The sequence below is a fragment of the Erigeron canadensis genome, chromosome 8 (assembly GCF_010389155.1).
Source record: "Erigeron canadensis isolate Cc75 chromosome 8, C_canadensis_v1, whole genome shotgun sequence".
Taxonomy (NCBI): Eukaryota; Viridiplantae; Streptophyta; class Magnoliopsida; order Asterales; family Asteraceae; genus Erigeron; species Erigeron canadensis.
This window is the reverse complement of record NC_057768.1, coordinates 33,183,589-33,320,895: the sequence shown is the minus strand read 5'-3', so window position 1 is coordinate 33,320,895 and position 137,307 is coordinate 33,183,589. Positions and strand designations below refer to the sequence as shown.

General features: G+C 32.4%; 17 protein-coding genes, 2 long non-coding RNA genes and 1 pseudogene across 24 annotated transcripts; 6 read left to right on the top strand and 14 right to left on the bottom strand.

Annotated features, from left to right (window-relative positions):
• Positions 1-7,062: 7,062 nt before the first annotated feature.
• On the top strand, positions 7,063-9,359 carry LOC122579284 (polygalacturonase 1 beta-like protein 3). The gene is made up of 2 exons (XM_043751420.1): positions 7,063-7,239; positions 7,357-9,359. Exons 1-2 carry the CDS (start codon positions 7,174-7,176, stop codon positions 9,187-9,189), a joined length of 1,899 nt encoding a protein of 632 aa, XP_043607355.1. The 5' UTR covers positions 7,063-7,173; the 3' UTR covers positions 9,190-9,359.
• Positions 9,360-17,371: 8,012 nt separating this feature from the next.
• Positions 17,372-18,083, top strand: LOC122609731 (RING-H2 finger protein ATL16-like). Its single transcript, XM_043782677.1, has one exon. The coding sequence runs from the start codon at positions 17,374-17,376 to the stop codon at positions 17,812-17,814; it is 441 nt and encodes a 146-aa protein (XP_043638612.1). The 5' UTR covers positions 17,372-17,373; the 3' UTR covers positions 17,815-18,083.
• A 171-nt stretch (positions 18,084-18,254) lies between these two features.
• LOC122579529 (protein DELETION OF SUV3 SUPPRESSOR 1(I)-like) lies at positions 18,255-20,377 on the bottom strand. Its single transcript, XM_043751712.1, has 3 exons — positions 20,294-20,377; positions 20,010-20,118; positions 18,255-18,565 (listed from the first exon to the last, which is right to left on the bottom strand). The coding sequence occupies exons 2-3, from the start codon at positions 20,104-20,106 to the stop codon at positions 18,435-18,437; spliced, it is 228 nt and encodes a 75-aa protein (XP_043607647.1). The 5' UTR covers positions 20,107-20,118; positions 20,294-20,377; the 3' UTR covers positions 18,255-18,434.
• A 12,396-nt stretch (positions 20,378-32,773) lies between these two features.
• LOC122578738 (U-box domain-containing protein 19-like) lies at positions 32,774-35,136 on the bottom strand. Its single transcript, XM_043750765.1, has one exon. It carries the CDS (start codon positions 35,057-35,059, stop codon positions 32,996-32,998), a length of 2,064 nt encoding a protein of 687 aa, XP_043606700.1. The 5' UTR covers positions 35,060-35,136; the 3' UTR covers positions 32,774-32,995.
• Positions 35,137-39,048: 3,912 nt separating this feature from the next.
• Positions 39,049-40,330, bottom strand: LOC122579768 (RING-H2 finger protein ATL46-like). Its single transcript, XM_043751995.1, has one exon. The coding sequence runs from the start codon at positions 40,207-40,209 to the stop codon at positions 39,265-39,267; it is 945 nt and encodes a 314-aa protein (XP_043607930.1). The 5' UTR covers positions 40,210-40,330; the 3' UTR covers positions 39,049-39,264.
• A 1,917-nt stretch (positions 40,331-42,247) lies between these two features.
• Positions 42,248-43,800, bottom strand: LOC122610669 (annotated as a pseudogene).
• A 2,035-nt stretch (positions 43,801-45,835) lies between these two features.
• Positions 45,836-47,062, top strand: LOC122580677 (beta-1,4-xylosyltransferase IRX14-like). Its single transcript, XM_043752945.1, has 2 exons — positions 45,836-46,213; positions 46,352-47,062. Exons 1-2 carry the CDS (start codon positions 45,858-45,860, stop codon positions 46,872-46,874), a joined length of 879 nt encoding a protein of 292 aa, XP_043608880.1. The 5' UTR covers positions 45,836-45,857; the 3' UTR covers positions 46,875-47,062.
• Positions 47,063-47,118: 56 nt separating this feature from the next.
• LOC122610667 (protein ASPARTIC PROTEASE IN GUARD CELL 1-like) lies at positions 47,119-48,692 on the bottom strand. The gene has a single exon (XM_043783638.1). It carries the CDS (start codon positions 48,690-48,692, stop codon positions 47,895-47,897), a length of 798 nt encoding a protein of 265 aa, XP_043639573.1. The 3' UTR covers positions 47,119-47,894.
• LOC122610668 (aspartic proteinase nepenthesin-2-like) lies at positions 47,304-47,864 on the bottom strand. The gene has a single exon (XM_043783639.1). It carries the CDS (start codon positions 47,862-47,864, stop codon positions 47,304-47,306), a length of 561 nt encoding a protein of 186 aa, XP_043639574.1.
• A 7,519-nt stretch (positions 48,693-56,211) lies between the features above and the next one.
• LOC122610666 (protein ASPARTIC PROTEASE IN GUARD CELL 1-like) lies at positions 56,212-56,915 on the bottom strand. Its single transcript, XM_043783637.1, has 2 exons — positions 56,584-56,915; positions 56,212-56,521 (listed from the first exon to the last, which is right to left on the bottom strand). Exons 1-2 carry the CDS (start codon positions 56,913-56,915, stop codon positions 56,212-56,214), a joined length of 642 nt encoding a protein of 213 aa, XP_043639572.1.
• A 1,643-nt stretch (positions 56,916-58,558) lies between these two features.
• Positions 58,559-63,938, bottom strand: LOC122580046 (protease Do-like 9). The gene is made up of 9 exons (XM_043752316.1): positions 63,203-63,938; positions 61,424-61,623; positions 61,167-61,347; positions 60,881-61,072; positions 60,557-60,789; positions 60,353-60,454; positions 60,149-60,199; positions 59,398-59,502; positions 58,559-58,951 (listed from the first exon to the last, which is right to left on the bottom strand). The coding sequence occupies exons 1-9, from the start codon at positions 63,744-63,746 to the stop codon at positions 58,853-58,855; spliced, it is 1,707 nt and encodes a 568-aa protein (XP_043608251.1). The 5' UTR covers positions 63,747-63,938; the 3' UTR covers positions 58,559-58,852.
• An 8,813-nt stretch (positions 63,939-72,751) lies between these two features.
• Positions 72,752-76,198, bottom strand: LOC122579782 (39S ribosomal protein L47, mitochondrial-like). Its single transcript, XM_043752017.1, has 4 exons — positions 76,081-76,198; positions 75,044-75,224; positions 73,693-73,850; positions 72,752-73,062 (listed from the first exon to the last, which is right to left on the bottom strand). Exons 2-4 carry the CDS (start codon positions 75,207-75,209, stop codon positions 72,955-72,957), a joined length of 432 nt encoding a protein of 143 aa, XP_043607952.1. The 5' UTR covers positions 75,210-75,224; positions 76,081-76,198; the 3' UTR covers positions 72,752-72,954.
• Positions 76,199-84,886: 8,688 nt separating this feature from the next.
• On the top strand, positions 84,887-90,629 carry LOC122610084 (nucleobase-ascorbate transporter 6-like). Its single transcript, XM_043783068.1, has 15 exons — positions 84,887-84,941; positions 85,039-85,192; positions 86,226-86,323; positions 86,410-86,583; positions 86,682-86,782; positions 87,119-87,194; positions 87,305-87,364; positions 87,577-87,761; positions 88,027-88,123; positions 88,273-88,359; positions 88,666-88,724; positions 88,815-88,906; positions 89,447-89,524; positions 89,615-89,775; positions 90,141-90,629. The coding sequence occupies exons 2-15, from the start codon at positions 85,081-85,083 to the stop codon at positions 90,354-90,356; spliced, it is 1,596 nt and encodes a 531-aa protein (XP_043639003.1). The 5' UTR covers positions 84,887-84,941; positions 85,039-85,080; the 3' UTR covers positions 90,357-90,629.
• A 1,432-nt stretch (positions 90,630-92,061) lies between these two features.
• LOC122579640 (LIM domain-containing protein WLIM1-like) lies at positions 92,062-97,127 on the bottom strand. The gene is made up of 5 exons (XM_043751848.1): positions 96,798-97,127; positions 95,669-95,765; positions 93,445-93,476; positions 92,629-92,718; positions 92,062-92,474 (listed from the first exon to the last, which is right to left on the bottom strand). Exons 1-5 carry the CDS (start codon positions 96,933-96,935, stop codon positions 92,250-92,252), a joined length of 582 nt encoding a protein of 193 aa, XP_043607783.1. The 5' UTR covers positions 96,936-97,127; the 3' UTR covers positions 92,062-92,249.
• Positions 97,128-100,377: 3,250 nt separating this feature from the next.
• Positions 100,378-102,914, bottom strand: LOC122579438 (calmodulin-binding protein 60 D-like). The gene is made up of 4 exons (XM_043751615.1): positions 102,672-102,914; positions 101,579-102,211; positions 101,142-101,213; positions 100,378-100,946 (listed from the first exon to the last, which is right to left on the bottom strand). Exons 1-4 carry the CDS (start codon positions 102,702-102,704, stop codon positions 100,605-100,607), a joined length of 1,080 nt encoding a protein of 359 aa, XP_043607550.1. The 5' UTR covers positions 102,705-102,914; the 3' UTR covers positions 100,378-100,604.
• LOC122579439 lies at positions 102,456-104,277 on the top strand. 2 transcript variants are annotated; one of them, XR_006320635.1, is made up of 3 exons: positions 102,456-102,728; positions 103,074-103,372; positions 103,972-104,277. It is a non-coding gene; the product is annotated as an uncharacterized LOC122579439 (long non-coding RNA). The 2 variants fall into 2 exon arrangements; XR_006320634.1 differs by lacking the exon at positions 103,972-104,277 and having other exon boundaries at positions 103,074-103,492.
• Positions 104,278-114,751: 10,474 nt separating this feature from the next.
• LOC122578986 (calmodulin-binding protein 60 D-like) lies at positions 114,752-117,585 on the bottom strand. Of its 2 annotated transcripts, none has more exons than XM_043751060.1 (4): positions 117,240-117,585; positions 115,564-116,241; positions 115,393-115,470; positions 114,752-115,257 (listed from the first exon to the last, which is right to left on the bottom strand). In XM_043751060.1, the coding sequence occupies exons 1-4, from the start codon at positions 117,270-117,272 to the stop codon at positions 114,883-114,885; spliced, it is 1,164 nt and encodes a 387-aa protein (XP_043606995.1). In that variant the 5' UTR covers positions 117,273-117,585; the 3' UTR covers positions 114,752-114,882. The 2 variants fall into 2 exon arrangements, with proteins under 2 accessions (XP_043606995.1, XP_043606996.1); XM_043751061.1 differs by having other exon boundaries at positions 115,564-116,238; positions 117,240-117,584.
• Positions 117,586-119,154: 1,569 nt separating this feature from the next.
• LOC122579619 (calmodulin-binding protein 60 E-like) lies at positions 119,155-121,514 on the bottom strand. 3 transcript variants are annotated; one of them, XM_043751824.1, is made up of 6 exons: positions 121,375-121,514; positions 121,088-121,176; positions 120,133-120,607; positions 119,866-120,026; positions 119,725-119,796; positions 119,155-119,634 (listed from the first exon to the last, which is right to left on the bottom strand). In XM_043751824.1, the coding sequence occupies exons 2-6, from the start codon at positions 121,109-121,111 to the stop codon at positions 119,404-119,406; spliced, it is 963 nt and encodes a 320-aa protein (XP_043607759.1). In that variant the 5' UTR covers positions 121,112-121,176; positions 121,375-121,514; the 3' UTR covers positions 119,155-119,403. The 3 variants fall into 3 exon arrangements, with proteins under 3 accessions (XP_043607759.1, XP_043607761.1, XP_043607760.1); XM_043751826.1 differs by having other exon boundaries at positions 121,436-121,452; XM_043751825.1 differs by lacking the exon at positions 121,375-121,514 and adding an exon at positions 121,294-121,327.
• A 6,841-nt stretch (positions 121,515-128,355) lies between these two features.
• LOC122580266 lies at positions 128,356-129,603 on the top strand. 2 transcript variants are annotated; one of them, XR_006320765.1, is made up of 4 exons: positions 128,356-128,556; positions 128,695-128,770; positions 129,050-129,155; positions 129,245-129,603. It is a non-coding gene; the product is annotated as an uncharacterized LOC122580266 (long non-coding RNA). The 2 variants fall into 2 exon arrangements; XR_006320764.1 differs by having other exon boundaries at positions 129,050-129,603.
• Positions 129,604-135,517: 5,914 nt separating this feature from the next.
• Positions 135,518-136,531, bottom strand: LOC122610665 (peroxidase 41-like). The gene has a single exon (XM_043783636.1). It carries the CDS (start codon positions 136,529-136,531, stop codon positions 135,518-135,520), a length of 1,014 nt encoding a protein of 337 aa, XP_043639571.1.
• Between the last annotated feature and the right edge of the window lie 776 nt (positions 136,532-137,307).

Below are 137,307 nucleotides of genomic sequence, written 5' to 3'. Positions count from 1 at the left end.
TATGAACATGAAAGTTGGCATGTTGCATGTTACCTGTCCCTCCCTTGAATAGAATATAGCTTCTTTCTTCTCATGGCTTTAATATTTTTCTTTGTAAGTCATTTTATTTTAATTATTAATTAATACTCGTATGTGTTAATTTTTTGGGTGTTGTTTATATGTGTAAGATATATTAAGTTTTGTGATTTGCAGGCTGGTTTTAAGTTTTTTGGGAAAAGAAACAGTGGGTAATTAGTTAACTTGTATAAATTTGGGAAATCCACTGAAGATAATATTAAAAATGGTGGATTTTGTCATGTTAATATTGAAAATGGTGGACTAAGTTATCAATATATTCATAAGCTAACCAGTGGGTGTACAAGCCCAGCATCCATTTTTTTAGTCCAGTAGGTAATCTCGGTCCAAACAGGGTAGCCCGGCCCCAAACCCAGACAAGCCCAACCTGACGGAACCCGCTTCTGGTCCGGGCCTCAGGTTAGGTTTTTCTGTGAATTTCTGAAGTTTTTGGACAAATAGTGTCTTTTTCACAAAGATTTGTAAATCTAGAGTTCAAACCAAAAACTTGTAAATCTAGAGTTCAAAGATTTGTAAATCTAGATTTGTAAACCTCAGTTTCTGGTCCCGGCGTTGTAACTATTGATTTGCATTGGATATTTAAAATGCATTTCTGGTTGTAGTATGTGGAGTGGTTTTCCAAAAACGCAGTCTCTCTTTACAGTTTAAATAGCAATGACTAATCACAAAGCTTAATTATAAAAAGTGTAACAACGAGTATCGGTACATGAGTAGGTCTTATCTTCTATAGCCGATCCTAGCTCCTAATTCTCTCAACTAGAGGTGGCAAGATGGGTGTGTCACTCGGGTTGGGTAATGGATCAAACCAGCAAATGCTTAAAGCTCAGCATTTGCTCAAACTTTTGCATATTAATGTCATTCATCACAACCCATGGTTTTTCGAATTTGTAAAAATTACTGAATTTTCATTACCGAGATTTGCCATACTTAGCCAAAGTGGCTTTCCCATCCAAAGTCACTTTCGTTAACTGTAAATGATGAACTTAAAAACCCCAACTTTCCTGAATCATGAACTGTCCTATTTATATGAAATTACCTATTGCCATCTCGGCTCCATTTTTGCCCGTTAGACTCCTCGAATTCTTGGTCTCAATCTTCTTTAACGAACCTCTCAACTTCCTTACAAGATTAGCCATATGCTTGCTATATGATCATGATTGGTGCCTTCTTTTTTATATAGAACTGATGATGATTAAAAACAATCAAAAGTTCAAAACTTACCAAACTTGGATCTAGTGGTGCCCAAAAACCAGGTTTTGGCCAAACTGAACCCGGCCCGAACCAGTTCTTGGTCAACCGGACCAAAACCGGGTTTGACCATACCTGAATCGGTTTCCACCCAATCTTTGGTCAACGTGAACCAATTTTTTGCCGGGTTCCCCCCTCCCAAAATCAAACCTGGCTCAATCTCTACCCGGTCCAAATATCTAAACCAGTTTCAAATCGCTGGATTTCTCAAAATTCAACCATTTTTGGTCAAACCCGGGTTTGACTGGGTAAGAAACTGGTTATTTCAACCCAGATTTTGGATCACTGAAGTATGGGCCGCTCGGCCTAATAATGAAAATTGGTTGTGCCTTGCGATTTAGGGATATTTGAATTAAGCACTTTATACATTCAAAATGAGTTCTATTTGATTTTAGATCTCAGTTTGGTGTCATGGGTTGTCGATCCATGAACCATGATACTTTTGTATGATCTTATTCAAAAAGAAATAAACATATCACAAACATTTTTTTGTTGGAACAGCAGAAACATATCACAAACATTTACCATATTTTGGTACTACATATGATATTTTGGTTATAATGTAGTTTGTACAATCAAGTTGTTTAAATACATTTTAGAAATATAGGTATATGTTTGTTAATTGTATTTAAATCCATAATTTTGGTAAAAACATTTCAAGACAGATTAACTTTAAACCTACTCGGCCTGAAACCAACCTATATGACCTGAAACCGGCCCGCCAACTCATGAACATGTTTAATCCATTTATTAGTTTATCATGCTGGTTAGGTAATGGTTAGTAAGTTGCGGTTAATTTTAGATTTTTGACATGAAACTTTTAGTGGGTTGTGGTAGGGTTGAGAAATTTACCCACCAAACGATGAACCCAAACCTGACCCGATTGACAACCTTACCCCAATCATCTTTTATGCAGCGTGGCCCTTCTAGCTACGCTCAATAGTTTTATCTCACGTTCATCAATTTGCAGTAAGTACTAAGTAGCTCTTTAGAGATATGGTCATATGGGAGATGTGTTATCACTTTGTAAATCCATGTATATTGCATGTTCGGATCAGATCATTAATATGTCCTCGTAGTTTAAGCGTTATGTTTTATTACGTTTCGTATTTGCTTATATGTTGTATACCTGTATGAAACAATTCTTATATAACTATAACTATATTCATGCTTGGGAGGGTAAGCGGAGCTTCATATATGTTATACTGTCTCACACATGTTAGTTGGGTATGTTTTACATGCTTGATGGTTATGTTTAATATGTTTTCATGTTTTATTTAATATGTTCTAATATGCTTCTATGCTTATGTTTTATGTTTTGTAATTTTATCTTATTTTTTTTTTTATAGGTATGGTTACTTTTTTTTTTTTCACTTTTTGGTGGAAGGTCCTTCTAGTAGCAGTCTCTCTACTCAGTGGGTAGATTACGGTAGTTTAGAGATAAGACTGTCTACATCACACCTCCCCCCATATCCTACTTATGTCGTGATTGGGTATTGTTGTTGTATCAATCCACCAGACATGCCATGAAAATTTATAAATTATAAATAGGAATGAAGAAAATATAGCATCAGATTTTTGAAGACTGTCACTGCTGCTTTCCGACTGTTCTTTTAGAAGCTAATCAACATTGTTCAGACTCCAAACCTGTTACATGAAATGATGGTTTATACATTTCTTATTTCTGGGTCTATTTGATATTAACAGTCCATATTACTACTATACATTGGCGAGATGTGAACAGATCAATCATCAATAATGATTTAAAGTTCTACTTGGTGTGATGGTGTTGTCTGATGTATAAGGTATTTATTCCTGATCTTTTTTAGATAATAAAGCTATTGCATATCTTGATATGATTTTGGTATGAGATAAAAAGCTATTTCATATCTTTGAACTTGTACAACATAAAGCTACTGCAAGTGTTGCTTTAAGCATTACCACCTTTACTGATATATTATCTCATATTTGTTTTACAAATACAAAAGAAATTGTATTGAGTTGAATGATGGTAAATTGAATTTTGTACTATTTAAAATAATTTTGCCTTGTGTGTTTGTGAGAGGTCTTGCCATTTATTTTGGAATTTGACTATACATTTTTTACAGTAATTTTTTAATATGGAAATTGCTAATGATCAAATATCTAAAATACTTATGTGTGATTTCATAGTATTTTTTTAACGGCAAATGTTAGTTGTTAATGGCTAGTTTTTATCAAGTTATGGATTAAACGCCAATGCTCGGGTTTAAATCTAGAATTTTCGGGTAGGCAAAACTTCTCCCCTCTTTTTTTACCGCTAAACCAGACCAAGAGTTAATTGACAATACAATAATCACTTGCTCACTTGGTCATGAATGTGTAGAATAAGGTAGGCTTATGTAGACATTTAATTAATACTTTTTTCTTGCAAAGTTTTGTGTTTTAATCAAAAGTTGTTTTCATTCAAGAAAATATTTTTTTTTAACAGTAGTGATTGGACTCAGCGACATGCCTCTTCATCGTCCGGTAGAGATCGATCACGTCACCAGCACAGTCAATCCGAGGGCATGAGCCGTATGACTGACGGTGGAAGTCCCACTACCATTCTGGAGAAAACTAGATAATGCTAGAGAAAAACCCTCATGCTCCACCTCATTGGCAAAGACTTCCTCAATATGCTTTTCAAAGGTTTTGAACCCGTGACCAACATTTGGCTGAAAGATATAAGGAATATTAAATGTCCAATTGGTCTAAATCCCAAAAACATTCAAGAAAATATTTAATACTTCAAATAAGTTGTGCAAACTGATCGAAAAGGTGGTACCAACAATTTTGAAATCCCAATATAGTAAACATAAATTATATATTTTAACAGCAATACATATATAGGGAAGTGAATATGAGACTGTTAGACACCTATGTTAGGTGAAAAACCCTTCACATATCTTTTTTTAAACCATAAAAATCATGGGGGCCAAACATTTATTCAAAATATTAAAATATTAGTATGTGTGATTTTTCACCCAAATTGGGTGAGCACCATACTTTTTTTACACCATAAATACCATGAGGGACCAATCATTTATTTAAAATATAAAATTATTGATATGTAAAAGGTTTTTCACTCAAATTGGGTGCATAACAACCCCATAATCACTTTTCTCTACATATATAACACATGTCAAAGACTAATATTGTAATGCAAAGCTAGATATATATTTAAACAAATAAAGTAAAGCAAATAGCTAGGATAAAAGATGCAAAATTCAAAAAGTGAGACGGTGCAAGACTACAATGGATTTTGTTTACTATTTATTATTTATTTATTATTATTTGTTAGTTATTTGCAAGTAGAAAATCAACCAAATAGTGAAGTCATGTGTGGCCAAAGTTTTGGTTCGCCAAGAGTTGAGTTTTTGTATGATGCAATCTATGAAGTTTCAACTAAGCATATTTTATGTATCTAGTGTGCATTTTATTTTATTTTTCATTCTATTTTTTTATGGTTTTGTGTTAGAGTGTATTATGTTCTAATGGGGAACGGCTTGTTTTTTATTTCAATGAAATGGTAACATTCATAGGTGGATCCAATTCATTGTAGGTAGGGAAGACCGACCTAACGACTTATAAGCGAGCAATAAAATTTGATGTATTTTATATTGAATATTAGTCAAAATGGAAAAAAGAACTCAACCCCAAGAAGAATAAAAGACCCAAGCGATGAATTTTTAATTTAGCCCCCATTAGCTCAAATGTCTAGATCCGTCACTTCTAAGAATGTAGTCGGCATTATTGAAAAAATTAAGAGTTATGCATTCATAAATGGTATAAACATAAACGAAGATTTTGAATATTGTTTGTCGTGTTGGCTTATTTATCTTATGTTGTGTTGGCTCATCTATCTTACCTTCTTAGTACAAAATAATGATAATGAGTAGTATATAAACTAAACTTCAAAAAATGCTAAAATTGTCTCAACATCAGCTTACCATTTAATGAGTTAAATAGGTTTAGGAGTAAGGAAAGAAGGATAGTGTAATATGACAGTGGTGGGTTTGTGGAACTGCAAACTTTCATTAAGATTCCTGCAGGCATGTTTTTGTCTCATACATCCTCCCATATTTTTTGGCCTTTGAAACTGATGCCCCTGTTACAGGGAGGAATCTATTCCACTATATTGTTTGGTCCTTCCCCCTTATTTAAATCTTAAATTCATTGTAAGCTGTGCATCAGTTAGATATTGGTCATTTGTTTATACCTATTACTCATCGTATTAGATCTACCTAATGTTTTGTATGCCTCTTTTAACTCTAATGTATAAAGATATGGTCTAATTCGTATTTTTATGATAGTCAATTTTAACCGTATGTTCATAACAATTGCTTCAACTTTTTCTCTACCTATCCATTATCCATAGATATATTGAATTATTAAGGTTTCCATCCATTTTTTATTTCTTTTTTAAACTAATTTGATGAAAAAAAGATGTCAGTTCATTCAGTATTAATAAGTAAAGAAATACTTGTATAAGTCAAGAAATTAACTTTATTTATTTCATCTTTTTAATTGTGATATGTTCAATATTTCTCCGAATACTCATAAATGGGGTGGTTTATTCATCCTGTTCCCCACCATGATTGTCTTTTTTTTATTTATTTATTATTACATATATGCCTATAATTTCATGCAAGTTATTTAATATTAAGGTTTTGGTAACCACTAACCAACCCTGTCAGTGAATGTCATGGATCAAGGTGAGAGAAACTACAATGGAGTATTAATAAATGCTAATCATTTGGTGGTCAAGTAAATTGGTGGTGTCAAAATTTATTGTTTAACTTTTTTTTATAGCGACAAAGAAATAAAATCCGGTTAGTGATAACCGAATGATGAAAAATGACCTCATTTTCTAGCATACATAGAAAACGCTAGATAGTTTAAGCTCACCATGCAGCTCTACAAAAAAGATCTAATAAAACATCGATTTCTCATTACTTCATAAGTCAATTTCCAAATTTAGTTTTAATTTGCCCAACAAAGTTTACCCAATTTCAGTTAGTTGAATAAAACATCTTTGTAAAACTTATTATGCCAGTATATTAAAATATTTGATGAGTATTAATTGTATCATCAAACAATATTAATTGTGAAGTCATTGTTAAGCAGTAAAAATCAATAAAGATAAAGTTTGTACTATAGATATGTGTTTTAAAACTATAACATTCAAGAAGACATCTCCAGCCAAATTAAACAAGAGTATCACATCATCTTTGCTTGGAATTTAGCACGTTTCAATTGTACTGTAACCATGTTATACATCTTGTTACTTAGCTGAAAATCATGTAGAAATTAGCATTGTGCTATTAAAAAATTAAAGCATGGTCATGAGGTGTCTTTTTCACCATTTCTGTAAAAGAACACATAAAAGGGAAAGGAGAAAGAAAATGTCCCCAAGAAGGCACCCATATTGGTCCTTTCATTTCAAGCTTTTATATATGAAATCTTGTAAGTGAGTCAGTGACAAATAGTTGGTAGTCATACCTAATGCCCATATTGTACCATATAATACCATCCCCCAACTACAACACTAACTTATTCAAATCAGTCAATCCTTTTCCTAAGATACCAAAACATACTTGATTTATTTGGAAATTTGTACACATGAAAAAAAAATAAAGTTAATATCATTGTACTCACCCATTGCTTGTAAAAGAAAAAGTTGTAAAGAAAAAAAAAACAAATTACAAAAGAATTGCACAATTTATTTCTAAGGATTCATATGTCATCCCACTCCCTTCTTAAATCACACCACTACCTCACACACTAAACACCAAACTTTTACACATACATACACAAAACAAACCAAAGATGGACAAAAGAGTCAAACTCAATCTCTGTTGCTTCTTGTTCCTATTACTACCATCCTTATTCAATGTGAGTTCTATGTTTTGTTTTCTTCTTCTTCTTAACTAATTAACTTGTCTTTTGTCTTAATTTGTACTAACCTATCTTGTTAATCACTAATACATCCATCATAACATATACATGCAGGTTTCCTTAGCCTTAAAGACACAAGATTCATCATCATTAGCTAATAAATCAAATCCATTTTCACCTAAATCTTCTCTAACTCGATATTGGAAATCCCAAATCAACAATAAACTTCCTATACCATCTTTTCTTTTATCAAAAGCATCTCCACTTCCACCTTTAGAATTCTCTTTATTCACAAAATTAGCTACTAATCACACTCTTTCATCTCACTTACCATCCTTTTGTTCTTTAGCCAATTTATGCTGTTTTTCCGAATCCACCTCCACAAACCGGGTCAACGCTAAAGACTCTGATTTTGCGGTCTACGACTCTAAACGGTTCTCTAACTATAGCCCAGGTCGCCTTGGGGGTGGGGACACTTTTAAAAACTACTCAGAAAATACAAACTTTGCTTCTAGTGGGTTCACAAAATATAGTGGTGGATCAACGGGCCATCATGAAGGGTTCACTTCTTATGCTACTGATGCCAATGTAGCTACCTCAAATTTCACTAGCTATGCCACCGATGCCACTGGGGGCACGGGTGATTTCACTTCGTATATGCCACGTGTCAATGTGCCGGATCTTCGGTTCGGGTCTTACTCTGCCAATGGGAATAATCATCCCATGTCGTTTAAGAGTTATGCGGATGATACAAATTCTGGGAGCCAACAGTTTTCGAACTATGCCAAAAATGGGAATGGTGTACCCGTGGGGTTTACGAGCTATGGGGATACGTCGAATGTAATTGGGTCGGGTTTTTCACATTATGGTGAGTTGGCGAATGCGGCTAATGATAGTTTCAAGGGGTATACATCTAATGCTAATAACCCGAAAAATGATTTTAAGGCGTATGGTGGTGGTGGAGGAAATGCGGGTTCGGATAGTTTTGTGAGTTATCGTGATAATGCGAACTCGGGTACGGATAGTTTTTTGTCATATGGTAAGAAATCGAATTCTGGCAAATCGATTTTTGTGAATTATGGGAAATCTTTTAACCCGGGATCGGATTCGTTTAAGGAATATGGTAAAGGATCTACGGGTCAACACACCAGTTTTAGTATTTACGCTTTGAATACAACGTTCAAAGATTATACTAAAACTGGTGTCACATTTGGTCAATATACCAAGCCCGGTTTGAAAGAGGGTTCCACGAGGGTTGATGGCAGTTTGGTAAATAAATGGATCGAACCGGTAAAATTCTTTAGGGAAAAAATGTTAAAAAAAGGGATCGTTATGATGATGCCTGACATCATCGATAAGATGCCTAAACGGTCCTTTTTACCCCGGGCCATTACATCAAATTTACCATTTGCATCTAACAAACTAAATAACGTGAAAGAAATTTTCCAAGCGAAAGACAACTCCATTCTGGAGCGTGTTATAACCCACACGCTCTCAGAATGTGAGAGGGCTCCAAGCCCAGGTGAAACCAAACAATGTGTGGGCTCAATCGAGGACATGGTCGACTTTGCGGTCTCAGTTTTGGGTCACGATGTGGTGGCTAGAACAACCGAAAATGTTAAAGGGTCAAAGGAAGAAGTGATGATAGGTGAAGTCAAAGGAGTCAATGGTGGTAAGTTGACTAAGTCAGTGTCCTGCCATCAAAGCTTGTACCCATACCTAATGTATTATTGCCACTCTGTACCGAAAGTGAGAGTCTACGTGGCCGATATACATGACGTGGATAGTAAGGCAAAGATAAACACTGGTGTTGCTATATGTCATATTGACACGTCATCATGGAGCCCAGGTCATGCAGCTTTCGTGGCTCTTGGACCTGGTCCGGGTCGCATTGAAGTTTGTCATTGGATATTTGAAAATGACATGACATGGACCACGTCGGATTGAAGACGCTATGTGTGTGTTTTTTAAACATTCATTTATTTCATAGTAATGTTCTTTAATTGTCTTGAGATGTAGTATCTTTATTTTCGTCGACGATTCTAACTTTGATGTCTTTTTATAAAGGTTTTGATGTTTTTATCAATGACAAATAACAGTAATAGATTGCGTGTCAATGTTACCAACCAATTAGAATCCTCTTGAAAATTTCTCAAGTTGTGAATTTGTGAGAAGAAAAAAGCATAATGGATAGTTAACTTAATTTACTTAATTGTAGATCTTTAATCATGTTTAAATTTCTTAATTGGCTATTATGATGATGAAATCCAACTTGAAATCCATTGTCGACATATTATAACCATGATAATGAGAGTAAAAGTAAATTTATTTGGCATCTTACTCAGAATATATTATGAAAAAAAGGTTTATGTGAAATTGAAAATTATGAAAAAGTTAAGTGCAAAAAGAAAGTTGATTTATCCGGCATATATTAATATTGTTTTTTTACATAGATCACTGAAGTAGTAATTCAACAATTTTATCTTTATAGGTAAATGAGATGGGGAAAATCTACGATGAAGCACAATCACCTCCCGCACATATTACATTAATAATTACTGTAACATATATTTTCGGTCATTTCACTTACTACGAGCATGGTACCCGCGCAATGCGACGGCAATAGTGGGGAAAGCGGTTTGTTTTATTAGAGATTTTGGGTAGTTACGGAAAGAAAAAAAACAAAAAAGTCCAAGGGCAAATCCGGTAATTCAAAGGTAGAATTACCTAATATAAAAATAGGTCATTTCTTTTATAAGGTATTATAGATACATACATAGCGACTAGACTATACCAACACCAAACTTAGACATTATTAGCGACTCCCATTATTTGCTCTTCTTTTTAAACGTATATTATAAAAAACAAAGCCTTTTGATTTTGCTTTGTTAAAGGGTCTAATAAGCATCATTTGGGATTTTGTTCTAGAGATAAACGGAAATTGTCAAACTGACAAACCAATTGATCGACTGAGTATTGAATATGAACAATATTGTGTTATATTCAGTTATTGGTGAGTGTTTGATACGATACTATGATAATTTGGATCTAAACCGAGTATTATTTTTAATTTAGTTAAGTCGCGTAGCTTCAATGACTAGTTAGACTAGAACCGCTAGCCTTTGAGTTGTGTCTAGATTAGCCGGATGAAAAAAAGTGTTTTTGTTATATGGAACGACATACTTAGAATTAGTTCGAACTCATCATACAAAGGTAAAAGTCTATATATTGAACGAAGTAAATTAACAAAAAGTAAAAATAACTCTTTAAATTCTAGTTGGCTTATTATTCTTTTCGATTTTGGTCCAGACCGGACTCGGACCAAAAATATGTAAAAATGGTAAGCCAAGACCCGGACCACGACTGTATCCAGAGATTAGTACGATAAGGTGATATGGTCTATCTAGTCTCTTAACCGTTACACACCCTTGTCGTGGACTTCTCACTTCTGGCCTTTAGTTACCAGAATGAAATGCATTTTTTTATTCGTTAATTAACTGATCGGTTAGAAACCAAGACACTTGTTGTTTCTTGTAGTTCTGTTTTGTATGCGCGCATCTACATTCTAAATTACGGTAAAAAATAAAAAATAAAAAAAAATTGAGAAGTGTATGATTACTTAATTATAATATATACCCTTCAAATAAAACAGTTTCATTGTTAGATCTGAAATGTTTGTGCACGCTTGATAAGCTGTGATAAGGTTTGGAAGTTGATTTGATGGGGCGATATATTGCGTGCCGGTAAAGAAGGAAACAATATATTGGCTTGGCAGGAGCCTGGATCATTCGAGCAAATGATTTATAATTGTCCTTTTGTGGTCACGCATGCTGCTAATTAGCCAAATGCTATGCTGGTACCTATACACTATAGATTGCACCGATCGTATCCTATCTCACCGCCAGTCACCAACCAATATATGTGACCACTTTTGGTAGTTGGTACTGCTAGATAACTTCTTGTTTCGGAAAACATATATAGACACACACTTGCAAATATTCGCACAATGCAACGGGATTAACATATCGTGCAGCTTTTTTATTTTCGATTATATGGCCGGGTTTCTTTTTTAATAGTAGTATCTCGTGTTTTTTGAACATTGTTTATCGAATTCGATTATAAAAGAGAGTGTAGGATAGTGGAAATTCAATCGACAAATTCATGTTTTGCTATATTTAGTTTAATTGTTTATAAATTAATAAATATATAAGAAAATTCGAGTTACACAATAATATTGTCTTTCTCAAATAAATAGTACATAAGTAAGACAAATAGATATGTAAAGTCGGTGCATATATATATGCTTTTTGAGTTTTGACTTCAATGGCCCTAGCTATTCAAATTCTCAATGATAATGTATCTCGTTGTATAAATTTCTTTCGATGCAACAGTCCATAAAAATAAATACCATCAGCAAAACTTTTCAAATTTCTAACATATGATCATTACATTAAAATCCAGAAGTCTTTATATTGGTGGGAATCTCAATGATAACGCTTTAAACTAAAAGTTGAGGATCATATTTTTAGACAGAGGGTGATACCATCAGGCAAAAGTCAACCCGACCAAGGTATTAGCGGCGACGTCGCCGCTAATACTCTGACACTGACAGGGGATCCGCTAATTTCTGGTTCAGATTAACCATTACAGACATGGGGACCCGCAGTATTAGCATCGACGTCGCTGCTAATACCCTATGTGGTGGGGTTACACATTTTCCCCTGGTGGGGTTACACATCCCGTATTCTTAAGGTCCTACTTTGGTTTATATATTTAAGTTTACTAAGCTAATCTAGTGTTAAACTGTTAATCTATAAGATTTTTTTTAATCGATAAGGTTCTATTTCAAAGTTTTTCTAACAAAGGATGAGTAACATTTTAAATATCATATTGTCACACTAATCATTTTCACTTGGCAAACAATATACATTAATATATATGTAGATCATTCAATTCCTTCGGTAACTTATTTTGAACTGTTCATTAGGACGAAACTTCTAAATGAAATTTCAAAAATAAAAAAAAAGAAAAAAAAAAGTGTATATAAACATATCATGTTCAGTGCTTACTTTTGGACATGATGATCCACTCTCTCTGTTTCAATTTTCATCATTGCTACGGCTTACTTGTACTACACTATTTGTTCACAATGTGCACAAAGTTGGGCCAAATATGGATTATATTAACAGCTCGATATATATTGGTTTGGTATTAGATGTATGTTGAATGAAAATTGTTAATTTATTTGTAAACAAAAAGGTAATCATGTAACATAGAGTTCAATTACATAATGTTTAAAGATAGAAATATCGACCTCTAGAATTATTGTTGTTAGAATTGAGAATGGTTTGGATAATTTACACAAGGAAAGTAAGCTTGGAAGTAAACGGAACTACAATATTTCAATTTTAAAGGAGCAACAAATTAATTTACTCTAATCAGGTTGTTAGCATCGTTTTCTACATTTCGATGAATTATTACCAGCGATCCATCACCTTGCCGAAGCATAGTATTAATAAAATGAATGAAGGACATAAACGTAAACGAATGAAGAGTATATACTCTTTATTTAGGTACGATATGTAATACTGGTTTCTCTTGTTGGGCTTAGATTTAGTAAACCAAAATCCAAATACAAACCAATTAGCTAATGTGATTCGAGTTTAATCCAAATCAAAAACCGAATTCATAATTCAATTTGGTTATTCAAGATTAGATTCAAATTTAACAGCTCAGACTCATATACCAAGCAGTGCTTATACCAAAGGGCTAAGGGTATTTGGATGCTCAAAGAAATCCAAGGATTAACAATGTGACCGTATTAAAAAATGAGTCGGTTATAGGATGGGCCAATGTACTCTTCATGCGATTCCGGGCATGGGCTGGTATATAATGGCCCAATATACATCAATTACATTATATTATAGTATTATACATTTATACCAATCTTGACACATTATGACTTTTAACTTAAACTTAAGCATATACAGTCTTTTAAACGGGATCAAATTTTTAAGAACTACTTCGTTAGCATACAAATTAAATTAAACAAAAAAAGCAAAAGAATAAGGGTAGCTCAACTTGTATTGTTGAACTACTAACATAAAGAGGTAAACCGATAAAGATGTTACTACAACACAAATTATATAACGATATGTGTTTACTATACAAAAAGTTGAGGCCTTAAAAGTTTGGAGGTCTAAAACAAGACGAGACAGCTCGCGAGCTACCTGAAATCGACTCGCAAATTATTCAAAATCGACTCGGTTTGAGTCGAGCCGAGCTCGAGCTACTCGAGTAGATTTTCGAGTCGAGTTCGAGCCTCAAAATAACCTGCTCGAAAAGCTCGCGAGCTTAGTCGAGCTTGTGCTTATCTACAATTTTACCCTTGAATATTATATATTTTTACTAAATTACTATCCCACCGAGCCGAGCTTAATCGAGTCGAGCTTCAAATTGTGGAGCTTATAGGACTAATTTGACTTAAAACTTAATTTATTACTTAATCGAGTCGAGCCGAGTCGAGCTCGAAAGTGTCGATACATAAGCCGAGCTCAAGTTCGAGCTTGAAAATTATAGCTCGGTCGAGCTCGAGTCGAGTTTCGAGCTTCGAGTTTTGTAGTCGAGCTCGAGCTTGGCACTTTATCGGCTCGACTCGGCTCGTTTACACCCCTAAGCACATGTGATGGTGGTCAAGGTTGACAACATTGTGGCTCCAATGTTGGGGCGAGGGTGTTGTCATTGGGGGCCACCGTGTTGTGGTGCATTATAAGGCCCAACTTCAAGCAATCCACAGCGAGATAGGTGCGAGGTCTACAATCAGCTAATGGACGAACAGGTCGTCAATTATTTTTGAAAATCCAATGGTAAAGTTTAAATGAAATGTAAATTAAAAGCAATGACTATAAACTATTGAGAATTTTTTATTTTTTCTTTTACTCATGTGTTGCGATTGTTTGATAGTGTTGACGTAACATATAGATTTTTGTGGGATGATATGACCATTATGAATACACTTCTACATTAAAGTTTGCATGTACTTTTTATCAAGATAAAGAAGCTTTTTTATCTTTGATCATCTTTGAAATCAATATTTAGTAATAAATAAAAAAAACATTGTGTCTATTACTATAGATGTTATTAGATTAACGATTTTTTATAGAGATTTTACAGTTACCCTCAATATCAATTATACTTTTAGGCTTTTAGCACAAAGATCAATATTTTTACATTTTACTAAAACAGTAAATGTATGTTAATCCATGGTTCATTATTTTATCTTATCTGAAATATATATAAAAACAATAAATTTATTTTACAACCCTGCGTTGGGATATAGACCTAGTTATATATGAAGAGGTTTTCTTTTCATTGATCATCTTCGATTGCAAAATTATATGGGTTGACAAAGCAAAGTATTTTTATTTTTTTTAAAAGTGAATTTCATTGGAAACTTCGTGTCGTGATTCGTCAGCGGGATATTAAGCATACGATGTCTTAACCGGGTTCGCACTAGAGAGCTTCCTCGAAATTAGAATGCCAATTTCAAATACCCGATGGAGGAAAACCCCCTACTAATTCGCGCAAACACACAACCATTAATAAAAGTAAATTATGCCCCTCAAACTTGAACTTTTAAAGGAGATTCCATGAAGTAGGCAAAAAGTCACCATCAAATCGTGAGCTTATGTACCTATCAAATATCAATCCTCTTCTATTTATTAGTACACTTCGCACTGTATATCATGTTCTCTCGAAATAATTACTCTAAAACTAGTTACGACATCATGTTATATATGGAAACAACTTGATAAAGGTGTTTTAGATAGAGAAAGGTAACTTTTACTCCGTAAAAATCGTATGAAAGGTGCTCTTGGTGGGTGATTTCAAGTAACCAAACAACAAAAAAGTTGTTTGGGGTTAGCGCTTAAAAAATAGATTATGTTATTTATATAATCAAAATATAATAATTAGCTATAACAAAACGTGATATAAAATTATAGCGTTTGGAATTGATTATGTTGTATAATAACGTTATGTGAAAAGTTATTTTGAAAATCATTTTTTTTGCGAGAACTTTTGAGAACTTTTTAAATCAAACCCAACCGATGATTATTCTTTACTTGAAAATTGTTTTTTGATTGTTTTTTGAATAACTTATGTGTAATTTTGAAGTTTATAATTGTGTAGAGGCATAGATTATCATCCGTTATACAATTATGTGGAGATTTGGATTCTTGATCACATGTGCACGAATATTGCTATGATTACATGTGATTGACTTGCATACATGTGATCATAGCAATATTCGTGCACTTGTGATCAAGAATCCAAATTTCCACATAATTGTATAGCGAATGATAATCCATGCTCCACACAATTATAAAATTCAAAATTACACATAAGTTATTTAGAAAACAATCAAAAAACAATTTTCATGTAAAGAACAATCATCGGTTGGGCTTGATTTAAAAAGTTCTCAAAGGTTCTCGCAAAAAAAAAGTTTCTCAAAATAACTTTACTCATAATGTTATAATCAAATAATTAGTTTTTTTTGAGTGTTTGGAAATTACATAATTAGGCTACTAAAGCTGTTAAATGACCAAAAAGGGCATTCATTTTTACTTATCATATATCAAAACACATTTGATAATAAGCCATATAAGCACACAATTTCGAAAAGATAATCGTGCAAAATAAAAAATAAATACCATTGATATAACAAAGAAATATATCATTAATAAGCATCAACTATGATATACAAAACAAATCATCTTTTTCATCTACCTAAATTCAAATTATTCAAATATTAAGTATATATATATATATATATGTTTTTTTTTTGTAATATAGTACAAGAAAGAGTTATGGATGAATAAACCAAACAAAGGCATAAAATAATTACAAATGTTCGTTGTTGAATCATGGAAAAAATAATATGGATCAGTAATATAATGCCCAGTGTTGAATCCATTGCTGTATTGAATACTAGAAGTTGTTTAGAATGAATATGGTGCTTACGTACATGTTGTAAATCATTGTGTGAAGGGGCTGTAGTTATCAAAGGGTATTAGGGTCATTTAAAAGGTGGGAGAATGAAATCTGTTAGTTGCGTTTTGCAGCATTAACAGGAGAGCTGCTTTTGAATTATCACGTTATACTCCTTTTAAAACGTAAAAAATCAATTTTTATTGAATATATATTTACCAAACACTAAAAATAGATTTTCTACTATTTCAAATCACAATAATCTAAAAATCATGTTGAAAAAGCAATCCCAAACACCCCCTTAATACATGTAAATTTCATTAGACAAGAGAAATTTGTGATTTACAAATATTCATGGCTTCATGTATGATGCACCATTTCATCCTATTCATCGTGTCTTTTTTGTCACCTCCCTGCCCTCAGCTTTTGACAGAATTAGGTATTGTTGTTAATACTTGTAAACAATTTATTACTAGACAACATCCCAACTTATAAAAGGGCATGTTCAAGAACAGAGGGGAAAACAATTTTTGTCATATAGAACTATCATCACAATGCTCGAGTGATCAAGTCATCTACAAAGTTTAAGCAATGCATCTTAGTTTCTAAAGAGGCAAACTTTCCCCAACACAAAGATGAACATGACCCATCCAGAGTATTGTAGTGTTTAAGGTAATGAAGAATTAGAGGAGCTATAGCAAGTATGATCATTCCTTCTATAGATAAGGTGTAAGCATTAGTGCTTCGCTAATCCTTGGATTTAAACGCCACAAACAAATCACATGATTATGAAATAACGAAAACTTTAAATGGACGACTAGCAACACATATGCAGGCATTAAAATCTTACTAATTGTAATTTCATCACTAGTTCAATCACCTAAAAGTGAAAAATCAGATACAATGATTATAGTTAACAAAGGTTATGTTATTTTCTTGACATGATATTGGTAATCATTTGTCACATCAACTCCTGTTGCTTTCAAATAATACACTTTTAAGTTTTCAAGATTACCCAAATCCTTAAAACAATATATCAAAATTGTCTTACCCACCAAGCTTCTTTTTCCCTTCTTCACATCTACATTCAAATAGTCCTCAACTCTTCGTACTTTCCTAATAAATTTGAAATCAAGATCTGTCATGGTGTTAGAAATAGTGACTTCTGTGGGGCTATTGTTTGTGGGTATTGCCGTTTTGGTCATAATTCATTTATGTATAGCTGGGAGCACACTTCGGGTGACTCAAGAAACCAATGACAGTAGTAGTGGGGTGCAAAAGAGTAGAACCATGTCAGAAGATGATATAAAGAAGCTGCCATGGTATGCGTTCATGATGGATCAAGGCGACAATGCAGAGGAGGCGAGGAAAGTTGAGTGTTCAGTGTGTTTGGAGAGTTTCAAGGGTGGTGATAAGTGCAGATTGTTGCCAAATTGTAAACATAGTTTTCATGTTACATGTATTGATTCATGGCTCATCAAAAATGCTGTTTGTCCGGTATGTAGAGCTTGTGTTGATTTGGTGACTCGTGGAGGAGAAAACAGATTTTCTGGTGATATTTCCTTGGAGACGTCTTTGAGATGAAGCTGGTCAAACCCTAAGTGGAACGTGATGAGGGTGGCCTTGTCTTTATAGTTTAGAAGGTCTAGAGTTTATGAAGATCCACTTTATTGCTATGTCAAAAGCATTATTTGAAGTGCAATTTCTACTACGGAGTACGAAGGAAGAAAAAGATTAGAGGTGAGACAGGATGGGTTTTTTTTTTCCTTTAGTTTTTTTCCTTTCCATAGGTTACATGTTGAAATGAAACTTACTAAAAAAAGATAAATTAGTTCCCTTATATGCTATATAACTACAACATCCTAATCTTAGATAAGATTTATCACAGCATCCACCTGAATCCGCAAAGTAGTTACTGTCATTTGCATAATAAAAAGCTATATCTTGTTTTAAAAAATGATAATATCCTTCCCATGTTTCTGCTGATCTCAAAAACAAAAATGATAATATCCTTCCCAAAAACAAGTTCAAATGATTTTCACTTATATAAATTGAATACGGCATAAATCAGTTGAACATCAATACGAGTAGTAGTTGAACATCAATACAAGTAGTCATTCATTCATTCGTTCATTCAAGAAATGATATTAGCTTAAAGGTGGTCTCTTAAAATATGAAAACAATACTAGACTTGTAGCTTTCACTCACTTTTTCTCAGTGTTGCTTTCAAGTTCTCTCCTTAGCTGCAAAGAGAAGTCATCATTCACATCATCGTCATCCCAATCATCTTCCCACTGTTGGGTTGCTTCTTTCCCATCTTCCTTGACATCCCACACTGCCAAATTTTGTCATCATACATATAACATAAGAACTTTGGATACAGGCAACAATAATACCCTCAGAATACAAAATGAATAAAAGTAATGATAGCAGATGCATAGTAGTCAAATGTGAGTATGCCATAAGGTGGTCAGATGGCCAGATGGGTCCAAGATCCCTAGGCAATTGGACAATTGTTACTCATCTATGGGTTAACATCAGGATTATAAGTTGGCTTATTATGAATAGTGATTAATCTTTTAAGACACTGACCTTTAATCCTAAGACTTCCTAAACAGCTGATTAACTCTAGCACGAGAGAGGATAATCAAGATAGAGGCTTTAATATTTACAAACAATAACAATCAATTGTTGAACCTGGGCCAAGAAATCATGTATAGACCTTAAAACATAGAGGGGACCACTTATTTTGTTAGTCCGGCTTGTTTTGGACTACCAGATTAGCCATAAACCCACATACATCAGGTAGACAGTTAGCCTAAATTTATTTTGGTACCCAATGCCCAAATGCTACAAAAGCAGCAGTAAAGCAGTCAATGTTTTCATGTTTGCTACCCCGAAAAAATGACTGCCTATGCTTATACATGTGCTAGGACACAAATCCATTGTGACCAAATTAGACTTGATTACTCTAAACTTTAAACAGAGTTCGTAGTTCTTCTTTCAAGGTAGAGAACTATAGCCAGGAAACATTAGTGACAAATAGGAAAGCAAAGTACAGTGTATGAAAACCATCCATCATGAAATATAGCATGAATACATGATAAAGAAAAAGGAAAAATGCCTTATGTAGACAGTCAAAAGTATCTCTTAGAAGAAAATAAACAGAGCATGACAACCAACATAATGAAAACCCATCAAAAAGTACTTATTTCCTTAAGAGCACCTTAACCATTGCTAATGAACTAACAAAATTAAGAAACTAAATGCTCTAGGTTCAAACATTAGCGAGAGAGAGAGACAAAAAAAAAAAAGGAATCCTAGCGTAATTCTCTTTGGGAGAGTTTACCCGCTTCAAGTTTGTGTGTACACAGACTCTGACCTTATAGACTAGTCACGCTTAACACAAAGAAACCCGTCAAATTTCTTAAAAATATCAAAACAGATCGTGAAATGATTAACAGGGTAACTCTAGAGTCTCCAATGAACCACTACGGATTAACGCCAACTCAAAACCCTCTCTTCATCCTTGTCATCTTACTCATAATACCAGTTAAGGTTGACGTGATCCGTAACCCCTACGCCTAGGCAGTCAACTATCTAGCTTAATGACGACAAAACTCTCCGATGCACTAATAAACAATTTCAACCTAAGCTTTTATCCATCTAAATTACAACCCCGACCAGACCAGACCACCCGAGACCTATCAAGCTCACCTACTAACCCGCACAGACAGTACTTTCATCAAAAATAAATATGTATATATATATATAAAGACCTTGATCGATTTCAAATTCTTCAAACTCGTCATCATCTTCAAACAGGTCAACCTTAGCTTCTTCTTTTGGTAGCTCCTCAGTTGCTTTTGTTGCCATTATTTTGCTTCACTAATAAACAATAAAAACACACCTAATTTAATTATCATCATCATCATCATATTATTAACTAATTAAGATGCATAATAGCAAAACCTCCCAAATTTGAAACCCTAATTTTATGTTGTGCAAAAATCTATATCTAAAATTTGATAATAATAAATTAAATGAAAGAGTAATAACTTACAAAGGAATTTTCAGTTGATTCGAGTGGCGAAGAAGACTCACGGCTGAATGAATGAATTGCGTTTGGTTTGGGCAAGAAGCAAAGTAGCAAATAAACGACGTCGTTCATCGTTCTTTTATATAGAACCCTGAACTTTGTACACATTACGTACTCACCCTTGGAAAAGTATTATATTCACTAGTTGCGTTTAGTATTTTTTTTATTTTTTATTTGTAGTTTTTCATTTTCAATCATGAAACATAAAAAGAATTTCTTAGATCTATAATAAACTTTAAAATTTTAAAGACGCGTTTAGTTATCTACCAATAAACTAAAACGTGATTGTAGCCTCCAATTGAACAACACGTGGACGTTGTATTATAACGACAAATGTCTTTTTAGTCCTATCCTTTAAAAAAAACTATTTAAATAATACCTTATTACTATATATCCATATATAAAGATTACATATCACTATATAATAATTAATCCATATATGCTATTGGATTACTTTTCCAATAAGAATTGAGTTCTACTTTTTATATTAACCGAACTTCGATTTGAGATGAACAAATAAAAATGATCAAATTCTAGCCCTTTTATATTTTAGGCAATTTATGGAAAAAGGAAAAGTTTTATGTGTTTAGAGGATGGAACTGTTTGTTGATGGTGTCACCATAAACAATTTCTTTTCGTTTTATTGTTTACATATCTACAAATAAACTAAAATAGGATTAAGATATTCTTGAAATGATACGTGACGTAATTTTTGATCGACACGTGTCTTTTTAATTTGTTTATTTTATTAAATTAGCTTTTTAATTGTATATAAATTAAATTTCTTTATTAAACTTATAATTAAACTCTAACTTTTGACTTCTAGATATAAAAACACATTACATTAATAAAATTGTCTCTCTCTTTTTTTCCAATTTTTCAACTCCTATTACTTATATTACTTATAATAATTTATTAAGATAAAGACTTCAAAAATTTGAGTTTACGAATTGAAATCACAAGAATATGTGTCATCATCCACTATGCTTACAAGTTATGAATTTGAGATGATTGTAAAATGTTAAGGTAAATACAAAACTCTAACTAAACATATATTACTTTTGCAATTACTGTCTATTATAATTTAGCTTCGATAATCAGTTTACATTAACCACAATTTATTTCATACGCACTATCCGAATTTCTTTATTATACAATCTATATAACTACCGTATATCGAACGGGTATTAGGACTAGTAAGAAAAATAAAGCTTTTCAATTTCTAACATGAAAATAGTTTTTCAAAAAATTAATAAATATAAATTTTCCATAATGTAAGTTAAAAAAAATGAGTATTTTTTTTTTTTTTCGAACATCCAGTCGGAACACGACAATTATAGAAACCCAACCGTATAATGGTGAAGTCTTACACATATCTTAGACAACAAGATGTTGAGCAGAGACCATTACAAGTGTTTGGAGAAAAATACCTCAAGACTCGTCATCTCTGAGTATCGAGCTCAAGACCTTAAATAAAACTGACAGTGTCTCTGATCAGTTGGGTAGACCATCATTTGTTTTTTATGAAAAATGATTTAAATAAAACACAATTAGATACATTATAGATACACATTCATGTACTATAGATATGAACTAGTTAGATTGGATAAAATGGTTAACAGTTTTTTTCTGGAGATAGAGGTTAGGGGTCTATCTTCATACCTTGCATTCTTGAAAGGTCGGAGGTATTTTTTATATTAGTTGGGAAGCAGTTTCTATGTTAGGTAGGGGGTAAGTTTGTCTACATTTCAGTTTCCTTCATATACCGACTGTTGGAATAAATATGATTCGATCGAGTGATAAAACATCCTTGATCGTCATGTGGAACCTGTAAGAGCATAAAGCATAACTGCTATTGATTTCGGGTTCCCAAAACAAGGTGATTGATTAATAATGGGATGAGTAATTTGGCTGTAACTTGATGCACGACTTAGAGAAGAGAAAACACACGAAAATTAGGGTAAAGTATGTGTAGGAATTCACCTTAAATTAGGGTTAATGACTCTCTATATATAAGGAGAGTATTTACACTTTAAACCCATTTGGTGTTTAATGTGTGCACCATTAGTCCTGTTAGTTACAATCACCTAATGAGAAACCATATAATACGTCTTTAAGAGTAAATAAGCTCATTATATATTACCAGACATAGGGATTTCAGTTATCGTTAATTATCATATCAGGAATAATAATGTAGTTCCATCACCGACATGATATTGAGACTCAAAACTCATATAAAACGACATTGGGTAATACTTATTTACTTTACATGTATTATAAAGATGCATTTATAATATCTACATATACACATTTTGAATATAAACTATATTTCCAAATTAACGAAAACAGAGAGAACATCCTTCGTTATTATACGATATATCCAATTTACTGGTATAAAAACAAAGTAAAAGAATCATGATGGGGTGTTCAAGCTTACTGGGTCACATTCAACGGTGTACTCAATACTTAAATCGATATCCAATTTTTTAATATTGCAAAAATTAAGTTATCAAAATGTTATTAACAAAAAGAAAGATACAAATTCATTGTTGGGCTTCACAAGGGTCCAGTCCACCGCATTCGCAGTTGCATTACATACATCATTATAAATTTATAACTAGTAAATAGTCGAAGTTAAGGTTTTGGACTTTTGGTTGCTAGTTTGGTGGCAGGCCATTGATACGGATCAAAACGAATAAACGATCCGTATATATCACACGGAACAATACGACGTCAATATCTACATTAGTCAACATATCCACCTTGCATATTTAAAACTTTTTTGTCAACTTTCCTATAGGACAAAATCTATAATATCATGTATATTGACAAAATTTCTAGTATTGAATCTAAGATATATACTTAAGAAATTTCTAGTATGATCCATTTGTTCAAAATTTCTAATACATTTCAATGTTCACCATATATAACATTTGGGATTAGTATTTCTGATTAGGATTTCTAAATATAAACAACATGAATTGTCATAGTATAACTTGCCTACTTAAAACTCTTGTCAACTTTCCTATAGGACAAAATTTATAATATCATGTATATTGAAAAAATTTCTAGTATGAATCTAAGATATATACTTAAGAAATTTCTAGTATGATCCATTTGTTCAAAATTTCTAATTTAATTCAATGTTCAACATATATAACATTTGGGGTTAGTATTTTAAAATATAAACAACTTTACATGAATTGTCATAGTATATATGGAACTTTAATCTTGTTCATTATATGTAACACCCCAATAAGGCGGAATAATAGGATATCACAAGAAAAGCACAGCATGACGTGGAAATTAAGTAGAGACAAATCTAGATGCATTAAAAGGATTGGTAATCCATACAATTTAATCAAATACAAGTCCATGACCATTCAAAAATGCATAAGGAGTACGACTATCAAACGTTTAAAAAAGAGAGTACAAAAGATGGCATATGATCTTAAGCATAACCCATAAGCGGGGATAATGAATCACAGATCCATAGTAAGTCCAAGTCCAATCCTAGCATGCAAACCATCAATCATCAACCAACACGTCTTCCAATTACCTGATCACCTGAAAAGTGTACTAAAACGTGTCAACATAAAGTTGGTAAGTTCGTAGGTTTAGATAAAGAGATCAAATGTGTCGGGATAGCAACCGTTAACGTTACACGAGGATTAGTATACCTAATCATGTCCACACAAATCAACACAAGTCAAAGTTTAACAATATTGATAACCGGCACGACTTACATGATGAACAATGCATAAAATACGTTTCCTGACACGACTTACATAATGAATAATGCGTAGTAACCGGCACGACTTACATGATAAACAATGCGTAAAAATACGTTCCTGGCACGACTTACATAATAAATATGCGTAATAAACCGGCACGACTTACATGATGAACAATGCGTAATCATAACACATGCAATCATGTGAACAAGTAAAACAAGTAAGTAATCATCATCTCGTTCAATATCATAATCAATCATATCAACTAACAAGCATTTAACAAACGAGTACACTTTCCACCCCAAATAACGTAAACGTAGGGGCTACGAAACTCACCTTTACTTTAAGCGTTGGTAGAAGGTGACTAAGCGGATAAGTGGGGAGCACAACGGTCACAAACCTATTATCTCACATTAAATCATCACATTATGGATTACGTTACAATATAAGTCACCCTAGGCCATTACAAGACACCCCAAGGTCGGATGTCGGATACACGATTGGAGAAACGAGGGACTCGGGAAAAATGGTGATAGCTGATGAACGCCTAATCCGTACTACTTTAAGATATGAAAACGAACATGTTTTGTGAATGTTAATAGACGATTAGGGCGTTTTATGTTTGTTTAAGTGTTTTAGGTTTTTGGTGACAAATTGAAGTTAAATGGATCATTAAGAAGACAAGCAAAGTCAAGAATCAAGTCAAAAAGTGTCAAGGCAAAAATCTGGAAAACTGTCATTTCTGGAGGGCAGTCTGGGACGCCCTGGTGACCATCTGGGACGGCCCTAGCTGCACTAAAAATCCAAAAATTAGGGATTTAATTACTTTTCAGTTTATAACACTTTCATACACGAATTTGGAAGTAACCACTTCATATTTTCTCATCCTTGGGCAGTTTCCTAACACACACAACACCCCAATTTCATCATCAATTCATATTTTCAACAACAAGAAGAGAAGCCCGAATGGCCGTGTAGTAAGCCCCTATCTTCTTTACCTTATAAATAGCAATGTGTATTGTTTAGAGATAAAATGGGTACGGCCGAAAATATGAAAAACAATTGTTGGGTGAAAGAAAAGTTTTGTTGAAAGATTTTAAAGGTTTTGGGTTCGTTGAAGCTTTTGAAAATATTGGTTGGAAAAATGTCTTAGTATGGAATAATAATGATGATCCCGAAGTGAATTTAGAAGGTATCATGGAATGGTTGGGTATGTTGAAAAGGATTGATGGTAAGAAACCTCCCGAGACCACCAAGTTAGTCGGTAAGGTGGATGGTAAAGATGTCACAATGTCTTTTGAAACTTTGGATAAAATAGTGAAGTTTGATTTAGGTCCTAAGTCGAAAAAGTCATTCGATTTTGTGTCTAATGATGTATTAAATGGGGTAGCCCCGGATATGAACTTGGTAGAGATGATAGCCGAGTTGTTCACATATCCTCGAGATGCTTTGAATGTAAACAAGAATTTGAGCCGTTCTAGGTTGAAACCGTTACCCCGTTTGATTATGAGCATTATTAGTTGGAATATTTGTCCAAGAAGTAGTGACAAGGGTTCAATAAGGTTACAAGAAGTTGTAGTATTGTATGCTTTGGTAACGGGAAAGTTGAATTTTTCACTTAGACACATTATCATAACAAACATTTGGGAGGGTCACAATAAGAAGGTTAAACTGATCATTCCTTATCCAAGGCTCATTACTCGTCTAATCTTTAGTCATAAAGCCGCTACAATTGATTCACCCACAATTCCGGTTAATCAAGTTGTTGTTTCCATGAAGAAATTGTTGAATGGAACTGAGTGGGCTTTGGAGGATAGGCCTCAATGTAGGATTTTAAAGGATTTGAAGTCAATGGGGAGTTTGATAGCTCCTAAGGATGGATTAACTTTGGAGGAGGTTGAGGCGCAATTGGAGCTTGGGGCCTATGGATGTTGACGAGCATGGTGAGCCTAGTGGTGATAATGTAGGGAATGAGGAAGAACTACCAAGGATATGTGCTGGTGTGTTAGATGCAGGAAGAGGAGGAAATAGGCCGAATTTGGGATTAAGCGGCCTAATGACTACCATTGATGGACTTCTTTTGAGAAGAGTATGTGGGATTTGGCTGCTCAACAAGCTGAAGAAGCAAGAATTAGGAGACAAGAGCATAGAGATTATGAGCGAGCAATGGCATACGCTCATGAGTTGGAGATCAGGAGAAGGTTCCAGTATACGGAAGCTGTTCGTCATCATGAGGATCACACTGCGGGACTTCCTTTTATCGAGACTCCTCCAGTTTATAACTTTCAGACCATAGGAGATTATGAGGAGGAGAAACATCCCGCGTATCCTCAGAGCCACGATTCTGAGTGGTTACCACAACAGTCTTGTGTAGGTCGGATGGAGACTGGTCCGAGTGATCCCCCAGCATCATCTTCTGCAGCTTCTTCTTCTACTGCTGCTCATGATTCATTTGATGGTCAGTCTTTGTATCGGAGCTTGATGGAGTCGATTTGTGGACCACCTCAGGGTCTACGTCAGTGATTGGTACCTTCTATCCATTTTTCTAATTCTCTTGTGTGACTATGTGCTTTTCTGTGTTTGTTTTATATTTTTGGCATTTTCAATTCGTAGGTAGATTTAATTTTTAGTTAATTTCATTTATGTTTCTAGTTTAGATGTTGATTTACTTTCTTGTAATATGGAATTGAATCAAAGAGACAAAATATTCGAGTTATATTAGTTATATATGTTTGTAAAATGAGGTTTTCTTGTGATTAGATGAGTACATGTAAGTGGGGCTAGGTGGTGTAGTCTAGATTGCATGATATGATTGATTTATGAGCCGCTTGATAGAGTTACTAGCAAGTAAAAACATAGAAATGTACAATTGAAGGTAATATGCCAATTGTGAGTCGCAATGCATGTATCACACTTATTTATCCGTTATATCCTTCAATTTCATGAGAAAAACGCCTCGTCAACGATTGATTTAGATTGTTAGCGTAGCATTGTTTCTTGTGATCGTGATTATCATATTGTGTGAACCATTATTGTACATTAGGTTAGAACTAGTGCACTTACCGTGTCGAGACCTCTAGCTTGAATTATGTGCTTAAAATCATAAACCAATCATACAAATCACTCCATAGTTTACCTCACTTCGTTATGAAATCTGTTAATAGTTCAAAGTTGTGTTGTTTATGATGATGAATCGAAAGAAAGAACAAAATCAAAGTCAAATTGAAGAATCCGGTTGAAAAGTCAAAGTATATGGTCATAAGTGAAATCCAATTCAATTATCCATGTAAGTTGATTCAAAAGAACCAAAAGTGAAATGTTCCAAAAATCATTATAGTAAATCGCTCAATTGAGAATCATTACCGTGTTTCATTCCATATTTCCATCAATCTTGTATGAATACCGAAGTAATAGTTTGAGTTATGAGGTCTTGATTCGATTTGTGTACTAGCCTATGACTTTTAGTGTGCAATAATGAGTTGAGAGCTTCATATATATATATATATATATATATTGGCACATCTTTTGCGAATTCACTCAAATATGAACCGAGGGGAGTGCACATTGTGAGAAGTGTGATGCATGTATTGTGGCGAATTTGAGGTTTATTAGGTTTAATTGCACATTCATATATTTCTATTTGCTAGTCGTAAATCTTTTGATAGTTGTAAGTCTTGTGAGTTGATTGTATTATGTGGTTTGGTTTGCATTACTTAGTTTCACCCAAATGTACTTTGAAGGTTGCTTGAAGATTGAGTTTACAAATATATATAATCGATATAATTCTTATATGGTGTTTCTTTGGTGATAGGATATATTATGGGATTGTAAATTAGCTTGTCACATGATGAATGTCTTTTTCAGGACGAAAAAGAGTTAAGTTGGGAAATGTAATGAACGCCTAATCCGTACTACTTTAAGATATGAAAACGAACATATTTTGTGAATGTTAATAGACGATTAGGGCGTTTTTATGTTTGTTTAAGTGTTTCAGGTTTTTGGTGACAAATTGAAGTTAAATGGATCATTAAGAAGACAAGCAAAGTCAAGAATCAAGTCAAGAAGTGTCAAGGCAAAAATATGGAAAACTGTCATTTCTGGAGGGCAGTCTGGGACGCCCTGGTGACCATCTGGGACGGCCCTAGCTGCACTAAAAATCCGAAAATTAGGGATTTAATTACTTTTCAGTTTATAACACTTTCATACACGAATTTGGAAGTAACCACTTCATATTTTCTCATCCTTGGGCAGTTTCCTAACACACACAACACCCCAATTTCATCATCAATTCATATTTTCATGGAGATCAAAGCCTTAATTGAAGAATCATTGATGAAGATAATAGGATAGGTTTTCTTTGATCATTCTCATGTGAACAATTATGTAAGACTTTTATGTTCAACCTTTCTCATATTCATGTTGGATTAGATGTTTAATTCTTAATTGTGTTTTGCATCTAATGTTGTTTGGATTTGAATGAATGATTACATGTTTATGACTTTGAATGAAATTCATCCATCTTTTGGTTCCAAATTATTGTTAATCATAGATTATTGAAAGAATCTCTCATGAACTTGTAATTCTATTTTAATGAATTGAAAATCTAGTTGTGTCAATTCCTCGGTATTTTATTATCATGAATCATCACAACCGATTACTTTAGTTCTTAAGTTCATTCATTCCAAACATTATAACGAATCATGTCTATGTGGTTTCCAACGAATATAGGTTAGGTTACATAAAAGAAAGCATAATTTGAAGCATAAGAATGATCCCTTTATTTAATTGAATTATTTTGTTAAGTTTATGATGAATTGTAGTTTAATCAAAATCAATCAATCAAATCGTTTTAAGTTTATGTCTAGTTCAAGTAATTCTTCTAACTTGTTTAACATTTTCCCTTGATTCCCTGTGGATACGATACTCGACTTACCCTAGCTAATTAGTGGTAATTAGTTTTATTTTTGATCGGTCCAACGACATCGATCAATAGCTTCTCATAAAAAGGATAATACTAAGAGAAATTAGACTCTCATACAATTCTAACGATAGCTCATACACCTAAAACGGACTTACTGATCAAAAGTTACGATCGAAACAAGGTAAGCGAGTTTCTGGAGGATAAGTGCGACGCACTAAAATGCAGGTGCGGCGCACCAAGTGAGGGGTGCGGCGCAAATTTTGTCTAGAAACCTCAACTAGACTTTGGTGCGGCGCACCAAGGAGGAGGTGCGACGCACCGATGCCCAGATCAGTTCCAAAACATGCCAAACACGAACCAAACTCAATTTTTGACATCCAAATCGATTTGTGGTGCTTCAAGGTTCATTTTTATGCTTAAACAAACATCATTGAGTATAAACAAACATGTTTCATCAAACAAATTCACTCCTTTAACACAATTACATGTCCAAATCGTTCTTGACCCAAACTAACCTTAATGAAACCCTAATTTGACCCATTTCAAGTTTTAGCCCGATTTGACCAAGGGTTTCTTAGATATGACCAGTAATGGCGTTATAAACTTAAAGAAAAGGATTTCAGACGAATTTAACTTACCAAGAGGGTCGAAATCTTCCAAATTCGGGTTTAGGGCAAAAACTTGGATGAACACTTATAAACCTTGATTTCTTTAAAGAGTGATTATTATTATTATTATTAGGGTTACTTGATTTTGTTAATTTACTACTACTAACACAAGATTTAGGGGAATTTATGGATAATTTATGATGATTTTGGGTGGTGGTTGAAAGAGAGAAAGAAAGAGTAAATGAGGGAAAGAGAGAGAGATGAAGTAAATGGATAAGGGAAGTGAATGAAGTGTGTGAGTGAGAGGGGAATGGGGGCCGGCCTAGGGAGTCCATTTTTGGGCTCCCGCTCCGCTAAATTCGACAAATAGCTAAACATTAACCATTTAAACGCTAAAACGAGACCGTTTACTCAATTAGACTTCACGTTACGTTACTATGCAACAAAACGTTCGATAATTCATGTAAACTAACAAATTCGCTCATTTTCAAATATCATTTAGTTACAAGTCAATTAAATCAAAAATCACGAATGTTACATTATATGTAACAAACTTTCAAATCCCGTGCATTGTATGTATCCGAGTATATGTGGTAATCACAAACGCCGCCACTTGTAAGTTTTTATTGATCGAATACATACAATATATGTACATGATTTGAAAGTTCATTACATATAATGCATAGGATCAAAGTTCGATACATACTACGATAATTCGGGTAAAGTTGTTTACATTTTGAAATACTAATCTCATAACATTTTATCAAGGGTTAAATATCTCAGTGTGTAAATAACTAATTTTATACTTGTTATATTGTGTGAATGTAATTTTCATTTAGTTCATTGTATGTAAGTAACCCCGCTTAATTGAATGTTTAATGTAAAATTTTTACGTTGACCAATCAAAAACTTCTACGTGGCAGCTCATATGGTTTGCCACGTATCCACTTTTACATTAATTGTTCAGTTTAGCGGGTTAGTTACATACAATGAACCAAATGAAAGTTACATTCACACAATAAAAAATGTGTAAAAGTTACTTACACTCCGAGATACTAAGCCCTTTTATCCATTTTGGATTGCGACGTACTTCAAAAACTAGCAATGTATGAAACTTCATTATATCAACAAAAATGCTTACATGATTTAACTACTTAAGACATATGTTCAACCATGATATTTATCTTTTTATTATTTTAATTACATAAATTTGTAGATTTTAAGATACGTTTCGTATATTTAAAAAAAAGAAGAAATAATTTCAAGTGTTTTTTTTTTTTTTGATTTAAACACCTCTTTACAACATATATATGTCATGGCACCAAGAAACATGATATAATTTCATAGACAAGTAACAAAATGTAAGACTTTATAATTTTAACATCAAAATTGGTATCATAATAAACTTTTATTTTTGGTAAAAAGCTTTTAAAATATTTTGTTACCCAGTCATCGGATATTAATCTTGTTTCAATGGTGGGCAACTAAACTTCACCCTTATTATTTTCACTTTAATGTATAGAGCGCAACACTAATTTATCTTCCTTTTTCGAAGACAAAAATCATGTGTCAACCGTCAACTTTCTAAATTTGAAGAAACATTTCATTCATCATTTATGACCCAAGGCTTTCTTTCATAAATCAAATAGTTACGTTTGAATGGGAAATATATTAGTGTCTTTTCAATATTATGATCAAGTTATATATACAAATTATTATAAATGAAAACATAAATGTGATTTTGACATAGGGACCTTCCTATTTATTCACCAAATTTCATGTCGTAGACAAGTGCATACTACTATTACCTATGTTTTTCTCACGTCCAAAACATGCCACGTATATACTCGTTTTAGGTTAGAGAAGTCAAAGACAATAACATTTGAATGCTAGAAGACCAACCTTCTTAAACTTATAATAAAGTATTAATTAATCGATGTCGATCTGTAAATTTGATGGACAAGTAGTAACTCGTACAAACTTCAATAACACTCCTTTAATTATTGAGTTGTAGCTAATTAACTTGGCTTAACAATATAAATATACTAAAGTAGTCTATAGTAGGATACTATTACAACGCGACATATAGCACCAATAACGAGTGGGTTTGAATAGGTTTTATAATTATTGAAAATGATCGTTGATAAAATTATTGACCACATCATATTCAACCATATATTTTTTTATATTTAAGAATGTATTAGTAAGAACGATAAAACCTTGTCATACATGATATTATTTACTTGACATTATATAGAAGTGTATGTACGTAACTATATACTATTTCTAAATATATATAAAAAAAAAACCTTAATTGATAATTGGAGAAGTATGAACCTTAAATGAAGTTCAACTTTTAATTAAAGTCATTAGATTAAATGATGATGTCATATACCTTATTTAACTTTTTAAGATTTAATTTTATTTTAATAAATTTGAATTAGTATTATTTCCTTATTAACGTTTGTAGACATTAATAATTAATGTTTTTAGTGATATAATTATGAAAACTAGAATTTTTATACGTTACATTTTATTTTTTATCTTTAAAATTATTTTTTTAACTTTTTTTACAATAAAATATTCTTTTTTAATGTAATACGTTTTTATTAAACTATATTTTTGTATAGGGTTTTTTATCATATAAAAATTTGGTTATAAGGATTTATGTATAGGATCTTTATCATATAACGTTTTTATTAGATCAATGTTTTGAAAACCGGACCGGATGTCAAACCGGCATCTTAATAAAAACCCAAAAAACAAATCTGAAGTATATAGTAAGCGATCACAATTATATCTCAGAAAAATAGTTGTATGAAAATTGCAATGATATTATGCATAATTTTAACTTAGATTAACACAATATGCGATATATAGATAGATAATTAAGTTGCTTACTAATTTTAGTGTATAACTAAACTATTTCAACAAAACGTTAAAGCACAAGTACTATGACAATGCAGATATTTCCAGGGGAACGAAAGACATTCAAAGAAACGAAAACCTTACTTAGCGAGACCTCGAATAGATGATGTATCCATTTTTCAAATGTCTGTTTTACCTGGTTAAATATTTGTCAACTTATAATGTTATAAAAATTTAACATGTGATTAATTATATATGTTTTCCGCGTATCACGCGGGTATAATCTAGTATTGTTCCAAAAGTCGGACTTTAATTTATTACAAACGTACCAAATGTGGTATTTCATATCCTCAAATTCAACAGCTTATATTACATGTGTATATGTATATGTACAAAAAGAAGTGTATAATTTTGGCTACAATAATGTCGTCTATAGGTATATTTTACAAGTGTATCATATAATTCTTAGCTAGCTCTTTCAAAAAAATTCCGAGCTTCTATGTAAAAAATAAATAAGAACTATATATGAATTAGACTAACATGAATGAATCGTTGCAGGTCTTGATGTATCCCAATTAGCAATCATACTTGAACTGCTCGTCTCATGGAACCTATGCATGATTCGGATCAATGTTCGCGCTTTCTTGCCTGCCTGCGAACCCCCATTCGTCGATAATGAGTACAAAAACCCAATAAAATTCGGGTTATTTGCCAAAACAGCAACCACTTCATTCCCTATGTTGTTGCACAATGCCAACAAGATCGATACACAATACTCTTTTGAGGCTCGTGAAGGCGAGGTTTGTAGCGTCTTGATGAGTAGTTGCAATGATGAAGCTTTCAAGATAGTTTCTGACCCATCAAAGCTTTCGGCTAATGTAGCCAACACTGCTAATGAATCTGTAACAATTTCAGGTTTCTCTGAAGTTGAAATGAGGTTTGACAACAATGGAACAATCCCAGTTGAAAGCGCGATTTGGTGGTTTCTTGGGTAAAGTAGTATCCCGAATAAGGCTGCTAACGCGTTCTTTTTACCGCAAGAAGTCCCTGTTTCTATTTGTTCAACTAAAGTAGGAATCGCATCCGGGATTTCACCAATAAGTTTCTGATTTGTTTGAACCGATGACAAGTAAAAAATAGTCCCGGCTGCTATTTGTTTAGCTTCTTGTTTCAACCCGTTTTTCAAAACCTCTACGATCGAATTTAGCCCTCCGTAATTGATGATCACTTTCTTCCCGTTTGTATGCTTTGAAAGTTTGAGCAAACCCGCAATTGCGTTCTCCTGCATCGTGGGATCAGACGACGAAAGTAGACCCAACATATGAGGAATAGCTCCAGCCCCAATTAAACAAAGACGATTATAGATATTCGATTTCGCAAGTAACCTGATCTCATAAACAGCTCTACTCTTCTGTTTTTCTGACCCGTTTCTTAATCTTCTCACTAGATACTCACTAAGAAACTTAATTGCTTCAGCAGAAGCCGGGCTACCCGGAAGAACCGTGGACGAAATATCCCTACTTTGTTTTTGGAATTTCGATATCGAAACTCCATGATCTATACAATATTGATGAATAACTTTCCTAAGGTTTAAATTGGGGACAAGCTCTGTAGTAGCGAGCTTTTCTCCTGTTTTTGGACAAATTAAATTGCCCGATTTCAACCATTTTTCTATAGAAACCCTATCATATGTCTGACCCGTGGACACAATCACCGGGTCAGTCATAAGTTCTAAAGAAATCGGGCAACGGAAATCCTCAGGGTTTAAACAGCTGAGGATTTCCAAATTATTTCCACGAAAAATACCATCATCTTGATTCTCAACTACAGAGTGTTCAAACAGAACACCCCTACAATATCTCATGAAACTACATAAAGTTGACAACATGTTCAAATCCCTTTCACTATTATCTAACAATTCTAAACAATATTCATCATCTAAAAAACTAATCTCTTTATGACACTCACCCCAAGTATTGATTTTCAAATAATATAGAACTCGATTTATCATAATCGAGTCAGGCTCGAACCTGTTTTCGAATTGATTCAATATCAACATAACCCGTTTCATGGCGTAATCATCATCCGGATCAACTTCCATTTTGGCTTTTCGGGCTTGTTTCACAACCATATCCAACAATTCTTTCATTTCATGTGAAACATTAAAACAATAAATCGGAAGAATATCGAGGGCTGTCGCAATTCCACGTATCAAACTCATAAACTGTGTAGCAACAAAGTGAGATTTCATTAAAATCCATATTTTCGAACCGGGTCGTGAACAATCTTGTAGTAGAAAATTCATCTTTTGTAAAGAATGATGAAGCTCCGACAAACACAAAACAGCTGAATCTGTTAATCTGTCGAAACTACAACGGTCCATGATCTCGACGAAAAACATGTTTAAGATTGATACTTGTCGGATTGTTTCACGAATGTTTTTTCTTTGTGTGACAAAAACATTTAGTTGGTAATTTGTAATAGATTGTGAAAGAGAGGTTAATGAAGAGACCAATGTTTTAGGATTGACATCTTGACAAGGAAGGACTGCCGGAAATTTAAGAACCCGGCGAGTGTTTTGATCATATTTTTGTAGCATTTGGATATAAATGGAAAGTTTGGTTTTTGTGTTATTTAGCTGAAATTGTGGAATGTTATCTTTCTGTCATTTGTTATTACAGTTTCGAGGGTTATATAGAAAGATAAAGATACGGATTTTTTTTTTCTTTGGGATACGTGGCGTGAATATATGCGCGTCTTTTGATATGATGCGTGGACTTGTGTTAAATAATAAAGTGGCGTTTTAGTTGGAGACACGTGTTTGAGTCACGCGTGGAAGTTTGTTTTGATGGTTGGATTTTGATGGTGAGGTTTTTTTCTTTACATAAATGTGGAGTGTATAAGTTATTGGGAAAAAAAATATAGAATAGAATGATACTACATATAAGGAAAAGGTTTGCCGATTTATCACTTCCTCATATGCAATTTAAGAAAGCACAACAATTGATATGTATGTATAGAAAATGTTGGAGCTAAAAGTAAGATATATATTAGAAAGGTTTCATTTGAGTTGTCTACGAAGTTTTATTTATTGAGTGATTTGTGTGTTATTTATATGATTAGATGGCTCGTGATATGTATAACGAATAAAAATCTAGTTTTTTTTTTTTTTGGTTTTTCCTCTTTCACATGTTAATATATAAAACAGAACTTAATTTCAGATTAATAGTTGATTAATGATTTATTAAAAGTGTTTTATATATATGTATATATATATATATAGAAAAGTGAGTATGGACTGTTATGCATCTAATTTGGGTGAAAAACCCCTCACATATCAATATTTTAATATTTTGAATAAATGCGTGGCCGGCCCCACATGATTTTTATGATTTAAAAAAAGTATGTGAGGGGTTTTTTATACAACTTAAGTGTCTAACAGTCTCATATTTCTTTCCCCCATATATATATATATATATATATATATATTTATATAAGGACAATCAAATAAGGACAGTCTTAAAATAAGAACACAATGAGAACATTAAAAAACTAATTATCATTATTTAAGGTATGATAATTAGTGGTAGATGGACAATTGTGAACGCTCTTACAGCTAATATCATTAGAAGTCCAAAAAAAGATTAAGAGGATATTTTTGATGACATGGTTAAATGCTTCATGTTTCGTAACAAATCTCATTTCTTTTATCTATAGTGCAAAACTAGCGGAGATAATATGACAAATAAAAACCTTCTTTTTATAAGATGTTAGGTATTGAGATCAAATGTGTCCCAAAAAGTTGTTAGTTCGATACCACAATCACTTTTTCAATTATTTGTTCCCAATCCACTTTTAAAGTCATATTATTCGTTATTTTCCCGTCAAAAAGCATAATGTCATTACTTATATATATATATATTACTTGATATTTTTAATTTATATATTTTACTTAATATTTTTAATTGAGTCAAAGGGATGTTAAGAGATAACCGAAATATCTAATAGTGGGGATCGGGAGTTACCGACTTTCAAAGGGACACGTGTAAAAAGAGATAGTGACATGTTGCTTAAGGAATGGGGAAAGTGTGACATAAGCTACAATCAATAACAAGGAAAGAGGTACGATGGATGTGTACTAGTCGACTGCATTAGTTACGTGTAATATTGTTTTTATTATTTTAATTATTATCAGTTTAATAATGCAAGATAAGGTGTCGTTTAAGGATTAGTAAAATAATCAAATCAAATTAAACTTAACTCGTCAATGACACTTGTAACTTTATTTGTTGACGTACTATTCACCCATGTCATACATACATGGGCTCTTGACTGACTAATGCAGATTTGAATGATACTCGCGACTAGCTGTTATTTAATAAAACAAAATTTATATACTCGTTTATATGATTTGGATGTGTTGTTTAATATACTATCTTTCTTATTTAAATTGCATGGATAAATTCATATTTTTATAAATAAATTTGAATTTTTTAGATACATTTATTCAAATAATTTTTATTCTATCATGGATGTGGTGAAAGAAATGTATAATACGGAGCATAAAGGTGACATTAATTCCACCTCTATAATCAAAGGCGGTACCAAATTTTTTTTTCAAATAGGATAAATTTAAAAAATTCATAAAAATTAAATTTGAAAAAAGACAATTAGAAACTATAGAAAAATTTTAAAATCTATCAAAAATTTAAAAATATATGAAAACATTTAAATTTTGATGCCTTATAGTCTCACCACTGAGTGGCGGATGCAGTTGAGAATGACCGGGGGTTATTGCCCCCAATGTTCCCACAATTACTTCCGAATTTTAGTCACTTTTTATGCTTGAAGAACATGATCCTTGATAATTTATCAAACATGCCCCCATTTTAATTATAGATGCCCTCATTCTTTTATTTTTGACCTAACTTTCACACAAAACAACCGTTTATTATTTTGAATTTAAAAGCCTACCTAGACACCTATTTATCCATAACATTTAAATCAATCTAGTTTTTTTTTTTTTTAAAAAAAAAGGTAAAAGACCTTCTAAAGATGATACAAAATTACTAGTATTATTATCATCGATCTAATATACGGAGTATATGGTTTTTCTATAGTATTGTTATTGTTATGTAATCAATATTATGTTGTTATTATTATGTAAGTAATAAACACATCTTTGTAAGTGATTTAAATACTTCCAAGTAAAAAAAAAAACATATAACTTTTTGACATCTTTGTAAATGACAACTTCATTTCCTAGATCCGGCTTTGTCTCCAAGACTCGTAACCAAGGTGAGATTGGTTTATTTGGTAGAAAATTTTGCCTTTTAAAATGAATATCAAAGATTAAGTTTTGACATGGAATAGATTAATATTAACTAGTGTAATTTGGGTATAGTTCAAATTCAGTTTTAAAAAAATATAGACAGGGGAGATTCAATAGTTAGGACGAGAACGACCAATTGCTATAAAGATTGGGCCACGCCGCTAACTAGTTGCTATCCATAGTAGTATGGTACTATGAAATGTTTTATAAGGGTGAAATTTTTGTTTCTCAAGTGGCATGCAATATAGTTTCATTGATTTGCATTAATTCTACTATATTTGGCCTAGATCATATAGTTCGGTACCAATTCTAATTTCCGGTGTGAAAGATATTAAATTATCAGTGTTTTTTTAAGATGTTTATAGAATGATTCATAAACACATCAAGTGTAGTATGCTTGTTTATTAATTATAAATTTGGATCAACCTACCACTTTTAGATACTCATATTCATTTCTCAACTTGTTATTAGCAAAAACCAAAAACTGGATCGTAATTGGATCAAATAGAATAGAATTAAAATACATCACGATGATTTGATGATTCTTTTGACATTGGGCTTTTTATACTAGGCTTTGTTATTAACAGGCTTTAGTTTTAGTTATGGGCTTTTTTTTTTCTTTTTTTTTTTTTTTTTGAATGGCCATGGGCCTTAGAAGTTAGAAGTTTTTAATTTTTTATGCAGGAGTCATAAACTCATAAATGAAAAAGATATTGGCTTTGGTATATATGTAAACTTTTTTTTCTTTTGGTATAATTCTCAGTTAATACCGTCTCTCAAAAGTTCATACTTAAGTTGCTGTTAACAGTGCCGTTGGCCCGTTGCCTTCACAAGTTATTGATAATATATATTCAGATTAGTAGTCTGAGTTTGCTCTTTATAACATCTTAGATTTACAGATCATATGTTCTCCAAAAGTTCTGAATGAATTTTTGTATGTTTATTTTTAAACATTCGTTCGGATATAGTTAACGATACATTTTCATAGGGTCATTCTATATTTTTATCAAAATCCTGTCTACTATACATAATGAGCTTAAAGCTCAAAAAGCCTCATAATATACAAAATCTCGAAAACTTTGATAACCACTCGAGTCAAATCACTAAAAGCTCAATGTCAACTAGTTTAATATTTTGAGTTTGAATTTTGGTGCTTAGGTTCGCTTGATTTTAGCTCAACTCAATCGAGTCATTGAATGACTCGATAAAATTATGATATTGATGTAATGGCCACATTTTATTTCTTTTCCGAGACATACAATAAAGTATTATTTTTATTGATATTATTAGGATGCAATAATAACAATCGATATCAAATATCTTAAAGTGTGACTGATAGCATATTTTTTGGAATTTATTTTCCAAATATGTATTTATAGTATCTCTGCTTGTATAGCTATGTAGCTACATTTTCCATATGGGATAATATTCATAGTAAAACACTAAAACTAATATAAATATTGAATAAAAATTCATATGCCAGGAACCATAGTAGTATTTTGAGAAGAAGAAAGACCTCCAACTTCAGGTTCTGATGAAGAAACCTGAAATCCACCTTTCTTGGTCCACAACCAAACCTTAGAAACCGAAAAGCTCTCATATTTGATCTTTCTTTCATCTGTAATGTCTTCACTTTTCCCACATCTTACATTATCTTTAACATTTAACATTGCCACTTGTAAATCAATATTATTATCAACCACATACTGAAATGCACCCATTGAAAAGCATCTTCTTGCATCCATATTGCTTCTACTATTTTCCCCAAAGTTTGATGTTTCTACTACGTTGGAACTCTTGAGCTTTCCTAGCCGCACGGAAAGCACCCTTTTTTCAAGATTCTTCTCGTTGCAATGAATCTTGTGTGTTATGCTATTGTTGGTGACATTCATGAGATTCTCCCTTAGCCCGTTATGATATTGTGATGGAATTACGTTGCTAAGGTTGACCCGGCATAGAGGGCATGTGGATTTTGATAACAGCCATGTGTCTATGCAATGAGTATGGAAAGCATGGCTGCAGATTGGAATCAATCTAAGCTTGTCATGAGGTGAAAACTCACACAAACATACAGCACAATCAAAAGGATCTTTTAGCCCGTTTATATGTTTGTAGTCAAAAACAGGTAAACTGTCGATAAAAGACTGGTCCAAACCTGAATCTTGCAGCCTGAAAAGTTGTTGAAGTTGTCTTCCAAGAGACTGTGGACGTAAGTGATCTGTGTATCGGTTGGACTGAGAGACTGATGGGTCATAAGTTTGGTTTTTTGTATAAAATTGAAGTATAACATGAAGTATTCCGGATATGAAAAAGATGGCAGCTAAAGATACTATCACCCAAAGAAGAGCTGGACTAATTGTGATCAACTGAACCCTGGTACCATTTTCTTGGTGGTTTTCACTGAGAATTCTACCCATGAATTTTAATGTTGGATTTTAAACCGCAAGAACCATTGTTATATACTAAGTTAAAGAATATGACTGTGTAAAGTAGTAAAAGAGGATGGAAGATAGAGATCTTACGCGTAAATAATTTCAACAGTTCTGGTTCCTGCCTGATAAGGGAAACATTGCTAGTTAAATACTTCTTCCCAGAAGATAAAAGTAGAAGCAGGTTATTTGGTGGACAAAAGTTTATGGGTGGGGATCTTGCAGCTTTCCCTTTTTTGGCATGCTAGACATTCCTTATTTTTCACTAAAACGGGTGGTTATCACTATATACTAATCATGCCTTTGTTGGGTAGCTTTGGCCCTTAACTTATGAATGGGTCAATCCAAGTTATGATCTATACTCAAACTAGTGTTTATTGCTAATCATGACTTTGGCAGATAGTTTTGGCCCATTAACTTGTGGATTAGTCAATTCAAGCTGTGTTTCATCTCTAACAAACGGAACATATACAACAAAAGAAATAGCCGAAAAGGAAAATTATCAAATGGGTCAAATGCATGAAGAATGGGCTGAAAGTCACCTTTAAAACATAAACATGCTATATCATTTCAATTTTAGATTTCGTATCATAAAACATTTTGTATAATATCTACAATAATTCTCCCTTGGCCCGTTATGATAATGTGATGGAATTTCGAATCATTTGTGGAAAATATGAAATACTTTTTTTGGGGAAAGGAGGAGTTTCAAATCAAGGAAACAAACCAACCCATTTGAAATGAAGCAAAAATAATACGATTAATAAAAATACGTGTTTAATCAGTTACCCAATTTGCTTGACCCGCCCATTTTGCCATTTTTTAAAGTTGTGACCTATAACTACTTCAAATGGAAGGAGGAGAGGCATGAAATACCACAAAGCACATTTGACCAAAAACCATATATCTTCTAGAGGCTTTTGATCTGGTAGTATATAAGAAGATTGGATCAAACCCCTAATGTCAATTATAGCAGTGCCAACTATAGCGTGTTTAAGGTCTAAAGTTTATAAAGATCCACTTCATTGCTAGCTCAAAAGAATTATTTGAAGTGCAATTTCTACTATTAAGGAAAAAGATTAGAGGTGAGACAGGATGAGTTTTTTTTTTTCTTTTAGTTTTTTTCTTTTCCATAGCTACGTGTTGAATTGAAATTTACTAAAAAGGATAAAATAGTTCCCTTATATGCTATACCACTATAACATCCTAATCTTAGATATGTTTATAATAACTTCTTCCTTTCCTTGTTTCTGCTGATCTCAAATGGACAGCAGGTCATTCATGATTCAGGTTTCAGGATATAGAGCAAAATACAAGTTCAAATGATTTTCACCTATATAAGTTGAACACCGCATATATCAGTTGAACATCAATACGAGTAGTCATTCATTCATTTGTTCATTCAAGAAATGGTATTAGCTTACAGGTGGTCTCTTAAAATATGAAAACAATACCAGACTTATAGGTTTCACTCACTTTTTCTTAGTGTTGCTTTCGAGTTCTCTCCTTAGCTGCAGAGAGAAGTCACCATTCACATCATCGTCATCCCAATCATCTTCCCACTGTTGGGTTACTTCTTTCCCATCTTCCTTGACATCCCACACTGCCAAATTTTGTCATCATAAATATAACATAAGAACTTTGGATATAGACAACAATAACAGATGCGATTTATGCATATATGAATAGAAGCTACTGATATCAGATGCATAGTAGTCAAATGTGAGTATGCCATAAAGTGATAAGAGATGGGTCCAATGTTTTTAATCTCAATCAATATAACTTTACTGATATTGGATATTATGCTTTTACTTAGTACTTCAATAGTAACAATATATTCAGCTTAACTCGACTACAACCAGGATCAATACCTGACAACTCACAAAACCGACTAACTAAACAACGATTTAAATGCAGGATACAGCTACACCACCTGATCAAATCGCAGCGCACCAAAAGCAATCTGTTATCATGCTACAGTCACATCACGCGGTACAAATTAGCAACCAAAGATCACCTTATAAAATTAGCCACAATCTAATATGTTTGATAAAAAAATTGCTACATCCAAACGTGAATGCTAGTACAAAAAGGGTTCAGTTCTCAACTGCCCACTAAAACTGGAAGTAGGGAAAACTATAACTACGTGGACCAAAGTAAATTGCAAACAAAAGAACGAAAATTGCAGTACTAATTAAATAAAATGGACTCAGTCTTGCTTAGGAGATTGCTTAGTCCGGGCCTTCCTTGATCTTTCTCTTGCTTCTTCCATTGCAGTATTAAAACCCTTGACATCAACCTCTAACCCTCTTTCTTCCGCCATCAGCTGAGTTAAATCCAAAGGGAAGCCAAACCTGTCCCACAACACAAATGCATCACTTCCACTAAATTTATTTCCCCTCAAGTCCCGAGCAGTCGTCTTGAACTCTTTAATTCCATGAGTTAATGTCTTCCCAAAAGTTGCTTCCTCCTTAGCAATGGTATAACTAATACGCGCCGCTTATGTTTTAGCTCAGGAAAAGCATCCCCCATTACATCCACCACAACTTTCATCAATCCGTTGAGAAAGCCTTTACGCGCTTTCAATACTTCTGTTCCGTAGCGTAGAGCTCGCCTAAGAATGCGTCGTACAACATATTCATGCCCTTCCTTGTCCGGTCTTGAACCGTCCGCAATAGCAAATGTAACAGTTCTAATATGGTCTGCAACAACTCTATACGCCATATCAATTCCATCCACATCATCTAGCCCCACTTTGCCTGAATACGGTCTAACACCACTTGCCTCTTGGATAGCGTCAAAAATAGGTAAAAACACATCCGTGTCATAGTTGCTCATCTTGTTCTGGAGAATTGAAGTCAATCTTTCTAAACCCATTCCAGTATCCACATGTTTCGCCGGAAGAGGTTTCAAGGAGCCACCAGCAACTTCCCTGTTAAACTCAATAAACACGTTATTCCATATCTCGATCACCGTAGGGTCATCATTGTTAACCAACTCAGCCGCATCACGACCACCAATTCTATCAAAATGTATCTCCGTACATGGTCCACAAGGTCCCGTTTCACCCATCTCCCAAAAGTTTTCTTTACAACTAAACGGCAAAACGCGTGCAGGTGGTAGATATTTCAACCATATATCTCTAACTTCGTTATCCGCCAGAAATCCCAATTTCTCATCACCACCAAGATAAGTAGCATATATTCGATCAGTCGGTAGCTTATAAATGGTCGTGAGAAGCTCCCATGCCCATCCAATCGCTTCCTCTTTATAATAATCACCAAAAGACCAGTTTCCCAACATCTCAAAAAAAGTGTGATGATAAGTGTCTTTGCCAACATCTCCAAGATCGTTATGCTTGCCACCTGCCCGTATACACTTCTGCGTGTTGCATGCGCGCCTGAGCCTGCCCAATGGCTTAAACTGATTCATGCCCGCATTAGCGAAAAGAAGAGTTGGATCGTTAACAGGAACAACAGAACTAGATTTCCAATATACATGATTCTTTTCTTCAAAAAACTCTATAAAAGTATCTCTAACTTTTTTCGCCGGTCACTCGACTTGATGATCAGAACCCATACTCTCTCTTATCGTCTTGACCTTATTATTATTATTATGACAAATATGATCGAAACCAAAAAAGGACTATATATTAAGTTAATTAGTAATATAATATAACTTTCAATATATATGATCGAAACGGACTGTATACTACCTTCAATTAATTGTCGTTCACAGTCGGGCCTCTCGTGCTATAAAACCCAACCCTAAAGCCATATCTATATCTATACTCCATTAATAAGTAACCTACCCCACCCCCTTTCAACAACTCTACCTTTAAAATGTCTTTTATGTCATCTTAATTTACACTATCCTATTTTTTTCTCCATCACGCTCATTACACACACATACTTCATCCGATTTCCGATTTTCTCTCCCTCCCCCCTTCTTTGATTTTCTCCCCCCATAAACATCATCCACCACCGCCCCAAATACCACCATCCACCGCCGCAATCCACCTTCTATGTACGCTATCCCCCATAAACACCATCCACCACCGCCCCAAAAACCACCATCCACTGCCGCCGGCATTTTTTTTTTCTTTTCATCGCCGCCGCCCCACAAACCACCATCAAACCACCGGCATTTTTTTCTTATTCCCCGCTGCATCGCGCTGGTACAACGCTAGTATTTTATATATGAGTAAAAGTTTTCTAAAAATCGTAACTTAACCAACAAGCAGTTATAAACCTAATTTCCTTATAACTTTATTGAATTTAATATGTTGTGTACTTAATGTAAGCTAACTACGGTTAAACAATTAAATTAGTTGATGTATGCTGATACGAGGGGTACCCGCGCAATGCAGCGGCAGTCACGGCGATAGTGGTGGTGGTGGTGGTTACGGTGTGGTTATTAATGTTATGTGTGAGTAATTAGTGTAAAAAGGATAGTGTAGTTATTTTAAGGGTTAAAAGATGTATCTTGCATAAAATCTCATTAAGAGTATTATAAATAATTAACTATATTAGGTGAAAATATTTAAATTAGTGAAAAAATAAGAGAAATAGTTTGAATTGATAAGGTTGGAAAATATTTTAGGGATATTTTGGGTAAATGTGGTGTGTGGGTTAAGAATATGTTGAAAGTTAAGGGTATTTTAAGTATTTTAAAGGTAGAAAGTTAAAAAATGAGGGAAGGGTAATTTGTTTTATAAAGGAGTATAGATTACCGAGTTAAGCGAGAAAATTTGGTTTGTTAAGTTTCCTTATTTTAAATCGGTTACTCGGTTAGCTTAATAGATACTAAAAATAGATAATTTGTTTTTCTTTTAAATAAAAAGGAAAAAAAAGTTGATTATATGAACACGAGCATAGTGTCAGCACGTTATGGCGGCTAGAAGGTGATGATAATATAAAAAGGAGGCGGTGGTGGAAATCGAGGGAGGCGGTGGAGAAGGAGGGGGGCAACGGAGGGTGATAGAAGGTCGATGAGAGTGTGTAATGATTAGAGAAAATGAGAAAAGAATGGTATATAAGGGTTTTATGTTTAAGCAGGGGTATTTTGAAAATAAAAAAATGCTGAATTTTAAGAAATCCAATACTTTTTATAAGGGAGTATAGATATAGATATAGATATAGATATAGATATAGATATAGATATAGATATAGATAAATAAATTATATTTTAATATCAATGAATTAAGATGATTAAATAATTGTATTTGGGGTATTCTAATTAAATAAAATTTAGTAGGAAGAATAACTTAATTTGCTTCTAATTAATGGAATCCCAAACAATTTGAAAGACCGAAATTGTAACTGTAATAATTACAATTGCGCAAACAATTCTAATTCTTATCCGTATACAATTCAATATATTAAATACGTGTATATAAGTGTTTAGATATTGCTTTCCGTCAAATTAACTTTCGATTGACTATCACAAACAATAAAAAGATGGAAAAGCAGAAGAGAAGCAAATTATATTCACATCTCATTGCTGTTGTCGCGGTCCTACATTTATTTGCGTACACATATCTCTTCTTTTTCTCAACTACCGTTGCCGATCATCATAGTTCCTATGACCCACGCTTGGGTCGTTTTGACCCGTCAGTCCACGACGGCTGCCACCCGATGGGGTTCAAGGGATATTGGTGGGATCATTGCATAATGAAACGCCTAAAAAAATTGAAGGACGAAGCAGCTCTTGATAAAAATAAGAAAACTGTTATTGCAATCACTCCCACTTATGTTCACGTAAATCAATCTCGACACTTTTGTGAGTTGACCCGTACATTGGTTAATTTGCCTTACAATGTGATATGGATCGTGGTGGAAGCCGGTGGACCAACTAATGAAACGGCTAAAAGATTTTCTAAGGAACTAAGACAACTTGTCGAGGTCAAGCACGTTGGGTTCGACTACAACATTCCGTCAGAGGGCGTGGCCCGAGAGAAGATGGAAGCTCAAATGCGATTGCAAGCTTTGAGGTACGTAACTAAATTAGCAGTATATATAGTACGTATATTACATATAATAATTACCATAATTCTGTTTTTCGTCGTGGTGTATATATATATATGAACCTAAATTAATCTCTTTTGACTTTCTAATGATGATATATATAGAGTTGTGAAAGAAGAGAAGCTGGATGGGATTGTAATTTTTGCGGATGAGGCTGATCATCACGATCGTAAATTTTTTTATGAGATCCAGAAAGTCAGGTGGATAGGTTCTGTTCCGATTATTGTTGGCAGAGACGGATCAATTCATAATGAAAAAATTATTCAAGCTCCGGCTTGTAATAATAACTCTTCGTTGCATCATCAGAACAATGGGTGGCGCATACATAGTAGACCATGTAGAGGTTGCAATGTTAGTGATATTGTATTGCCAGAAAAGTTAAAATGGTCAGAGTTTGTGATGAACTCAAGGTTGGTTTGGAAAGAAGAATCATCAGCTAAAAAACCAGAATGGATTAACAAAGATTTGGACATGATAATGGCCGCAGGGAACCATAAATCAGATGAGATTAATAATCCTCTTTCTTTCGTCAAAGACTCATCTATGGTGGAAGCATTAGGTGGTTGTGGGTTGCGATGGTTGATATGCCGGCACTGTGAGAATGTTTATTCTTACTGTTACTACTAATTATTTCTTGTTCTTGGTTCAATGGGTTCTAATTAGATTTGGTTGATATCTGTTTATAAACCATGTGTTTGGGCTTTTACATACTTACTATATCTTCTTTTAATTTGTTTTCAATAATTTCCAAGAAACAAACTAGACTGCTACATTTACTTTGCATTCATGGTGGCGAATATGTTTGTGAGTGTGAATTAGGCATCTAAAGTAATCAAATTGTTTGTTCAATGAATGATAAGCAACAGCAAGAAATATGAATGATACTTTCATACAACAACGGGTCAACCTAAACAGAACCTCCTTTCCTTTTGGTCCGTGTTTCGTCCATATTACCAGCTCTACCACACACTAATAGGCATAGCTAGACCACTTAATTATATAAAAAGTGTTATTATAACACTAGGTAATATACAAGTATATTGATAAGACTTATATCTAACAGCTATCCGGCGTAAAACTCAATAGCATGTTAACAAGATCGTAAGTGACACGTGTTGTCTGCAATAAAGTATTGCCGAATATGCTTTGTGGATAAGGGTTAGTATCGGTCTTCAGAGATGGTAGAAACGCAAGACAATACACCCCTGGCTTATACACATGCAGATAGTTGAGCACGTTTAGTTCCAACTTTTTATCATCCGAGAACATAATCCACATACTTGGTACTATTGCAACCTGCCAATCCTCCATATCATAACAAGTTTCGAATTTACTGAATGACCCATATATACGTTTTAACCTATTTTTTGCTTCTTTTCTGAAAGCTTCCCGGAGTATTTCATATGCTTGAGGGAACAGATAACTATAAACTGCGCCAGAATCCACTATCACCTTACCAAATGTATGTAAAGTACTAGAAATAGCTTCCGGTGGTATATTCAAGGTTTGGCCTCCAACAATGAACCCTTTTACCTTGATATAATAACCGGTGCTAACCAAAAATGGAACTGTGATAGAATCTGGAGGTGTTTGCACATTATAATCAAGAGTGGACATATCTATAGTATCCCTATCAACAAGACAAAATCAGAAAGCGTCGGCTTGAATTTGGAAGGGAAAAGAGAGCGGATGATATGACATTCCCAGTACTCCTCCAGCATAGCCGAATGGCGGTCCTTGATCTTGACCACATCCCATAGTTAGATTTGGAAACGAACTGGAATCGTGAAAATGGATGGTTTCATTGACGTAATCACCATTGCTAAATGACCCATCTACATACACAACTTCATATTCACAAACATCTCGATCCCAGTTGCAAACTTTGTGTTCCCTTACCGGCAGACAATCATCGTCAAATATACAAGTTAAAAGCTTGTATGATGATGAGGCCGATGGGTCAAATATATCGCCAATTTGTTCGAGGCAATGTTTTTGACATGGCTCACACTGAATCCAAGTAAGATGACTCCCTGTGTCCATGATTACAAACATATAATCTTGGAGTGGAGTTCCAAATCCAACCCGTACAAGGTATTCTCCACTATATTCATTTTTTCCAATTGCCCTAACCCGGTGTAAATCATGTTGTAGTCTCACAAGAGTTAAAGACTCGTAATCATGGTAAACATTGATGTGATCAACGGATGTTCGGGGGTGTATAGTGAAGGAGTATGAAGAAATAATTAACGTCTTTTTGAGTAGTTGTTGTTGTAGTGCCTCTTTTGATAGAGGTTTTAAAGCATTAAGAGCATTTTGAGTGGATTTCACCACATCAAAACTTTTCGTAGTGGTATCGGAGGAGAAAGATAGAGAGATACTAATCAAAATAAAGAATAACATTGTTTGAAACAACGAAGCTTTTGAGCTAAGAAACTTTTCCATGATTAATGGTATTTTGAGAAGCAAAAGAATACGACAAGGTAATAATTTGATCTCTTCGGTGTTTAGTCTTTATAAAGCACGAAGACATCAGGATTGCATGTAAGTAGGTAGAAGGTTGGTTAACAAACCATTCAAAGATTGTTTAAGCATACATTACTTGTTTATTGAACACACACACACATATTTATACTCGTAACATGTAACAACTAATTGAAGAAGTTACAAAAACAACAAATGCATGACATATCGATCATTTCCAATAGCAAATTGATAATTAGGTGGTTGTGCGTGCATGTTGGTTCACGAGGTTTTTACTGTTGGTAATTTGGTTAGTCGTCGTTCTCATGCTTTTGTAATACATACGAGTAATACTTGATTATTTTTACTTAGATTATTATTATGGTAAGGTGACTGAATATATAAATAAACTGATAATTTTCATTATTCGGGTTACTCTGAAGATATATGATACAAGTACTTCCTGTTGGAACCACGTTAGTGTGATCGTCACTGATCATGCATTATTCCTGATATGATAATTGACAATAACTAAAATCTCTATGTCTAGGTAAATATATGGTGAGCGTATTTACTCTTAGAGACGTAGCATGTTGTACTTATTGGTCATTATTATTATGTTAATTAAAATTTTTCTCCTTATTCAGATTTTGTTTGTCTATTAGTTACACTTCAAGCTCATAATAGTGTAAAGACATTATATAACAAAATTTGTCTTAGTCAATTGATCATTGCTTATTAGTTTTAAATATGAGTCATAGTTTGACTAGTGGGGGTCTTGAGTTGATGTTCTTCTCTACGACTGTACTTATTGGCTATGATTTCGGTTTAAAACAAAATGAGTATTATTCCGGAACTTATTTGAATACTCATAGATAAATGATCGCTCGGTCAAGTGGGAGAATGTTGGAACCACGTTAGTGTGACCGTCACTGATCATGTATCATTCCTGGTATGATAATTGACAATAACTAAAATCCCTATGTCTAGGTAAATATATGATGGGTGTATTTACTCTTAGAGACGTAGTATAGGGTTTCCCATTAGGTGATTGTAACTAAGAGGACTAATGATACACACATTAAACACCAGAAGGGTTGAATGTGTAAATACTAAAGGGTTGAATGTGTAATTACTCTCATTATAAATAGAGAGTAATTAACGCTAAGTTAAGGTTAATCACACACACATAATCCCACACAAATTCGTGTGTCTCTCCTCTCTAAATTCGTGCATCATGTTACAGCCGAATTTATCATCCCATTATTACTCAATCACCTTGTTATGGGAACCCGAAATCAATAGCAATTATGTTTTATGTTCTTACAGGTTCCACAGGACGATTGGGGATGTTTTATCACTCGAATTGAATCATATTTATTCCAACACTTCCTAGTTAGCTCAAGTGATTGAGCACCTGCCTTACAAGCAGGAGGTCTTGGGTTCAAGACTTGGGAAGTATATAGGAAAGTCTTTCTATGAAGGCTTGACTTGGGTATACCTAGGTTCAAGTCTGAGGAGGCAGGGTTTACCCCTATTGATCGACGTGCCTTCGGGCGGATTAGTAGGGGGGTTTTCCCCTCATCGGGTATTTGAAATAGGCATTTCTACTTCGAGGGAGCTCTCTAGCGCGGACCCGGTTAAGACAACGTATGTTAGACCTCCCGCTGTTGAATCACGACACGAAGTTTCAAGCGAAATTCACCTTTCAAAAAAAAGTAATAACAATCGATAGAAAACATCTTTAAGATTTATTACATCTTTTGACGATCTACTTTAGTTACAGCGCATGTTTTGATTATATATCTCTGTTCTTGTAGCCCATCCAATAGCTCCCTCGATCTTTAAAATAATCACCAAAAGAATAGTTTCCCAACATCTCAATTAAGATCGTTATGCTTCCCACTGGCTCGGATACACTTCTGTGTGACTGCGCCTGCTCAATGGCGTGTTTGGGTCAGCAGTTCCAGTTAAAATATGCTTGAACTGATTAATGCCCGCATTAGCCCAATATTAGAAGATCGAGTTGGATAGTTAACAGGACTAGATTTCCAATATACTGTACATGATTCCTTTCTTTAAAAAACTCTAAAGATATCTCCCAACTTTTTTGGCCGGCCAGTCGACTTCCTCCAACGCTTGATGAGACCCAAAAATCTCTTATAACAACAATTAAGATAAAACTGGAACAGCACTATATACTTAATTAATATAACGTACGTACTTTTCAATTTCCGTAACGTTCATTGCTCCACTTTCTCCAACTAAATCCAACCCTAATTAAAGCCGTGTATCTATAAAAGATTTCCTAAAAACCTCAACTTAATTAGCCAACAAGTATAAGAAATCTAATTAGTAATTAACTTACCATATTTGCTATATTATTTGGATTTAATAAATAAATAGATGGAACTATGGAAGAACAAATTTGCTAAATTATTTTCCAATTAATTAAATGAAACAAAATTGGTAGACGGAAATTGTAATAAAATTACAATTCTAATTCGTATACACAATTCAATATTAAATAGGCTATTCTATTATTGCCGTATGTGCATACGGTTAACCCTAAACAAATAGGTAATATTCTCAATCGATCGCTGATAATCTGTATATCTGTACGTTTGATCTATATGAATTATATATTAGTTGATTTCTTGCTACTGTTTGTGACTAGTTGATTTGTTCTTTTGTTTGATCAACTCACGACTAACTAATTTAAGGTGTTTTTTTTCCCCTTAATTTGCAGAAACCGAACTAGTGTATCTCGCGTTAAACTCTCAATCGACCATTTACAAATAATAAAAAGATGAAAAAGCAGAACGGAAAGTTATTATATTCGTATCTCAATATTATCGCCGCTGTTGCGGTCCTACTTGTATTTGGTATTTCGAGTAGTACTGTTGATGGTCACCACATTCTAATTACTGGCCGCTTGGGTCGTTTTAACTCATCAGTCCACCACGACGACGACGGCTGCCACCTGATGGGGTTCAAGGGATATTGGTGGGATCGATGCATAATGAAACGCCTAAAAAAATTAAAGGACGAAGCAACTCGTGATAAAAATAGGAAAACTATTATTGCAATCACTCCCACTTATGTTCACGCTAAACAACGTCGACACTTTTGTGAGTTGACCCGTACATTGGTTAAATTGCCCTACAATGTGATATGGATCGTGGTGGAAGCCGGTGGACCAACTAATGAAACGGCTAAAAGATTTTCTAAGGAACTAAGACAACTTGTTGAAGTCAAGCACATTGGGTTCGACTACAACATTCCATCAGAGGGCGTGGCCCGAGATAAGATGGAAGCTCAAATGCGATTGCAAGCTTTGAGGTAATTAAATTAACAGTATCTATATCTATATTTCCTTATCCGTAAGAACTTTTCTTCTTTCAAAAACTGTACGTGAAAACTTTTAAATTATGTATTGATAGATAGATTTATTTTCTTTAAAACGAAATATTGGATTTTGATAATGATATCCCTCGGGGTTATTGTCACACATTATTTTAATTATTACATGAAAAAACCATCTTTAGTTGTGACATATGGGGTGCAACGTTTGATATGGGCAAAAAACTACGGGAGGGCTCTATGCCCAAGGATGGAACTTTTAAGGGGCCAAAGGGGGTTCCAGCCCCTCCAAATTTTTATTTTTAATACCAATTTTCTTATATATTTTTCAAAAATAATTTTCATTTTACGTATTAGTCTCTCTAACAAAGCTAAATTTTATGTCTCATTGAATCCCGCCCCTCCATAGCAATTGTTCAAGTTCCGTCATAAGATAATTTGAGATTAATTTAGATGCACTAATTACTTTTGTCTTTCTAATGATGAATTATATAAAGTTGTGAAAGAAGAGAAGCTAGATGGGATTGTTACTTTTGCGGATGAGGCTGATGATTACGACTCTAGTTTTTTTGATGAGATCCAGAAAGTCAGGTGGATTGGTTCTGTTCCCATTACTATTACGAAAGATCGATCAACTTATAATACAAGAATCATTCAAGCTCCGGCTTGCAATAATTCATCGTCATCGCATCATCAGAACAATGGGTGGCGCATACATAGTAGACCATGTAGAGATTGCAGAGTTACTGATATTGTGTTGCCAGAAAAGTTAAAATGGTCAGAGTTTGTGATGAAATCAAGGTTGGTTTGGAAAGGAGAATCATCAGCTAAAAAACCAGAATGGATTAACAAAGATTTGGACATGGTAATGGCCGCCGTGAACCAAGGATCAAATGAGATTAATAATCCTCTTTGTTTCGTCAAAGACTCATCTATGGTGGAAGCATTAGGTGGTTGTGGGTTGCAACAGTTGATATGCCGGGGTTGTGAGGATGTTACTTCTTACTGTTACTACTACTAATTAATTTGGTTAGTCATCGTAATTTCTTACTGTTGGTTCAATAGCTAGCTAGGTTCTTAGATGTGATTGATACCCGTGAAAACAGGGTCATTTGTCGAAAGACCATTCTGTAAATAAGTCGGATCAATATATATATTATATTTATTAGCCTTGAACAAAACTTGTTTATTGAGTTCTTTATTATCATATTGAATGATCATTTACCATTTATAAAACTGTTTGTCATGCAAGAGGTGATGTGATATTGTGATGGTTAGGCCGGTGCTTATAGCACCTTCTCCCGAGCGTCCTCGCAAGCCCAAGACGGCCGTGATCTTCCTTGCATGAGCGTCCTTCCACCAATTCTTCCCCAAGAAGTTGCAAGACGTCCAAGGTGGGTCCTTTTATCTGTTTTTTGTTTTGTTTTATATATATGTGTAGGGTATATATATGTGTATTTGTGTGTGAGATAAATTATATTTAGAACGAAATGCATTTTTGGTCCCTGTGTTATCACGCTATTTGCAATCTTGGTCCAAACATTTGCAAAGTGACGATTCTGGTGCCACAAATGGAAAACTTTCGCAATTTTAGTCCATTTTTAACTTTCCGTCTATATGATTCCGTTATTCGACCCATGTGCGTGTTACATGCGGGGTAAATTCGTCCTTTTAATGTCCATAGAACCAAAATTGCAAAAACACTACAAAAACTGATCCTCCCACCTACCCCGCTATAACCCTTTTTTCCCCAATAAAATCATATCATTATAAACAAGAACAACAAAAAAAATTTCTATTTGGGATTCTTAAAATTTTCTTTACAAACTACAAATATGATATACATTAAAAAGAACAAAAACATGTACATACCCACTTGCAATAGAAAATCCGGCCAAGAAGATCCAACCACAAGCCAAATAACAAAATTTGAAGGCGGCGGCTTAGGTGGATCTGGAGGGCGGTGAATCTGAAGAACTCGCCGCCACCACGACACTACGTGTAAGATCGTAGGAAATCCAATTTGTTGATCGAAGGTGGAGGTACTGATTGAGACCCTCTTTCGATGTCATATCACCGACCGAAAATCTCTCTTAAAATCTTAATATCTTGGGAATCTCCTATCATATCACTGATGATCCTTCTTGAAATCTCTAAATCTCAAAATCCATTCATATCGCCAGAAACAAAATTGCTTGAGATCTCGTCGAACATCTTGAAAGTTTTGAAATCTCCGGTCAAATTTCTTGAGATCTCGTCAGGATCTTGGAAAATCTTGGAGGTTTTGAGATATATCAAATCTTGATTTGTATGATTGGTACGGTTGGTCAACAAGACATATATACATCCATTATATGTTTATTGTAATGGATTGAAGATATAAACAGGTGTAGTAATATTACTTTGACCATTCAACCATGTGAGGAACCATTTTGTTTAGATAATAAAATGGATGTGTTAATTTCATATTATGTTTTTCAATTTACGTGTATGTATATATACTTCATGTAATAAGTATATATGAATGCATTAAATATATATGATTTTGATTTTGTTAGATGATTAGATTACATTTAGAGGGTGATGTGAATTATTAAATTTGTGGTTGCTGGTGGCGATGGATGTAGACTGGTCGATGAATGATTTTTTTTATTGGTGTGGGGTGCTTTTTAAGAATCAATTTTTGTTATCTTTTAGCAAAATTGGTCTTTTTGGCATTGAACGGACGAATCTACCCCGCACGTGACACGCACGTGGGTCGAATAACGGAGGTATATGGACGGAAAGTTAAAAATGGACCAAAATTGCGAAACTTTTTCATTTGTGGCACCAGAATCGTCACTTTGCAAATGTTTTGACCAAGATTGCAAATAGCATGATATCACAGGGACCAAAGATGCATTTCGTTCTTATATTTAATTGATGATGTGGTGAAGAAGTTCTGAATAAGCTTTCCTTATAGACAATGAGTGTCCAGAAGAGAGTCCTGGGTTATGTGATGCTGATGTGGCAGGAAAAAAGCCGGAGGACGATCCTCCTTATAAGCACAGGACTTATTGGCAAAAAAGACTAATTACTTGTTTCAAAATTTAATTAGTATTGTTTGTTTACAGTAAGAAGCAGTACGTATTTATATGTCAAAAACATCACTTCACGCCTTCACGGATTCAAAGATAAAAGCTGGATTTTTCAACAAGTACATGTTCGAGTTCATACAGTGGGATGCAAGTTTATCATCAAAATTCATATCAGTTAACAGATGGTAAAATTCGCATGAGACACTTTTGGCCAAACTCGTACCAGTCAAACTTTGGTCAAATTAACTCAAAAGGTGAACATATCTGATTTGTTGATTATGCCTTGGTAGTATTTGGTCCATTATAGTGTTGTCTTTTCATGTATTGTAAGATAAGCAGGGTGATGTTTAGATGGATGATGAAGTCATGATTGTTGAACATTGTAAATCATACAGTACTAGCTAGGTTGTTTCGGTGGATAATTCATTATGGGATAAAGGGTAAAATGTAGCAAAACTTCAATACAATCTAAATATATTTATCTATTAATCCAATGATATATGAAGAGCTTTTGTGATCCAGAGGAAGGTAATTTGTTAGTAAAGGTATATACTTTTGTGCTACATTTGCAATAATAATGAAATCATTGACAGTGACTATATCTATATATATATATATTACTCGGATAAATTAGCTCAAGTATTAAAAAGCTAAACATAAAAGGTTGTTTAATTGCTTTAAATGTAACCAAATATAAAGAGTTTTATTTATACGTTCCTAATGATGCCGGCCGGGTAGTGAGCAAGGTCGATTAGCTAGTAATAATATATATTGATAAGTTTCTATCTAACATTGATCAGGGGTAAAACTTAATAGCATCCTAGCAAGATCATGGGTAAGACGTGTCGTTTGAATTGAAGTAACGTATTACCGAAGATGCTATATGGATAAGGAGTCCTCTCACTCTCCACCATTGGAAAAAACGCAAGAGAATACACCCCTACCTTATACGGTGTTAAGTAGTTGATTACGTTTAGTTCGAGCTCTTCATCATCGGAGAACATAATCCAACTCCTTGGCACTGTCGCCAACCAGTCTTCCATATTATACAGTAACATGTTTCAAACCCGGCCCTCAAATGACCCATATACACGTTGTAAATCAAGATTGTCTGCTTCCTTTCTAAATGCATCCTGAAGTACTTCATAGGCTTGAGGCGGCAACCAAGTCATAACCGTGCCAGAATCCACCACCACCTCGCCATTTTTATAAGGTATAGTGGAAAAATCTTCTGGTGGTATATTCAAGATTTGGTTTCCAACAATGAACCCTGTTACCTTGATATAATAAATGCCACCATGACCGATTGTAAACGGAATTGTGATAGAATTTAGTGGTGCTTGCACATTGTACTCAAGAGTGGATAACGTTCTGAGAAAGATTTGGCTTGAATTTGGAAGGGAAAAGAGAGCGGATGATATGACATCCCCAACATTCCTCCGGCATAGCCGTATGACCCATTCTGATATTGACCGCATCCCATAGTTAGACTTGGAACCGAACCGGAATCATAAAAATGCATTGTTTCATTGACGTAATCACCCTTGCTAAATGACCCATCTTCATACACAATCTTATACTCAAAAACATCTCGGCGATAGTTGCAACTGACAGTACCCTTTTCCGGGCACTCGTCGTCATATTCACACGTTAAAAGCTTGTACGATGTTGAGGCCGAAGGGTTAAATATGCTGCCATCTTGCTCGAGGCATTTGGTGCGACATGGCTGACACTGAATCCAAGTAAGAAAACTTCCCGTGTCCATGATAAGATACATATATATTCTTGGAGTGGGGTTCCAAATCCAACGCGTGCGAGGTATTCACCTCTAAAATCTGTTGTTAATGTGATCGAATATTCATGTTCTCCCATTGACTGAATACGGTGTAAATCATGCTTTAGTCTAGCAAGAGTTAAAGACTCGTAATTATGGTACACGTTGATGTGGTCAATTGATGTCCGGGGGTGTAAAGTGAAGGAGTAGGAAGAAGAAATTGAAGTGTTTTTTAGTAGTAGTTGTAGGGCCTCTTTTGAAAGAGGGGTTAAAGTATTGAGTAGTATGTTTTGAATGGATTTGGCCACATCAAAAGTTTTAGTAGTGTTGGAGGCAAAAGATAGAGAGGTACTAATCAACATAAACAAGAGCATTGTTTTAAACCATGAAGCTTTTGAGCTAAAAGACTTTTCCATGATTGAGATATTTTGAGAAACAAAAAGATATGAGAAGGATAAAGTTTGATATGGGTTGTGTTTAATCACATAATATTGGACTTTATAAAGCATAAAGACATCAAGATTGCATATTGTATGATAAAATAAAGTTGACATGTACACACAAATAATATGCATGTATCGTTGATATAAGTAGGTAGAAAAATAGTTACCAGTCAAAAATTGTACATTACTTGTTTACTGAAACACCAATAACATGTAACAACTAACTAAAGAAGTTACAAAAACAACAAATGCATGAGACATCATTTCCAATAGCAAATTGATGATTTGGTGCTTGTGGAAGCTGTTTTGGCATGTTGGTTCACGCGGTTTTAACTGTTGGTCATCTTTCTCATGCTTTCCGATTACTTGATGCTTATTTAGTTATTTATTTTCTTGGTAAGGTGACTGAATAACAAATAAACTACATATAAACTGGTCACACACTAACCGGGATATCCTGTGTCCGTTTCGGAACCTTTACCATGGCCGTATCCTAGATTGTACTTGTTAGGCCATCTTGAAGGTAATTTTAGATACACTATGTTTGTTCTGTTTAAAAGTTGTTAAAGATTGTAGAATTATATATTGGGGAAAAAACATTCATGTATATGGAAACAATAACTAATGAAGAAAATAGATCGACATTTCTAGCCCCGCGGAAAGCAACAGCTCAGATGCCAAGATTGACCCAGAAGAAGGCATTGAGAGTCTGACAGAGTGTATACAACGAGTTTGAATCACACGGCTTTGAAGTGGAATTAATCTAAAGCCTGTATGAAAAAAAAAAAAAAAAAAAAGGTCACAGGCTCACAGCTTTACTTCCTTGAACAAAAAACATTACTGTTTACAGCAATTTTACAAACAATTTAAGTCAAGCTGAGAACCTCAAGAAGTTTCAGCATCTTCAAAACTTTGGTAACTCAAAAACGTCCACAGATTCATCAATCGGGAAATAAAGGTAAAGGTAGCTCATTAGCTCAATTGACAATGATATATCTGTGCGCATTTGCTTACTAATTTACAAGTGATGTAACATCTTCAAGAAGACTTTTCCCAGGCATAAATAATAATCTGATGCAAATAATCCTTTATAAAGATCTATGCAATACCACTTGACCACTTAAACTCATACAGATAATATGATGGCTGACAATAATACAATCAATAAATCACTATCCTTTAAAGGCAGCATAATCACTAATTTTTGTCAATTATCCAATGACCATTTTCTTATCAAAAAAATGCACATGAAATTCAAAATAATAATTAATAATAATTCAAATGGACGTGCTGGTAATGAATCAAAATGGAAGATAAATGAGTTGTCATTTCTTCCTACTTCATCATGCCATATTCATATGTATCCCTGCTCACCAGATACTGTATAGAGCTCAAGGCCCAAAACATCTGGCTCTAAGGAGCTATCATTGACTTGAAATTATGTCAACTCTAGCAAAGACACTGGCACCACATTGTCAATGGTTTTTATGTCTTCAGATCATCAGACATGGCAGATGGTATACAATGAGTTGAGAGTATGTCCACTGTTGCTGCTTTCGCATTCTTTGTATGAAGTACCATAATCTGCACGCCCCATTTAATTGCTTTAGTTAATTTCACACCATTGTACATGACTTCTCATTGTGAATTGGAAAAGCAAAACCGGAAAAGGTCAAAACGAGCAACTATTATGAGGCTCAGACGAGTTGGGCTGCACAACTCTTTTGGTTCAAAATTTCCGAATGTTTTAAACTTATAATCCGTGTTTCAACTATAAAAAAAGCTATATTACTTCAACAAAAATCTGATTTTCAAAAAAAAATAAATTTAGGAGGTTTATGTATTAAAAAGGACAATAAGAATGACTTTTGACCTGTATCTGTTAAAGCTAATTCCTTTGAACTTTTATTATTCAACACATTGGAATTGAAGCCCAAATGGGCCTATTCATAAGTCGAAACCGTCTCTTTAATTCCAAACAAATCATCATTGTAGCAAAACTACAGGATAGGGAAGAAGAAGAAAAAGACCTGGTGATAATCTAATTCGAACTTTAAATATTCATCATTGCAGCTTTCTACCATGTTTGCCAAGCTCTTCAGATTCCTGACTGGTTGCCCATTAAAAGCAAGAACCTAAATGGATTTGAAATAGATGAATACAGAAGTATGTACAAAGATGAGAAAATTGATGTTGATTTGAACAATGTAGCTCTAAAGAAAGTAAGTACTATCTTCCAAAGTAGAAATTTGCATAGAATTAACGATTTAAGATTCACAAGAAGTCATCTTTTACATAAAAACTTTGTTTCCTAAACTATTTGTGTGATTCTTTTCCACAGCTAAACATATTTCTCTCAAGTTTATTGAAGTATACTCAATTAAAGACTTGCAGATCCTCACGATTTTTAAGTTTTTTGTTTTAAAAGATATGGATACACCATTCTTCATAAAACAAATTCTTCAGTTCGATCCCTATGCATTTACATTTTACATAATAAACAATTTCTTTAAATTCACGCCATTGTACATCTATTGACAGCAATTCGTTTCACCAACAAAATCTACTACGAAGAAAAAGCTGGTTACAAAAAACTAATAAAAAATCTTGCATCTACAAAAAAAGGAAGAGAAAAGTAACCTTACATCACTTTGTCCTTTCGCAACAAAAAACAAAGGAACAAAGAAATAAATACTTGAGCACATTATACATTTCCAGGTCCTAACTTAGATCAACATTAGAGATATCATCAGACATAGACAAGACTAGTAGACTACTAACCTGAGTGTTAACTGTCTCCTCATATCCTATGTTGATGTCTGCCACCAGCACCTTCAATAAATATATAGAAAATAATAGGTTTACATTTAAACTTGAATCAAACAAGAATAAAAATAAATAAAATAAATAAGACTACATAATGGCTTCGGAAGTCAACTGTTAAGCAGTTCAGTGAAAACCAAAAGACTGAGGGAAGTTGGGAACCTGCGAGACAACTACAATCTGTTCATCTGGTGACTTCGGCAATTCATGAAGAAGTTTGTCCAACAGCTTCACTGGAGCTTCATATCCGTACTCCTTTCCATACTGACACATGCACAATTAAATAAATTACATGTGACTAAAACCTATATCATTACATGAAAAATGTACAAGTAGATTTAAGAGAGGTTTAAGTCAGCTGTGCACCTCAGATTTGAGATACGGAACAGACACGGTTGTAAAAACCAATCCTGCAATGATATAATATGACGGAGGTCTACCCTTGTTGTGTGCAGGAATTAGCTTTCTGTGACTCTCAAACTTAATGTTAAATTTTAAGATCTTAGATTCACGAAGAACTTTGATTTGAGCTGTATCTCCATTGTACTTATGGGATACAAGATAGCTAAAACCAATCCGCTCTCCGTGTCTAAAAGGAACTGAAACTCGCCAAAAGATGAGTGTTAGTTGAATGTCTTGATGAAATTCAAAATATAGTTACACTAATGATGATGTATCATACATTGATACCTGTTCCATCGTTCGCAATATCAACCCCATCAAAACTGAGAATGATGTCAGATGGTTTTAGAACTTTATGCTCAGGAGCCGTGGGATCAATTCTTCGTATACGAACACCTTTTTGATTATCTTTCATCCCCATAGCCTTACGCAAGTCAGGGTTTTCCATCTTCTGCCATTCGACCCCAAGAATAGGAAATCCTAAAACAAATGATATAACAACGAAATTAATAAACTTTACAATATATCACGTTTAACCACAACAAAACATAATATGTGGGACTTTCACAATTACCGGTATATGATCCATTCTTCTCATAATCTTGGATGAAGTGCATTATTACGGGTGTTGGTATGACGTATCCAATGTTCTCGGCATCATCATGCTTAAGAGACTGAAATGCAATACCAACACAACTTCCTCTGTCATTAAATGCAGGTCCACCGGAATTCCCTGAGTTAATTGCAGCATCGATCTGCATCAAGTTCCAGAAAATATCTATTAGAAAATAACAACAAACTGTAATGCATCGTTCAAGAAACTTCACTAACCTGTAATCCCAAAAGCTCAGTTGACCCGTGGACATAAGATAGTATCTCTATGCGTGAAACAACCCCACTAGTAACAGATATCGTATCACCTCCAATTGGATAACCCACAACAGTAACTGCATCTTGAAGTGCAGGCAGATCCCCAAACTCCACAGGTGATACATCCGTCCAAAATTCATCGTCCTCCACCGTAAGTAAAGCTGTATAATTTGATAAACAATTCCATAAACTAAACAAGTAATCAGAAGTACCAATTAATGCAACAATGCTTAAATCTGGGACCACGTTATTCAAAAAGTTGAAGCTTGGCGTCACAAAGTCCTTACCATTTAATAGCCACTTTCTAACTTGATGCCAATTTATGCAGAAAGATGTGACTTGTCCAACAAATAAAAGTGTAACCAAATTTTACAATTTTCAATTATCAAATGCAACAAAGTTCAAATCGTTTGCATAAAAATGGGCACCAGGTACAAACATGGCTGCCTTTAAAACAAATATCCAATGGAACTTTATATTGATTAATTGGACGCCAAGTTGCATAAAACTGGGCTTAATTGATGTTTTTTCTAAATATAAATATTTTAGGGCTTACCATTCATGCTGCCATAACTAACTTTGTTTAAAGAAATTTCTTTATTTAATCATGTTATGAAATTACTGTGAGGGGGGAAAGCTCTGCTAGTTGCATATATGTTTTTCCCATTATTTTATGCGTAAATTGCTTCTAACATCTTATTAGAAAAGAATGTTGTAGCAACTTTCCTTGCACCTATGGATTATTTCCATGTTTTAGCATTTACATTTTCATTGAAAAAGTATGATGTATTAGGACCATAGGAAAAAAACAGGAAATATAAAGTTATGCAAGTCAATTATCTCTACCCGCGTCAAAATTAAATCTAACAGAAATACTCCACATCCTTCTCTATACCCCATCGAGTAAGGATGTCACATTACTCTACCATGTTTAAACTTTATACCATTTTAACCCAAAAAACAAATTTGGTCCCCTGAAATATGCAACCAAGTTTCACCCTTTTTTAACTTACAATCAGGAGCAAAACTATCTTGAAAGCAGGGGTAGCCCGAGCTACAGTTATGCTCTTGGTCAGGGGCGGTACTAAAGGGGGGGCAAGGGGGTCCAATGTCCCCCTCCAAATTTAAATTATGTCATGTATTTTTAAATTTTTCATAAAATTTTAAAAATTTTCTATAGGTTTGTAACATTTTGCCCCCATTTAGATTTATTTTTCATAAGTTTTCTAAGTTTGCCCTCTTTGTAATTTTTTCCTTGTACCGCCTCTGCTCTTGGTGCCAAAGGTCCTTAAATTTTGTCATTTTGGGCACCGGTCCTATAGTAAGGGAGGCCTTATTTCCATCATCCAAATAAAATAAATGTGTAAACTAAGCTAAAAAATAAAGGAACGGAAATTGTTCCGACTAAAAACGCAACTATGAGCTTCTAAGGTATGGAAGAACTAAAAGGCCGCTTACGGGATAGCTTGTTTATCAATTTTAATAGTATCAACCTAATTAATTGTAATAAATACGTGTGTGTTGCTTTCAATCAACCAAGTTTAATGCTTTTAGCATAAATCAGTATCAATGTGAAACACGGTTGCATAAATTAGTCATCTGCACAAATTAGTATCAATGCACATTATCAATTCAGCATAATGCATATACGTATAACAACTCCTCATACTGTAAACTCTAAATAAATATATATAATCAACAAATAAACACAAAGACAAAAGGGGGAGCTACTAAGCTCACCAATATCACATTCCGTCCCTATCGCAAGAACCGTAGCAACGTACTTTGTATCCGACCCACGTTTCTTTAACTTAACTTGAGTATAATGCTCAACCGAATGCGCATTAGTAAGCACTCTCTTCCCACTAATCACAAACCCGCTACTACTTGAACTAAACTGTCTTTTCCTTTGCCACGGAAGCGAAAAATTCGGTTCGGTATGCGTACAAAACACCTTCACTACGGCATCCATTGCCGGAACAACCCGGCCCAAAACCCCATTCTCTCCATTCTCAATACTACTTTTCATTACACCCTTATTCACAACCCCATTAGATGAACTGATTAGGGTTTTATCGTTAGAGTTTTCGCCGCCGGTGACGGTGGGGTTACGGCGGCGACGGAGGTGGTGGTTGTGGGTGGTTTCCGGCTTGGTGGATTGAATGGTGGGATCAAGTTCGTTGATTGATGGGGAATTAAGTGTTGATTTTGTGGATTTGAGATCTAGGGTTTCAGGGGTCTGGGATTTAGGGTTGCCGCCGCGCTTACGTTTATTGTTGACCATGTTTGAAATTGATTGAGGGGTTTTAATTGGCGGAGAGATAAGTGTGGGGAGCGGTGGTCCGACTGCGGCGCCGTGACGTTATGGTGGCGATCGGTGGAGGGAGATATGGGCTATTTTTTTATATGAATTCGGAAAGGCGGGGATTATGGAGGGACGGCGTTTTATATGGAGTTTATGGGGAGGTGTTAATGGAAAGTTTGAGTTAAAAGTCTTTAATGTGGTTTTGCTTCCATTGCAAGATATGCTTAACCTCATACTACAAGAAGGTATAATTTAATGGAAGCAATAATTAGTAAAAATTTTATTTACCAAACTAATATATTTTTAAAAATATTTATCAAATTAGTATAGTTTTAAAAATATTTAATATTATATTATATTATGAAGAGAGAGTTGTTTAAAAAAAAAACATTTGTTAATGTACGGTTTAACTTTTGGATGGTTCTCTTTTGAGCTATAAAAAATACACCTGTGTATACGTTTGGCTCAAAAGAGAACCATCCAAAAGTTAAGAGCCATGTTAGAATGACAAATAAATTACAAACTAATTGTTACAAACATAGGTAGCATGTGAGGTGGTTTAATCAAATAAGAAATAGAAAGAAGAGGGATAACACGTAGAGATGGTTTAATTGGTGGAAGTTAAGTTTGTAAAAATTTGTTTGTAAAAAGTTTGTCAACCTAGAATTACTCATTTTTTATTACAAATGTTCGTTTCACAAACGACATTCCAACCAAATAATGTTAACACTAATAAGATCAATATACGTATGCATAGGTGAATCATGAATAACTTACATCAAAAAATGTTAATCGCTATGAAGAATATCGTATGCATAGATGTATTTGTTGTTACAAATGTTCGTTTCACAAATGACATTCAACCAGCTTATTAGACTCGAGCGCCCTCTATAGTTATGAATTTGTATGGGAAAAAAATTGCGATTGGGGATTTTTTAATTCTTTAATTTAATAAATAATTAAATATAATAATATTAAATTAGATATTAACCTATAATGATAAATATTTTTGAAATTATACTAATTTTGGTAAGTAAGTTTGCCCACCACACTAATTTAAGAAAAAAAACTTAACATAATTTTAAAACTATATTGATTTGGTAAATATTTTTGAAAGTATACTAGTTTAGTAAATAAAATTTTCCATTACACTAGTTTTGGAAAAAACTCAACAATCAATACAATTTGAATATGGAACACCAATAAGGTCTCTCCTTATAGGAACCTGCTTCTAACACACGTCTAACACTATTCATCAGTTTTTTTTCTCTTCTACACACACCAAGACACACCCCTCCTTATAACCCCCACTTATAACTCACTTCTAACACTATTCATCTATTATTTTATTATTTCATCTTTCCTATTTTACAAAATTAAACTAAATTTAAAAACAAATTAAATTAAACTTTTCATAATAATAATAAGTATTTTATCAAAAGATCTATATAAAAATTTAAGGTCTAGAGAGTAAAAGTTAAAAGTATAAGAATTATTTTCTAAATAACTTAAACTCGGTGGACCAAAAGTTAAATAAATATCAAATTATATATATTTTTTTATCTTGTACGTGTCTTCTTCTTCCTCTCTATGTATATATATATTATATATATACACACTCCATATATCTCGCACACCTGCACACAAATTTCGTTTTGTTTTTTAAATTTAGCCATGTTAAAACCAGATTTGGGTCACACATACATCACCAACGTTGCGTCTAAAAATAGAAGAAATGAACGGACGTCGTCCTAGACGCAGGCCGTGCTACCAGCGTCTAGGCACGGTCCGGCGTCGGACGTGGTGTAGAACTTGGACGACCCATCTGGTTAGTTCAGCTATCACTGCTGGAAGCCCCTGCGATTGTTCGGCTGCGTACTCCCCGTCCGCCTATCTCACACTCCCAAAGCATATTTTTATTTCATATTTCACTTTACTTCGCCCCCTTTCAAGCGAAGAGCTATAATGAGCGGCTTTAGCAATAAAAACAACAAAACTCAATCCTTGTAAAGAAGAATATAAGGTAAAATATAGACAGTCGTGTCTCTATTCAGGGGAATATAGAGACCAACTTGTCCCATAAAATAATCTAACCGACAAGAAAAAAACATAAGAGTATGAAGATTTTAGTAAACATATATGTCGATCGAGCATCACCTAGCTAAATTAAAAGTAGAGAATAATAGCATACATATAACATAACACACTTTAGCACAAATCTAGCAATACATAGGATTAAAAAGCCATTAGAACATATTAATCATCAACACAAAAACATGATAAATATAACTGCCTACATAAAATCGATCAGGTTGGGTGAGAGCAACAATTACGCATGGCATGACCAAGAACTCCGCTTACTCCCTCCCATCAGTCAAATAAGCAAATTAGAAATCATACAATATTAATTAAGAATTCACGAGGCCCAATGGGCCCAAAAGTAATAACGAGTTACAATATATAATTTTATATATACTTAATTTGAACCTTAAAATTATCAAATTTGCCCATTTTATTAATAAACTCATTAAGCATGAGCCAAATAGTCTAAGGCTAACTACTGGGCTAACTATATCATTATATAACCACAAGAACCATGATTTCTTCATCATTGTAATATACATCCCCGTTGATCATCAACTAAAAAGTCTCCCTTCAAGATCAAGCTTGATAAAGTTTCACTTGGATGAGCTTATATAAGCCATAAATGCTCTTGTGTGAATGATAAACGTTCAACTCGATTAATTTTAGGTTAAAATATATAATATTTGTGCTAACGAATGTAATAAAAATGTTGATACAAATTAATTCATGTTTGCGATCTTTCTAAGCTAGCTAATTTAGACCATCAATCTGCTCAAATGTCTGAGGCTTGTCCTCTAAAGCTAGATCTACATGCTCTTATGTTAAGTTATTTTCTTTAGCCTCATGTATATCTTCATGATTATTGATATTTTACTCTTTTAATTTTAATGTGTATATTGCTTATCATGATAAATTTTAATATTGAATATAATTTTGATGAGTTTAGTAATAAAATGTGTAAATTTGATAGTTTTACGGTTTAGACTGAGTATATATGATATTATGTTGTTTAAGTAGATAAATATGTTATTTTGATGTTTAGGAGGGAGATATATCATGTTCTCTCTTTTTGAAACAAGTGGATAATTGTTCTTTTTATCGTTTTTTATTAAATTTAAAATAATCAAACACGTATACAAGTTCATGTTTTTATGGTATACTCGAGTATATTTTATTTATTCCCACGATCGTAATTTATTTGTGATTTAAACTTTACATGTATCACTGTGTTACGCACACTATATAATTTACTAGATTATACTTGTCTGATAGACAGGGACACCATACATAAAAGTAATAACTAATTACTTATAATGACCATTATCTTACTTGACTATAAATCAGATCATATGTAAGACCAAATACATGCAATAAAAGATATTAATATTCAACACTCTATAAAAGTTGTTTGTATTATTACCCATAAATTTTACAATACTAAACGGATTCTTAATGATATTACTCTTACATTGTATGGAGAATATGAAAGAAACATTATGTGGATCCTAGGAAAAGAGAAAAAATAAAAGGAAAAATAAAATATATAAAAGTATACAGAGGAAATATAAACCGAATATAAAAGCAAATATCAAAAAATGTGTGTGACATTGATAAGATAGATTATATTTTACTATATACAACTTGATCGTGTATAGATATCCACGACAATAAGATGGGTGGATACTAGTAATTAACAAGGCGACCAAAAATGCTAAGCCCGGGACTAGATGCTTGAGCTACAAAGATCAGAAGTAGGCTCGAGATATGAAAGGCTCTAGGTATGCCCTAGATATGAAGGGCTCGAGATATATGACAAGCAAGGCAAGGATAATGCTCCCCAAGAACCCTTGCTAGAGTATATGTATAAACCTAATTATATCTAATGGGCCGAACTCTTTAAAACCCTATGTTGGGCTTGAGCTATGACATGCCTTGCTAGAATGACACATGGCATGAGATATGACATGCCTTGCTAGAATAGCACATGGCATGAAATATTACATGCCTTGCTAGAATATCACATGGCATGAGATATGACATGCCTTGATAGAATAGCACATGGCATGAGATATGACATGCCTAGCTAGAATAGCACATGGCATGAGATATGACATGTCTTGCTAGAATAGCACATGGCATGAGATATGACATGCCTTGCTAGAATAGCACATGGCATGAGATATGACATGCCTTGCTAGAATAGCACATGGCATGAGATATGACATGCCTTGCTAGAATAGCTCATGGGATATGACATGCCTTGTTAGAATAACACAGATATGACATGTCTCGCTAGAATAGCATATGGCATAAGCTATGACATGCCTTGCTTGAATAGCATATGACATGAGCTATGACATCCCTTGCTCGAGTACATGTCCATATATATTGTTTATATTTTATACCTCAGGCATAAGAACAAAGGTAACCTTTTACATAAATTATACATATGACATATAAACATAAATATTCATATGGATAATCAATACATGTCAAGCTACAGTCTTTACAAAGAAAAGGAAACTGACAACATTAGAATCCTCGAAAGTGTTTGTCTATAAAAGCTCAATTCAATGCCTGTCAATTCACACATTCCATCTCACATTCTATTCATCACACCTACATTCAATACTTATAATCAATCAAGATTCAATCATAGCAGTTAAATACATATCGTATTTATTACCAATCATTCCACCTTAAACTCGTTAAGAGTTTGTTAGGTTTGCACTGATTTATCAGGAGAGTAATGAGTGTGTAATAACCCTTATTCGTCACTGAACTGCTCAAATTAGGTTCAAACACAACTAGATAAGTTACAAAGATCAAGAATTATATGTAATTATCAATTAGTAAAATATTATATGTAATCATCAATAGATAATATAAAAGCGGTAAAATTTAATTAATTTCAAAGTCATATTATCATTATCACCAAAATTTCCACTTTCCAAACACAAAAACCATTTAAACCCAAGTTAGGGTTAAAAAAAAAGGTTTTAGGATCGGAGTAAATATTTATTTGGAATTAAAAATTAGAAAATCAACGAAGATTTTATTAGCTTTTCCCCTACATTTCACCCTTCTTCCCATTTTTCACCCTCTCTCTCCCCCTCTTTTTCTCTCTCTTTCTATCTAACCACCATTCCAATTCACACCAAAAATTTAATATTGAAACACTTTTTCTTCTTAAGGTAACATTATCTTACAAGGACCATATTTATTTTTCCTAACCTGTCATCTTCCGTTTCGTATCGTTTAGGGTTTTTTTTTGTTACATTTAATCTTGGTTCCTAATTATCATCTTCCGTTTCGTTTCCTTTAGGGTTTTTTTATGACATATCATATTAGCAAACCATAAATACAGATCATGTATGAGAAGTTGGAAATTGAAACTAATCATTTTATTTTTTTTAAACGGCAACAAAAACTAATCATTTTTTTATCTTGTAATTTGTTGGTGTTTGTGATTTTGTTAGTTTTAGGCATCTAAATTACTTATTTTTTTCATTTATGTAAGTGGTGGTGTTTTCAATTGTAAACTTTTTAACTTTATGTAAAGGAAAGACAAGAAGAAGAAGAAGAAGTTGTTTTGTTCCATTTTTAGTCTCTGTTAAGCTTAAGCTTGTTTTATTTTCAATCCTTATCTATTGATTTTGTTTTTCAATAGGTTGAATACAGAAAAATGGTAGGTTTAAAACTGGAAACAGTAGTTGTAATCCCACCAACAATATCAAGAAAGGTTTTCTCAGTCTTTTTTATTTTTTATTTTTCATTCATATTACTGAAACTCCATAAATTCTACACAAAAGGTACACAAATTTTTTTGAACTAATATGAAAGATTGAAAGGAAAATAAAATTTTAAACTAATATTTTCCTTTCATATTATTGTATCTTTTATTTTCTTTTCATATTAGTTCAAAAAAAATTGTGTACATATTGTATAGAATTTGTGAAGTTTCAATAAGATGAAAGGAAATTAAAAAATAAAAAAGACTCAGAAAACCTTTTTTGAACTAAAGTACCCGATGTTGTTGGTGGGAATAATGCTATTGTTTCTAGTTCTAAACCTACCGTTTATCTATATCCAACCAGTTGAAAAACAAAATCAACAGATAAGGATTGAAAATAAAACAAAATTCAGCCAAACACAGACTAAAAATGGAAAGAAACTTCTTCTTCTTCTTGTCTTATCTTTACATAAAGTCAAAAAATTTACAATTGAAAACACCACCACTCACAAATGAAAAAAAAAAAAAAAGTAATGGTGATGCCTAAAACAAACAAAATCACAAACACCAACAACTTACAAGACATAATAAAAATGATTAGTTTTAGCTTCCAACTTCTCATACATCATCTGTATTTATGGTTTCCTAATATTACATGTCATAAAAAAAACCTCCTAAACAACACGAAACAGAAGATGATAGTTAGGAATCAAGATTATATGTAAAAAAAAAAAACTCTACACGATACAAAACAGAAGATGACGAGTTAGGAAATATTATGATGGTCCTTAAGATAAGGTTACCTGAAGTAGAAAAAGTGTTTCAATATGAAACTTTTGGTGTGAAGTGAAATGGTGGTGATAGAAAGAGAGGGGGATGGGGTGGGGGAGGGGTGTGAAAAGTGGGAAGAAAGGTAAAACAAAGGGGAAAACATAGGCATAATATCTTAGTTGATTACCCAATTTTTTATTTCAATTAATTATATTTTACTCCGATCCCAAAACCTTTTTTTTTTATCCCTAACTTGGCTTTAAATAGTTTTTGTGTTTGGAAACTGGAAATTTTGGTGATAATGATAATCTGACTTTGAAATTGATTAATTTTTGTGATGAGATAAATTTAAATATAATGTCTGGATGGGTTAAATTTGAAAATAACATACAAAGTGTCAACATTTAAGAAACTTGTTGATATTTAACACTAAATTTAATATAAAAAGTTATGTTAAATTAGTTATGATTTTTTACAAAACAGCTGAAAATTTATCCCTATCGAATCATTGTTTTCAAACAATTCGACCACTAAAGGAATTCAACACCTCAACCCAACTTCAAGAACTTATATACATACAAATATGGCTCATTTAATGGTTTGATATCATACGTTTCTGTATAAATCTTTTACAAACATTATAAGACAATATAGCGGCCTAATAACAGTTATTAATTGAATAAATCAATAAACAATCACCACTTAGGTTAGGACCAGAAATGAAAAACCATACACCTCAACAAAATCAACAATACAAATGGTAAAACGAACCTATGGGGAGAATTAAGAAGATCAAAACCACTTAAAATCATTCACAAAACAATCTGAATCAACTTGGAATTGCAAGGGAGATTCTATGGTTTCTTGGTGGTTTTTTTTTAAGATATGAGAGTTAAGAAAGTTTGAGCTTCATCTAATCCAAAAAAGTAGATTAGGATTAAAAGAAAAGAATTTGTAATTCAAATAATCGGGTTTGTTCAATTGCGTAAAGATAATCTTGAGTTTTAGAAAGAGCCCAAGAAAATGAAAGTGTGTGAGGAAGGTAGATGTTATTTATATTATACAATTAAATAAAGGATGATGCAAAACTACATGGAGTGTTTTGATTGGAGAAGACGTGGATATTTTAAGATTTCAATAGGATAAATTTTTTTTGTTTTATCTTTTTTGAATGATAATTTGATATTAATGGAATAACGGGACACCTTTTCACATAAATCCATTTATTCCAATTCACTGGCTTGGGTTCCTCCACTGTTCTCGAAACTCCTCCTGTAGTCACGAGCCAAATAGATGATATGGCTGCATGTTCAATCTACACTATCTTAAATAAACACTAATTATTCAAACCCAAAACTTGTCGATGGAAAAATTCTGTGAATAGGGGAAGTAATACGATATTCAGAGAACAAGAGTTTCGTAATTCACAAATAACTTGTGATATCTACAAGAAATTCGTCTACCTCCTGCATGGTTTAACGTACTCGTATGTTGTAAAAACGAGAGTAAGTACTCGCGCATTGCGGCAGTGAGATGGTGGGGGTGATAGCTAGGTCAGAGAGTGTGATAGTCAAATGCCTACGGCCTCCGCCCTCGGATTTAAAAATTCGTCGAAAGTATATCGAATGACATCTCTAATGAAAGAGCATGAAATTTTAAGAACACCCATACAATTTTTATAATTTATCGACGTATGATTTTTGAGATAAAAGATTTTGAATAAATTGGAGGAATAAATGATTTATGGAGGAGAGAGAAAAAAGATGATTGGTTGAGATTTGAGGAGAGAGAAAGAGTATTATGGTTATTTTAGATAAATATAGAATAGATGAGAGGGGTATTTTGGGGATGTACTTAAAATCAATATTGAAAATTTCAACTCAATGTTGAAAATATGGAAGGAATCTGCTTTATAATATAGTATAGATAAATAAAAAATACATGGCCAGGTGAAAAAAGACCACTTGATCCATTCAAACTAGATCAAACGTTTGAGTTTCCAACTTACTAGTTATCACTTATCAATAAAAACGTTCCTTTTAACAAGAGCCACCATCGTGGGGATACGATCCATCTCGGACCGCCACACAAAACTACTACATCTTTTATGTACCCATTTAGACTATCCAAAACTTAACATGTTGCTAAAAGCATAACCTTTTAAGTAGGAACCCATCGAATATTCCTTGTTACTTGTTAGTATATCACTATATTGTAAAAGCTTTTCTGTAAAACGTTTAGTCTACGAAGCTTGTTCATCCTCAGACCCAGTTAAAATGTGATCTTTATATTCAAGAAAAAAAACCCACAGGCTTGTCATTTCAAAGAATCGAATTCATGACTTATAGTAAAACTTTCTCATAGTACGCAGACAATAACCATTATATTATAGCAATTAAACAAAATATATTTATCATAATAAATAAATCTTTTTAAGTTTTGTGGCAGATTAATCACCTCTCGTATCTCAGCAAAGATATTGATGCATAAATGTAGTACACAGAACTATACAAGCAAAATGCTCTCAATACACAAACTACATCCATAATCGCTAGTGCAGTTTATTCATACATGATAACATTCTAAATCAGAAAGGCATCACAAAACATTTATCATCCGCTTCATCTCAGCAGTCCTTCGTGGATCTGGATCATCAATTGCTCTTTCAGTGAGTACATGCTTGATTCTGCACATTGATTTCCTTACCTGCTCATCCATCGAGAGTAATGATTAAAATGTCCCAGGGGACACGATACTTAACTTAGACGTGTTTGGCATTGCGCTTTGAAAGTGATTATCAAATTAACATGTCTAGAAGTTGCATACAATCAGTTATGAATGTTTGGGCATTGCATAACCTATTCTGATTATTTGACTAACAGGTATCCACCATTAGTAGGAGTGGCTGCAACAAAACCGATTGTGATATATCAAGGAGTCATTTGACATGAAAGGTCAATATCCTTAGATAATTATAATTTGCTTAACATTCAAAAAACTGAGTCGACATTTTCAAACAGAAGTGTATACCGACACTATTTCCTGCAACCCGTTAGTTACAACTAAGTGAACTGGCTGTAAATTTGTGATTATTCTATATCACATGATTACTGGAAACACAATGTCAAAGCCCCCTTAACACTAACATGAAATCCAAAGCATGCTTCATTACGTACATCAAATTTCTCATGTTTATCATTAACATGGTAATAATCTTAATAGTATAGTTATATGCTTCTATTGATTCCCCTTCACCGCGGTTCTTATTTAAGGTTCCCATACAATGATGAGACGATGAATATCAATGCATGAGAAATCAAATGAAATAGATCAAACCTTAGGCAAACCCTCAGGATTGGGAAACCGCAAGTTTTGAGCATGAAGCATCTGACGTTGAGTCATGAGCATGTTTTTTTCCTTCAGCAGGACATACCATAACTTATGAAGATCATCCCAAGACTTGAGATGCAATTCTGAAGCCTTCCAACTCCGTCCTGGATAAAAAAAGGACATGCTATTTTAATATGCCAAAAGAAAGAAGACACCATTGGTCTAGATCATGCTTGATAGTACAGTTATAAAGAAAATGTAGTGTTACTTCCATGATGGGCTGATGGGTTTAAAACTAACTCACTGGAACATCGAAATGAATGCTACCGGGACACGTTTTTCACGTGATTACCTTGAATAATACATCAAATCCAGTACCGTACGCTGTACGCCTATTATCACGAACTGGATCGCGATCCACTCACGTTCGGTACTAGTTTGTACAGTGTTTCGGTATGCGTTGTATGGGACGTAGATCGCCCGAGGTTGGACGTTTCCTGTGACTATGGTTTAAAAGTGGCACCCGCATGCAACCTAGATTGTAATTAGACCCCCAGTTAACAGAGATCATATTTACCAATCATATGTTGACTTCCATGATAGGTTTAAAACTGGAACTACAATGCGGCCTAGATTGTCATCATACCCCAGTTAATAGAACACTTATGTACCAATCAAATATTTTAAAAATGGGCATATCTTATGCGTGAGATGCATGCAAAACTGAAAATTTTAGGCAATCTAGAAAGAAAAAAAAAAGCAACATTTTCTTTTTGTTAAAAATTCAATTTGAACTTACCTAATTGCATGCTAGTGGTAACACTGTAACAGTTATCTTAAAATTTGATGTTGTCTACAAGTTATGGTTTTGTGTCCTTGTTAAGGGACGCCTCCCTGTTATTATACAACAAACTAGGACAAGACCACTCCTAGCTATACATTAGCTATTTTAGTATTTAAACAATGATATGAGGTCGGTAAGAAAATTTAACATCAGAAAGTTAAAATCTCATTTATGCAAGTTCGTGACATGCACTTTTGTGATGCAAATGGTTGATAATGCCTAGGTACAAAATATTTCCTCCAGCAGGATGCATTAACAAACAAATAGATAATGAGCTTTTCCATGGCTCTTGTGATGCTAGGCTAAGACCTAGGGTTACCGAAAGTCATAAAGACTGATCCATTTTACAATTCCATGGATTTGTAGCACCATATCATATGATAATGAGCCAAAAGGTTAAATTTCAATAAAGATCTGCCTAAACTCTAAATTATCTACTGTACATGACACAACACTGGCATAGACATACATGATTAGCATATGCTAACAAAACACGGGCTTCAAAACATGTACCGTTAACAACAGGTTTTTCCTCCTCGGGATTTCTATCTGTCTCAAAGAACTCCTCGAAGGGGTTACGTGCAGTTCCAAAAGTACTTGCAGCTGCAGCTCCCGCATCAGAAGCTTCTGATCTTGCTGTTGCAAAAAGTCTCCGTCCAAAAACTCTCGTCAAGAACATGATTCCACCGCAATGCTACAGAAAAAAGACCACCCAAAATATGATACTATTACTTAATAATATTATACTATAACATCTAACCATCTACACAACATATATCACAGTATCACACTACAAAAAGATGTAACATAAATATAATTTCAGGATTTCATAAAATCACAAAACTGTACAAGAAAAATCCAAGACGAAAAGTTTGAATAGCATATTATCATATTATTGATATATTGGTACACATTAACAAATATATATATATATATGTGTGTGTGTGTGTGGACTCAAAATAACTTTTCCCTATATATATATATGTATACTTTTATGGGTTACATGCTTAAGAAATATGTTCAACTTTAGTCCAAAGCCTAATGTATGTATCAAACTCAGAAGCTTTCGTTGTGTACGGGAGATTCAAATATTGTTATTGTATGTATCCGATGGTACTTTTGCTAATGTGTCATCTATATAACCTGCCACATGATATCCATAAAAGTGAACACGTCAGTAAAAGTACTACCGGGTAGTCGGATACACACGATATCAGTACTTGAAAGTTGAACACACGCAGTAGAAACGTTCTACATTGGATAGATACAACATACTATTAACTTAAGTCGAATACATATAATTCCTAATTTTACATGTTAAAAATAAAAATCAGTCTAAGCTAATAGACCAAACACAACACGTATCTCAAATTTCAAAACTCTATATGTCAACTCTCATAGACATTTTGTCGAACAGTTGGTAGGCATTATACAAGATTAACAAATTTATAGCGTGTGGCATATATATATATATATATATATATATAGATAGATACTGAAAAAGCACAGAAATTTAATAAAACCCAGATATGAAATGTGTGAGATGTTACCAGATAACCGTCTATGAACAATAATCAGTGATCCTGTAGAACGAATATAAGATCGGCTCAGGCTGTAACAAGAATCGCCTGCAAAAATATTGGTATGTGTTTGCTGGGCCAACTCATGAAGGGCATATTGGGCCAAGTTTATGGGCCACATTTTAGAATTCCAAATAAAAAAAACACCAAAATTATAAAAGCAAATAGAATGTATGTGAGTTATAAATAAGCAAAACATTATTAAAGAGCATAAGGTTTGTCATTTGTAAAAATGTTGTTGTTGCCATGTTAATTTTACACATTGAACTTATTTTTATCTGAAAGGCTAAAATGGATAAGATATTTATTAACTAAAAGTTTAATAAAACAAACTCAAGTTTAATTGTGGTTTTTCCCAAGCTGGCCGGTATCACGTTGACCGTGGCAATACGATGACGTGATGGCGTGATAACATTGACAAAATTCAAATACGGAATGCCATGTTCTTATTAATTAATTTGTAACACCTGAATTTTTATAATTTTTATATAGAATGTTAAATAAAGAAATAAATAAATAATGTGGTTGTGAATATAATAAAGTTTATTGTTATGTATTATAATATTAGAGGGTGATGTTAAAAGATTTTGGTGGGTGGCATGTTGGTCCCCTTTTTAATTATTGATTTGAAAGCAACACTCTACGCTCCATCGATCTTTTATCTATTACGGATGTTTAAGCTTAATATGAGAACGTTGTATTTAATAATCTTAAATAAACTACCTATATAACTTAGCTTTGGAATGTTGTAATTAAGCTTAGCTCCTTAATGTTATACCAATGACATTATTTTACTAAAAAACTAATCAAAACAAAACACATAAAACAACAACAATAATTAAAATATCAATATCGATCAATTATCTCAACATGCTTATTACATTACGTATACGAAGGTTGCATTTAAATTGAAAACCTTTGAATAAATAATAAGCGCTTTTCTTTTTAATGTTAGCCTAAGATACACGAAAATACTCGACTTGTGGGAAAACTCAACGTACGCATATCTTTTTTAATAGATATCATCGACATCCTCATTTGCAATTTAGTTTTTTTATGTTGTACGGTTGTACCAATGCTATTACTTTATTACAAAAAAATAATGATTAAAACAATCAATGTAGATCAACAGTTAAAATATCAATTATTTCAATAAGTTTTTTCCATGCATCTTGTTTTTTAATGTTAAATTAACGACAATATTTGTGAGATGTTACGCTTACATGAACAATAAACTTTATAATTACAAGATGAAATTACAACATTTGTTTTTTTTTTTTTTTTCCTCTATCAATTTAGTTTTAACATTTTGATAACTATTTTTTATATTGCCTACTATTATCTTTTTTAAACGTTCGAATGATTAGAGCATGTTCGTCCTACTTATTGGCCCCTAAGTCATTCGGACAGGATGCCATTTGAATTTTCGGGAATCCATAGAGGGAAAAAAATCTCCTATCAATCCTCTAAATGACATAACATTTAATAGAAGTAAACATTGCCCCTCAGGATTTGAACATGGGTCTCTTCAGGCCCAAGACCCTCATGAGAGGACTGAGATACCACTGAGGTTTACCTCAATGATATTGCCTAATTCGGTCGGTAATTATGAAGTACTCCATCCGTCCCACTAAAAGTGTCTAATTTTGAATTTTCAAAATCTTTCTTTTGTAACTTTAACCAAAAATATTTTTATTTGTATTACATACTAGTTGATGAAAATTATATTAATTGATCGAGGTTTAGATGTGTTTTCATTGGATATAACTTTTATCAATTATTATATAATAGAATACAAAATATTTAAGGTTAAACGTATAAAAAATAGACTTTGAAAATTCAAAACTGTACAGTTTTAATGGGACGGATGGAGTATCATTTATTACAATATCGTGCTACTTGCGTAAAAACAATGAAATAAATTGAGAAATACTTTGAATCTCCAAAACATAAGGGGCAAGGGTGTAGTCATCGACAAGTTTTTTTGGCAAGGTTTGGCAAATTGGCAAGCCTATAGCATATGATTTGGCAAGTTTGGCAAGTGACATCGGCATGTTTTGGCCGATGGTAACCAAGGATTCGCAAATTTTGGCTAGTACAAATATACTCCATTTTTTGTTTTTTTCTTCTTTGTCTTTTTTTTGGCAAGTTTGGCTAACTTTTTGCACTACACCACCTACTTTGGCAAGCATTTGGCAAGGATTGACAAGAATTTGGCAAAACCACGTGGCGTCGTGTGATTGGTTGAAAATTTGCCAATTTGTCAATTTTGTGGCACTACACCCTTGCCCATAAGTAATTTATATATATCTTGGGATGTGTATCTATACTAACATAATACTTTGAAGGCCTTTTATCTATATATATATATTAGACTCTGTTATACTAAAAATAATACTGTGACATTGAAGGTTTAATTTTAGTTTGGATTTTATTCATTTTATGATATAGCTTTAGGTATTTTATTCATTTACTAGCTTTAGGTTGAATTTTAGTTGGGACTTTATTTATACTATTGTCGGCAAAGCTTTATTCTATGTTGATTATATTGTTACTGAAAAGAAATGAAAGGAAACAATCCAATGCTGAAAGGGATACGATATTGATGGGATCAACTCAACCCACTCCTATCACTTATGTTAAAAAGAATAAAGCAAAAAGGCTAAATTTATATGTGATTCCAACTTAAAAGTAGACAAATAAAGTCACCAATAAACTTCAAGGTCAATAATAATGAATGAACTCATTTGACAATACAAGAAATATAAATCGAAAAGTAACAAGAGAAAGTGTGAAACTGTGAACAACTCCTCTTTGGTTTTTGCAAAGTATAAAGTTAGAACTTAGAAGTGATATTACTTAGTTACCTTGATTTTGACACAATGTCTATGTCATGTTGAATATGCGTGTAACTTTTCAACTTTTGGTATTGGGCAAAATACATATAAAGATTTTATATCTTGGTGTGTTATAATCACAAAACAAAATAAGTCTAAATATGTTAATGGCATGTAGATAAAAGATAATCTAGGCGTGTTTTTAATATGAACATCTTCATTTACAAAGGCACTTCATGCATTTTAGTAGTCCACACAAAAGTAATGATCGTAATATTGAAGGTGGCAACCAAATCAAATTTTTAAAAGCATTAATTTATGGTGCCACATCAACGAATTGTTATGCAACCAAAAGAAAAGTGGTCTATATTCAATGGTGCCACGCTGCCACATCAACAAATTGTTAAAATTGGCATATTTTAACCCACAGCAATACAAGATGTTGGGTGAGCATATCTTTAATTGGCCTACTGTGTACCATTTAAAAATTATATAGCTTTGCAAGGTATTCTTTAATTGGACCATATTCTTTTTGTAGCTGTTTTTTTTTTCTCTCGATCCGTGCATGTAATTGAAGATTTGGAGTTGGGTGAGCATATCTTTAATTACATTTGATAGTACTTCCGAGTTCCGACTTTCCGAGACCAAAAGCATTTTGAAAGAGGTAAATGGTGTAATTTTCTTATCTATGTTAGCGGAAAAATGGGTCAATGGAGTTGGTGACTCGAGCATTCATAAATTCTTTGATCTTGAAAATTTGGAGTGATAATTAGAGTTCAAATTTCACTTCCTACATTTATAAGAATGAATTATTAATAATTAAGGAGTTTATATATAAAAAAAAAATTCAAGTTATATAAGGTAAGACCTTAAAAAAAGAGAAACAAGTTTGATTTCTAACTTATATGTACGTTTTTTAATTGAAAATACTATTTATATATCTTTTTAACACTCTTTCTTAGGCCACTCGCAGAATTGTACGTAGTGAAGTTTGAATTTAGAAACTCTCGTAAAAATTTAATTCATTCGAAGAAACAAATTAGATAAACTTCTTTATGAAAGAGTGAACAAAAGTTCTCAACATAATGGCCGTTGCCGGCGCCTTGTAGTGGGGAAATAATGTCATTTAGTTGCATGTTGCATTATGCCAGCGATATAAATATTGTTTTAAATATACGTAGAGAACAAATATTCCTTTGCTTAAAAGATCTATAAACAATTACTCGTATGTAATTTCACGGCACGTGGTACTGTGGTAGTGTATTTATATTTAAAATTATAAAGTGATTACATAGATAAGTTTTCTTACTACTCCGTATTTGTTAATTTAGTGTAAATTCTTAAATTAAAGTAGCCTTACATGCATGCTTTATAATTTATATAATCTTCAGTATCAAAATATGATTTCTGCTGTTTTAACTCTAAACAAATGTTTTCTTTTTGTTTCTTTAAGGCAAAAGTTAGAACAGCAATACACCACGAGTAATTAAAATGGTTGACATTTTTATTCTATAAACCAACAAATGAAAAATGTTATTTTAAAAACCCTAAAAGTTACAATAATTTTTTTAAAAAAAATTTTAATTAAATTATTTATTTTATGATTACTTACAAATGTTCATGTGACTATCTATATACATTTGATCACCACTTATGTTATGAAAATATTTATTTACGTAATGCTTGCATACATATAATCGACTCACATACATATGATGTTCACAACACTATTCATGCACATGTGATCATGGAATCCATGTCTCCACATAATTGCATAACGAATGATAATTCATGTATCTACATAATTGTAAAATCTAAAATTGCACCAAAATAACTAAATAAAAAAGATTAAAAAAAATCATCATGTAAAAAATAATCAATGTTTGAGCTTGATTTAAAAAGTTATTACAATTTTTAGAGTTTCTTAAATAACTTTTCAAACCAACAAATAACTAGTTAAATCATGAAACATTAGAACAACAAACCGCAACCTATGAAAAAGTGAAATTAGCTTGTTGTTGAGTTTGTAATTGATTTCTTTAGCTGGTAACTTGTAGTTGAAACTTTTGGTAATACATGAAGCTACTCATTACCGAAACTTATAATTGTATAGTTGAAACTTGGCTGCTTAATATGAAATGACATAAAATGACAAGTATATTGACTCTAAGATATGATAATAATTACTTGGAAAGTATTTATGTCATTTTATTTTTCATAAGCTACAAGCTGACAAGCATATGCTCTAAAGAAACATAAAATGACATTGTATGATTACAATTACTTGGGCCAATATATCCAATTGATCAAATTAAGTATATATACTCTTATAGCCGAGGTACGTAACTACATCATTCAATATTATTCATAATGTGACTAAATTGGACGATATACAAAGTTAGCCTAAATGGATTTCATGGCCTATAGACTTCTTCATAACATAAACATGGTGAGCAATGTACCATCAGACTTCCTCGTGAAGCATTGTAGGAGCATGATGAAGGATATCACTTTAGTTTGCTCTTTTTTAATTCAAGTGATCTAACATATCAACATATATTGACAAAATAATATAAACTAGTGTTTTCTTACATTGAGAAAATCATCTAGCTAAACTAGTGTTTATAAGAAATGATGTACTATACCAATCAACTATGTATTTTTAGTTTACGTTGTACTGAGTTTTTTCTTTAGTTTTGTGAGAGATTTCAACTAAAAGTTTCATTTAAAATTTAAAATACGTAAAATAAAGAAAAATAGATAATGATAAAAATAATATGAAAGTCTATTATAGAGAGCGTCGGTGTCCTTTTAATTATAAGTTATTGCAAATTGTTTTGTACATCCAATGCACACCTTTGTTGAATTTGGGGCTTCTTTCTATTCAATTTGCTTTATTGCTTTAATAATTTTGGGTCTACACTGTAAATTTATAAAGTTCCCTTTTAAACTTTTTTTCAATATCATGGGACGCGTTTTTAGGGTCTCGATCCGTTTTGGGGTGCAGTAATATAAACCGAAATCACTAAACATGTAACATAAATTAATCTTTTTAAAGAGACAATTCCACAAAATATCATTAATGTATACTCTTAAAACATTCTTTTATAAAGGATAGTTGACTCTTTTCCCCCTCTTTGTTCCATTGATACTAATTACATACATTCAAAGGCGGTACCACAAAAAAATTCCAAAAGGGACAAACTTAGAAAACTTATGAAAAATAAATCTAAAAGAGGGCAAAATGTTAAAAACCTATAGAAATTTTTTAAAAATTTATGAAAAATTTAAAAATACATGACAAATTTTAAATTTGGAGGGGGGCATTGAACCCCCTTGCCCCCCCTTTAGTACCGCCCCTGCATACATTCGAATTTTAATCCATGTAATAATGTTCGTATGATGTTTAAGATCGATCATCAATCTTATATGTGTGTGAGAAGTCTTTTATAATTTAACTGTTACGTAAACGAAAACAATGACTTAAAATGACTAACAAAGTTAAAGACTATCAAGAGGAAACAAAAAAATTGTTATTACATTAACAAGTTAAAACAATACATTGTGTGTCTTATTTTACAGATATAAAAATTTCTAGTTATATACAACAACCCGTCTTAAGTATCGTGTGGCCCAAAAACGAGAGAGTAGGAAAGCATAGTAAATACAACACGTCTCTATCATCACATAAGTTAAGTTTTGTGCCAACTCTTTAAAATAATTTATTACTTTGTTTTTATATTTATTGAAATGGAATGATAACTTTTTCACCAGGAGAAGAATATAATTACTCCACTATATCTCTATGTTGGAGCAAAAATTTATTCGAGTTTCTCAATCCTCGATCCACTTTGTATATCCATATTCATATGCGTCAACAATAACCATCAGCTACGTATCATTTACAGAATTATATTGGTACCTTCTTATAAGCAATATATACTCGTAACAATAATAATTTGTATAGCTAAATTTAGTTCATCTATCAACTTTTAAAAAATTAAATAAAAACATATGGCAATTATATATAGTATTAATAAAGTTAAATAAAATGCACTATATATGTATCAATCATCTCGATCCTTCTTCACCTTTTTTCTTTTCACAATTTATTTGTGCCATTTTTAGTATACGTCATCTTAGTTTGTGTTTCATTTTCCAATTCTTCCATTAAAATAAACACCTTTCTAAAATTTTACAATCTCTATAATCTATATTCACCACAACAATTGCCTTTTCTTTCACTTTTTGGCAAAAATATTGACAAATCAATGAATCATCGTAAAGGTCTAAAGGATAAACCTTTTGAAATTGTCTATTGGTAGGGTCTTGTAATTTTTTGATTTATGACGTACACCTACCTTCTTTTGTGTTTCCAAACCAAGACTCATGCTCATGCATTTGTTCTTTTACATATTTTCTACATAGACACTTTTGTATACCCTAACTTGGGGGTCGATATCAAAGGCTATAAATTAATTACCTCTTTATCTCCTCAACGTTTTTTATTTAAAGAAAAAATAACTTTTCTTTCTACAACTGTGGCCTAGCTTGCTATCATTTTCCATAGCTTTCTCTTATTAGATTTGCCATGTATAATGTATAAAATTTTCAGCTTCCCACATTAATACAAAGCTCTAAGCTCCATCAACATATATACCTGAAGATAAGACAATAAATTAATCATCTATTGAATCACATTTTAATTTCACATCCTTCCTAATAAATTAATCATCTATTGAATCACATTTTAATTTCACATCCTTCCTCCAAAAGCCAGATACACGTTACACATATATTACACATCTTGAAAAACATACTCCACACTAGGTATATTGATGGACAACACAAAATATGTCTATTTTCAAAAGAGTAAAAAATGTAACCCGGCCACAAAATATGTCTATTTTCAAAAGAGTAAAAAATGTAACTCTAACCTTGATAGCATAATAGAATACCACAAACTATGTCTATTTTCATTACACTAATACAATGTATAAACTCAGACACTGTTTTTTATAGGTGGAAAACATACGACATACGTACTGCAATGAGAAGTACTTATACTAGTTACTTCGCCCTCACATACTAAGACTCGATGTGTACATTGAAATGGATTTTTCTTTATTCGCATGCCTATTGTACGTTTTATTCCCTTTGATTTTAATACATAAATAGAGTTAATTTTCTTTATTAAAAAAAAGCAAAACCAATTTACACATTAATATTGGTCACCATTTTTTATTAAACCCTAAAAAAAAAAACTAAATAAATAAAAAATATAAAAAATAAAAAATAATTTTTTTTCCATACAAGCATAACATTCTATATCACTTTTTATTCATCTACAAAAATTGTATATATTTTACAGCATAATGTATAACTGTACAATTTGCTATTTATAACAATTATATATATTTTATAATATAATATATAATTATACAATTTGTAGATAACTAAAAGTAGTTTTGGTCTTGTGATATATCACTACCCTTATAAAAGCTCTAAAGAAAAAAAAAAGTTCCTCGATCAATTTTGAACCAAACCATAGGCCCATTAGGCCATTACACCAACTTGAATTCCTTCACGAGTAATGATTTTTACCCAAACTTTAAAACACTGGTGACATGTAGCTTTCTTGGACTAAAATTAAATCAACATTTCATTTTCTTAGTTCTTACACACAGACATACAGATTATCATATTTCACTTTCTCTCAATAAAAAACATCTCTTTTTTCTCATTGGCTAACAAAGCATTTCCTAAAATTACCACTATACTCATTTTCATTTTACACACAAATAACGCATTATTTTTACCTTATTTGTCGTTATTTCATCAAATCACACATACATACTTTTTGTAGCTATAGTGGGTGCTTCCATTACTACTCTTCCATGTGGGTTGTTTATTTTTTTTCTTTTTGTTTCAAAATCTTTGTCATTTTTTCCATCAAAAATCACACTATAACAATTTTTTGAGCTACTTTTTGAAGTACATATATTTTCTCATACCAAATCTCATTGATTTTTCCTTACATTTCCAAAAATCTTGTCACATTTTTTCATCTGGGTGTTCTTTATTTTTGCAGATTGAAGTGTGATTTTTTTATCTTTATAACTTTGCCGGAAAGATGGCCGGAGGTGGTGGCGGCGGCGGTGGGAAGTCCGATGAACCAGCTCCACACCCACCTAAAGATCAGTTGCTTGGTGTTACTTACTGCATTACTAGTCCACCCCCTTGGCGTAAGTTCCTCTTATTATTTTTATAAAGATTATATATTTACATTTTACACGCACACACACACACATATATATATATATATATATATTATATATTAGTATAAGTATATCGTAAGTACTAAGTAGTATAAGTATATTCTTGAAGATGTTGTTTATGTTAAGTTTTTTGAATATTTTGTGACAAAAAGTTAAGATTCTGTCTAAATGTTGTGTTTATGTTTTGTGAGGATTCCTTTTTCTTTTGGAGGATATACCTATGTATATGATATATCTATATGTACATTTATTTCATGTACTGTTTATCATTTATAGTTTAAAATGTTACTTTTGTAAGTTGCTATGAGTATGAATATTCTTTGTGTTCTTGTTGTCTATTATATTTTTAAACAAGTTTGGTCTAAATACTTTTTATATTTTTTTTGCTTTTGCATCTTTGGAGAATTTAAGGTTGTGTATTTATTCTAGTTGACTTTAATTTTTGGAATCTTTTAGTTTCATGTGTTGTGGAATCTGATTTTGGGTTAGTGAATTTTAGTCAATTTAAGAGATTTAATCTGCATTTTTTGTGTTGTGTGTTGAAAGTGATTATTTGATGTGAAATAATTAGGATAAGATTATATGAATGGTAATAAAACGAGTTGCGGTAGTAGTGTTTGGACGAGCTTTACTGCTTAAAGTTGTTATAATTGTTGTTCAAGTGTCGGACAAGACAAATTTCAAATGCAAGGACTTACAAGTGATGGCACTCCTAAACACTTGGATAATGACACCTAAATAATCAATATCACATTTGTGAAAAAGGTTGCGTTTAGAATCTTCTACTTTTTATGGAATACTCTAAAGATGAGTCTCTTTTCAAACATTATACACATTTTAGCAAGATTTTTAGGACATACTTTAGTATCTTGAAAAGGTTATAATTTCTTATGGTTAGAACACAGGATTACTTTTCTTCATCTGGTAGCCTGGTACAATTTGGTTAAAAGAAAACTGGACTTCTATCTAATTGATTCAATCATTTGTATATGTGTTGCAGCTGAGGCTATTCTGCTCGGTTTTCAGCATTACTTGGTTATGCTTGGGACAACTGTTATCATTCCCACGGCTCTTGTTCCTCAAATGGGAGGTGGAAACGTAAGGCATTAAGTTTAAGAAGATACAAGTTAGTGCTTCTTGAGTTCTTTTAGTTTGATGGTATTTACGTTTAATGATTTATTCAGGAGGAGAAAGCAAAAGTTATCCAAACTCTACTTTTTGTTGCCGGGTTGAACACTTTGCTGCAAACTTTGTTTGGTACTAGGTTGCCTACTGTGATCGGTCCCTCATATACTTATGTTGCACCGACAATTTCAATTATCTTGTCTAGTCGATGGAACGATCCTGATCCTATAGAGGTTGCTCAACTTGATAAATCTTTTTTGTAAATTGGTAACAAGAAATACAATCTAGTAAAATGATACTGATTTTGTGATGCCCCTTCCCATTTTATCAGAAATTCAAGAAGACAATGCGTGCGATCCAAGGTGCTTTCATTGTTGCTTCGACACTTCAAATTGTTTTGGGCTTCAGTGGTCTTTGGCGAAACGTTGCAAGGTTGCTTTTTATTTGCTAAGGAATTATTATGTTAATTGCTCCTTGAACCTACTTATTATCAGAGTATTTGGATGTGCATTTGAAACTGATTATGCAACTTGAGTTAATTGAAAATAAATAATCAAATTATCAGCTGATTATAGCTCGAGACAATATAAATGTGTACTCTCATTAATTAGTTTCTTGCAGTAACTTATCTGTTTAAAGTATCAGAAAAATCCTATTTGTATTCAGTTTGAATGCATATCCAAAGACAGAATCTTATTTATGCTTTTGCTGAAAGTTCCCGAATCTTTGTTGGCTAAAAGTTACTTTATTTCTTCTATATCATTCTAGATTCTTAAGTCCCCTTTCGGCCACTCCTTTGGTCGCTCTTGCTGGTTTTGGGCTCTATGAATTTGGATTCCCGGGGGTAAGCATTATTATATTTGAATATTCTTAAAAAGAAAATCTTGAATTTATTTATTCTCATGAGCGTGTGTTTACATAAGTGAGTTCATTAAACTTGCGTTGTTTTTTTAGGTCGCCAGATGCGTTGAAATAGGGCTACCTCAGCTCATCATTGTAGTTATTTTATCGCAGGTAAGTTCTACATTATTATGAAAAAGATTATCTCGTATGTTCTCTATGTTGTGGTTTTCAGTGGACGAGACCCATAATCAAGTTTCATGTATGACAAACAAAAAATGTCAAATCTTTGATCGACTATATATATGTAGCTTCCAACTTGTAAAGATAGACCAAAATCTATCTACTATTAATAACAAAAATTTCGTTTGTTTGGTTATGTGCAGTATGTGTCTCATATGATACATTCAGGAAAGGGGATTTTTGAGAAATTTGCTGTTCTGATGTCAATTGCTATTGTTTGGATTTATGCTCATTTGCTTACTGTTGGTGGGGCCTACAACCACACGCCACCAAAAACACAAACTAGTTGTCGAACTGATCGTTCTGGATTGATCGAGGGTGCACCATGGTTAGTATGCATTAAAACTCGTGTTTTCCGTAGGCTCAGTAGAACTGTATCTACCATCATTACTTTGTATATCGTGTAATTGAATGGACTTGCAAACATAGTGTTTTCCTTAGGCTCAGTAGAACTGTATCTACCATCATTACTTTGTAAATCATGTAATTGAATGGACTTGCAAACATATATATCTATAAGAAAATGAAGTACACCAATTTAAGAATATCAAGCATAAACTGTAACGAGGTTATATGATGTTTGGTGTTATTAGGATAAAAGTTCCATATCCATTTCAATGGGGAGCACCCTCATTTAATGCTGGTGAAACTTTTGCGATGATGATGGCTTCATTTGTGGCTCTTGTGGAGGTTTGTTTTTTTTTTTTTGATCGACTGGATTTTTGGATGATTTAGTATCCTTCTACTTGATTATTGAAGGCTTGAAGCAATATTTCTCACTTTGCTGTTTAGTTTTTAGCTGTTTCAGTAACTTTTACATGTTCCAATTATATCATCAGTCCACTGGCGGCTTCATTGCTGTTTCAAGATATGCTAGTGCAACCCCTGTGCCTCCATCTATTCTAAGCCGTGGTGTCGGTTGGCAGGTAGTTACCGTTCTTTGAAACTTGTATTGATTGGTAATCTAAAATATGGCCCCTTACCATTTCAAGCTTTTACTTGATTTGTTATTAAAAATATACTCATATTGACTATTCACTAGTCACAAGTTTATATTTTATGGGATGCACAGTCCACCTTTTACATAAATATATAACAACAAACCAACAATCTGGACATAAAAAGTAATAATGATAAACACTACTCCATCCATCCCAAAGTAATTGCAATGTGAAAATACATCTGAAATTTAAGTAGTTGCATTTATTAGGATGTTTGTCTTTTGTTGATAGGGAGTTGGCATTCTCATATCTGGCTTGTTTGGAACTGTGAATGGATCATCGGTGTCTATGTAAGCAACAAATTTTCCTTTTTTTGCTCAGCATTTTCTTCTAAAATAAAGCTTCGTTTGACATTAAGTTACTTGATTGTGTATTGGCAGTGAGAATGCTGGTCTCTTGGCTGTGACCCGTGTAGGCAGCCGAAGAGTTGTACAGATCTCTGCAGGGTTCATGATATTCTTTTCAGTTCTTGGTATGTTGTTGCAGTAATCTACTTTTCACATCCTTCACAAGCAGCAAAGCATCAATCAGTTTTATCCTTTGCAAGTCTCATCTTCTTAATTAGAGTTTGGATTGTTTTAACTGCCCAGTATTTCAAATAGTGGTGACAAAGTGGATGGGGTCGGTTCAGTAACAGTTCAAAATGGTTTCGGTTCATAAGACTTAAATTTGTATGCGCCATGCAGGTTAAATTTGAAATAGGATGGGTTGACTCAGAACTCTTTACTTGTCCAGGTTTTAAGAACTTCAAATTGGCTATCTATATATTACTTCCCCATATCCCTCTGGTAAAATTGGGTATTATTGTTGCTGTATGATTGGTGTTAAATGTGCTATTAACTTATCTATTGACTATTCGATTTATACCAATTTAACTTTTAAATAAAATGATTTAAGAGGTATGCTTTGGGTGACGTTCAACCTGGTTGCCCAATTCCCATTTAGCTACCTGGTTACTCATCATGTATTAAATAGGTCAAAGATGCAACCTCTAATTTAAATGATCATGCAGGTAAATTTGGAGCTGTCTTTGCTTCAATCCCTGCACCTATTGTTGCTGCTCTGTATTGCCTTTTTTTCGCTTATGTTGGTAAGTCTAGATGAATATCCATTATAGATGTTTTCCTTGTTCTATTTGGTAGTATTCAATGGTGAATATGTCCTTTTCATGTTTGTGTAGGTTCATCGGGTTTGAGTTTCCTTCAATTCTGCAACCTTAACAGTTTCAGAACCAAGTTCATTCTAGGCTTTTCCATCTTCTTGGGCTTGTCTATCCCCCAATACTTTAATGAATATGAAGCTATCAATGGTTATGGTCCTGTCCACACATCTGGAAGATGGGTATGTCCAAATATATAATCTACTTACGAATATATCTCAAGCTTAGTTTCTTTCTCTAAATATCAACTACCAGGGGCACGGGGTATGGGGAAGATTAAAAAAGACGAATCTTTAGTATTGATTAGAGGTGGCAAAATAGGTTACATGCATGTTGGTAATGGGTTAGATAGATGACATGCATGTTGGGTAATGGGTCAAAAATGACCCATTCATAAATTATAAGTAAATGGGTCTACATTGCAATCTCTATTATCAATGAATTCTCAAGGTTTCAAGAAAAATTGACCACTACATGTAGAAATTGGCAGACATCATGAGACCTTGATGAACATCACTGACCTTGATTTTATGTTGCCATTTTGTAGTTCAACAATATGGTGAATGTTCCATTCTCATCTGAAGCTTTTGTGGCTGGGATTCTGGCATATTTTCTGGACAACACACTTCATAAGGATAGTTCGATAAGAAAAGACAGAGGCAAGCATTGGTGGGACAAGTTCCGTTCTTTCCAAACTGACTCAAGAAGCGAAGAATTCTACTCGTTGCCATTCAATCTGAACAAATACTTCCCAGCTGTGTAAGGTGAAAGAGCATGAATACCAACAATTGTTGTTCTTTTTACTCAAATATGTATCTAATTTTGTGCCAAGTTAGTCCGATTTCAATCATATCTCACTCAAATGATTCTTAGAACATATGCTTATAGTCGTTTAATTGCTGTACATCTAATGGGTAAGAATTAAGATGGAGTTGAAGCAGAATGGATTAGTTTTGTTGCTTTCCACTTCTTAAATACATTGTCCCCCACTTTTGTAATAGAAAAATTGATCTCTAAACGCGCACATGTATTTCAATTTTGTTCCCGGTTTCTGATTACTGAACTATTGAAATTTTGCCGTTTATAGTCTTGTCAGTCGTCAACTTTGTGAATGGTTCTTATTTATCTCTTATAAATTAAACTGAAATATATAGTTGGCAAAAATGTCGAACTATTTGACCAACGTCTGAAAGGCTCATCAAGGAATAAATACGCAGTAGTATAGCCTGAAAAACCTGCCAAGGAACGAGTAAACGTACTCCTAAATTCTTCGTAAGTTGACTCAAGCAACTCGTTATTTCTCATAACTTTTTTTCTCTATCCAGCCGTATTCTTTTCATAACTTTGTTTTACTTTGTATATATCTCCGAAATCTGGGGATGCAGCTTATCAGCAGCTATCAATGTATGCACTACACCGTCAATTTCAACATAACTACAAACTGGAGCTGAATCATCCTCTTTCTCCATCCGGGATTCCCTTATATGTCTCACATTGTTCCATTGTCCAAAACACACATACAAATTAGAAAGCAAGAGGTGCCCTCTACCATGTTTTCGAGTAACATGTTCGATAACTCTCTGCAAGACCTACATTTCCATGTAGTCCACAACACACTCAAAAGAGCTCTCCAGATAACGCCATCAGGTTCTATATGCATTCTTTTAACAGCTTTGAATGCATCTTCAAGTCCACCTGCACAACTTAAAAGGTCTACCAAGCATCCAAAATGCTAAATCTCTGGGTCTAATCCCTCATATGCATTCTATATTGTCAAAAATTGAGATCCCTTCTTTAACTTGACTCAAATGGCTACAAGCATTAAGAACACAACCAGGGTGATGCTATCGGGTCTGATACCTTTTGCTAGTATCTCAGTGAGCACCTTTAATGCTTCCTTACCAAGTCCATGCACAGATAATTCCGAAATCAAGATGGTTCATGTCAAAAGATCCCGTATTTTAGGTCCCTTACAAACCTACATTGTAGAATCAATTTTACCGCATTTTGCATACATATCAATCAAAGCAGTACTAATGTTTGAGCTTTTTGGAAACCGATATTTTTCTATATAAAAACTTATCCATTTTCCTTGGTTGGTTTGACCAAGATGAGCACAAGCCTTTAAAACATCGCTACTGCTTTGATTGATATGCATGCACCAGTTTTATAGAAAATTTTATACAGATATGCCATGACAATATGTGAAACACAATGTTCGAACCGACTAGCTTAACAAGTAGGATAAGAGTTTAACTTGGTCGATACACCCCAGGGAATCAAGCAGGGTCCACAGGGATGGCTCTAAAAATGATGTGGGGATTAAACCTGGTCTCCGTTGACTCAGGCAACTGCGTTGAGTACAACATGAAGCTTTATCAGCTTATGTGATGGCTGGTTGATAACCCGCTTCCAAATTAGTGTTGCAGTGAAGAGAAACTGAACCAAAAAAGCAGACAACACAAGAATTCACTCCAAAGCCTCATATAATCACAATCACAACACATCCTCAATCGTTTTATACAAAATGTTACAACTCGAACACACATTTATTTAAAAATGACAAAGTTATTCACTCAACACACGCGTGTAGTCAAAAAGTTCAAATCTTGTAATATCTTTTTTGAACAACATTAGATGCAAAAACATCAGGTTATCAGTCTTCTGTTGTGTTCTCAGTCACCCCATTTGGTTCTCCGTTTTGTGGTTCATGTTGCTTGTCAAATTGGCTGAAATCTCCCTTTGTCATGAAGACTTGTGCGTGATGGTGCTTACAGTAAAGTTGATGCTCATGTGTCACGTAGTCTGATGTACTTAAGTGACACCCACCGACGCTGCACCTGAAACAGGCCTTGTGGTATGCATTTCCATCGACTCCCACCTGAAAAACAAGAATCAAGATAGTGAAAGGCAAGACTTTCAAAATCTAAAAGCACGTGTTTATGTATAATTTAAGGTATCTTATTGTTTGATTCTTTAAACTAGTGAACCTTAGCTGATATAATTTGATGTGAATGTTCATATTTGTGGTTTACCTTTTCAAGGGGGTAGACGGTTTTCTTGCAAGTAACACACTTGTCCTGAGTCCCACCAAACATACTTGATACTCTGCTGTTAGATTGGCCCTTAAAGTTGTACACTAAAAGGTTAGCACTTTGATAATCAAACACACATGATAGTAGTTGCATAATGGAAATGCAAATATGATATTTACATCGTTAACAATATGCTCATATCTACTGTTGTTAGGATTCTTATTGTATAATGTGTGAATTTGGTAGTACATTGATTAACATGAAAGACAGCTCCAATGATAAAGAGAAAACTAAATGATAAGGTGGTGCGCGGATGTGCCTTTTGAAAGTGATTTTGTACTGTAATCAAAAAGTTGTGAGAGATGGTTTGTGGATGTGCATTTCCTGTTTGAAGTAGTAAAAGCTTTTTAAGTGTTTGGCAAATTTGGATTGTTTAAGCATTTAATAGCTAAAATGACCGAAAGAGACATTCACATATAAAAGGAGACACTTCATGTGAGACGGTATAACCTTACTATCTAATAGTTGGGTATCTAATCGCGATAGTTATTTTTCATAGTGTTTCAAACACCCATAAATGGGCAAGACAGGAAACCCTCATCTAAAGTGCTTAACTCTTAAATACTGGTTTACAGTCCATATGAAACTCCATATCCAACAACGGGTTAGAAATTACAATGTATGCATAACATTTTTGTGCAGGCTTAAACTAATATATAGCTATACATTTCTAAATGGTTAGCATCATTATATCTATATAAACCGAAAAGCTAATGTTTATGTCAAATATGACATTATATGTGAACTGTGAAGTACCTGGTCAGAAGATCTAGCAGTTTTAGGGGCACCTGCATTATAAACAGAGAATGAGTAGTAGAAAAATTACTAATGCCTCTTCCCTTGAGGCCTATACTTATAACAACCCACTTCTAACACTATTCATCACTTCTAGACACACCAAGAATACCCCCTCCTTATAACCCCCACTTCTAACCCACTTCTAACACTATTCATCTATTATTATATTATTTACTTTTAATTTTTCATAAAACTAAACAACCCCATTTTATTAAAATTAAAACACTTTTTATTATTAAAAAACATTAAACACTTAAAAATAAAACATAGAACACAATGAAAATTAAAAAAAAAAAAAAACATGAAACACATTAAACTAAAAAACCAAAAAAAAAAAAATCATAACAAACAAACTAGATATCCTTAAAAAACGGCCCGTATTTCTCGAAGAGGTTTTTGGGCGTAGCCCGTATTTGCTCCAGCTCGTCTTCATCTATGCCGGTGGAGATTGGCTGCTGCAGAAGTGCGAAAGCCGCCCTGATCTTTTTGCGGAAGCGCTCATCCGCTCTCAACTGCCGCTCCTATCCTTATCAATTTTTCTGGCCCGCTCTTCTTGCAACATGAGCATTCGATCAAGGGTATGCAAGGCCTGTTCAGACCCACTCGAACCACCACGGCTAGAAGTGGCATCCGAACAACTTGACATTTTCCGGGCAACATTACGACCCATAGGTCGTCGAATTGGGTCGTCCCCAAACAACCGCTCTGTCGCTGCATCCGGGTTTTGGGTCGACTGGCCCAACTCTACAAAATCACCCAAATCAACATACTCACCCATGCCTCTTCTCGGAATACTATGATCTTGCCAAAAGGCAGGACAGTCTTTCAACACCTCGTAACATGGCTCAAACTGATACCTGGGCGGTCCATGAACCCCCATGTACTCAATGTGAGCTTGGTTGTACACTTTCTTATCATCGGCGCCGCTCTGTCGCCCCTGCTCTTGCAACCTCTTCATAATTGCTCCAAGCTTCTTAGTGGTACTTTTGATCTTGTTCCACTTTCCTTGTAACTGGCTTTTATTGCGTTCTCCAGCTGGGGGGTCTTGGTTGTACCATTCGATCTTTTTACGCCAAAACATTGTCTCGTCTTGGCTAATACCAACTTTTGAGTCCTGTGAAGCATGTGTCCACGCCCTGCACAACAATACATACTCGTCCATGGACCACTTCGCCTTCTCAGCTGCAGCCACCCCTTTTTTTGTCACTCGCTTGGGTGGTGCAGGAACCTCTTGAACTTCGTCTTCTTCAGCAGATGCGACACTAGTTCGTGCCGGTTGTGAAGATGTCTCACCTACAGGCCTCTGGATGGGCCCACCTGCAGCCTGAAGTGCGTTCAAGTGTTGCAACATCAGGAACTGCTGCCACTATTCGTTTATCGATGGTGTACCTAACAAGCTCGTGAACGATTGGTTCATCGCACCCAAGCTGCTAGACGCCCCCGCCATATTAGATGACGACATGGAGGGGGGATCCCATTTGTGAAAAGGGTGCAAAACCTAGAAGAGAATCAAAATCATCAATCACAATTTGATATTGGGCAGGGTTTTGGTTTATGTTTGTGTTTTGGGTTTGATTTTGGTTTTGGTTTTGGTTTTGGTTTGCAACATTTTTGTTTTTCCTAGGCATTTTGGTTGATGAATTCTTGAAAGAAATGTGTGTTTTTGAGTAAGAAAATGTAAGAATGTGAAGAAATGATGGTAAATGATGGTGAAATGGTTGTGTTTAAATAGAAAGGAAAAAATAAAAAAAAAAATTTTAAAAAGGGGGAGCGGGGTCTTCTACTAGCCGTTGCTAGTTTATGTTCAAATTTTTTGTTTTTATTTTCGCATGAAACAACGAATTTGGGCCCCACAAGTTCCAACCAACGCGTGTTCAAAATCGGAAGTAGGATCCAGACGCAGCCACAAGATGAACCCGTGCTAATAACGTCCGCCGCGTCTGGTGCGTCCGACGCCGAGCGGACGCGTTATAAGTATCGGCCTGATTATTACACTACTTTTGTTAAATGCTTCAAAATTTACTTTTTAAGGTGCACATCTGGTCATTATTGACTAGATCATAACCATTATTATGAAGAAAGGAGAATATCAGCTTTTTGCATATAAGACATTTGGGTAACAATCAAATGTTATACAGTAATTTTCATGGAACAGAAACAACTATAAGAAATTTGGTCTAACCTTCGAAACTCTTATCCAAACTGCCGGTCATTTTAAAGAGTTGGTCAAAGTGAGGTTGACAGTATAACACTCCTTCGAAAGAGCTGTAATTACTCAACTGCAATAAACAAATTTTAAAAGACAGTTATATCAATGATGATTACTATATGCAATTAACATAGTGTGTGATAATCAATGTATGTGATCAATGTATTAAGCTATCAAAATTGAAATCCTCCTATATTGAAAAAAAATCAAACTAATACTCATGAACTATAAACACCCTCAAGTTTTCAATATAACTTTCAGGCAAATGACATAGACTAGCAATTAAGTCAATCTAGAGGATTGCCTGTCTTGGTATTCATACATTTTTGAAGTCCACTTAGGTTCTTAAACACTTTACATAGTGGGTCATCCATCTTGGTAAGTATAACTTTTGGGTTAAACCCACTTCACAGGGTTCACCTACTACAAATGGTAAATTTCAATATCATCGACATATTGGTCTTGGTCGGTCACCTAAAGTTTTAATTACCTAGACATACAATTAGCTAAGCTAAAGTGATAGTAGTGTTTTTATGACATTTTCTCTAGACCTTTCACTAAATGAATGAACAAATTCAAATCTAGTGATTCAAGTAATAATTCAGAAAGCCCAGATCACAGTTGTAGAAAATATGCATAAGATTAAGAATCCTCAAATTGTTGAGAAACCGTCACATATTCACATGAAGCAAAAGTTCAACCTATACATATGTCTACTAAAATTTACTAATGTAACAAAAAATATATCATAGATAGCAAAAAGAATAATTGCAAACACCTTAAGTTGTAACACAATCTCTAACAGACAAAATAAAAGATCAACTGTGATTACTTGGTATCAATAATCATAAAAGACCCAGATCACAAAATAACAAATCAGATCAAAAGCAGCTAAATTTTTACATTGAAACTAATTAGATAGGTCACTATATGACTTTAACTAAACCACCACACTAAAACAAGATCAAAAGAATACTTTATCAAGCAAACTCAAGAGTTAGACCACCAAACCAATATCATAATTCTGTCACATACATATATATAGATATAAAACTAGGATTATGAAATATAAGTATCAAACTAATTAAATGAAAAAACAAACCTTGAGAGTGCCTTTGCAATGGTGACATTTAAAACAAGCCCTGTGATAAACTTTATTATCAACAGTTAGTTCATCCATCAAATAAACAGTCTTCTCACAAGCCTTACATTTTTGTGTTGTCCCACCATATGTTGCCATTCTTCTTCTTATATATGTATATATAAACTTTTTAATATCCAACACAAAGATCAGAGACCAACAAACCAAATAAAAAGTTTCCTGAAATCTATATGATCAATCAAGAAAAAGTCCAAAATATTAAAGAAGATGTAACTTTTGTGTGTGTTTTTGTATATGTGTATATTTGATGAGTTGGTGAAAGTCTAATGAGAGGGCTGATGTTTTACAACAAGATCATATGAGAGAGTCAAAGAATGTTCTGTAGCTGTCATTTTTGTGGGGTTATATTTGTAATTATGATTAACGTTTTTAAGGCTGATTATATGGTGGTGGGATTAAAACTTTACTGTATTGACCTTTTATGATCATGATCATTTATTTATATATATATATTGCTGTTATATATAAGGAGGGAATTTTGATGTCTTCTTTCCAACCAAAAAGCTACTAGTGCGTTTTATGAAAGCAATATAAGATTCTAGCAAGTGTTCATATATATTTTAGAGTATTATCGTTGTAATTAATATGCTGAAATGTTAGCGAGATGTATTTACACATACTAGATGGGTGTCTGCGCGTTGCGGTGACACTAACAAATTATAACATGTTCTACATTTACTGTTGAATTCAAAGACTATTGTTAAGTTATACAGAGTTTCATTGTATGTGTGTGTAATTGTGTATGATGATAGTTTTGGGGGTTAAAATTTTTTAAAGGTATTTTATTTTAATTATGTATATGATATATAGAAGATGTAAAAAGAGAAGAGTAATATAATCTTTTTCAGTTTTTAGTTACGTAAATATGAAGTCGAGTTTGTTTTATAAGGAATTATAGATATAATTTATGTTTGTACACGTATATGCATGTTCTATGATGAAATTTAAAAAGGGATTTTAATAGCCTTGATGGGGCGGTAAAAATTGATCGATTTTGAAAGGATATTTACAAGACAAAGTGGACACGTCATATAAGTTGTGTAACGTGTCATGAGTCATGGCAGCGTACAAATTGCTGGAAAATTCTGTATGCAAGATTGTTACAAACTTACAATACAATTATCTCATATTCTCATATGACACAATTGACTTGAAGAACTATAGTAAACGTAAAAACTTGATGACACTAATATATAGTTGCTAAATATAACTTTTTGAACATTTATACATGCATAATTCTAAGTTTCTAACCACCAAACATGTTTTGTCTAAAGATATCCCAAAAATCTTTTGTTGAATCTTGAATCACCATTTTAAAGTCTCCTATTTCGAAACTTCGAGCTTTTGTTTTTTTCAAATTCTTAAAAAAGAATTAATTTCCTGATAAATATTGGTTTTGTAAATTAACTTTGATTATTGTATTTGTGGTTTTCTTCTTCTTCTTGTAGCTTATTGAAGAGTTAAATATTGGATTCTCGAAAGAAAGTGGATACCGACCTAAATACAATTGCTGTACCTTTTGACCACAACTTGTAATCATTTGGGCATAAAGAATCCAATTATAAAAGTATCATATTGACAAGTATGGAGGAAAAAGAACAGGGAGGCACATGCCCATAAAGACAATAATAGTTATGCCAGTTATTTTGCCTCAAGGCATACGCAGAATGCAGGTCCAAACCTCTTTTTCTCTTTTCTTTTTTTTTAACCTTAAAATATATACCTCAATAAGTGATTACATAAGGCTAATGATATATCTACCTAACTCATCCTTCTAATCATAAAATCATGATATGTGGCAAAATGATGAGATAAGATTTGAAAAGAATAAGTGCAATTCACATATATCTTTTGGTAGTTTTAAAAAGATTTTTAACGAAATAACTAGAAGGATTAATCATTTTCATTATAATACCCAACATTTAGTGTCAATTGGTAATAGTTTGGTACAGTAATAAAGAGTAGTATTATATTTTAATTTCCAGACATCTCAAGTTTGAAATTTGTCTTGAGCAAATAAATTGAAACTTGTAAAAAAAAAAATGGTCGGAACCGGCTACAAGGGAAAAAAAAAAAGAGTCGTTTTGATCACTACAAATTGAATGAGAAAATGAGTTATTGAGTTGCCATCCCCAAATAATCCAAATAGAGAAAACCTTATCTATTTATGGTTTATTATAGCTAACATTTAAACAAATTAGTATAGTATAGTTGCAAAATTTAAGAAGTGGACAATTTAGTTTGTTTTAGAGAGAAAAGGTTACGTATGTTGTAAAAGGACTTATGGAAAATGTTAAATGAAGCCCTTAAGGTTTCACTTAATAATAAGATTGCACATTTCCGTATTAAAAGCTCACCCCTAAAATTAATGGTAAGTGTACAACTATTTAATGCACCTTAACGAAAGCCCCTATGTTCTTGAGTTTAAATTTTAAAAGAAATGAAATGATTAAAAGTCATGTTATGTTTTTTCCAAATCATCTCAAAAATAAGGAAAAACTTTTTTAAACAAAATCAACTAAAAATCATTCTAATTCTTTTCATTTCATTTTATTTCCATCCTTTAAGTTAAACTCAAAAATACAACTTATTTCACAACCTTTTGTAATCTTTTTTTTTTCTCATTTTAAAAAACTTAAGAACACATTGTTAGTGCTTCGTTTAGCAAATACCAAGACTTATTAACTAAAAATTTGTGGGTTTCATGTTGATAATAAAGATTAAGTTACACAATCAAAAAGAACATTTTCTTTATCTACAAAAATATCATCTGAAGAATTTTTAGTAATTCTTTATCACTGATTATATAGAATGACTTCTGAAGTATATATATAATTAATTAAATAAATAATCAATCTTGTAAGAAATATTTTCTTTTGAAATTTACTACTATATATTCTTAGTATTTTTTTTCTTAGTACCTTTTTAACTAATAATAGTTAATTAAAGGCTATATTTAGCAAATTTGATTTGTTTGTAATAGACACAACACATAAAAGATTTAAGCCACTGATATTTATAAATCCAAAGAAAGAATGGGCCGGTTTGCTCTAAGAATGAGGTGTGAGGACTCAAAACAGCCCAACTATAAGAAGACTAGTATGAGGTAGGCCGTAAGCGTGGGCCTAACATCACAAAAACCTTCTTTTTCCAAACTAAGCATCAAATCTTTTTGCATGCATGTCTTTACAGTGGTTATGCTTATCTTTTAACGGCAATTTTGATACGAACCAAAATTTTCACTATTTTTAAATTATCCCGAATATCTAAAATCAATTATAGTTATCTCAAATATCTTACTTCATCACACCTTGTCGATAAGGAAGGGAGGGAAGGAGCTCTTGCCTTCCACTCATTCCGCAAGTGTAAGAAATAGGCCGGTTTCAATCTGTGAGTTAATGATCTCCGTTCTCAAGTTACAAAAACTTTACCAATAAACCGCCAATCTTATTAGTTTTACGTATATTCTATAAAAAAAACAAAAAAGAAAAATTTAGGTACTTAATTAGAGATGAACTTGTGTCAAATAAAATACAGCACTTGAACTTCAAACATTACATTACAATTATTTTATTTACAAGAATTCTCCATGAGTTCTATGAGTAGACATATTCCATTTAAGTTAAATATGTATAATTTATATCAACAGAGAGGTTTTTTATTCGTTTTATTTTTTTTTATAATTATATATATTGGGGGCTCTGGACCCATATAATCGAATTGAACCAGCTTAATTAATAACACTAATTAATCAGTACACGACTTCATGAAAGACCTAATTAATAACCAAATTGTGCGTAGTTTCACCCACCTTGATTTCTTAGCCTGAAATCCTTTCCCTATCCCAGCATTGTGAACGAAAACCAATTCACCAATATTAACTCCCTTTTCTTTATCGCGCCCATAAAGATATATGTCACCCATTTCGACATCTTTGGTTGAAAAATCAGAATCCATAACAAACTCATCATCTTCACAAAGCCGCGGCTTATAACAATTGTCATCAAACAGGACGCTATCATCGTAGTCAAAGGATGGTAAGTTTTCCCACTCTTGAGAGGTGGATCCAACTTGTTCGCAAGCATTGCACTATATATACAAAATAATCAAGTCATTTTTGTTTCTATAAGATTGTTAAATAGTTTTCTATATATATGCTAAAATAGAATATATATAACATTATTATATCTAAAGAATATTTTTTCAATTGAAGTTAAGTGATCATCGATACATACCACATTAATTTATTTTTTGAATTGAAGTTAAGTGATCATCGATACATACCACATTTTCGAAGAGGCTTGTTTTCGCATGCTTTATAGTCATGTCCCACTTTTTGCCTTTGATGCGACAAATCTATATATGATTCAAATACCAATTTCCGGTTAAGCTCGATCATATATATGAACTCAATATTATTAATTAGGGTCCCTGTCTTGTGTGTGTGGGTGGGGGCATGGGCAGTAACAAAGGAGGGCAAGAGGGGGGCCAATACGTACCTTCTTAAAAATTTTAATTAATTTTGTCATAAATTTTAAAGTTTGTCCTTTTTTAAGGAGAGGTTTGTAGAAGGTTTGTGATATTAGTACCACTTATTTTGATAGATTTACCACAACTGTGCAGTGATGGTTTGTACAGTCAGTTGTAAAACTGGTACATTGTGGTACATCCATCAAAAGTCGTGGTACGAATATCATTTCACATTGAAGAAAGCTACTGACCTTTTGGAGTTTTGTAGCATCTGAAAAGTACATATCAATGAAATTCCTCACAGTAAAAATGTTTTCACTCTCAAGACGATCACGTATCTTTCCCTTCTTTGAGATATTAATCAACTCCCCCACGCTATCTTCTAGTGACCTTGGTCCCGAGCACTTGGGTAAATTGCGGCGATCCTTGACCTGAAAGGGCTTTGTTATAGCCTCTTTGACCGCATACCGACTATCTACAACCATTGCTCCTAGTCTAAACGTAACATTGCTAATAGGATTTCTATCATGCTTGATTCTAATTCTACCCACCGTACCACACCCATTTTCTAGATCGACGTAGCAATTACCTAGAAGAAGATTTTTCTTCTTTCCATGGTCGACCACGATGTTCTCTTTGAACTCTAGAGAAGTCGTGATGAGACCATCTCCATGTAGAAGTACAATCTTCACCTTTGTTGAGGCTATTGACCCGGTGGTGACTTTTTCCAACGTGTTACTATCAACCAAATAAACTTTGATGGACTCATTTCCGCCATCACCTCCTGCTATCGTATCTTTGGTAAACACCGGAGAAGCGATTTCACTTGAAAACATCAGCTTCAAGTCTATTGGTCTTGAACTTGCCGATGCCTCATAATCCAGCTGTCAAGGTATAATAATTAATTAAGGACTAATTAACGTTATTTTCTGAATTGGCCGCCCTAGCTAATTAGTTGGAACAAACTTAATTAAATATGTTTTTTCATCTATAGATAAAGATTACTAACTAAAAAAGTTACCAAATTTGTTCAAAATATATATTATTCCAAATAAATTAAAGATGTGGACAGTAGAAGTATATATATCCAAAAAAGAATGTGAATGATTAATTAAGTGATGATATGAGATAAGGCAGCCGCCTCGCTGACTAATACTACTGAACCATCGATCAAATATAAATATTAGTGGTCAAGTTAGTTGCCATCAAAAATATGAGCCTTTGATTATATATATGATCGTCGTACAGGCAGGAGAATGACTGGCCGGCCAATATATAGACCATAATATAACTTTAATTTTATTTTTTAATGATAATTCAAAAAGAAAAAGAAGATAAACTTACATCTTGAGGATTCTGATGATAATAATTGTCCATATGATCAATTGCATATATAGCAAGGTATGTATCTATTGTCTACTTCTTTTTAATTCCTTTCTGATATTAATACTTAGGAGAAGAGAAATGTCCTTGAAATTAATCCACCGGCCGGCCTTAGCGCGCTGATCTTACCTGTGAATTAAATTTAAACAAGTTGTGGATCAACAAACAAAAAGAGATATATCTATATATATGATCGAATGGTTTTGAACTTTTACTTGATCTTTTTAAAATACTCAGGGTTTGGTTGTTTCTAAGGTTGAAGAACTTGAAAACGATGAGGACATATATATATATATATATATATATATATATATCAAAGTATATTCATTTTCTTTTGAAAGAACTTGATCAGTGAATTAACAGGCCCGGTTAGTTTCAACCTTCAGTTAAACCTTCTTTGAAAAACTATGAGTGGATCATTCGTTTTAAAGACTGGGAAGAAGAAGATGACGACGACGATGATATAAGATTAGCTGGCTGCTTTCGATCAAAACCTTTTTTGGGTTCATTTTTAGGTTTTGGAGAAGATGATGGTAAAGGAACAGATTAAGGCTTCAAAAAAACTTATGTCTTACTAGCTAGCTAAGGCAGCTAACAATGGAAGAAAAAGATATATGTTGAAGATATATAATAAATATTGAAGATCGATCTAGATTCTAAAGGTAATTATACACACATGATCTATAAGTATTGGTTTGTTTAGGTTTCTGCTTATCTAAAGTTACATTGATTAACCTGGCTTTAATAATCTCTGGTGAAGTATTACTCGTATTAAATAAATATTTTAGCGCGTAATAAAGCTATGTACGTAATTTCTTTGACAAAACTTCAAAAAAACCACACCTTACCACACCAAGATAACTAGCTAGATGTGTCACAACCATCCGATATAAGGGAACTAATGTGTTTTTTTTTTTTTTTTAATTTAATTCACATACATAGATTTTGAGGATTCTAAAACATCTAACTACATAAATTTGAACAATTTGACACACGGTTATCGTAATGAATTTCTTTATAGTTTTTGAAACCGGTATTTGCTTTATATATAGTTAGTTAATATATAGTTAATTTCTATTCTTACGGTGCCCATTAAAATCGTTTAATTTGTTTAAAAAATTTAAAATACTCTAACAAGGTGCTAGATAGATAATGATTACACAAAATAAAACAGATTGCGATACTAGTCCATCCAATATTCCAATCAAAATTAGCTAGGATTACGTACAATTTCTAATCCTATTGTTGATCAATGAGATAGACCGGAGTTGTTTAACATGATCTCCGAGTTGAAGGTGGTCTTGCTTCGATGCTAGCTTCCAAAGAACACATATGGAAGGAAGCTGCAACGATGAAGCTGAGGGTGTGTGAAGATACCGGCCTCCATCATTTAAAGATACATAAATATTCAGACTTTTGGCAATATTACGAGCATAGTACCCGTGCAATACGGCAGCAGTGGTAGGGAAGGCGGTATCTAGTGGTGACTGTGATGGTACTATTGGTGGTGATGGCGGTGTCAAATGGTGTAGGTTGATGTAATTATGATAGTGAAAATTTTTAGAAGATAAAGGCTTAAAGTGTTAATTATTAAAATAAAGGCTTACAGTGTAAGTTATAATTCATTAAGGGCAAAACATAAAAAGTGAAATGTAATTCTGGTAATTCAAAGGTAGAATTACCTAAAATAAAAAAATATCATTTCCTTTATAAGGCAACGAGCATGGTACCTGTGCAATGCGGCGACATTAGTGGGGAAGGCGGTCTAGTGGTGTCGGTGACGGTACTATTCGTGGTGGTGGCGGTGTTAAGTGGTGTAGGTTGATGTAGTTGTGATAGTGGAAATTTTTACAAGATAAGAGCTTAAAGTGTTAATTATTAAAATAAAGGTTTAGAGTATAAATTAATTCATTAAAGGCTAAACATAAAAAGTCAAAGGCAATTCTAATAATTTAAAGATAGAATTACCTAAAATATGAAAGAGGCTTTTTCTTAATAAGGAAAATATGACAATTGGTGAAAAGATGAGTTTAATTTTAATTTGGTTTAAAAACTCTTTAACTCATTATTGATTAAAAAAGATATAATGAAAAATGGGAAAATGATCCGTATTGCAGACTTCACCTAAGCTTAGGTACTGCCACTTTAAAAAAAGTTATAAATTAAACCTTTTAATTTGATAAACATACATAGCCCCTCTGAATTTTACATAACATTCCCATGAATTTTACATAATCTCTCCCTGTTTTACCTAACATAGGTACTGTATGTTTTACCTAACATTTCCCATGAAAAATATATAGTTATAACTGCCGTTTTGAAAAAAAAATAGTATTGTAAGAGATAAGTTATGATACTATTAACGTTGACTACTTTTACGTATGTTTGGTTATACCTTTAGAAATAACTACTGATATCCTATTCACCATTATTGGATTCAAAAACATAAGAGGGCGTTTGGTTATAAAAAACATCCTTTGTTTTCCATTTTTATTTTTCAAGAAAACATGAAAAACAGAAAACGCGTTCTAATCATAGTTTTCTAAAAATGTTTTCTAAGAAAACAAAAAACAAGGTTTTCTATTTTTCCATAGAAAACATGAAAACACTTTTTTCTTGTTTTCTATTTTCCATTTTCATTTTCCAATTCATTTCACCCTCTTTCCCTCACAACTCAACATGTTTTCTAGTATTCTAATTAGAACGCGTTTTTAAAATTTTTATTTGTTTTCTAGAAAACAAAAACCCCTTTTATTTTCTTGGAAAATTAAAAATGAAAAACTAGAAAACATTTTCTACAACCAAACGCGCCTTAAAGTTTTCATTTTTATTTTTTAAAATGCTGCAACAAACATCCTTCTAAGAATGACGATGACGTGCACACTTTTTTCTTTGATTCTTGGTAAATAAAGTAAATTCATCATTTTTGATACAAAGTTATCATTAAATTACTGAAAAGAAGTGTGAAAGTAAGAAAGAAAATAGTCTCATTATGCTATATGAAAAGGTATATTAATTAAGAAAAATAATTGCAACTTGTCTTGTGTTGTATTTTGTTAGTTTGAAAATTGGATTCACAAATCAAGGTTGCACTTACATGTTTAAAATTTATCAAAAGGTGGAAAACTATTTTGAAAAAACTATTGTTACGTATGTAACTGTCGTAATTTCTGATTTGAATGGATTGCGAACCCAATAAGCTAGTTATAATTCAATTATCTTTTTGTTAATGAATATCTTTTTTTTTAAAAAAATGTAACTGTAAACTGTAATGTATGTTATTGTGTGGAAAAACAATATTCATAATTAATATATAGATTTTCTGCAACCGTAACAAGATAATATAGATGATATTTCTAATATTTTAGCATGTAGTTTTCTAGGTAAAAGGAAGTAAAATATGGTGCGACTTCCATGTTCGAAAGTCAAAATTGTGATAGAAGATGATAAGTCAAATAGTCAAACAACATGAAAAAGAAAAAGTCAAAAGCATGAAAATAAAGCGAGAAAGTCAAAGAACCGTAAAATTGGTGTTGAAGTCCTAATTCGCAAGGGGAAGAAACATCGAAGTCACTTAAATCAACTACTAAGATCGACGAAAGACGTAAAACTAATGTTATGGATTTAGATGTAATTGTATGTATAAAAAAAATAGAAGAAACGAATTATATTTATATGCAAATAATTTACAAAAATAATCATACAAACTGAAATAACATGTGAATGGGACCAATCTGTAAAATTGTGTTTTGACCCACACTACAACAAATATATCATTTGTCCACATTTATATTGAAAGAGCGTAAACAAATTTGTAAATTTTTTCACATTTCAAATTATATGTATACAACAAATAAATTCATATTTAAAAGTGTGTAAAAATCTAAAAAATCTTAATTTTTTCACACTTATATATGTGAGAAAAATAAATTCATACTTGAAAGTGTGTAAAAATTATATTAATTGTTCACATTTTCTAATGTGAAAAGTCAAATTGTAATAGTAAATTTCTTCATGGAAGGAGAGTGTGAAGAAATTAAGTGTGACAAATTAAGTTTCACATTTTTAAGTGTGAATATTTTGTTAATACTTTTATAAATGTGTAGAAATTATGATTTTTGAAAATTCTTTCACATTTATATATATAAACTTTTTCTATACAACTTAAAATGTGAATGAATTAACAAATTTCTACACACTTCATCAAAAGTGTGAACAAATATGCGTGGACAAATGACATTTTTGTTATAGTGACAATTTTTTAACAATAAATAATCTTTGCCTATTATATAGATACAAGATACATCGGTCAAGATAACGTTTTTTCATACTTGAAACACTTCTAGAGGGATGGTTTGCCATGACTAAGAGCTATGTGTATTTCGAAAGTATGTTCGCTGGTTGTTTCGTGTGGGAGTAATCAGGGATGGTATTCGGTACAGAACACTCCCTAATTAGGGATGGTTTGCCATGACTAAGATATTGGAGCTATGTGTATACCGAGGCCCCCACCTTTTAGTAATTGAGAGTAATTAGGGATGGTATTCGGTACGGAACCGTACTGAAATCGTACCAAAACCGAAAACAATTCAAACTGAAAAGCGAATACCGTACAGATTATACCGGTTCCGTATGTATCAGTTTTTCGGTATCAAAACCGAATAGTACCAAACATAAAGAAAATTCTGGCAAAATAATGTTAGATAAATGATTAGAGAATAATCTCCACTTCCTTGATTAAATTATGGCTGCAATAGCGAATTGAGTAGAAGCAACAGGTTCTTTTGGGTTACAAATTAAGGCTACAAACACATATGCATAATAATATCTTCATCGTATTAATTTTAGTTGTAGCTCTATTTTTATAATTTATTTGGTTGTTTTAGTAATCAGACTTTCTTACTTTAAATTATGATTTATATTTGTTTCTTCGTATATACTATTTATTATACATTTACTTGATATTATGATGGCCAACTCAAAGTGTAGGTAGCGAAATTTCTTTCTGTAATATAAAGAAGGGACTGCTATTCAAATAAAAAGTATAGGATGCATGGTACATTGGTACCTAAGATATTTTGAGTTCAAAGTTAAATTGCAAACCAACAACCAATAAGAACAACAAGTAAGATTATAACATGTTTTGAACAAAATTATATTTTCGGTATCGATAGTCGGTTTTCTTGTACCGAACCGGTACCGAACCGATTGGTACCAAAACCGAAAATGACCAAAACTAAATACCGATACCGAATCTCTATCGTACCGAATTTCGGTACCGGTTCGGTTTCGGCATTTCGGTAATCTTGCTCATCCCTAAGAGTGATAATTGTACTAATACTTTTGCTTGATTTACCACTACAAATATTTTTAATGCACACTATACAATTCAACATATATAGCATAATTATGACACATGTTTAAAATTTTGTGGTATTAATATTAATTCCCTTTACTAATTGATAGCTTCACTTACACTCACAAATCTCGAGGAAACTAAATGTATGAAAACAATTTGATAGCCTTGGTTAAAACAAAAGAATGGCAATTTTATGAAGTGTCATTCTATTGCCAATAGACATGTGGCTAGCTATTGCCAAATAAGTGATTATATGTTTTTCATTAGAAAACAACATAATACGCCACTTGATTACATGGAATTCATCAATTTTTTTGTTAAATTCATCATTTTATTTTATGAAGTGTCATGATCAAATCAAACTATAAAAAAATGTTTCCATTGAGTTCGATGTTATAGCATTAATTGGTTTAATTTTTATTAATATTTTAATATATTACTTGTAAAAACACAAATTCACCGTTGTAAATGACTTATTTTAATCTACATTTCATAATAAATTTCATAAGTAAACCTAAGTTTTTTGTTATATTTTTAAAGTTAAATCTTCTCTTTTTTGAATGATCCTTAATAAAAGTTTAACTAGCACAATACCCGTACGTTGTTCGGGTTATACTTAATAAGCAACCTTTTATAACTCACTCAGCTCAACTTGTACTTTCCAGCACCGGAAAATGCATACCTCTTTTACATGGTGTATGATTTATCTATTTTTTGTTAGTCATTTTTTTTTATAATCTACAATACTTTTTTTTTTTCAATTTAAATTTCACTATAAACTATCATAAACTTTAAGCCATCAACTGATTACTTTAGATGGGTTGAAAATCCTAAACATGCAATTTCATACTTTTAAGGTAATTTACTACATTTACAGCGATAAGTTGATGAAAAGGTTTTTTATATGCTAATAAATAGATGAAAAACTTTTTATCACTGAAAAGCTAGCGCTTTTCATCAAAAGATTGATAATCCTTAATTCAAATACTCTTACACTAACTTAAAAAATATGTTTTATTAACATGACTTTATTCAACAATTTTAATCTAATATTATAAATTAATGATCTAATAATAATAAAAAGTAACTTATAGATAATGTCATTGGAGATGCATGCTCTAATACTCAAGTTATAACAGCCCATGAATGGACCTCATAAAATTTATGACTCTAACATGTTACGAGTAGTTTAATAGTTGAAAGATGTGATTAAATTATGACAACCAAATTTATATATAAAGCAATTGCAAAACATCTAACTTTTTAAAAATTCTATAAAAATAAATATCTACTTCAATTACATTCTGTTAAAAATTGTTATTTCAAACAATTATTATTACAATAACTTAGATTACTTGCTACCGTTATAACCACCACAAATAGTTACTGTCACTGTCATCGCCGCAACCACACTGCCACCTCCACTGTGACCGCCACAATTCGCCACGACCGTTGCCGCCATTACACCGCAACTACCGCCACCGTCATCATACCACCGCTGTGCGAGTTCCCTAATAATATATGGTAAGTTCACAAATATGTAATGAAACTAATATTAATTATTTTCTTAAACTTTAAAATTATAGCTTTTATATAAACATCACCGGTGAAAGCATCCTTCACCAATCTTAATTTTGTCGATATAACTCCGTGAACCACGCCAATATCTAGTATACATAATAGTTAAGAAGTAACATTTATAAACTACTTTTTATATAATTAAAAGATTTATATTATGAGATTGTAGATTTTATTAATATCAACATAAAGGCAGCATCATATATAGATCAATTAACAATGGCAATGGTTATAATCACCATATTCTTTTACTTTTTGTATTTATAAACCATAAGCAAAATGAAATAATATGGATCTTTTAATTACCACAAACACATATTATTTTCAAACAGTACTCCAGTCCAAAGATGAGTTTTTTAAGAAACATAAACACCCATAAAAATAGACTTCTATTTGGCTACTTACCAAGCACAAAATATACACATGTTTTATACATTAACTACTATCCACTTAAAAAGGATGGGTTAAGCATGCTGCTTTGTGTGTTGTTAAAAGTATATTATACAAAATAAATGATAAGCATAATTAAATGACCACATGTTGTATTATTTAGTAACTAACTATCCACTTAAAAAGAAAGAGTTTATGCCGCTCAGATTAATTGGTTTGTGAATCGGACGGTCCCTATTAATTTTAAAGCCCACTCATTGGTGTCAATAGTTATATATAATTATTTCGTTCCACTTAATCATCCAAGTTACTTTTTTTCATTCGCGTCAACCTTAACATAACCTTTAAAGTTTAAACACTACCGAGTTTTTGGCTAAGACACTAACAAGCAATTCCTTCGTACCATTCAGTGATTCAATTCACTTTCTCCATATATAACCATCACCTATCATTTACAATCACTACGCAAGGGGAGGTTATGTTTATAAGAGCCACGAACGATTAGGATTTGGGATCTAACGATCGTCATTATAAAGGACGAGCATGGTAACCGTGCAATGCGGCGACAGTAGTGGGGAAAGCGGTCTGCTTTATTAAGGACTTTGGGTAGTTACGTAAAGGAAAAAAAACAAGAAAGTCTAAGGGCAAATACGGTATTTCAAATGCAGAAATATTTAATAGGGGGGATTTGCTTTATTAGGGAGTAGAGATGTATAGGACTTATGAAGATGGGGGATGAGTTAGCATTTTAATATATACTAGATTTTAGACCTGTGTTCAACACTGGACACAAGGTTTACGTTATTATCAATATTAGATCTTCATACATTTAATTCATGAAATCTTATAATTTTGAAGATATACGATTAAGTGTTATACTTTGCAAGTTGTAGTACAATAATCAAAGGTTCGTTACTGTTATTATTAGCTGGGATATATTGATGGAATCGTTTGCCGTAGTCATTACACAAGGCACATACTACAATAGTTTTCACATTATATAATTTTTTGAAACCAATTGTACTCATAATGTAATATTGTTATGAAAGATAATTAAGAATTAAAATATAAACATACTTGTGATCATGTACTTGACATTCAATTATATGTATTTGGTCATGATGCAGACCCATTAACAAATATGTTTATTTTCAATCACCTGTCCTATGATAATTAGATAACAATTAAGATTGTTTTCATTTTACGGCTAGGTTTTTACGGTCAATTGTAACTAAGTCATAAATTTACGACACCCAGCCATAAATTTACGGCCAGAACAAAAACAAATAAAATAAATCCCAATCTTTTGGTTGAGTCGAGTCGAATCCTTTCAAGACTTGAAAGGACCGGGATCGAGTCGACCAACTTTTTTTGTTGACTTTGTTTGACCACTTCCATACTTGGAAAACTTTTAGAGCAAAATTATTTGAAAAACTCATAATGCTCTAATTCAAAATATAACGAATTAGAACACCTTAATATGTTATATTAAATATATCCTATAAGTTTCAGACCTTGAAAAATTTGGATGAAGCTCGGAAAAAATTTGTTTGAGAGCTGTGGCCGCGAGCACGATTGGTCGTGCTCTGCAGCCGTACTCCCAGAAAGTTGAACACCAAGACGAAAATAATGCAGACGCTGAGCACGGTCATTCTTTGATAACAATTAGGACTCTTGATTTGAGTGGCAATTTTAACTTAAAAAAATTAAATATAAATATTTTTTGTAACTTTTCTAAAAATTTTTTAAAAAGAATTACTCAAATTGATGGTTAAAAATAAAATTAAATTAAGTATTCAAGGTTAAAAAGTGTAAATTATTGATGAAAAATAAAAAAGTGTAAATTAGTGAAATTTTTTCTACGGATTAATATATATACTAATATAATAATATATTTGGATAATGATTATTAGGATTTTTAATTTGTAGTAAATCTAAATGATGACATAAGGGAGAACCAATTTGATAAAACTGAACGATTTGATTGATTAATAAGTCATTAGTTCAACTGTTTTATAGTATATATTAAAAATCTAAATAGTTGATTATAAAAACGGATTAAGGATTTATGGATAACTTAAAAATAAAATTTGTATTTATGCCTATCAAGATATTAATTATTGGTCCGACCCTTCACTGTTCTGAAAAATATATATATATATATATATATATATATATATATATATATATATATATATATTTTATAAATCTAATGCGAGAGATAAAATGTACCCAAATCTAGAACTTAACAAAACTAAATTTTCTCTCTAAACATTATATATTCCTCGATCATTTTGCACTTGGCTATTAGTTGCTGACAGCTTTGTAGTTTTGTCTCTATCAATAATGGAGTCTTTGGTCTTTCTTTAAACTTTTATTTAGTACGTACTTCACCCAAGATATAGTTTTCAGCACGTTTATATATATTTTGATAACAATATAATAGCAATAATTTTTTTGAAGTATAACATAGTAAGTTTAATAATAATAATCTTTACGGATAATTTACTTTTGTATAATAGTACCGTCTTATTAATTAAGAAAGGGTTTCTTTCAGATTAATTTGTACAGCTATATATATTAGTAATCAACTAGATTTTAGATCCGTGTCTAACACTGGACACGAGACTTACGACATTATTAATATTGAATATTAATACATGTAACTAATAAAAACTTATAAGTTCAAAGTTGAAGCTATAAGTAGATACTTAGTGTTAAATTCAAATGTTAAGAATGTTAAACTAATAGAAAAAAACTAATGTAATAAAAGAACATTGGAAGGATATACTCTCCTTAATTATTTGAAAGACTTCTTTATGACGAAATTTGTTGTAGTGTTTTTTTTCTTTTGATCTTTGTCACATATTAACACCTTAAATCCCTTCTCGACTTAATCCGAGATACTGCAATGTACAATTGTTCGTGTGTGAAAATCGAACTTTGTAGATAGAAACCAATTTTAATAACATTGTAAGATTAATTATTTTAGTTATTTGTTTTTTTATAATTAAACAAAATTATGTAAAAAACTAAATGATGACATCAGCGAGAGTCAATTTGATGAAATCGACAGATATGATTGGTTAATAAGTCATTAGTTCAACTGTTTTTTAGTATATATTAAAATTAAAATAGTACAATTACTATTAAAATCTTAATATATTTACATCAAATTTAATTTATTTTTAATTAATTAATTATATATATATGATAGAACATATTATTAGCTATTATTTTATCTGATATATATTAGTTATTATTATATTTGTTTATTATATTCAAATTATCGGGTAAAAAATGTAAATTTGTGATGTAAAACAAAATAGTGTAAATTAAAGTCAAAATTGAAAACAAAAGTCAACACTAAGAAATCGAGAGCTGTGATTGGTCGATAAATTATTAGAGCAACTGTGCTATTATTATATTTATTTATTATATTTAAATTATCGGGTAAAAAGTGTAAAGTTGTGATTGAAAACAAAAAAGTATAAATTGAAGTCAAAATTAAAAATAAAAATCAACATTAAAAAATCGAGAGCTGTGATTAATCAATAAGTTATTAAAGCAATTGTGCTTTTATATAATAAAATATTAGAGTGATGCTCTATTCACCACTTTTTTTAAGTGATATATATATATATATATATATACGATCAAATATTCCATTGCGTTTTAAGATGTTGGTGATGTAGTGTTAATTTAAAAATTGATCAAAATATATTATTATGCTAATATTGTCAATTATGAGTTTATAATAACTTAAGAAAAGACCACTTGTGTTTACAATATATTATTGTGCTAAACTGCTAATAATTAATATTGTAATAGTATTGTTCAATCACAATAAAATTCACAACAGAGTTGATATCAAATATATTTTTCACATCTGGGTACATTATGTTTAAAGCTGTTTTTAATTTGGATGATATATATGACAAATGGTCCAATCAAATGCGTGATACAATCATACAATATGGATTTTTGAAACATATCTAGTGGATGAAATCAAAAGCGTATTATTGGCTAGCTATAGATGGCGAAAAGGAACATAGCGAATTAGATTTATATCAAATAAAATTTTTTTTTCCCCCAACGACGTGACCCGTAAGCTATAGGTGAAACCTCTCATTTTATGGCGGAGTCATGATGGCTAAGGGCAGCCTGTTAGGTAGATCACCCCATCGATCATCAATCACCCCTATGACCTATCACTCCAACCAACTACCCATTATTAATCTATACTTCATATTAAAAAGAATAGCCCCCCATGTTGAAAGTTACATGGGGGAAAATATCTAAACTACCCTCCATTAAAATAAAAAAAACTCTCCCCTTTTCATTCGTAACTGTTCATCCACACGCAACTCTCTCTCAATATCTTTTTTTTTTTTTTTCATTTGCACCCCGCTAATGGTATCCGCTGCAAAGCGCGAGTACCATGCTAGTATCTTTTAGAGCTAATTTCGTATCGTACCTTTATATGTATAGTTCAGTAACTCGGGTTGGAAAAAAATTTTAAAATAAGATTTTTTTTGAATTTTTTTATGGCATGAGTTAATTAAAAAAAGGAATGAAAATAATAATAATAAAAAAAGTCCTGGGAATATCATAAATCAAAAAGTCCTCTTACATGTTATGTTATGTGGTGTCTCAAAATATCGGTGTAAATTCTATATAAATTTTTTTTTTTTGACTTGAATAAAACTGAGAATATCATAAATCAAACTTAATTATAACATTCAGGTTATTTACAAAATTTCCATAACAGCAGGACATAGATGTTTTATCAATTCGGGCAGGAGCAATTAACCATCAAGCTGCTAGCTAGTAGTACTTGGTCGACTAAGGTGCGCCAAGACATGACCTAACTTTCTTTGTGAAACCAACCAACCAAAACCATATTGTAGCACGCAATTTCTTCCATCTTTTCTTAGCCATATAGCCGTTTCCTGATCGTGGGCCATAGCCATCGCTAGACGATGTGCCAATCACTTGGTTATCTTGATATGGTTCAATTGCAAGAAAACACACATCACTCATTTCAACATCTTTGATGGAAAAAGTATGATCCACTATCATGTTAGAATAATTTAGATCATTTTCACTAGGTTGCGGCTTATAACAGTTGTTATCTATCTTGATGCTTCCCCTGTTGTCGAGGGGTGGCTCAATGCTGGATTGTTGAGAGATGAATCCATTTCTTCCATAGGCATTGCACTATATTTATAGAAAAAGTACATCAAATAATAAAAGTCAGAAATTATGCCCCAAAGATATTAACCGTAGTAAAACTGTAAAAATAACTTGTTGAAGAATTAGTTAAAGTTACTCTTATCGCTCTGTGAGACATACCACATTGTTAGAGATCATGAGGCTTGTTTTCGCGTGAATTACTGTCTCGTCGAACTTTTTGCCTTTGATCACATAAATCTAATTAAAACCCAAATTAAAACATCAACTTAATTTCTATAAATAGTCAAAATTTGTTCAAAGAAAAAAAAATTCACACTACTAATTAATTACCTCTTCGAGTGCTTGAGGATTTGAGCAGTGCATATCGAGAAAATCCCTCACTGTCCAAATGTTTTTTTTCTCTAGACGCTTATGAATAGGGCCATGTTTGCGGATATTATTCAACCGCCACACCCAATCATTCGGGGATAATGGTCTTAAGTATTTAGATTCATTGCGTTGATCCTTGACTTCAAAGGCATTACTTATAGCCTCTTTGATCCTATAAGAACAGCCCTCATCAACCATTGCTCCCAATCGAAATGTTGTGTTTTTAAGTGGCTTGCTATCATGTTTGATTCTAATTTCACCTACTGTCCCACTCCCATCTTTAACAAATAGAGAAAGATCACCCAAAAGAAGATTTCTCTTATTTTCCCAATTGACCACAATGTTCTCATTGAACTCCATAGATGTCCAAGTTCCTTCCTCTCGAGGGGTTATGCTAGCACGAAAATCTCCACGAATGAGTACTAACTTCACGTTTAGTGCAGCTACTCGCCCATCAATCACTTGTTGACGTGTCTGACTATCAACCAACATACATTTGATGGACCGATCATTCTCAGCACCGCTACCGCCATCTTCTCCTTTGATTGGTCTCCCGGTGTACACAGGAGATTTAACTCTAGTTGGAAACAACAGCTCTAGGTTTATGGGTTTGGAACTTGCTGATGCTTCGACGTCCTGCTAATTAATATACAAGGACTAATTAAAGTCAGTAATGTAATATACATATATATCATATCCCCCTAATTAACTCATTCCTTTTAGTACAAAATCATGATAAGTAATAAAATCAAAAGATTGAGATTAGAAAAGAAAGTTAGTAAAATACCTGTCATATTTTGGTTGTTTTAGAAGAACATCACAAAAAATGTAGTATTAGTGCCGAAATTTATAACTTTTTTCAAGTACTATTAGAGTAGTTGACATAATGTTTCTATTTAAAAAAACAAGATAATTAAATTATACAGTTTTAATAAAATGTCAGTCGTTCTAAGAAAATATACAGCTTTTATAAATCATGATATTATCAAAATCAATATATATATATACACGATGATGATGATGATAAATTTTACGCATATGTTTAGAGAACATACTATTTTTTTGTTAAGTTATACTGTATATTATAATATATTATACACCAGAGTATTTTATAATGAGCTGTTAAAATTACAAAATATGGTATATTACTCAAAATAGTTGTAAGTTTATTTTTTTTTAAAGATAGAACGGATAAATGGCTAAAACTCTCAATTTTAATGTGTCCACATCGGGTTCGAATTTTGAGAAAACTTAGACATAATCAAAAACAAGAAACAAAAACGTCACTAGAGAATGATTAGTATACTCTGTTAAAGTACGTACACTAAGATATCATTAAAATGCGATTTAAAACGAGTATGTTCCAAATATATCTATGAATGAATATATCTAAGAAAAGAATGTACAAAAAAAATAATTGAGTTGACTGGCCGGTTCAGTTGTTCATTCTAAGCCTAGCCGCCACACCTTGACCAAAAGATAATTTGCGTCAATAATAATGGGACCGAAATATGTTTTCATCTAGATCTGGTTAGATATATAAGACAGGAATCGTAACGTACTATACGTATATAGATCAGCTAGCACTAACGTAGATGTATATATATGCATATAGATGGAAAATATAATAAACTCACATATTCATCAAGATTCTGGTCATACTTTTCCATTATTCCTCCAAACTTAAGAACAAAAAGATATGATAGCCGGGTTATAGCTAAACTGAAAGTGATGATAAGGAAAAAATAAGACCGAAGAGATTTATAATTAATCTGATTCTCACAAGCTTTTGAAAGCTTACAACTTTACGTCAACCTAGCTTAATACGATATGAAAGGGAAGATATGATAAATTAAGATGAAAATGAGGAGAAGAATAAGAAGAAGAAAAGAGAGTGTTTTAGACTGGCTATATTTGCTCTAAAGACTTAATTAATTAACTATTGTGGACTATGGCTTCTTAGTTTGTGATCATTGAAGATCTTTTGGAAAAGAGTTCGATAAAATAGACAAGTTTTGATATATGCTTATATTTATAAAAGTATTGGCTTCATCTTTTAGGGTTGATTTGAATTTCTTTTGAAATATCATTATTTTCAAGCAACCTACAACGCGTAAAATTCGTGGAAGTTTATTAAAGTACAAATCCACACTCCCAGCCACATCAACATATATAATCTAGAAAAAAATGTTGGATTTAGACTAAAGTCGAATGAAATACACATCAATGTTGCATGCACTATTTAATTTTACTTAATACGACAACTTTTATGGGCCGGCCGGTCTCTTTTACGATATAAAGCATCCATCCACACCACGTGGCCATGTCGAAAGAGGGATTGCAAGTTAATTTTGCAACTATATATCCCTTTAAAAGATTACGAGTACTTGTTATTACATGTTTAAAAATTGTATACAAAACAACAAAATGATGATGTTTTCAGACAATCGGAGTACGTAGTATAGTTTAACTTAAGAAGAAAAGATTTTAACTCCATCATACGTATATAAAAACTCCATTTTCAAGAAAATTGTACGGAGATCGAAGTTAAATGAGGAAGATATGTTCTTGTTTTCTACAAATTTTTGTTGCAACTTGTCGTGTGTTTTTCTCTTTTAATTTATGGTGATGGCATAATTAATTAATGCATTGTATATTCTTTGTTTTGTTGGTGTGCGGTTTTTGTGTTTATTTACTTTAATTGTATGTCATAATATATTTGACTCCGCTATCTTTAGCTAATCCTGGTCTTCTAATCATTTAAAAAAAAAAAAGAAAAAGAATGGTCTATATATAAAGCTTTTGTATTGTAATTAAAATGCGGTATTGAATATATGATATACTATACGGAGTAATTAGTACTTTTGGGGTCAGATCGATTTATATATTTTATTCATATTAATCATAAAATAGTAAACATCATGTAAATAAAATGATAAAATGAGATTAAGAAAAAAAAACCCAATGTATTCGATTTATATATAGGATGTTCAGAATTTAGATAACACGTAATCATATTTAAGTTCTCATTATTCTGTTCATACTTACAAAAATATAAACCATGCTAAAAAAAATGAGCTATAATTTTGCCTTTTTCAAGTAAGTTAATCATTTTCTGAATAAAGATTGATGTGAGTGTTTTAAATTTTACGCAGTCAGTGGTGTCAGACTATATGTTATCTGTGACAGCTTTCATATTTGTCTTTAAGTACTTTAAAAGTACTTTTTAGTTTCTTTTATTTCTTGTTAGTTTTTCATACTTAAAAAGTAGTAGTAAAAACTTAAAATTACTTCTCCTAGTCTCCTAGAGGCTAGACATATCAAAGATATATAGAATTACTAGATAAATCACATCAAATTCAAAAATCATATATATATGAAGTTTCATTCCTGCGAGACGGAATTATATAAATATCATTATTGTAAGTTGTTGTATCTTTAATTACTCCATACTAGCTAGGATGGCATGCACATCAATCACCTTCTTGTCCCATATCTTTAATTTATAAACAGATGCGAAACTTGAACTTCATTATAAAAGATTAAAGGGAGTAAAAAAAAATGGCTTAAATGTGCTTCTACAAATATATTTTCTTTCCCAATTTTCTTGCAGGGTTAAATACATATAAGTTTGTTTTTTTATCCTCAAATATTAAATAATTGCTAATTACAATCCAATATTTTGGAGGACCATGACCCCTCCAGCCTTATGGATGGTTTGCCACTGTTTCAATTCTAAGCCATATAACACTATATATGATGCATCTTTCTCCATATATAGTAGTCTTAAAATGATTCTAGCTATAAGTCCGCCCAAAAAAATGGATCCACATACAGGATTTCATCATCATAATTATATTGTTCAATAAAACTAAAGGCATCAAATGGTTGGTCAAATGTCGTTATTTCATTAGATGACGGACTAATCGGCTCATATGATCTGACTTCAGCAAGTTCGGTCACACCATCATGATTGACCAAAATTGGTGCCATGTGGGAGGCAGATCCAACTGATGATTCACAGGCATTACACTTCAAAATCAAACAAAAAAAAATAAACAACTGATAGTTAGTTTCAAGTTATTTTCCACCAAATTATACTCGATCAATATATCTACATACCGTTTTAGCTGAGATGGCCGATTTTGCATGGCAAATAGTTTGTTCCCATCTTTTTCCACTACTACCATATATCTACAATAGATCAAATTCATCGTTATATATACATACGTTATCTTTTCTATTGAAAAGAGATGATTTTACCATCTGGAGAGCTAGAGGGTCCGAAGAGAGCCTGTCGAGAAAATCTTTCACAGTCTTGATGTTTTCATTTACGAGTCTCTTACAACACGGACCTCTTCTTCCAACATTTTTCAATTGTGACACCTTATCGTCTATTGTAAGTTGTCGCTTCTTACTAATTACTACACACAAAGTTATATGCATTAATTAGTACCAATATTTAAGAAGGTAAATAGATATATATAGATCGATACAACATCAATTAAGGCAAGAGTTGAAACTACTAACATTCATTGCGGCGGTCCTTAACTTCAAATGGTTCCGTTACCGCCTCTTTGATCTCGCAGAAACAATCTTCCATCATGGCTCCTAGTCGAAACTTGACCTTACGGAGATGATTTTTGTCATGCTTAATCCAAATTTTCCTAATAGTTCCTCTCCCATATTTAAGATCTATAGAAAGATCATCACCTAGAAGAATGTTTTTCTTCTTTCCCAAATGGTTTTGGATACTATTCTTGAATTCTGAAGACGTCCAAACATCGCCAAAATTTGCAGGAAGAAGTACCATCTTCACTTGTTTCGACGCTAAAGGCCCATCGATGACTGGTTCATCGGTTTCATTATCAATCAATTCAACTTGTATATATCCGCCATCACTTGCTACAATTCCCTTCCTGTCTTTCTTCCCAGTGAACACCGGAGAAGCAACTTCGGTAGTTAAGAATCTTAGCTTGTAACCTTGTGGTTTCGCCGCGTAGACCTGCTAATTCATAAGCTAGCTAAATGTTATTTTCTTGCAAATCTAGGAATCAAAAACGCTATCAGATAGTGCTCAAAATTTAGAAAACGTGTACATATATATACATCTATTTACCGGCTCTCATAGAATATACATATAGCACAAATATATACGAAATAATTTAACAAATAGAATTATAATACTCGTAATAATTGGTAAATGAAAGATTCTATATATGAATGTGGACGATAATTGATTGGTCGATCTACTTGATAAGGCACTTGAGCTGTCCTATATATATCTATATATATATAATGGGTCAACTTTATAAATTAATTAATTAAACTCTATAAAGCTTATTTATCACAAGTAGTAGTTCTTGCCGGCGATCAAGTTGGAATCGCAACGGAGCAATAATTAAACGGAGTTTTGGCTCGCTTCTCATATATATGGCTTATTTATTTATAGGATGAATTAATCAAGCAAACAAATTAAACTCACATCATTATCAGAACGGTTAGCCATGGATCCTTGCAAAAGTATTCAAGAAATTAACCTAACTTGAATGCTAGCTTCTGCTTCTGTCTCACCTGACAAAACCAAACAATTAAAAAAGGTTACCATTTTAAATGTTATTGAACACAAAACCGATCGAAGAAGAAACATGAACATAAAAATGATGAATTGAAGCCAATTGATAAGCTTACTGATTAATTTTTATATATTTAGGGTTTGATGATGATCCAGATAAATAATATGAAAATGAAAATGGTGGTGGTGTTATATACCCGCGTAAAACATCATCTTTATTTCCCAAAAAAAAACAAGGAAATGAAATCCATCAATTACCGCGTCATTCCCCGCAGGTAATTTCCAAGAAGAGAAACCTTGAAAGAAACCCACATCAGTTTAGTTGCAAAATGAAACACTCAAAAGATTTTCAAAAGGAATAAAAAACCAATTAACAAAAAAAATGGCCGGCTTATATAGATATGGGTGGAACTCTGAAGAAATTAGAGTAGGGTTGTTTACATGTATGCTTAATTAATTTTAACTTGGTGTATAGTAGTGCTATTTTTAATGTGCTTGTTAAATTGCAAGAATATATTTTGATTGTTCAAAAATTCAAACGTAAATCCATCAATTTGTTTGATTTTGACTATTTTTATATATAAAAAACCTTTAGTTAAGATGTACCATAGTGGTCATAGAGGCTCGATTGACTCTGCGCTCGCAAAATGAGCTAGTCAGCTTTTGAAATTAGTAAAGCCAGTAAGACACTCATGATTATTGGGGGAAAAAAAACTTAAAACCTTATTTGGCTGATTAATAACATATATTGTGATACACTAAACGTTAAGCTGAGTAGTACTGCATATAAAAAGTATATATACATTACAGTAGTAGTAATAAATATATGTTACATTCACTGTATTTGGCTAGCGAGGTCTTGTGAAAAACTTTCATATATATTATGATATACTCAGCTTTACATTTGATATATAATTTGTGGTCAACATGTGGAGTAAGATGCGTACATTATTTAAGGTTGATGTCTCAAGTACGTGGTCTAGTGGTCCAAAAACTTCCTGTTCAAACAGAGTCGAACGTAACACATGCAAAATGGATAATTCGACAATAGGCCGGGTACTGAAGATTGTGATCATCATGAATGATATATCTTGCGATCGATCTTAAGATATATCCTGGCTACCGGCCAAAATCTCGTCGACTATTGCACTGGTTATATACTTAGATTGGAAAGGATGATAGATATATATATATATATATATATATATATATATATATATATATATATATATATATATATATGCCTGAATTTGTGACGCTCCGTGCATCCTTACAAATGGGCTTATAATTTTGAACCTTTTCATGATCGGATCGATTGCTGATCAATCATATCATTAATTTGCGTTTAATACCATATGATGCGCGCACAACTCCAAAAAAAGTTTTTTTAGGACATTTGACAAGATAATTATTGGTTATATATATTTGCACTAATCTCTCATGGGTTTATACAGCCCTTAGGGTTGTGTTTAAGGTGCATTGCTTGCTTGTACATTTACCATGAAAATCAAGAGGTGGACTTTTAATATAAAAGGTACAAGTTTTTTTATGCACGTTAAATACAACCCTAAGGGTTGTATTTAGCATTTCCCAAACTTTATTTCTTCCTATTATATTCAATTCGATCTGATCGAACATTCCTATATTCATATATAGTATAAATATGATTATCGATCATTCATTATATCTGGATAACGCATATAATATATATGGAAGAAAATACATAAATATTAGTGATATGATCGATGTAGCTTTCAATAAAAATTGACGGAGATTAATGAATAAGACAACAAAACTATTTGTATTGTTGAACAGAAAACAAATTAAAACCATAAATAAAAATATTAATTATTACGAGTATATTACTAATGGTTTGAGTAATTTAAACTCGTATTCGACCTGTATATCTTTTTACATACATCATCCATTTTCAAAAATCCAAGGAATTGGTAAATTTTGATTATGTTAACATGTTTTCTCATCAAATCTGACATTCATTTTGTGTCTAAGTGTGTTTTGCTTGATTATTATTACATAAATTTAATTACCTAATGATTATAATCCAATTAATTATTGGTTGATTCATCCCTGATTTTTATCCACATGTACCATTCCAACGACTTAAAATATTTTAGTGTGTAAATATATCACATCATATTTATGAATATAACTAATCATGTTTTTGTTTTATAATGTCCACAAAATTTAAAGCCAAATTTTTCTCCCCGCCAACTCAATTTCTTGGATCTGCTTCTGCTAACTAGTCATGACTTCGCCAATATATTTAATTTGTTCTAAAAAAAATCTTGTGCAATATGCCATTAAATTAACTTTTATGCATTAAAAGAATATGGATTGCTAAAGAGTCATGGAATGCACATTATCATCCATATATAACAATGTGCTAAATTCATTCATAAACAAACAAGAAGTTTTAGATGGATTTCATCTTTGATTTAAAACCATTAGATCAAATTTAATTATTTCATCTTTATTAAATGACAATATTAATACTTATACTTTTTATAACTATACAAAAAAATCCCTATTTATATTTAATTTACACCTTTTGATTTTCCATCACAAATTTACACTTTTTACCCAATAAATTTAATATAATATATTCAATAAATTAATAGGTAATATATATTCTAATAATGGAATAATACTATCTATCTTAGATCTTATCCAATAGGGTAATAGTTAATATCATATTTAATTTACACTTTTTGATTTTCCATCACAAATTTACACTTTTTACCCAATAATTTTAATATAATATATTCAATAAATTAATAGCTATAATATATCCTAATAATAGAATAATATTATCTATCTTAGATCTTATCCAATAGAATAATAGTTAATATCATATGAAAAAAATAAAGCATATTTTAATTTGAAATATTTAATATATATTTCATATAAAATATATAGATCAATTCTCTATTAATAAAAATAGTAAGATATATTTTAAATAAAAATAAAATAGAATTGAATATTAATAATGTCGTAACAATCTGTATCAACAATATATATATAATGTCGGGTTTAGAAATTATCAACGACAGTGTTGAGAAGGCCGAGTTTAGCTTAGGTGAGTGACAACTTTGTAAACGTCAACCTTTAACATTGATCTGCAATTTTGGAGCATGCGGTGACGGAAAAGTTGCGCTTTGTTAAACAACATAAAATAAATTATCGAAATTAATGATATATAATTTAGCTTTTAAATATGCATGACTATTGTAATTAATATTATAATGGAATTTGAAAAAAATATAACTTTTTTACATACAATTATATTATCAATGTACTGTACATTTACCCAAACAAAAAAAAACCTTTTCCAACCCTTTAACTTAAAATTTTTACTCTACCAATAGAGGGGTTTATCTCAAAAATAATGTTTACAACCAAGTAATGTACTTTCAAAGAAGGGGCCTATGACAATAAAGTCAATTTTGTATGTATTCTATATTTATTAATATTTTGTAGGAACAAAATTACAAAAATACCCTTAAAAAAGTTTACATTGTATCAAAATTGGAGTGGAAACTCCATCCATGGTTATATTTCATAAATTTTACAAAGTTATTATTGAATAAAATCTAAACTCAATACTACACAAACCCATTTTTTAGAACATGCAAACATGATATGACACCGTTCCAAAACAAATAGATCACTTTTGAGGAATTTTTTTATAAAACCGATCCAAAAATTTACATATAGAACGGCTTGAAGTTTACCGATCCAAAAGACTACTTATGGAACGGTTTAGATAATGTATAAGATCCAAACATATATATACCGATCAAAAAGATAACTTATGGAACACTTTCGATAATGTTTACTCATTATAAGGAACGGCTTGTACCCGAGATTCAAAAGCATTAGATATGGAACGGCTTTATCTATTGTTGTATATTAATATTAAAGTTAGTTTTTGTTATATAAATCTAAATCAAATTCACCGATATATATGTCGCTTTAGATTACCACTAAACAATGAAATAAATTTATAATTTTATATTATTTTTGGGTTTTAGTAAGTTAATATTCGATTATTGTGATTTTTATCGGATTAAGAATCTAATTAAAATTTAAAAGAACCCATAATCAAAACAGTGTTATTTCGATGGTCATTACCAAATCTTTGACTTTGAGAGGATGGTATTATTTTTAAATAAACTTTAAAAGTTCACATTTAAAAATACGAGGTGGGTAACCGCGTAATGCAGCGACGGTGGCGGCAGCGAGTGGTGGTGGTGGCGGTGATGGTAACGATGTAGTTATTAATCTAAATGTAGATGATGTAAATGGTAGTGTGGTTTTTTTTATGGTTAAAGAATGCATATTTTATAAATAATTTTATCATGGGTATTATAAAGATATTAGATGAAAATTTTATTATGAATAAATGAGATAAATAGTTTGGATAAATATGGTTGGAAGATATTTTATAAATATTTTGAGTAGTTTTAGTGTTTGAGTTGAGAATGTGTTGAAATCTAATGATATTTTAGGTATTTTATTGATAGAAAATTGAAAAAAAGGAGAGAGTGGTTTGTTTTATAATTGTGTATAAATAAGGTAAGAACTGACAATTTGGTATTTACGAGAAAAAAGAATATTTTGATATGGTTTTTAATATATTAATAATATAGTATCTATATTTAAGACTAGACGTATGCGTGCGACGCGATGACGATGGTGGTAGCGACGTCGACAATGGTGGCGATGATGTGCGGTGGTAGTAGTGAATGTAAAATTAATTGATGTAACAGAAGTTAGTATGACTATTTAAAGGTTAGAAAAACATATGTTGTAAATTATTTCATTTAGGGTATTATATATGTATATTATGTGAATATGTTTAAGTTAGTGAATAACGAAAAAAATTATATGATCATTTCAAAGTCTAAATTATCTAAAAAATGAAAGTGTAGTTTGTTTTACATAGAAGTATAAATATAGATGTGCATATATTTTATTATATGAATTGGATTATTATCATAAATTGAAACATAGTTAAGTTTTTAAATAATGTTGGAGATATGTTTTCAATAATTTGTTTATTAATAATAATGAAAAGTATTGCGGTTATTTTTTATTAGAAAACTAGAAAATATAAATTAGTGATAAAAAAAAAGTAAATAATTGAAACCCTTTTTTATAATTAATAAAAAAATAATAATAATAATTAAAGTTCTTTGTGTACCCGTATATTCTAACTTATTTTTTTAACATAAAAATTAAAATTGGAAATAAAATTCAATTTGAAAAAATCAAGAGATGTAATTGGTTGACAAGTCATTAAAACAACTACTTTTATATATATGATAATAATCTATATCTATACTACTGTAATATAAAGATGACTTGAAATACCTTATATCTTTAATATCATCAATAAGTTTTAGGTACAGTTTTTTATTGAGATATTATTTCAATATATTTATATATACCAATATACTAAAAAGGATTTTGGCTTCTTGAGAAGACATATGGCGGTATCGTTGATTGACATGTGATTTTCTTCTAACTATTTAATTATTTTACCTAATATAATTCTAATAATAACAATATTTTGTATAAAAATTTTACAGAACCGTAACTATATTTGCACTTTTTTTTTTATTTGGTTGAATTATTTAACTCTAAAAATAATAATCATTTTACCGAATATAATTTTAATAATAATTTTTCTATAAAAGAAATTACATAATCCTAGTGAAATTATGTCTCTAATTTTTATTATTTGATTAAATTGATTAGCTCTATTAATATAATAATAATAAATCATATCCTTTTTTATATATGTTTTATAATATGTATCTTTTGCTTCTTCTTTTTTATCTATTTAAATTTTTTTTAGGTCTATTTAAATTTTTATCTTTTATGTCAGTGACTCATTGATAAAGTCTTATACTAGAAGAAATCAATCAGGGTTCGAATATACTTCTTAGACTTGTGGGAGCAGATTATTAGCGGGATTTTCGTGAGTCCTAGGTTTTATCCCAGGAATGCGTGGTTCGAGCTCCGCATACTGCTCAATTGGATGTCACTGTGGTGGCTCGAATACAAACTCATAACTACTAATTGCTAACTCATTGTTTAAAAAAAGTAAAATAATAATCTTTTATAATTTTCTAATTAACTCTAGATACTTCATAAATAAAGTAACTATTTTGATATTATAAAGCTTCTTATACAATGTTAATCATATAACTCCAAATCTTTTAATATATTAAAGTGCAATTGTTTTAATAACTTATTGATCAATTATAACTTTTAATTTTCTCAACTTGACTTTTGTTTTCATTTTTGACTTTAATGTAAACATTGTTTTTCTATCACAAATTTACACTTTTTAACCAATAAATCCAATATAAAAAATCAAAAATAATAGTTAATATATATCAAATAAAATAATAATTAATATATATCAATAAATGAACAACTAATATATATCATAAAAGTACTATTTATCATATAAAAATACAAAACTAATTCAATAAATTAAATATTATATAATGTAAATATATTAAGTTTTTAAAAGTATATGCACTATTATCCGTTTTTTAAGCTTTTTAGTAATTATCATGACACATATTAAAAACAAAGAAGTGAAAATTATTTTATTCTTCTAATTAATTCAAAATCTTTTATCTCATACGACATACTTTTGACAAATTTTTAAATCCGAAGACGGAGCCTGTACGAATAAGACATTTGGCTATTACACTTTATGACCTATCACCTTCCACACTCTATGACTTATCATCCCTACTATCTCACCACCGCAACGTGCGGGTACTTTCTCTCGTATTTATAATGACAACATGAATGTTTAGTTTTAAGGATGGGAAAGCTGTGATTGGTCAATAAAATATTTTTTTGTATAAATAAAGATAAAGATAAAAACATAAAAATTAAGATCTTTATAAATATTAAACAAAAGATAAGATTTTCCTAATTTCTTTTGACTTGTTTTTCATCTCCCGCTTTAATTTTCACAATTGGTTGCGCGCCTAGATTGATACAATATTTTTCAAATAGAACTTTTTCAAAATTATTTTTAATATTTTTCAAATAGAACTTTTTCAAAATTATTTTTTTTATGTTTCTACTTGTCGAGCCAAACTACACATTATTCTTCGGAATAGATTTGCAGCTCAACTTCTATTGAACCTTTTATGAGTAAAAAGAAAAACCTTCATAAAGCCACTTATTTCTTTCAATATATCCTTTATATTAAAGCTTCACCATCATTTTAATTTACAAACATCAATAAACACCTTTATGCCTTTTTAATCGCAAAATCATCCACAAAATTCAGAATTTTAGTGAAATTAAAAGTATACGGCCATCGGGTATGATTTTTACTGTTGAGTTCCTCCACGTTTTCTACCAATCTCTATGGGTGACTGTTCTATACTATTGTTTCTTTTTTATTTGTTTAACCTAGTAATCTGACTTGATGAATCGCCTTGCGAGCCGATTAATCACAGATTCATAAGGTGACCACCCGCGTTGCGGTTAACACAGAGTTGTCGGTGAACCAGCGTGGCCACAAGATATTAAACGGTATATTCTTATTCTTATATATATATTTATAATGAATTCATGTGATAATATGTGTGTTTGTCGAACTCATGCATTCATCCGAGCAGCAAGTTATTGACTTATTGTACATTATTCTGATAAAAGCATATTTGTTACAATTTGTTGGCATAGGTAATACAGTATATCTTCTTTGTTTGATTTTAGTTATAGCCTATAGGTGATTATTTATATATTAAAGTGGTTAATTTTGTTGGTAGTAACAAATACTTTTCCATAATTGTTTGTTTATTATTGTACAAGGGATTAGTAGCGGATTGAAAATTAAAGGCGCTGAGCAAATCGTTTGTCAATTTATTTTGAGAGGTTAGTAGCGGATCCAAAGTATATTGTTTGAAGCATCCGACAGGTTATATTTGGTTGAATATCTATGTTTGTATAATTTATGGTTATTATCTGAATTTAGTATCATCAACAAAATGATTGGTGGGAATGCAGGTACTTTATGAGGTTTATTTTTGATCTTATTAAACATAAAAGTTTCCTTATACTGTAAGTACTTGTTAAAACCTTCGTATCTATATTATTGCTCTCTATCTTTTTATTTTTCATTTGTTTATAGATTGGAATATATAACAAATGCTCACAAGCCGCTAAGGAACTCAAAGATTTCATATTCAATTCAGCATTGAAGTTTATCTAGTTTGTGATATTCCGTGGACCTGTCAAGCTGCTAATCAATTAGAGTTGTTGTATTATTTATTATTAGTTTATATAAAGATGTGTAAATTTAAATTGTAGTGTAAACCATGTTGAATGTATATATAAAATGTGAATGCCAATTTGGATTTAGTGTATTGATATGGTAGTGTATTTTTACATCATGTTGTATGTGATGCATTACAAAATGACAAAATTGAAATATAAAATTGATATGAAGGCTTTAAATAACTGATCCGCTCTTTCTAAAATGAATTCAAAACCTTTAAAAAGTGATCCATAAAATAAATGAAACCGATCTAAAACATTGACAAAATCGTTCTAAAAATGACTTAAAAACCGATCCAAAAAGTGGTCAAGAATTTGTTCTAAAAAATGGCTAAAAAACTGATTCAAGAAAAAAATATAAACCGTTCTATAAACCTTTTAAAACTGTTTTAAAAAATAATTTATTTTTTGGAACACTAGCTTTTAGATCACTAGTAAAATTATGGATTTCAACTATTTTTGATGTTCTAAAAAATGCTTTTGTGTAGTAGTGGTGCTAATGCGTTGTCTATGATGAATTTTAATTCGGCAAAAATTCAAATTATTTAGGATATATTATTTTTATCTATTTCGATTGATAAAGATCAGAACTTCATTTTTTTTAGAAAGGGTAAGGGAGGAGGGGGGTTGAACTCGGAAAATGAAATGTAATAGATCTATTGGAACGCAATTGTCAGGTAAAAAAGTGGGTGGTTTATGTTTTGGTGGTTTAGATACTCTTAATTTTCAAAATCTGAATTACGTTAGGTTTAAAATCATCAATGTGATTCATGGTTCTGAGTTTGCGTTCCTGTGTAAAACAAATAGTAATAATATGTAGGCAAATATATGTTCCTCATTCTCGGAGGCACAATCGATTGCTAGCTTCCTTAAGATGTTATTAAAGAACAATTGGGAGTAAAAATAAGACAAGATTCACCAAATTGGAGTGGGGACTCCATCCATGGTTATATTTCATAAATTTTCCAAAGGTATTACAGAATAAAATCAAAACTCAATGCTAATGCGTTGTATATGATAGATTCTAACTTGGTAATTCAAAATATATTTAGGATATATTATTTTTCCTCTATTTCGAATGATAAGATCACAACTTCATTTTTTTTGTGTGGAAAGGGTAAGGGAGGAGGAGGGGGGTCGAACTCGGAAAATGAAAAATGTAATGGATCTACTAGAAGGCAATTGTCAAGTAAAAACTGGGTGGTTTAGGATTTCATGGTCTGGATACTCTTAATTTAGCATTGATATTGTACAAATGGATATGACATGTGGTTCAAAATCTGAATTATGTTAGGTTTAAAATCATCGATGTGATACATGAATCTGAGTCTGTGTTCATGTGTAAACAAATAGTAATAATATATGGAACCTCATTCTCTGAGGCACACTCGATTGCTAGCCCCCTTAAGATGTTATCAAAGAACAGTTGGGAGTGAAAATAAGACAATATTCACCAAATTGGAGTGGGGATTCCATCCATAGTTATATTTCATAAATTTTGTAAAGTTATTATAGAATAAAATCTAATCTCAATACTAATGCATTGTCTATGATGGATTCTACTCGGCAATTCAAAGTATTTAAGATATATTATTTTTCTTTATTTCGATTGATAAAGATCACAACTTAAATTTTTTGGTGGAAGGGGTAAGGGAGGAGAAGGGGCCGGGGTCGAACTCGGAAAATTAAATGTAATGGATTTACTAGAAGACAATTGTCAGGTAAAAAAGTAGGTGGTTTAGGTTTTCGTGGTCTGGATACTTTTAATTTAGCACTAATATGTACAAATGAATATAACATGTAGTTCAAAATCTGAATTACATTAGGTTTAAAATCATCAATGTGATTCGTGGTTATGAGTCTGTGTTCCTGTGTAAAATAAATGGTAATAATATATAGGCAAATATATGTTCCTCATTTTTTGATACACACTCAATTGCTAGCCTACTTAAAATATTATTAAAGAATGAAAATAAGACAAGATTTTGGAATGATCATTGGCTTGATGGTGGCAATCTCGCAAATCGGTTTAGAAGGTTGTATGTCTTGGCACCATCTAAAGAATGTGTCATGATTGATATTTTTTATGATATGACATGAAAATCCGAATGACATCGAGATATTTGTAATGACATAGATAAGCAATAACTTTCGGCATTGAATAATTTTTTTAATTAATAAGACTTAATGAGCAACACAATAAGTGTTGTGAAATTATCAAGATAAAAAAACAAATGTTAATAAAGTGAAATTGAATATTTTAATTTGTTAACTATTAATTAAGAAAATAGTATTTTAGATATATATAAGTATAAAAATATATTTACCCGCGTATTACGCGGGACAATAATCTAGTTAATTACATACAAAAGTTTTAATTGTATATTTTTAGAAATACAATAGAAAACGACTGATCGAAACGGGAATTAATTTTGTCCATTCAATAAAACTCGCTATTACAAGTTGTTAGAGAAAGAGTTCACACATGCTGCCAGTTGATACTACATTTCGGAATCCTATTTGAATGTCGCAAAAAAGAAAACACTTATCACCAATTGTATGATCCGTTTCACACTCCTTTAGAGATATAATATCAAGCGTTCTTACCTATTTTTCTTTTATTATTCTAGCTATATATATATATATATATATATATATATATATAGGGTAAAGTAATTTTGAGAAACTTTTTTTTTGCGAGAACCTTTCAGAACTTTTTAAATCAAGCTCAATCGATGATTGTTTTTTACATGAAAATTGTTTTTTGATTGTTTTCTGAATAACTTATATGTAATTTTAAAGTTTATAATTGTGTGGAGCATGAATTATCATCCGTTATACAATTATGTGGAGATTTGGATTCTTGATCACATGTGCACGAATATTGCTATGATTACATGTGATCAACTTGCATACATGTGATCATAGCAATATTCGTGCACATACAATCAAGAATCCAATTCTTCATATAATTGTATAACGGATGATAATCCATGCCTCCACACAATTATAAACTTCAAAATTACACATAAATTATTCAGAAATAATCAAAAAACAATCTTCATGTAAAGAATAACCATCGGTTGGACTTGATTTGAAAAGTTCTTAAAGGTTATCAAAAAAAAAATTCTCAAAATAACTTTTCAATATATATATATATATATATATACTTGTACAAAAAGTACTTCATATTGCATCATGCATCTTTGTTTAAAGAAAAAAATATATCAAAGAAATCAAGAAAATATATCATCTTCAATATATTTCCCTATATTAATAAATTTCAATTAGTTTGTTTTTTAACATCAAGTTTTGCATTTTAATTAAGCAGACTAGCAAGTTGCTAGTAAAGTTCATACCAAGAGGAAAAGATATCTGATAATTAATAACAATATTACATTTTTTCTTACTAGTAATCCAAAGATAAGATAGAAGCTGAGTGTCATCTCTAAGGGACTTGACGTGCAGCATGATCGAGTGGATTGAAGGTGCTCACTCTTTCCTATTAATTTCATTTAGTGTTGTGGACTTGTAATTGTTCTTTTAATTTAATTTATCAAAAAACATATCCGAAAATTTTATTATATTAAAGTAGTACTCTGTTTGCCTAGCTATTGATCTCATTTAAATTTAACATACTAAACATATATGAAATTTCCATGTTTTTTTCTCCATATATATACATACTTACAACACCATTAGAATTATTACAAAATAAAATAAAATATAAATAAAATTAAAATTCACAAACACAAACACACGACCACAAAGAAACATAAATTAAAGAAAACTTGCATTAATTATAACTTTTATATTTTTCTTCCATTCCTGTCCTTTCCTACGACCCTTACCTAACCCCTCCATCTTGTCGTCCTCCTTTCTATACGTCTTTAATTATCTTATTGTTTCTTATATTTATTTACCTTGGAGTACAAATTAAATAAATTTTCTTAAAATATTATAAGTAAACACTTATAAAATAAATCTAATAATAAGACAAACTACATAGTTCTATATAAAGACAAAAAGAATTCAAGATCTAAACCATTTATAATTAATTAGTACGGAGTAATTCTTATTTTTCTATTAACCTATTTACTTACGTTGTATGGTTAATCGTGAACAAGGGGGAAACATGCAGATTGAAATCGAATGGCATAATTTACAAACATTTAATCCCATTCAAAAATATCCTTTATGAAAAAATTGCATCACTAGGACACCGATCATTAACGACGAAAAAAAAATATTCATACTTATTTGATCACTACTTAATTAACTGTTTAATTTGGCTGCCAAACAAAATCTTTTATCATTAACCAAGAGCTAGAAAAAATGGTCTATAAATGGATAGAGGAAATGATACTAATCCAACAGAAAGAACTATCCACAATAATCTAGTGAAATATATAATTAATGTTATCAATGTTGGAATAAACATGATTCGATTCGAGTGATAAAACATCCTCAATCATCCTGTGGAACCTGTAAGAGCATAAAGCATAATTGCTATTGATTTCGGGTTCCCATAACAAGGTGATTGAGTAATAATGGGATGAGTAATTCGGCTGGAACATGATGCACGAATTTGAGAGGAATACATACACGAATTTTAGGGTTTATTATGTGTTGGGATTAACCTTAACTTAGGGTTAATTACTCTCTATTTATAATGAGAGTAATTACACATTCAACCCTTTAGTATTTACACATTCAACCCTTCGGGTGTTTAATGTGTGCACCATTAGTCCTCTTAGTTTACAATCACCTAATGAGAAACTCTATACTACGTCTCTAAGAGTAAATAAGCCCATTATATATTTACTAGAAATAGAAATTTCAGTTATCGTCAATTATCATATCAGGAATGATACATGATCAGTGACGGTCATACTAACGTGGTTCCAACAATCAAAACAGACACGAATATTCAAAGACGGTATTTGAAAAAAAAATTAAAAGGGAGCAAAAATTAAAAAGTTATGAAAAGCAAATCCATAAAGATGCAAAATGTTAAAAAAAAACATATAGAAATATTTTAAACATACATGAAAAATTTAAAATACATGACAAAATTTTAACTTCGAGAAGCATTGGCCCCTCTTGCCCCTTACCACCCTTGAGAATATTTACCCCTAAAATAATGCAATTTGATTTAGCATGTTTGTAACATGAGCATGCTAATATTGACATTGGCATGTATGCTAAAAGAGAGTCATTTGTTTTTTTGACTTTTTCCATAATAAAATAGACAAGACAGTTTCGGAACATGAAATATCGTTTAAAGGCTATCTTTCATTTCTAAAATTTCCCAAAAAAAGGGCATCATATATCTTCCGCTGGTAATATCTCGTTTGCCACGAACATTCCTTTAAGGAGACAATAGAAATAAACGCTTTATAGCCTATATATTTCCAAATATATTATATAATACACACAATTCCAAGATGCTATTCAGAAATTTCCAAATATCTTACATAACATACCTAGGTTCAATTGCTGCAACATATAATACCAAATTTTGTAGCACCAAACATTTAATTCACCAATTCAATGTAAGTATCATTTTTGATTTTTCTACATGCAACTAAATTGAGTCAACAACTAGCTGGACTGAAGGGAATCGGCCAGGTAGTCATTCTTGGACCATAAAACAAGTTTCTAAGGCCCGTTTGATAAAAAGGCCCGGCGTAATTATGTAAGTAGCTAGCTGCCTAGCTGGACTGGTAATACTGTTAAACATTGGGCCCTGGCATAAGCATCAAATATGTATTACACTACCGAAGTACCGAACGACCGAACGTATATTTGAGTTTTTTTTTATTTTTATCTTGAATGGTATTAATATTAAATCTGCTTGGACTAAATAAATTTACATCAACTATTCTTACCATAACCAAAAAATGTTACATAACTCGTATATAACTTGTAAAATATGATCATCAAAGTATATAAACACTTAACAATATGCACGCAATTTATGAATTAAAAAAAAAAAAATGTTTAAACAGTTTTACCGCTTGGTAAATTGTTAAATGCATCACATCTGCGTCTGACCTCTCCTTGATTTCCTGTTTTCACTTGATACACGCTTGTTTTCTCCATCGCACGTGCGAAGTCCTTAAAAAATACTACTTGGTCCCTAGCATATTCCTCAACAAAGGGCCGGGTTCTCGGGTCGGATGCCATGGCTTGATCCGTACTCAAGACCCCAAGCCCATTTAACAAATTTTTAAAAATCATGTTATCAAAGTTTCCTGCGGAAATTGGGTCGAGGAAGGCCGACACCGACGGGTCTGAGGAGCTGTTTGCACACATTGCTTTTAACCTCTCGGCTAATTTTGGATGGACGGATGGGTCGGGTTTTGGCCCAAATAAACGACTTTGGAATTCTTTACAATGGGCGAACCCAATGGTATGACCACCCCCCATTAGCACCACCATTTCTCTTATGGTATATTTATGGCCTTCAAATATACGAATAATGTCATTCATCGTCATATTCGACCTCCCTAGTTTGCCTTCGACATTTGTTGCTTTCGATTCTAACCCATCTTTTCGTCCTAATTTCACTTCAAAAAAAGGCCCTCCAACTTGAACTATCAAATCCCTTGTAGCAACCGCGAGAATATCTGAACATGAAACAACACCGGGACATTCAACTTCTAGAGCGGTTTTAACACGTGTAACAACATCAAAACCATCCCCAGCCAGCGACTCGTTAATGTCTTGGTCTCTTTCTGCTTTATTGTAAGCATTGGAAGAGATCAAGACCGAGGCGTCGCAGCCACCCACCATGCAATCATGAAAAAAGAGACGAAGGGTGGCTGCAGCTGCGGTGGGATGGGTAGATTGTTTGGGTATAACGATGTTCCGAACGATATCGTGGAACCTTGGGCATGACTTAGCGTAATAATCGAGAGTCAAGGGAGGTGGTGGTGGGTGGGCGGTTGTGATTGTGGAAAGAGATGAAAAAAGGATGAATATGAACGGAAGGAATGGTGAATTATTAGCCATGGTGGTTTAAGAGGAAGAAGGCCGGGGGGAATGGTGGTTGAAGGAAGATAGTCTCGATCAACTGTACGTATATAGATTTTATGGCCAGGAGCTATTGTAGGACTTGGCTAATCGTATGTATCATACAAGGATTATTTTTTGTCATAGCTAATTCATGTTTTGCAACATTACATGATTTACATTGCATTGTATACATAACACAAAACCGAGCATGGTGCTCGTCCAATGCGGCGATGGTGGCGGGGACGACTGTTTAATGGTGCCAATGACAGTATTATTGGTGCGGTGTCAAGTAGTGTAGGTTGATGAAAAGATGATGGTGGAATATTTAAAAAGATTAGGGCTTAAAGTATTAATTATTAAAATAAGGGTTTATGGTGTAACTTAACTCATTAAAGACAAATTTAGTAATTTATAAAAACTCTTTCCATTTATTAAGGATAATTTAGTATTTTTGTATGTAACTTTCGAGTACCACTTTTTATATGTAAAGGGTGAATTTTTATAAAAGAGTATAGATAACAAAAGCGATACCCAATTTCACAAATTAAATTATATATAGACGGTCGTACTCATATGAAACAGAATTATATATATTCTATGTAAATCATCAATATCTAATTCATATGATTATCCTTTACACCATACGTATGTTCTTCACTTACAACAGGCTAGATCCATAAGGCACCATGTTTGCTCCATAAGGCATCCGCAAAGGGCCAATGGAATGCATGAATAAAATTGGGTTTAATTATATTGAGATATGTATGAGTTGG

What these genes read in the sequence shown, in the direction of transcription:
- LOC122579284 (XM_043751420.1), top strand. Translation starts at nt 7,174, where the DNA reads ATGGACAAAAGAGTCAAACTCAATCTCTGTTGCTTCTTGTTCCTATTA. An exon ending in TACTACCATCCTTATTCAAT is followed by an intron (nt 7,240 to 7,356) that starts GTGAGTTCTATG and finishes ATATACATGCAG; the next exon opens with GTTTCCTTAGCCTTAAAGAC.
- LOC122609731 (XM_043782677.1), top strand. Translation starts at nt 17,374, where the DNA reads ATGGTGTTAGAAATAGTGACTTCTGTGGGGCTATTGTTTGTGGGTATT.
- LOC122579529 (XM_043751712.1), bottom strand. Translation starts at nt 20,106, where the DNA reads ATGGCAACAAAAGCAACTGAGGAGCTACCAAAAGAAGAAGCTAAGGTT. An exon ending in AGAATTTGAAATCGATCAAG is followed by an intron (nt 18,566 to 20,009) that starts GTCTTTATATAT and finishes AAAATTTGGCAG; the next exon opens with TGTGGGATGTCAAGGAAGAT.
- LOC122578738 (XM_043750765.1), bottom strand. Translation starts at nt 35,059, where the DNA reads ATGCTACAAAAATATGATCAAAACACTCGCCGGGTTCTTAAATTTCCG.
- LOC122579768 (XM_043751995.1), bottom strand. Translation starts at nt 40,209, where the DNA reads ATGGGTAGAATTCTCAGTGAAAACCACCAAGAAAATGGTACCAGGGTT.
- LOC122580677 (XM_043752945.1), top strand. Translation starts at nt 45,858, where the DNA reads ATGGGGTTCAAGGGATATTGGTGGGATCATTGCATAATGAAACGCCTA. An exon ending in ATGCGATTGCAAGCTTTGAG is followed by an intron (nt 46,214 to 46,351) that starts GTACGTAACTAA and finishes TGATATATATAG; the next exon opens with AGTTGTGAAAGAAGAGAAGC.
- LOC122610668 (XM_043783639.1), bottom strand. Translation starts at nt 47,864, where the DNA reads ATGTCCACTCTTGATTATAATGTGCAAACACCTCCAGATTCTATCACA.
- LOC122610667 (XM_043783638.1), bottom strand. Translation starts at nt 48,692, where the DNA reads ATGGAAAAGTTTCTTAGCTCAAAAGCTTCGTTGTTTCAAACAATGTTA.
- LOC122610666 (XM_043783637.1), bottom strand. Translation starts at nt 56,915, where the DNA reads ATGGACACGGGAAGTTTTCTTACTTGGATTCAGTGTCAGCCATGTCGC. An exon ending in TACGGCTATGCCGGAGGAAT is followed by an intron (nt 56,522 to 56,583) that starts GTTGGGGATGTC and finishes AATCTTTCTCAG; the next exon opens with AACGTTATCCACTCTTGAGT.
- LOC122580046 (XM_043752316.1), bottom strand. Translation starts at nt 63,746, where the DNA reads ATGGTCAACAATAAACGTAAGCGCGGCGGCAACCCTAAATCCCAGACC. An exon ending in CTGAGCTTTTGGGATTACAG is followed by an intron (nt 61,348 to 61,423) that starts GTTAGTGAAGTT and finishes AACTTGATGCAG; the next exon opens with ATCGATGCTGCAATTAACTC. An exon ending in TCGAATTAGATTATCACCAG is followed by an intron (nt 58,952 to 59,397) that starts GTCTTTTTCTTC and finishes TGGGGCGTGCAG; the next exon opens with ATTATGGTACTTCATACAAA.
- LOC122579782 (XM_043752017.1), bottom strand. Translation starts at nt 75,209, where the DNA reads ATGTTCTTGACGAGAGTTTTTGGACGGAGACTTTTTGCAACAGCAAGA. An exon ending in GGAAAAACCTGTTGTTAACG is followed by an intron (nt 73,851 to 75,043) that starts GTACATGTTTTG and finishes TTTTTTATCCAG; the next exon opens with GACGGAGTTGGAAGGCTTCA. An exon ending in ATCCTGAGGGTTTGCCTAAG is followed by an intron (nt 73,063 to 73,692) that starts GTTTGATCTATT and finishes ATGGATGAGCAG; the next exon opens with GTAAGGAAATCAATGTGCAG.
- LOC122610084 (XM_043783068.1), top strand. Translation starts at nt 85,081, where the DNA reads ATGGCCGGAGGTGGTGGCGGCGGCGGTGGGAAGTCCGATGAACCAGCT. An exon ending in CATTTGTGGCTCTTGTGGAG is followed by an intron (nt 88,124 to 88,272) that starts GTTTGTTTTTTT and finishes TTATATCATCAG; the next exon opens with TCCACTGGCGGCTTCATTGC. An exon ending in GATATTCTTTTCAGTTCTTG is followed by an intron (nt 88,907 to 89,446) that starts GTATGTTGTTGC and finishes ATGATCATGCAG; the next exon opens with GTAAATTTGGAGCTGTCTTT.
- LOC122579640 (XM_043751848.1), bottom strand. Translation starts at nt 96,935, where the DNA reads ATGGCAACATATGGTGGGACAACACAAAAATGTAAGGCTTGTGAGAAG. An exon ending in CTGCTAGATCTTCTGACCAG is followed by an intron (nt 92,719 to 93,444) that starts GTACTTCACAGT and finishes TACAACTTTAAG; the next exon opens with GGCCAATCTAACAGCAGAGT. An exon ending in CCGTCTACCCCCTTGAAAAG is followed by an intron (nt 92,475 to 92,628) that starts GTAAACCACAAA and finishes CTTGTTTTTCAG; the next exon opens with GTGGGAGTCGATGGAAATGC.
- LOC122579438 (XM_043751615.1), bottom strand. Translation starts at nt 102,704, where the DNA reads ATGGACAATTATTATCATCAGAATCCTCAAGAT. An exon ending in ATCATCAGAATCCTCAAGAT is followed by an intron (nt 102,212 to 102,671) that starts GTAAGTTTATCT and finishes ATACCTTGACAG; the next exon opens with CTGGATTATGAGGCATCGGC. An exon ending in ATGCTACAAAACTCCAAAAG is followed by an intron (nt 101,214 to 101,578) that starts GTCAGTAGCTTT and finishes AATCATATATAG; the next exon opens with ATTTGTCGCATCAAAGGCAA.
- LOC122578986 (XM_043751060.1), bottom strand. Translation starts at nt 117,272, where the DNA reads ATGGAAAAGTATGACCAGAATCTTGATGAATAT. An exon ending in ACCAGAATCTTGATGAATAT is followed by an intron (nt 116,242 to 117,239) that starts GTGAGTTTATTA and finishes TATATTAATTAG; the next exon opens with CAGGACGTCGAAGCATCAGC. An exon ending in ATCCTCAAGCACTCGAAGAG is followed by an intron (nt 115,471 to 115,563) that starts GTAATTAATTAG and finishes GGTTTTAATTAG; the next exon opens with ATTTATGTGATCAAAGGCAA.
- LOC122579619 (XM_043751824.1), bottom strand. Translation starts at nt 121,111, where the DNA reads ATGGCTAACCGTTCTGATAATGAT. An exon ending in TAAGGACCGCCGCAATGAAT is followed by an intron (nt 120,027 to 120,132) that starts GTTAGTAGTTTC and finishes CTTTGTGTGTAG; the next exon opens with TAATTAGTAAGAAGCGACAA. An exon ending in CGGCCATCTCAGCTAAAACG is followed by an intron (nt 119,635 to 119,724) that starts GTATGTAGATAT and finishes TTGATTTTGAAG; the next exon opens with TGTAATGCCTGTGAATCATC.
- LOC122610665 (XM_043783636.1), bottom strand. Translation starts at nt 136,531, where the DNA reads ATGGCTAATAATTCACCATTCCTTCCGTTCATATTCATCCTTTTTTCA.